Source organism: Pezoporus wallicus, unplaced genomic scaffold (genome assembly GCF_028554395.1).
Source record: "Pezoporus wallicus isolate ANWC-B61680 ecotype Strahan unplaced genomic scaffold, APGP_CSIRO_Pwel_v1 scaffold_7107, whole genome shotgun sequence".
NCBI lineage: Eukaryota > Metazoa > Chordata > Aves > Psittaciformes > Psittacidae > Pezoporus > Pezoporus wallicus.
Genome location: NW_026642114.1, coordinates 5,957,048 through 6,064,843, shown reverse-complemented (window position 1 = coordinate 6,064,843; position 107,796 = coordinate 5,957,048). Strand labels below are relative to the sequence as shown.

Below are 107,796 nucleotides of genomic sequence, written 5' to 3'. Positions count from 1 at the left end.
GTAAAAAAAGAAAGATATTTCCAACTGCCTTGGAACAAGGATGGGTTCCTGGTAATATGAGTGTTGCTACTGCAGAAAGTCATGTTTACATGAGAAATTGATTCTTCTCTGTGGTTGGTTTTTGGTTTTGTTTTTTGGATTTGTTTCTTGTGATTTCTTTATTGGCTTGACAGCAGCTGTGTTTTGAAGCATTTCCTCTGGCTGCCAGTGATCCTGTGGACAAGTAACTGAACAGAGAGCATGTTTTCACATTTATATTGGCCAAGGTAGTGAGACTCTAACATATACAAAACAAACCTAAATGGAGGAGCTCAGCATGGCTGCTTTCAAGTTGGTCTGCTCTTTTTAACAGTAAGCCTGACTTTTTGTTGTTTTTTTTCTTTTTAGCTGAGGAAAGATGAAAAAGCAGCTTAAATCACTTGTCATCCTACCTTGCTATAACCAAATCATCTCGTTTCAATGCAGTGGCTTTTTTCTGGGCCCTGCTATGTGCCATGTATTTCATATAAGCCTGATATTGTTAGCATCCTGCTCCATCTGTCTGTTGTGCCAGGTCTATGTTGCATTCAAAGACTGCCTTTCAGTAACTGTGCAAGCCTATTTTGGATAGCTTTAAATGGTATTGCAAGATTGTTACCCTGTAAAGTGTGTATATAAATATTTTTTTGTATGTGTAATATTTGTTTCCTACAGCATAACATGCCAATTTTTATTTCTTCTTGGGCTACCGGGTCTGACAGAACCACAATAAAATGTTGTTTGTTTTTCTGTTTTTGTTTTTTTTTAATTATTATTTTTATGCAGAACGCTTACAGTATAACTTGTAACAAATGGCTCGTCACTGGACAAATATATTTGTATTTTTCATACTGAGATTCCTGTGTTACTTTGCAGTTGAGGGGGTGGGGAGCAGGTACTGGAAGCCTGTTTTATCATTTATTTTGTAACACTTCAAAGAGCAGTGTCCTAGATTTCAAAGTATTTAACATGCTCAGTGTGAAAACTTACTATGTCTTTTTTTTGTTGTTGTTTTCCTATATGCTACAAAAGAAGCAAGTCATCCTGCTCTTGACTTGGTGCAAGAATTAATTCAGCTGGGCAGTGTTAGTGCAGGGAAAGTGTTAGTGTTGGATACTTTGCAGATTCCTGGAGGTGAATTGGGCTGTGCCCTTCTCACCTCCCAAGGTTTTGCATTACCATTGTGTAATCTTTCTGAGCTGCTTCATATTGTACCAACATTGATGCGAAAATACTGTCATTTTAGGAACTAGGAAGCTTCTGACTATAAGGGTTAATGCAGTTAAGGCTGTGCCCAGAGTCTGGGTGCAAGAACTTCAGTATCTGCCTTTCAACTCAGCAGTGAGAAGGTCAGCAGTCTGCTTTTCTGCTGCATCACTAATGATTAAAATATATGCTGTGAAAACCTTTCTACTGTATACCGCTATGGAGCCCACTTCTGTATAACTGGAATCTTCAAGTGAGTTTGAACTGCTGTAGCTTTTACCCTCCTCTGTAGAGCTGTGATTTTTTTTTTTGTTTGTTGTTTTTTTTTTTTTGATACATCAAAGCATATGGGTTAATTGAGCTGAGAATCTGCCAATGCTTGTAGCAATGACAGTGTTGCCTGCACCAAGACCTGTGTGTACTTTGGAACACCTTGTTGTTGAAGTCGGTGAAAATAAAAGCCAAAGTGAAAATGATACTGAATTTCTAATCAATTTCTTTTGTTACCTGTGCGCCTTCTTGGAAGTTAGCAGGAGTCTTTGCTGCTGCTTCCTCCTCTGAGCAGTCGGGGCTCAGTGTTGCCTTTGCCCACGTGCGCAGTTTTCTCATCCCCACACCAGCCATGTCACAAGGGTGTGTCATAAGGTGCCATTGCACACTCATCTGCCTTCTTTCTGGCAGATCCAATGGGTCTCATGAGGTAAGCCTCATGATGAACTGTGAAATCTTCTGGCTTTTGCATTGTTTGCATGGTTCTGTTTTTTTTTGCCCTCTCATCAGGTTTCTTCTTTCTGGCTTTGAGCAGGGCACTGGCAAGTGTGTTCAATGTTCTGCTCAAACACAGTGGAGCTGCGGTGTCTGTGCGCCCTACTTGAGAGGAAGGAAGGTACACTTGGAGCAAGCGGGGTCTGTGCTGCCCTTTCTTACCTCCCCACTTGTGAAACAGCCTTGCACAGCCATCTCCACCACCCCCCGTGGAGCTTGGGGAGGATTGTCCTCCTTATGTAACTTACGCCAAAAGCTTTGTGCATCACCCTGAGAATCCTCTCTCCTACCAAAGTAATTTCCTTTTCTTTGGTATCTCAATAATTCTTTCAAGGATTTGAAAGAAGAGCAGCTCAGAGCCAGTGGGATGGCTGTCCTGAAAGTGATGGAGTGGTCTCATCCCAGCTTCATCAGTGGTTTCTATATGGGGCCCATGTCTGTCTTTTACAGATTTCCTTGATTATGAGTCAAAAAAAAAAAAACAAAAAACAATCCCACAAAGATCTCGGAAGAATGAAAGTCCATGGCTTTCCTTAGGAGTTAGTTTCACATTTACCATTAGGGTAGGGAATGCTTGTCTGATTTATTTGGTTCTGATCACTGTTTCTTCTCCCTTTTGGCAGAAAGTTTAGATTCTGGTGAAAGCAGTTATCTCTGGATATCAATATCCAGAGGCCTGTTTGCACTCTGGCAGTCAGGGATTGCTTGAATGTGATGTTAAAAACTAGCATTTTGCCCTCAAAGAGGAAAGTCCTACTACAGTGGCTGCAAGAACTTGCTGTTTCAGCTGATAGACTCTGCCTCTAGATGAGCAAATTGGATGAGGTGAAATAGGACTTTAGTTCAGTTAACAAGGTAAGCTTGAAATATATTTGCCAATGGTTGTAGTTGCTGTCTGCTGGGATCCACTGTCAGAGAAGGGAACTTCTGTGTTCCTTAGGTTACAGCAAGGATTTCGGGAGTGAGGAATCCCAAGCTGGTGCTCTCCCTTTTGCCCTCCACCCATACGCATTGGAATTTTGTCTTTGGATATTGGGATGCTTTATATGCAGGCATGAGGTTTTCAGGGCAGGGATCCATTACAAGCTTCCAGCTGTGTTTTGCAAGCCTGGGTGGACCTCTGAAGACATGCATGCCCTTCTATGCTGCTAGTTCTAAGTGTGCTGAAGCTAGCAGTCCCCTGCAGTGAAACTTATCCAGACACAAGAAAACTTGGCAAACCTCTGAGTGGAGCTTGTAAAGGGTGTCTTGCTCATTACATTCTTCCTGCCCTGCATGGCTTAGCAGAAACTTTTTCCTGACAGCAAAGAGCCTGCCTGTGCTATGGAGGGAGGAGTGCAGGACCTGGCCTCCCACTCTGCCTCTTTGCAAGTAGTTCCTCAGTAGGAAAACTGTGTGGGCATCCCAGCCCTAGCACCCAGTGGGAGCTTGGGCTACTTGGCCTTCTGATTTACTGAACTGTAAAATGTGCAGCTTATATCAACTCTGTGACAGTCAGTGAGCAGCTACTCCAGGCCCCGCAGGGTTCTCCTGCGTGGTCTGCTCCAAGGGACAGCAGGGCACAGCCACTACTGAGATACGGAGCGTGGCCACCTGAGCATGGGCTGTGCTTGTGCTGAGCCTTCAACAGCCCCATTTGGCAAATAATCTCCCCTGGCTGCCAGGCTCAAGCTAGTGGTTTCTGGGTCCTGAGATATTTTGGCTCTCTGTGACCCATGACAGCAGCAAATTGTCTTCCTGAGCCTATAGCAAAGGGCAGAGGTTGGAATTCTGGAGCCTTACTGTTGATGTTTGAATACACTGGTCATGAACATTAAATGGACTGGGACGAAAAGACTCTTTGTGCTCTGTTGGAAAGGACTGGCTGCAGCTTTCTCCCAGCTTGCTTCCCTGAAACCAAGAAGCCAAGATTTAACACAGGTGTATGACAATTCTCTTTGCTACAGCTTTGGTCTCCTGATCCTGGCCCACGGGCTGACCCCTTTTCTTTATGCCCAGCTTCTCTCAACTGTATCTACCATCCCTTCAGCACAAGGCCTTAACATCAGCGCTGTGGAACCAGCTGGTTTATTTTGTGTGTATGTGCATTTCTATTATTAGGTGCTTTTCAGTGAGGAGTTGGAGCCTCTCTGCAATCCCCCTCCATCTGCCTGTGGATGTTGCAGGGCTGCCCATTGCAGTCATTCCCTGCTGCTAGGTAAGTGTGGCTGCATTCTTCCTTAGCTCAAACTGGTCAAAGTCTTTTCCTGGGGAGATGGGGGGATCAGTTGGTTTTATTAAAATTGCTTCCTTGTAAACATTCCTACAGTGTCATAAGTTTTGTTCTTAGGAAACATCAGCTCTGCCTTCAGGAAGTGAGCCAGACACCTGGGACCAGTGGAGAGTAAAGGAAAAGCTATGTGAGATTGGGGGGCAGAATATGCAGGATTTGAGGTGGGACATGGGGGCTGCTGCTGCAGCCCCAGCACATGGGCAAGCACCAAGGGGTATGCCTGGGGATGGTGTACCATAACTGTGTGCCTACAGCATGGAAGCCAGGGGGAAGGGTCCCGATCACAGCAGCGAACATTGCAAATACCCAGTGTGTTTCCGCTTTGGTGGCTGCAGTCACAGCAGTACCACACCTTGCCCTGTTCCCACAGCAACATCAGACACAGGCCCATGGGCAACTGGATTTCAACTTGGTATCTCTAAGATTCAGTGTTTGGCAAGGGTCTCCATGCATCATTCAGTTGATTTCCTCACTGCTGCTGCAGTGCACTCTCCTTGCATGCAGTGATAATGTGAGCATGGCAGCCAGCGGCTTTTTTGGCTGAGCCACTTCCTCAGACGATGGGGAAACATGCTCCAACAGGAGGTAAGTGCCTCCTGGCATGCTCAGCAATTACTCAGGCAGATTGGCTGATATCAACCATTACAGCATGCAAGGGAGATGCTTACATTGTCTCTCCCAACTGCCTAGGGTAGGAGATTAGGTTCCCTGCATCACATCAGTGGCAAGAAAGTCCCTGGGGAGCCATTCAGAGCATATTAGCTTCCCACTCTGAATCGTGCCCTGGAAGATGTGGTCTCATTGTTGCCTGTGTCAAGGCTAAGGGAAGACTAACCTTGTTTGTTGACATTAAGTGGGATGGCTCTGTCCGTGCAATCAGCTTTGCCAAGTTCCTAAGGCTTGTGGCTCACTGCGAAAGGCACTCTCATGGCACAGCCATGTACAATCCAGCAGCGAGTAACTGGCTGAAGGGCGCTGCGTGAGGCAAAGAAACTGGTGCAGGATCTGAAGAGAAATAGGGAAAAACTGAAACATCTCTTCCCCAGGCAGGTATTAAAAAAAATAAACCAAAATTGAGACAACGGGAGATCTGGCTGCACTGGAGCCAATGCGCTTCCGAGTACATCATCTCCAACCCGCGCTGGTTCCTCTGTGAAGGGGATTTGCAACGCTGCCTTCATCGTACAGGCAAGAGCACAGCAGCTTGGAGGGCCGCGGCGATGCGCAGTTCGCGAGCGGCGGAGCGGGGCCGAGCCGGACGGGCGGCTGCCTCGCTGCCCGGGGAGCCACTGCCCTCTAGTGGGACCCGCTCCGAGCACCTCTCCTGCTCTGCCGCCCTCAGCCTGGAACAGGGGTACAGGGACTCGCTGCAGCTGGAGGTGGCTGTGGCTGGCGGCTCATGCCGCCAACCCTCCTCCTCCTGCCGCCGCTGTGGTCCCTTGATGGGTGCAACCCTAATCACTGAGAGCGTGCTCCCTCTCAGCCCTTCAAATGGCTCCTGGGCATCGGTTTTATAAAACTGCCTTTTTCAATACCTTTTCCCTCACGTCCCGCATGCAAGAGCTGCAGCAGCAGCTCTTGTTTGCTTATTTTGCATGGGTAGAGTAAGTAAGTGATCTAGTGGTGTTTCAGAGCAAACTTTACTGTAGTTGCTTCTCAGGGAAAGCTGCTGCTCTCTTGCCCTTTGCTGTGCATCCAGGGAATCCCCAGGGTTGTGCCCATGCCAACGAACACCAGCACAAATGAGAAATTCAGAGGAGGAAGATGAAAAACCACCACCTGCCAAGCCAGCAGACTGCTGCTCTCACCCCAGGCTGCAAAAACCCTGAAGCTGTGCCCTCGGCTGGTGAACCAGAGATGTCTCCAGAGCCAGGAGACTGGTTGGAGGTGCACTGGAGGCAAGCAGCCCTGCAGTTACCTGGTGCTGCAACACCTTGCAGCTACAGCCATCATGCAGCAGCACCCCAGGCTCCCAGCACCATGCATGCTTGCCCAAGGGCATGAAAGGTGCTCCACCTTCCCTCCACACACGCACACAGAGTCTTGGCAGCAGAAGTTCTCCTGCCAAAGCGATACACATCTCTTCTTCCAGCTGAGAAAATACCACCAGGTATGTTGCAGGGAGCACACGAGGCAGCCAGGAACTCCCACAGCAGCACCTGGCTGGAGTGCTGATGGGGGGCTCCAGGCTCCCACACTGCCGCTGCAGCAGCCAGCTCAGCCAGTCTGGGTGGGGAGCCTAGCACCCTGCCAGCGTCAACCCGCCTGCGGCACCAAGCTCCCCACTGTGCACCTGCATGGCTCCATAGGGTGCTGCACACAGAGGGATGTGCTCCCCAGGGCTGCTTGCTTGGAGGCTGTGGGCTGGCTCCAACTCAGTTTGGTGGTATGTGTTTTGAAAGCTCATCCTGCTGTTTTAGTGGCTCTGCCCCATGGAAGGCCAAATGTGACAGTAGCCCCAGCAGTGGGCAAGCACCCGCTGCACTTCAGGGCTGTGCCATGGAGACAGTTTGCAGCTCCCAAGGAGATGGCTGGGAGCTGGAGAGGATGGTACCCGCCTTGGGTGGGGGGTGAGGAGGGCTATGCGGTGCTGGCAGCTATGGGCAGTGCTTCTGTGGGATTTGGGCTCCATGGCCGTGCTCTGCCCACCCCTGCCCTGGCCTCCAGGCCCCTGCCTAGCTTTCCTTGCCTGGGTCACCCTGGTCTGCAAGGAGCTGAGAGGGGAAGGTGCCCACACTGCTCATTTGCACAGGATGAAGTGATCTGGGTGCTTGGTTCTCAGAGGTGGACAAGCACTTCTCAGGCATTTCTCTTCAGTTATTTAGAATTCAGCCCAAACATTTCCAAGCACTCTCCAACTTGGCCATCCCCAGTCTCTACCTGCAGTTCCCTTTCCCCCATCAGCAAATGCAACAAGAAGCTGGAAAGAAGCAGGTCTGAAGTGGAGTATGTTGGGGTGGCCCCTTGGTCCTTTGGAAGGGATTTTCAGCTTTGTCCTACAGCAGTAAACTCTGGTAAGATGTTTTCTAGGAGAGGCTCTGATTTCCTCCAGTTTTTCCTAAGTTTCCTAAAGAGCACCACAGGGAATCTGCTGACTTTTTCCAGTTTTCTTCCTGAGGTTGTTTATGGGTTTTGGATGGTTCTTTTTTAGTTTAGTTTTGTTTTCCCAAATCCTTCTGTGAGCTTCTGATTAATACAGCTTCTGATTCATTGGAAATCGCCTCTGGAGACAATGCTGAAGATCTTTACACATGTGATCCATCTTCTTCTTGGTTACATAGCCCTCAGTGCTGGAATTGGGTAAGAAATGTTACAACAGATCCTAGTGCTCTGTGGCAGGGATGTTAGGAAACAAAATACTGCACAGTACTGCGTGAAAAGCTCTTTGATTAATTAAAGGCGTGGGTGGCTGAACAGTTGCATCAAATCATCCACACACCATGGCGAAATGGGAGATAAACGTATTGATTTCTTACTCCAAGGACACTGTCAAGCAGCCCTTGTTGAACCTGGATGCAGTTGCCAACCTGAAGCTGAACATGAGCATTTTCATGGAGATGTCTTTCACAGAAACAGGAGGTAAGGGGTCACCTTCAGCATAATGTGCCTAGAAGGTGCTGCAATGCCTATCTATATGAAGCCTGGCCCTAGAGCAGTGTCCAGCACCCTTCCTCCATGGCAGGATTTGGCCCTCTGAAGGCTGATGCAGAGCTCCTCCATGCTGAGCTGAGCAAATAGCCAGCCCTGAGCACTGGCATGGGTGAGTTGGGCCCTCCCTTACGGTGTTTAGCTGTGGCCTGAGCCTCAGACCCACAACACCCACTGAAAGGCCTGAGCAAGGCTTCCATTTGCCAGGAGAGCAGCCTGCCACTGAGGGTGAGGGCTGGAAGACACAGACCTCACTGTTTGTTCTCCCTGTAGAAAAGTTTTCTTCCAGCTTGAAGCACTATGGATAGCAAGACAGTTACTTCTGTTAAAGTTTATATTCTAGCCTTTACTGCTGCTTAATTAGTGACTTGAACAGAAGGATGTCAGTGTTTAGGAGCTATCAGCAGGTGTGATCGTGCTGTGCGTTGAAGGGTAAGGGCTTACGGTATAAACACATGCATCAAAACCACACACAAACTCAATTTGCATGTATCTAACAGCAGTGACTCAGCCTGCCCCAAAGAAGCGATGGCTGAACATGTTCCACCTGGACCTGAAACTTATCGTTTCACCAAGCATAGAATATTAGCAAGTAACCATAAAGGTAAGCATATTACAGTCAGGCCATGGGCAGCATCTCCCTCAGATTGTTTCAGCCTTTTCTTGGAGGTGAGGAAATTGGACAAGATGGAAAGCCCTGCCAGGGATGCTAGCAGCTCGATGAAGGGCAGGAGAGGAGGTGAAGGCAAAGGCACTCTGTATCCCATGCAGGCTGTGACCCGCTGCTGCCTGGAGAAGTCTCAGGAGCAGAGAGCACTGACTGAAATTTCATTACTTTTACTTATTTCCTGTTGTTTTTTTCAGTGGTGCCCCAATGGCAAGGAAGCAGCACAGAGTTACTGCAGCATTTCACAAGATATGAAACCCAGCAAGAGTCTGGCTTGGGAAGGTATGGACCACAAAATGCAGCACTTGACTCTTTTACACATCTTCAAGACAAATGAGTAGAGCCTTCCTTCTGCTCCATTTGAACTGAGGTGAAGCAGGACCCAAACAGCACGTTGGTTAACCCTTGCATGCCTGGTTAGGCCAGGGCATCTGGAATACCTTTGAGAAGGCTCTCAGCTAGTTGAGGCAGCCAAATCAAACCCAGTGAGGCTGCAGAAAAGGGTGCCCAAGACAGACATCTATACTAATACAGATAAATTTCCTAAGCCTGATTTTCTTCCCACTTGTGCTGCTTTAGCTGGTTGTGAGTATCCCCGTTGCATGTGGAAGAAGAGCAATGCTGACTGGGGTGGCCAGGCGTGGTAAGGAGGAGGAAGCCCTGGGTGATGCTTCCACAGCTGGCCTGGGTTTCCAGGCAGCAATATGCCCTTTTCCACCTCCTAAATTAGAACAGGATGATCCCCCTGGTGCATTTATATCTGTTTATATCAAGTGTGTCTGCAAGACTTCAGACTTCCATGGCCTGGCAGCATGGCGACTAATGACTTGTAGAGCTGCCAAGGGAGGGGAAAGCAAAGAGTTCTGTTGGGGTTTTCTTGAAAACTTCAAGGTGTTTAGGACGAATCAGCAGCAGCTGTGTCATCCCTTGGGAAGACTTGGAAGTGCTGGAAGTGAGATGGAGTTTGAAAGCAGCAGGGGAGAACCCAAGTCATGCCTGGGGTATGCACCATTTGGGTTTCACTTACAGGCCAGTAGTATACAGTGTTTACAGCTAGGGCAAATTGGCACTGAGGGATTGTCCTGGGTTCAGCAGTAGCAGTCATTTTTCTCCTTCTTGGTAGCTGGTGTGGTGCAGTGTTTTGACTTTTGGCCTGGGAACAGAGCTGATAACAAGGATGTTTTGGTTTGGCCAAGGACTTTGTGAGCCTCATGCTCTGCCAGGGAGGAGGGGAAGCCAGGAGGAAGCAGAGACAGGACACCTGACCCAGGCTAGCCAAAGAGGTATTCCATACCACAGCACGTCATGCCCAGGATGTAACTGGGAGTTACCCAGAAGGGCTGGGAGTCTGCAGGGTTGGAGGAGGGATGGGTTGGTGCTTGGTTGGGCTGGGGGGGGCGAGTTATCGGTCAGCTGGTGGTGAGATGTTGTATTCTCTTCCCTTGTTGTTTCCTTTATCATTGTTATTATTGGTGGTAGCAGTAGTGATCTGTGTTATACCTTAGTTACTAAACTGTTCTTACCTCAACCCGTGGGAGTTGCATTCTTTTCGATTCTCCTCTCTGTCCCTCCGGGAGTAGGGGGAGGGAAAGAAGGGGGGGAGTGAGTGAACAAGCTGCATGACTGGGTTTAAACCACGACAGGGATGGAGACTCTTCTTCATGGCCTGGAGCTTGGGCTACCCAGCGGTATCTTCTGACCTGGAAATTTCTTTTGCTGCTAGGCCCATCATGAGAGCAGGAGAGATGTTTGTTATCTTTTGTCTGGTGGCGCCAGTGGTTGAGCAAGAAGAGCAGGAGGCCAGCTGCTGGCATCTTATTCCTGCCATCCGGAGCTCCTACCTAATCCTGCTGGGTGGAGGACTCACAGGCTTGGTAACATTCCTGGAATGGTGCATCTCACCTTTTGTTTCAGGGTAATTAGTCTGAAAGGAGAGAAAGGATGTGGTATCTTCCACCTCAAGGGGAACTGTTAAAGATTCGTTATGCTCCCAGAGCAAACACAGTTTGTAGGTTTGGCCCCAAGCAGTGATGCTAGCAGCTCCAGCCAGCACCATCAGTCCCAGCCATGAGTGAGATGGGGAAAACCCTCCTGGGCTGCTTTGCTTGAGTCACCTGGGGAAGCACAGGGCATGGCTGGGCTGGGCAGAAAGTCTGTGTATGCTTTGTCCTATCCCTAAGTTGCTGTCAGGGCCACGTTTTGATGTGGGGACAGTAATTTTGAAAGTGTTTGATCAGAGAGCCTCAGGGTGTCAACTGCATGTGGCTCAGGGCTTTCCCTGGGGACCTTCGGTGACAAAACCCTTCCCTGCAGCTGTACAAAATAAGTCCAGGCTACAAGGCCAGGACTTTCAGCAATCACCCCACTGCTGATGAGGAGCTCACAGCCTGCCCTATCTTCTCCCTGTGCCATGGACTGACTGTCCATATTAAAGGCTTCGTTTTTCCTTTGACCCATTGGGCAGAGCAAGGAAGGATGGACCCATGCTAGAGCTTTTTCCAGTGTCCTTGGTGGGGGACATAAAAACTGCTGTGTGAGGTGTCTGAGGGCTTTCCCCAGTGAAAAACAGTTCCTCTGCTCAGAGGAGCCGGGCTGTGGCCCTACTGCTGTAGGCAAGTAACTGTCACATAGAAGACAGACATGAAACTACTCAGCTCCTTCTGCCTCACCCAGGGCCAGAAGGGTTTTTTTGAAAACAAAAATAAAGGGGAATATTCAGCCTCCACCCATCCACCCAATTTGGACAGCAAATCAAATAAAACCATCTCGAGCTGGCACCACAGGAGCAGTGGATGCCAGCTCCCAGCTTCTCACATGAGGTGTCGAAACAAAAAGAGATGAACAAACAACCCCCTGATGCCTGGGGGCAGCAAACTGGTTTTAAGATGCTAGTGGGTTGTTTGTTTCCTGTGTGGTGGTGGGAGCAGCCTCCCACATCCCCTCTGGCACTGGGCAGCTGCCCTTCACAGCACTTGGCCACCCCTGGGCCATGGGCGCAAGTTGATGGGGCTCCACAAGAATGCCTTTATGTAGAAATGCTTGTCACCACAGCTGGGTTTTGTGGGCATCCTGACATGGGGCGATGTGGTCAGTGACTAACAATGTGGTGGAGGGGACGTCAGGCATAGGCATCATCTTGGCTGTACCCAGCCACTACAGAGAGCCCTGTAGGGCCTGGTGCCAAGGTGCCTCACAGCACTTGGCCCATATGTACCTGGTTACTGCAACTAATATGAGGTTTTTGAAATACATGGCTTTTGTTTCAGTGGTTTTCTACCCAAAATTCCCCTACAAGAGCTATGTACAATACAAGGTGTCTCTAAGTTTCCCATGAGCAGACCTTGTCACAGGTCTGACAGATCTTTGCAAAATTTGCCAAGGGGCCCACATTCTCCCCTCTTTAAGGGGGATTGTAAGAGAGTTTCTTCTCCACCTTTGCTACAGTCCACTTAAAGCACCGAGAGCAGTTGGGAGGTGCCTTGTGGGGCATTCACACTTCTTTCCAGCTTCTGCCTCATTGCAGTCGAATCAACTGGGTTCATTTATTGCACTGGAGCTGCCCAAAGCATATTGGTAGCAAGCAGTGGCTTCATTTCTCACTGACAAGCAAGGACCAGCTTTTACCCTGGTTCTTTCAGCTAGCATTGGGTGCAAAAGCACTGCAAGGAGGAGCTGGTGATGCTGAGCTATGCCAGGAGGTCACCCATGCTCCTGGCACTGCCGGAAGGAGCCAAGTCAGTCCAATACAATGTGTTTCCCCTGAGCCTGGGAGCAAAGCCATCCTAAGGCTGCTGAGAAAAGCCATGTGTGATAAAAGGGGTGTTTTTCCCCATGTGCTGGAGCCATTGGTTTGCATGCAAGGCATTGTGGGAGCTGCCTCTTGGCTCACCCCATCACAGCAGCAGGCTGATGGTGCTGCTACCAACTCTGCTGTTAATCTCATTACAAATAAAGGAGGGGTAGGAGCTAAACTAAACTCATATTAATTCCCCCTGCTCAACCTCAGGAAACACCTACTAGAACTGCCATTCTTATTATCCAAACCACCCCTGGAAATGATCATTAGCCGACTTGCTCCTTTGCCAAGCATGTCCACTCGCCAGCCTGCCTCCGTTTGCCCACAGGGCCCTCGCGTTCCCGGCTCCTGCCATGGCACGCACTGTGGTTGCCTGCACCAGCGCTCTCTCTCCATGGCCTAGCATGCTGCCCGCTGATGCACATCCGGACCCAGGCTGAGCCCTGCTCCCCTGAAGCTCACCAGTGCTTTCACCCAGAAACAAGGTGAGGGTGGCTAGGCAGCTCTCCGAGTTGCTTGTTTTGATTTCTTAAGTTCCTGTATCGTGTTGGACTGATATTTGGCAGGGTTGGCTGGTGGCCAGGGGGTTGGGACATGTTGGCATTTGTGATTTTTTTCTAATTCCTTTTTTCTTTTGCATAACAAAGTCTTGATAAATGAGAAGGAAACAAACTCAGTGCCAGCTTTCACCATGTGTTCAAAACAAGATAAATGTAATGCTGGGCTGGCCACAGCATCCACCAGTCCTGTGGAGACAGAAGTTTGCTGGTGCAGTGTGTGTGTTCTGGGAACAGAAAGTGACCCACACACACTACACTGTGCTCCAGGAGGATATGGGGGGGGGCTGTTGTTCTTAGCGACACCCATTCTACCTGTTCATGTGGGCCCCGCAGACACAAAATGAAGACAGGGCTGTACCTGGGGTGAACAAAGGTGCAGGATCTGGCCTTATGCACAGCTGCACTCTGTTGGGTTTTGGGTGCCAGGGCTGTCATGGGCACCAAGGCATCATATACATGGAGCCTGAGTGCCTGTTGTTGAAATGGAGTGGTGGGAGGAGAAGTACATATACATATACATATACATATATATGTGTGTGTGTGTATAAATATATGCCCATTCACAACTGGGGAAGAGCACAGCATCATGGGACCTGGCCAGGGTCATACCCAAATGCACAGACAAGCAGCAACATTCTCCTCAGGAAAAAGTGGATCTTCTCGTGGGATGTGGGCATAGGAGTAGCTGTGGAAACAAAAGACATGCATGCCTTGTTCCTTTTTTAATATAGTTCTTCCCCAAAGCAGGACTAGCCCATTTTTATCTCACTGCCAGCTGTTTTGTTCTTTTTTCCCCCAGGCTGGGCAAGGGTGTGGACAGGAGGAAACAGCCTTATTTTTAATGACAGTTTTTCATGGGAAGATGTTGAGCTGCCTCTCAGTGCTCAGGTTGGCTCTGCCCAGGTTTAATCAGGAGGGATGAGCAGTACTCACTGAAGCCTGTCTCCTTTCACTCACAGCTTTTTCCTGGCTGAGTTGCTGCAGCTCTCATACAGCCCTCCATTGTAATGCAAAGATAACAAATCTGTCCAGGCTCTGCTCCCACCCATGACCACAGTGTCTCCAAGGTGGGGAGACCCTTGCAGAGGGACTGGCTAACCTTAGCGCAGCAGTCAGCAGGGATGGTGCCACCCAAATTGTCCATCGCTGGGGCTGACACCAAGCAGCAGGGTAGGGAGACAGCAGAGGGATGCAGCTGCAGGATGGGATAGAGTGGCAGTGGAAGAGGGCCTTCAGCCAGGCTGGTGGCTTGTGGGGCTTGTCGCTGGCTTTCCAAGGGTGCTGCTCTCAAAGCTGCTGTATTTCAGCCTGTCAGTCTAGATCCTGGAGAATAAAGGGGTCAAAAGATTCAAGTACACCATATTTTATAAGCTTATCATGCAGCCGCTTGGAATCAATGGGGATTACTCATCATCCAGTGGAGTTGATGGAGACTGACTTATCCACATGGCTCTAAGCCTCCACAGCAATTTTGGTGAGTTCAGTTGCTTACAGTTAAGCTTACAGTTAACACCTCAAAAGGTATCGCAGGCTGTGAACATTCCCAGGTTTTATTAGACTCTGTAGCCACTGGACATATCTTAAAGAGCCTTAGATATTTCAGACTTGACTATGGATTCAGGAATTTGTAAATACCCACAAGTCTCATTTTAAATTGAGGTTTCAGGGGTGAGCTTTTGGCTGGAGAGAAACTTTCAGCAGCCACTTGCATTAAGGCATGTTTGTGGCACAGATTTGGCTTCTCCAGCCCTCAGCAACCCCTATCAGCAGCCTTGTGCAAGGGGTGACCAAACTTGGCTTGGGCCCATGTGAATGTCAAAACAAAACCAAAGCTCCTCTCTAGTAAAGATCCCCTGGCATTGAGTAACGCTGTGCAGGGCTTTGCTTCCAGAGCAGCAGCCACACACAAGCACATGTGTGCACACACACAGAGCCACTTCAGTTGTTGCTTTAATTACTTTTTAATCCTATTCTGTTTCCTTTATGAGTTGTTTTCTTTTGTTGTTTTTTTTCTTTTCTTCACTGACTGTCATAGATCAACCCTGCTAATCCCACCTTGCACGTATGATTAGTGTTAGGAGGGGCACAGCAAAGTTAACAAGGAACTGAGACACAATTCAAGCATCTCCAGGTCATATTGCCAGTGACACAACTGGGGAATACGTAGCAAAATGGCCACCACCTAATTAGGTTGTGGCTCCCTTCAGTAGCCAAGCATCGACTAGAGGAGCTTGGAGCTGGCCCAGGAGCCATGCAACTTGCTCGGAAATGCACATCAGCTTTATTCTAGTGGTGTGACTTCAGACACTGCCTCTGTGGGGAGCTGCTTCATGGTGGGACTTTGGGAAACAGCAATTACCAGACTAGCAGGGCAAAAATGGGAATAACCAACATGAATCAATGTAGCAGGAAGCAAAAATGTTACTGCACCAGGTTGTCCCTGGGGTGTATTTGACCAAGGAGGAGTGTATATATTCAGTATTATTGTTAGCTTTCTTTCTTTTTTTCAGGGATGTGGGTACCCCGCGGGCAGTCAGGATATGACCCTGACAACTCTGGCACATATCAGGTCCCTACATCAAATATTAAAGTTAAAACACATTTCTCAGAGATCAGGCCACCTTGGCGGCAACCCATCCCATTCAGATACAAAAGAGACCTAAAAGCCTAGATTATGTTTTGGTCCATGTCCCAGAGAGCTCTGTAACTTGCTCTTGCAAGCCTACAGTGTGCCAATAAACTTGGCATCCACCTCTGCTGTTGCAGCAGAAACACAAACCCACTTCTGAGCTAGGCTTTGCCAGAGCAGAGAGCTGTAAGAACCAACAAAGAGGAAAACTGCCTTTGACTCTCTGCATTCCTGTTTCCTGGCTTCAGCCTGGCACGGACCACAGTCAGGTCTCAGTGGCAGAGCAGTGCAGTGAGTGACATGGCCCAGGCAGCCCAGAATCTTTCGCCTTCTTGGGCACACAGTTGGCAACTGAGTCGTGAAATGTTGCATCCTTCTGAGGCTCCTTTCCTTCTTGACCACCAGTTTAAGCACCTTGCCTGGTGCAAGACACCGTTCTCCACCAAAGCTGTTGTTTCACCAGAAGCCAGCTGGCACCCCATTTTGCTCCCCAGCCTCCTGCACATCCCAGCAGCACACAGGGGCTGTAACATCCTCCTCCTGCTCTCCAAATTACCCAAAGCTTGCCAATGGTACCTAAGTTAACAGGTAACTGGATACAGAGCAAAGGGGATGGACAGGCAGCCAAATGTACACACACAAATTTGATCCTGTCCAGGCTACCCCCCGTGCCTGTTCCAAAATGCAGGGTCTTGCTTTAGAGCCTGGGGCAGGAAACCCTAAAAGGAGAGACACCACCATGAGATAAAACACACACCCCCTGCTCTTCCCTTCTAATATTTGGCTAAAGAAAGTCAAAGACAGGCACAGACATCATGTTTAGTTTATTTCCTCTGGATTTAGACACAGCCCTGGCTAACCACCACAGCAGCAAACCAATTACAAAAGGCATTCCCTCCTGACAGAGGACCAGCTGGTGGGATCCCTGCAGCCTCCAGGAGGGCAGGGGATGCACCCCGCTGCTTGGAAGGACAGCTCTGCAGGATGCACTTGGGCAGACATGGTTGTAAGGGGATGGCAGCACAAACTCATGCTGAACTTGCAGCATGTAGGAATCAAACCTTGGATGCAATAGCATGGTGCAGACAGAGGCACAATGTAATGTGTCTCCGTTCTCCAACTGCCCTCCCATTCTTCCCCCCAGACTTCCTCTGGCTGTTTTGAAAAGGGGAGTTCCTTTCATGCATCCCAGGCTATTAGCAAGAGAAGGGAGAGAACACAAGCAACAGGCCCTATTCCACCAGAGTCCACTGCAAGTCAAACCCCTTCATGCCTGTGCACAGCTTATGCCTCTGCCCCGCAGATGCTTTCTGGAAGCTTTGCTCAGAATTAATACCAAACACCAGCATTGCATGGCTACAGAGAGATATGCATTTTGCTAGGACTTAGGTTTTCCTTTGTTTTTTTTTTTTTTCCCTAAAAAGCGTATTTCAAATGGTGAAGGGATCCAAGATGGAAAGGACAACCATAACTAACCTGTGCCCCAGCACTGCCCAGGTCTTCAGCCAGCACTTAGCAGGGGCAGGAAGACTGGTCAGTTAGCACACCTGAGACATTTCTCTAGCAGAAGCTGAAGAGAAGCAGCTATTTCTGATTGAGGAAGGAAAAAGAAACCCCCTCCCCCCCAAAAAGAGGTTCTCCAAAGGGATACAGTGGGGTTGAATAAATCCTGAGAAGTGCTAGAGAAGAACATGGGATGCTGGAGGCAACCAGCCCCAGCAGGAGATGCTGGTACAGGCATGAGAGGTCTCAGCAAGAGCTGCGCTAAACACAGAAGAGGCATTCCTGAAACTCCACAATCATATTAACCTGTTAATTTATACAGCATCTCTGTACAAAAATAGAAGGGTTCTAATAAGATTAACAATATTAAATAAATATTTAATATAAAAAGTCTTTGGCCTAGTTCATAGCTCATCCTTTGGGTTGATGTTCATTTCACTGGGTCCTAGATGCTCCTGGTCCAACATCGCGATCACTTCATCTGCCTGAATTCGCTCCTGCAAGAGGGGAAGAAACCATAGCAGCAGCATTTTAGTGTCTGCTCTCAGCTTATTCAGCACTGCTCAGCCTGCTGGAAGGACCCACAGCAAGAAGTTCATCCAAGGACCAGCTGTGTAGTTGTGAGGGCAGGGAACAGCCTAGGCATTTGCTGGACAAAATTAATCAAATCGCTTTGCACCTCAATATCCAATCACCCTTCTTCCTCCAGGGGCCACAGTGGCTCGGGGAAGAATTTGGAGGTTGCCTGCTGCAAGGCACTACAGTCCAGATCTTCCAAGGCATCTGGATGCCCAGTCCAATGGACTACAGGCTGCCAAACTATCTTTGAGGACCTGGCAGCAGCCATCAGCCCTGCCTCTGAGCTGTGAAGGGCTGTGGAGGACTTCCCCGTTCATCAAGTTATTGCCACTAGGTGTCAGAAACGTCCAGCCCAGCCCTACACAGCCATCCTGAACTCCACTCGGCACCTCAGGCCAGCCCTGCACCCCACAGGATCAGGGTGATAGGTGCCCAAGAGCATGGCCAGCAGGGAAAACCATTTGGTTCCTGTACCACCAGCTCATGTCCCCATAGTGCAGCGAATGGGAATGCTACTGTGGGGGGTGCAATGTGCTGGAACTGGAGGTTGAAGGTAGCCCTGGTTCCTTTGGGATGCTGAATACCCCCCAGCTCCCCTTAAATCATGATGGAGGTACTCACCAACTCTCTGTAAAGTGGGTCCAAAGTGAACCAGAGAGCCACAGCACACCGCTGGCCTTTGGTAACTGCCTTCACCCCATGGGGGTTCTCACCGCCTGATGAGAAGCTGATCATTCGCCCACACTTGGGCTTGATGGAGGCCTGTGAGAAAACAAGGAATACCAGTGTAGCAAGGAGCAGCACAGCTGCACACACTGGCTATGTCTGGGCTTGCAGTGGTCCAGGGTCTGAGATCTTACTGGGCATCTCTGCATCACCCCAGAACCCAGTGAGTTGCTGCTGGGGTAAACAGGGAGGTGTGAGGCTTAGTCCTACTGCACAGACATCGTGCAGAAAGGAGATGGTAGCATGGAGTCCTTGCAAAGCCTACAGGTGACCACCTACAGCAAACAGGTCCATGGCATAACTCCAGAAAGGTTCAGGCTAACCCTGCCAAGGGCTTTGAAACACCTCTTTTTTTTCCTCTGCTGAATCCACAAGAGGTGACCTGCAGGACCTCAGGAGCAGAAGTGCAACCAAATCAACCCTCAGGCATATGGAGATGCAATCTACCCTCCGGCATCTACTGAATTGCAGAGCCACAGCATGGTGCCCAGACCCTCTATCTAACAATGGAGGGGGGTGTCTCCTATGAAAGAGACCAGAGTCAGTCACTGTGTATGTATGAGGGCATCACCTCACGTTTGGCCATGAGATGTGGCTGGGGCTCAGCAGTCCTCCAGGCAGGGATAACTATCAGCCATCCCTCTGCCTGTGCAGGGGTGGTGCAACCCCCTCATCTCAGGTTTCCTGCTCAAGCAGCCTCTGGGAAGGGAAGAGAAGATCTGGTATCTCTGCTAGCAGGATTTTGTATAGACTCTTTGCAAGGTAGGAGCCATAGGCTACCCAGGGAAGCCCAGAGCTCCTGAGCATGGGCTTCTGAGGAGAAGCATTTGTTCCACAGCACTGACTTACCGTCACAGTTTTGGCATCCATCTCAGTGAAAATGAACTCGCCTCCTTCAAAATCTGCATTCATGTACAGGAGGGCACTGGGGAAGGAAGCGGGGGAACCCTGTGAGGGGAGCAGTGGGGAGGGCTCAAGGCTGACCCCCACCTCTGGGGCAGATCCCATACTGCTCCATCAAGACATGGGTAGCAGTCCCACTGAGGAGCTGGTTGGGGCTACCTGGGCTACCCCCAGTTTGGAGCCAGAGCTAAGAAACAGCAGATCTCACCTTGGCTAGGGAACAATTCCCACAATATCCCCTAGGTCCCACGAGCTCCCACCCTCCCATTTTGCACCAAATATACCTGGCAGAGACACAGTTCTGTGGGCCACAGGTGGGATCTCCCAACCCTAAAATATCACAGCTGTTAACAGTTAAACTCAGCTTGAACTTTACCCATGATGCTTGCTGCCACCAGAAACTACCTGTTGGATCTTACTTCTGCCATGGTTGGGATGTACCAGTTTTAGGTCCGTGAAGCAAGATGCCCTACCATGGGGAGGGGCCCTGGGAGCCCTTGAGAGCAGCTTCCCCTTCCTTCCTACCTGTAATCCCGGAAGGTGTAAGCAGGAGGCTCTTTCCAGCACTCGTTGGCCTCAGGGTCCAAGAGACAGTTGTCAGCATGGATGGGGTGGCTCAGGTCGTTCCTCCTCTCCTGCTGGCCTAGGCAGGACCATGTGGAGGAAGGAGGGAGGAGAAGGGGTGGATGAGATGGAAATGTCATGCTCTGTGGGATCTATCATGGGGTGGGAGCCTGCCCCTACCCCACTCTGGGTGGTGTTCACAGGTGAGAAGAGGAGAGAAAAGGCTGGAGAGAAAAGGCAACATCTGAGGACTCAGATATGCACAACTCTGCTTGTTCCTTACTGTGGGGAAGTGAGATGGAGAGCTGGGCATGGGATGGAAAGGAAAACAGATGATGAGAAGAGGCAAGAGAAGAGGGAAGACAAAAGAGGAAGAGTTGGAGACATGAAAAACAAGAGACATCCCAGAAATTACCTCCTTTGGGACAGCAGTGCCCACCCTTTGCTGCTACAGGGACAGTGACTTTACCCAGCCCTTGGCCACCAGTTTAAGCACCAGGCAAAACAAAGCTGCTCTCAGGGTTGTTGGGCCCTCACTTGTAAACCCCTGTGGGGAGCTGACCCCCTCCTGTCCCCCCAGCTCTGCTGTCCTGCTGGCCTCCCAGACCCTCACCAGAGAGAGCAGTGCGGCACACCAGGTGGGTGTAGGAGAAGTAGAGCGTGGAGTTCAGCATGAAGTAGGACTCGACAATCCTGCGAGCCTTCTCGCTGATGTCGTAGAAGAGCCGGGCACTTTTCAATGGGACACGGCCCTCGTAGCCATACTGAGCAAGGAGAAAGGGTGAGAGAGGGTCAACGTCATGCACCAGCTGGGAGGGAGGGCATGGGAGAGGAGTAGGAGGACGGAGCTGTACCTTGAGGGCTTTGAGGACTGTGGCTCCTTCAAATCTCTCATTTGGGGTGTGGGGAGAGGTTTTGCCCCTGTAACCATCTCCAGCCAACATGATCCCCTGAAAGACACGACCACAGGTGAGGCATGAACTGGTTCCCCGGAAGAGGAGGAGCTGCAATGGAAGCAACTGGCACTCTCTTCCCCGAATATCCCAAGGCTGCATTCATCAGGACAGGTGAGTTAGGTGGGAAGGCACTGCAGTTATCCATAAACATGGTCTGTTCTGAGATACTGGAAAATAGACAACCATCTCCCTGCTGGGGATATTCAGGCACCCTCAGTCCCTTCCCAGGTTCAGCTAATGATGAATGAGAAGGCTCAACTAGGCTTTGTGGATGGACATCCTTTGGGGTTGTATATAACATGGGTCAGAGAGCTATTTCTGCACAGGGTCTGTCTTGCAGCATATTTCTAAGAATGGCCCAAAGAAGTGGCTTCCATGCACTTACATGGATGTGTTATGGGGACAAGCATCTGACTGCTCTCCACAGGCATCCTGGCACCAGTTCTAACACTAAAGAGTAAGGTATGAACTTGGGTCTTTTCCAGTGGCTGATCACACATTTAGCCCTCACAGGTCAGATGCTGGGGAGAGCATCAGGCGCTCAGCCCACGTGACAGTCATGTCCCCCCCAGGGACAACACCTACTCACACTGGCCACCCTGTGAAGTTCTCGGCACTGCTCCTCTGAGATGACATTATCCAGTAGAACTCGCTGAGTACCATTCAGCTGCTGCGAGTTGTAGACAAACTTTACATGGCTGTAGAGAAGTGGACCCCCTGATGGAAACAGAGATATAAAACAACCCTGGTGAACATGCCCTGGCCTCATTGACATCTTGTACTGTGGCTGAGGGCCAGCTGAAGTCACCTGGATGTGCTGCCAGGGAAAGAAATTCACAGCAGAGAGCAGAGTTTGGCCTCACATCACCAACAAAAAGAAATAGAAGCAATGGAAACACCTGCTGATGAAATCAATCTGCTGCAAGAGCATCAGCATTTTCCACCTTCTCGTTACCTTCCTTGCAAATGCAAGGACCACGGCCTAAAAATGCCAAAACCTGATGGGACACAATGAGAGACACGAACATCAGCTAACTTGGCTCACCTGCCAGCAGCCAACATCAACGAAAGCTGTTTCCATTGCATTTGTGCTGTGTGGATCTTGCCAGCTTGGCATGCAAAACCACTTTCTGCAATTGTCATCAGTGGGTTTTTTGTCTTTTGCACACATAGGAAAGCTAGTGTGGTGCTGAGCTTGCAGCAAGTATCGCTTGCTCTCCACCAAAACAGGGGCTGGGAATGGGTGAACTGGAAGATCCTGAGGACAATCTTTCTCTGCAAAGGAGCTGCCATGGCAAGAGAGAGATTAGCTTTTTATATGAAGTTTGGATCCATCCCATTAAAATTTGCCTGATCACAAAAACATGGTGAGGACACTAAATCACCATCTTCTGAAGCCTCTGCCCCTGATCTCCTTAAAGAAAGAGAATGAAAGAGATGGCAACAATAAAAACCTAAACCAGATGTTTGTCCAGGAGGAAGGTGAAATGCATCTAAATTGTGGGGAAAATTTTCTCTTGTCACAGAACCACAATAAAATAGAGGAAACAGAATCACAGATCTCCTCTCACCATGTGGCACAAGGAAACTTCTGTTATGCTGCTTTTATAATTGCTACTTTCTTTGTCTGTTGGGGCACACTCTGTTTTTGGAAGGTCTCCTTGGCCTATGGAGGACATATAACCCTGAGGGCAGAGCCCTGCCACTAGCCCATGACTTTATTTTTGAAGAGTTAGGTCTCCTCATGTTCACTTTGCTGTTCTTGTTGCTCAATAATAGCATTTATTATAAATGCAGCTGGATCAGAAACAAGACTCTGAAATCTAGACTCCTGGCACACTCCAACCCAGGCTGAGTTTTCCAGCTCGGATGTTGCTCTTCCTCAGCCGTAGGCACATGAGGGATGAACCTGGAAGCCATCACTCACCACTTCCCCAGCTCCTTTGTTCCTCCCAGGGAACTAGCAGGGGTTGCCCTGTGCCATGAACACTGAACCCTTGTCCCATACCGGCAGTGTGCTCCTGGCTGCCTTCCACATCTCCACCGCCTCTAAGCACCAGCAGAGAGTCCTATTTCCTGTGTGTAGCTCTGTGGAAAACACCACAAAGAAACCGGGAAATTCTTTGCTCTTTTGGGAGTAAAGGAATTGGTAGAAAGGAGGAAGGGGAGGAAAGAGAGAAGCACAGAAGAGGAGGAGTACAACATTAAAATGGACTTTTCTTTTTCTCTTTTGGCCTTTTCTTTTTTCCAAGTGAAAAGAGAGAAAGAAAAAAAGACAAGAGAGAAAGGAAGCAGCTGCATGAACAAAAATACCATTCTCGTTTTAAATAGTTTCAGTTTTCTTTGCAAACTTGAAAACATTCTGCAGCTAAACCAGAATAAAAGCATAGAGAGAAGAAACAACAGAGAAAGACACACTCTGAAATTATTTCATTATGGAAGGCAAACAGGCCAAAACCAAATGTAACTCAACCAGCTCCTGTGATATTTGCCTATTTTATGTATGGCTAAAGAAGGGATAACGATACTTTGAACATGACACTCAGCAGCTGGAGATAACTTGGGCCATGGAAAGCTGTTAAATTCCCCAGAAAAAGCACAACCATCCATTGCATTATAGGGAGATTTAATTGCCTGCTTCTGTGGAGCTAACCCACTAGAGACACAGGACACCTCCTGGCTGGAGACCCATTGTTTTGCAGTGAGGAGCATTCTTTGGTATTTGGCTACAATATGATTTTTCAAAATTGTTATGGGAGAAATCTTGTTATGGTATTTTCTGTGGTTCCTGAAAATGTGCTGAAATTCGTTGAAACGTCTGCTGACAACCCTTAAAACCGAGTGATTTGATGTAAGCCAAGACATCACAAGCCAGTCTGCAAACAGAAATGGTTGCTAATATGCTTTGATCCAGCACATTCAGCAAAGCATCATGACCAGACTTCCCAAAACTTAATGCCTCCAGCATCAGTCCTTCTTCAGCCTGGATAAGAGGGAGCATTTTAATCTTAGAAACACCTAAAGGAAAAAATACTGTTTGCTGATGCCACCTTCCCCACAGTGAGGAGGACACAGCCTCCCAGCTCCACATCTGAGGGCTCTGTAACCAGTAGCTCAGCAGGTGGGAAAAGCAAGTCCAAAAGCAGAGCAATGATGGTGGGATCCACAGACCCAGAAATGCTGTGGCATCATTGAGGAATTCTTTGTGTCTTAAATAAAATTTCAACTCCCTCAGGCAGAATTTGCCCTCATTGCCCAGCAGCCAACCTTTGCAGTCTGCAGTCTCCACCAACAGGAAAATAACTTCTGATTTTGTTGAAACATATTCATCAGACTTACCCTCCTTCAACTCTCGATCTGATTTTGGCATGGGTTTCTTTGCCAGGAATAGCCTAGGCCTTTCCTCTGGTTCACTGCTAATACTTGATGGGACACTGAGGAACAAGAGAAATGAAGAACATCATGACTTGGGCCAGAGGTCTCCAGTTTCTGGGAACTGCAGTTTGGCACCCTTTGGAAACCAATACGTTAAAAAATTGGACAAATCGGTACATTGTGCAAATGTCACAACCATACCTGTAGAAGTTTTCACCCTGTCCATGAAAAACAGTGTTTTTCTGGTAATGGGAACAACAGTTTCCACCAGTAAAGCACAGACACTAACAAACATGAACAGCACCACTTGACTCATTGACCAAGTTCCCTCTAGAATGGTTTGGAGGCACTCAGCTAAAATAAGGTGCTTGTGGAAAGTTTGTAATTATCAGCCATGGTGGTGTGCTGGGCTGGATGGGCAGCACGCATTAAGTGGCAGGCTTGTACCCTACTGTGGGTCATCCCAACTGCAGGGGCTGGTGAAGCAACAGGCTTAGCTGGGGTAAGTGGTGGCTCACCTGTGCTCATCCTGGCGGGCGCCATACCTGTTCCAGTAGTTCTGCAGGAAAAAAGAGAGGTCATGCTTCTTAAATTAATGCTCCAGATGAAGCCAGGCAGCTACCTGCTCTGCCTCACTCCCAGTCTCCCTGACATCAGCCAGCCTCTCTGGTATAGATCTAACACAACTTTGAGCAATTGCCTGGGGTCACCAGATTGAAAATGCAACCCCAACCCAACCTGGAATCATATGAACAAATGCAGAGGGAATCCAGCTTGCCCAGCCTTCTCTATCCCACCCAACCACCGTGACAGTGACTGAGAGCCAGACTAGGCTGTGTCTGCATTTCCTTCATCCTGGGAATGGTTGCCTTCCTTGCTTTGCTATCAACATTTTCCCATAGGGAACAAACCAAGCCAAGACCCAGCTTGAATCACCTACACGGGACTTGCTTTTTAAGAAAAGGGAGGGGGGAAGTGGTCCTATAGCTGTGAACTCCTGGAGGTCCTCGCTATAGCAGACCCAGGAATTACCGGCTCTGTGTAGGTGTATCCAAGGCCGGCCGCAGCCACTTGCAAAAGATGAGACTCCAGCTTATGGCGCCTCAGTAGCATTTTTGCTTCCTGAAAAGAAAAGGAAAAGAGGAGTATTTGCCCACGTCCTTTCACAAGACACAGACAATACACCTATACTTCAAGAGGGGTTTGTTTTTCACGCAACACTGCAGATTCCTATGGGGTGAGGGATGATTGGGTCATGCTTTCAAGCAACCAAAGACACAGAGCTGAGCCACTCATTACATTGCACAAGTGGAGGTGTTCAGCAGCTCATCTGGGAAGCTTGCACCCCCAAAATACATGGCAAAGCAGGGACTCTGGTTGGGCTGTGCCTTGGTTCTTCACATGCGATGCAGAGCTCATGAAGCAGCCAGCAGAGCCTGGTGGTGGTTGAACTGCAGCATCACAGCCTGGGGTGGGCTCAGGGTACTCACACAGGGACCACAAAGCACAAACAGCTGAAAAGCGCCCATCAGAGGGCTTCTTTTTTGAATTAAATTATTCTAAACAAAACACTCGGGTTTCTCCTAGAAAATTACTTTGGAAAGCAAAAAACAGATCATTTTTTTTTTTTAACAGAAAACTTCAGAGCACTGAAAACAATGACATGTTTTTGTCAAGTTTAGGTTTTTCCTAGACTCACTTTGTGAGAAGAAACAGTAACTGTTCTAGTTTTCTTCTTCATCATTTTCCTTTTTTAGTGTTTTACCAAATTCACCTTGATTTTCCTGGAAATCAAGGAATTCGCAAGGGAATGAAAAATCCAATTCCTCCCTACCCTCTGCTTATGGCATAAGGGGAACGAGCCCCCTCACAACTGTGATGGGATGGGAGGAACTTCTCCTTTTCTTTATTGTGAGAGAGGCAGCCCCAGGGCCACAGATAAAGGTTGCCCTGACAGAAGAAGACTGTCCCACTGGGTGACTGAACACATACTGTTTGGTTATTTGACCCCAGCCTAACCCTGCAATAGCAAAGCTACTTCCCACAAAGCAGGCTGAGAGCTGAACTCCAACCTCAGTGACTTAAGAGTAACATTGACATCCCAGCCTTCCCTTGGGAAAATATTTCTCATCCCTCTCTTAACAAAGGTTACCCTTTGCTCAGTGCTTCATTGCATTCCTCCTCTGCATCTCCCCTGGAGCACTGAACCAGAGGAGGGTTTATGTTTCTGAGGCACTCGGTCATCGCCCTCCCTGCCCTTGCTTGGGCTTTGCTGAGCTGAAGTCCCCATTTAAAGAAGATCCTACCCTCCAGTTTCTCCCCTACACTAGTGGCTCTGAACTCACATCCTGACAATTAGCTTTGCCAGCTAGTTCAGCATCTCCACATCTTTTTCAACGTGGTCCCACTTTGGGAAAGCTGCCAAGCTGCTTTTATTTCCAACTGAAGCTTTTGTTAAAGCTTCCCACCTAGGCTCCTAGGTGACACTCACTCTTACCTTTCTGGGTTTCACAGTGTTTGGATCCATTGTACCTTCCAAGAGACCCTCGTAATAACTTGCATTCTCCAAGACATCTTCATCATCCGGGTGGAAGAGGAGGTAGGACTTGGCACACTCCAGGGCTTTTATGTAGTCACCAACTGAGAGACAACACAATCATTATCGGGGGGCAGAGGAGGAAACAGCCCTGCCAGTAGTGCTGGGGGCTCACAAGGAGCATGGCAGGGCAGAGCTGAAGAGGGCAGCTGCAGAGAGGGAAGGCATAGCTTGAGCTCTCCATCAGCTGAAGGGTGAGCCCCATGCTTTACAAGGCTCTTTTGATGCAAATTTGTCTTAACTGCTCCATTTCACCAGCAGGGAAACTGAGGTACAGACACACAACTTCTCTGTGGTCAAGCAGAGGTCAGACGGGATCCAAATTGGATACAAATGGACAGGCAGAATGTGGATGCTGTCCAGCAGCAAACTGCTTCTCTTCTGTGCAGCATCTTTCAGGGCTCTGGGGCAGTTTACCCACCACATTAAACCTCTAACTGGGCAGAGGAATAAAAAAGCCTGTACACCACGCACAAAATGCTTCTGACTCCTCCAGCTTTCTTCCCATTGCATGGATGAATGAAGAAGCTTTATGTTTAAGTAGCAGTTCTGCCCCTCACTCATTCTGCCCTTTTCGGGAAAGAACTCCTAGCAGAAGCCTGAGATAGCAGAATTCTGCTGAATTTTTTTTTTTTCTATGTAACAGGACACAATAGAACACCATACAGGACCACACAGCTGGCAGTATATTATAGCACTGCCAGCTCCTGATATTTGCAATGTAGCTAACTCCTGCAGCTTTACTGTGAATCTTAAAATATTTGGTAATCAGTAAAAATTGGCATCTTGGAATAAGCTTGTCCTAACTTGTGTATCTATCTATAAATATAATAACTTAGAAAATGCATCCGTTGGTTTCAGATAATGTGAAACATATAAACCCCCAGAACTTTAATGTCAAAGGCAAATGAAACAACCCTAAAAAAGCATTCATTATTTAAAGAATAAGAATGTTTAAATTAAAGGTTGGACTTTTAAAACCTGTCTGATGACTTTAAACACTTTTACAGAAATGCTTAATTGCATTTCAGTCAACCTGATATTTGAAGAGCAAATTTCCAATGTCCTTTCCTTACTGACTCTTTCAGACCATGCCACTGCATCACAGTAATTTGAACATCATGTAGTAATACCCTGATTTCCCCATAAAACAATTCAAACTTGCATAAAAGGTAACAAAACTCTGAAAGCACTATGAGGAACAGAAAGACAGCCTTTACCTCTGTAATAGGCAAACTGCAAGTAGTCATAATGGAGGGGAAGGAAATTTTCAATGGGTGAGATTCGGCCAGAACGTGTGGCGAGTTCTCTGACACAGTCATGTTTGCAGGCCAGGACTTGCATGTAGTGATCTGCCAAGAAAAGGGGGAGAAAACAGACTGAAGTGAGAAGGATGGTGAAGGTGCTGAGACGAGGACAGAGAGAGGTTAAATATCCCTGGCTGAAGGACGTGCAACTTGGGCTGCTCTGGTCCAGCAGGTGACTGCACACCTAAAGAGCTCAGGCTCTTTTCCAAAGCCAACGGAGAGTTGCAGTCACACTTTTGCCCCCTTTGAGAAATGTCTTTCTCCTTCTGTCAACTGTAGAGGGAGCTTGAGCATCTCTTTTGTGTTCCAGGAGCTGCTGCTTCATCCCAGGAAAGACGGATGGGTGCAAGGACGTGCAGGTGCCAGGTAGCTCTTCAACCCCAAAAGCCAAACCAAAGGTGAGGACACCCACAGAGCAAGCAGAGACAGGAGGACAGGATGGACACACGTGCTGCCACATGAAAGCCATCCTCACTCTCCCTTACTTCAGCTCATCTTTAATCGTCTCCTTTCTGCAGCAAGAAAGTTCCTAAGCGCACAGGGAGGCTTAAATGAGAGGGGTTGGTTCAGCTTTTCAAGCATGGCAAAGCAAGGCACTTGCAACTCAAGTCTGAAAGGTCTAAGGTGTAAATATCCCCTTTTGCTGTTTCTCAAAGATGAGAGATCTCCCAGGGAAAAACAAACACGTGGTAAACATCTGCCATTACCAAAATTTCTTAATTGGTGGAAGTCCACAATATAGGCATTGTATCAGCTGTACAATTTCAAAGCCAATGCTGACATCTGATTCCAGTTTGGAGTCTTTGCTGCAATATACTTACAAATGGACTTTACTTGTTCTGTCTTCGTACACCACTAAAAACCTTAAGAAACAAACATGGGCTTAAAAAAAAAAAGAAGTGTGCTCAGCTACTAAAGCATTCCTCAAAGCAGCCAAGAAAACAGCCTGAGGAATTTGCAATGAAACCAAGTGGCAATTCAGAACAGTCCCCATTTGCTCTGGGCGGGTAGTCTGGGTAAGTTACCTGATTTACCATACACATCCAGGGTATTACATTAGGAAAAGCAAGCAGGAAAAGGACATAAATAAAGTTGTTGTAATTTAAACCTATTTAAGCATCCTAGACCTGAAATAATCTATCACTGAGAAGCACTGCTTTTTCTTGGTACTGTCAAGGTGCCCTTGAAACTGCCTATATAGACAGGAATCAATTCACTGAAATGCAGCAGTCCCTATGGTGGAGAGGTGAACCCCACACAGCAGCACTGCAAATCAGCTTGGAATTGAAAAGACAAATTAGTTTTGAAGAAACTTACACTCTCTTTTCTTGTTGTATTAGTGTTCCTACTCCCTTCTGAAACATCTGGGTCTGACTGCCCTGGACCCAGGAGTTAACTCTGGATTATGTTGTCCTGTAAAGAACCACTTAGTTGCATTATGTATCTTATGTACCTCTGTGTGCCCTCACTTCCCTGCTTCTTTGGGTGCCTTAATGGCCGTGGGATTTGGAGTTGTTATTCCCAGGCATATTTGGCCAAACCAAGACACAGCACTTGCAGAGACCAACCGGCTTGTTCTCTATCCCAAGTAATGTGTTGGGTTGATGACCACCACACCATGCCCGTATCTGTGCTCCGGCACAGAAATATCTTCTCTGCGCACTGGAGCAGCAGACTTGTACAGCACAGAAGCAATTTAACAGAGACCTGTTTGATGAACAGCAGCTTTCAGTGAGAAGGAAGGTGGGTTTTCTTTGCCAATAAAGGCTGATCTCTTGGAAGGCTTGATATGGCACTTGGTGTCCTGGTTATGGCTTTAAAAGCAGGCATGACCAGCTGCCAGATACACTGGTACCAGGTCAACCCTTACAACACTTCTGAGATTTTCTGCATGGGTAAGTAAACCCAACAAAGGCAGCTTCCCATCCGGTATGTTGGTGATTTCTCATCTTGATTGTTTCAATTAGATTTCCTGCCTTGACACAAGCAAAAATTAGGCAAAGCTGAAAAACAGTTTGCAAACAAATGAATTATTTTACACACAAGAAGGAAAACTGCAGAGCTTGATGTAACTCCAAGGCCATGAGCAGATAGAGAAATAAGATTCCTGTCATCAAATTTTAATTTATTGCTCTTCTTTCCTTACGACTAATTAAATGTAATCTCATTTCTGCTGTGAATGAACTGTTTTAATCCCCTCTGGCTCAGAGCCACACATGCAAATCTGAAGATTACACAGCAATGTTCAATTCTCTCCAGAGAATTCAGTCATGATCATAATTAGGTGGGCCTCCGCTAATGACAAATCCATGCGTTTGGATAGAGAGGAAATCTATGTTGGGAGTCTTTTTGGCAACTTTCCTGGTCATCTGGAGTATGACCAAGAAGATTCTGCTGCTCTCTTCATATGCATTGAAAAACAGCGAAAATAAAAACAGAGGCCAGCAATATCTAGATTTCAGTGAGGTATGTGAGACTGTGTACAGGGGAAATGGAGGCAGTTTATGTTAAAGCACCTATACTTCCAGCTCTTACGGACAGCTGCAAGTGCTCCACACATCTGGAAATGCAATTTTTCTGGCCCAGCTCTTATTCAGGACCAAAATGAGATGTTCTAGTTCCCTGTCCTCTGGATTTGCATTTTCTGGCTTTCCAAGTGCCTCCTTCAGCATTACTTACCAGCAGCAGTAATGGAAGGGAAGACACTTCACCAAATCTAGCCAAAGGCCCAAACTCAAACATATTCCAGGGCCAAGGCTGAGAACACTAAAGATGCAAAAAGATCTCACCTGCAATAGCTTCGTAGAGGCCAGCCTTATATTCCAGGTACTCATGCTCCTCAAATCTCTGTGGTCCCTCACACATAATCTGGCAATCTTCGTCCTCGGAGTAGTACCCTTTCAATGCACTCTCCAAGAAGTCAATGGCCAGCTCATACTCCTCCTTGTCATAGTGCTTTACCCCAGCACTGTAGTCTTCCTGCAAAGTAGGTAGGCAGAAGACAAGACCATGAGTGAGCTATGCTGCTTGGACCACAGCATCCTGCCCTTGCCAACTGCAGGTGCTTCTCAAAACAAGCAGGCAGAGACAGAATAATCTCCAAGTACTAGACACAAGCGGTTGCACCAAACCATGTTTAAGCCATCAATGGACTTTTGGACCCGTGGGACCTTGTTAACCTGCCTAAATGCTCTTCTGAACTCCTACATACTTAGGGAAACCTCAGTGCCACCTCTAGATTATGCATTATTTGAAAAAACATTTCTTAGTTTTTATCCTCCTACCCAGCAATCACACTGGATGCCAAAGGAAAAGACTGATCTTGACCCAGGCACATCTCTTAGAATAGCCCCTACAGAGCACCTCCATTAATTACACAAAAAGAGCCACTCCTGCTTCCTTCTGTTGTGAGAAATCACAAAGCTGGGGGCAGCCCTGGCATTTGTGCTGGGCTTTCACTTTGGGGAGGTGGAAATAGATGCCACTCTCCTGCCTGACACCCTGCACCCTCACCAGCAAAGCCACAAGCACATATCCTGCCCAGGTGGGAGAACCCAGCTCAAAAGATCCACAGCCATGGATGACCACGGAGTTCCCTGAAGGGAGGAACAGAACAGTGTGCCTTGAAAAAGAAGGAGCTGGCTTGACTTAAAGAGAGCTCGGAAAGGGAGAGTTTGTTTTCCTGTACTGTAATATGGACCTTGGTAAGAATCTCCCCATTCAAAGATGGTGCTCTCTTAATCTCCTACATCTCCTCTCTCCATGCTGCCTGACACTTAACCCAGGCACCTCTTTAGCTCAGACTCACCATGTGCTGCTTGGCCTCCCGGTCAATCAAGCTGACCTTCCCTGCTGTGCTCTTGTAGTTTTCAATGTCCTGCTGTACCTCCATGTGCTCAGGGTTTGCCATGAAGAAGGTGTGAGCTGCATTTGCTGCCTCCTCGAGCTTGTTCAGCTGTAACAAGATAAGAAAGATCAAGTGAATCTGTGATGTAGGATAGTGAACACAGCAGTTTATGCCACACCTTCTGACACCTTTATCTCTGACACCCTTTTGACACCACTGGTCTGGGCAGTAATGGGATAGTCAATGAAAACCTGTATACAGAAGCTGCATCAAGTTACTTTGGATTTAGAGGTTCAGAACTGAGACAGAATCAGTTTCACCCTGGATAGAGCTTCACAAACAGACAAAAATGCTAGGGCTAAACACACCCACAGCAGCTGCTGGACAGGAGCAGGACAGATGTTCAGGTGAAACATCTGCATGACTTATCAGGAGAGAGAGGGGCCGCTTCCATGGTTAATGCACTTGTTCCTGAAAGGAAGCTACCATCACTGACTATCAGCAAGATGCAGTCAGGCCACTGGGATCGGTCTGCAGTCTGAGCAGGCTCACCCAAGCTTGTTAGCCAGAATCAGGCTAATGCCAGCCTTGGCAAGGCTATGTCCAAGTACTCCTTGATAGCAAAATTCAGCCTCAACCCTGTGCCACTACTTCTAGGCTCCTGAGGCACGAGAGCCAGTGAGCTTAGGCATACTTACGCTATGCTGCTGTCATAGTACAGCAGCTCACATGCAGAAATCTGCACGTGTACCCATAAGACAACCCAAATGGCAAAATGATGAGAACTGAAAAACCAGCCAGGCATATAGTAACTAGTTTAATCTCTGACCTATGTTTATCCTTAGAGATGTGATTGAACTGTCAGTCATCTGAGCAGCCACCTCCTCAGCAGGTGGCTTGTTACCTCAGCAGAAGTGTTTGCAACCATTTTAAAAATTAAAATACACATCCAATTACACATTAATGCCCATTGAACCAAGTGGGATTGGCATCTGGGTGAAATCACAGGGCCTTCTCCTTGAGGGATGCCCTGACATATATATCCTATAGCAATGTTGCATGAGCGGCTTATGAAAGTGATGAAGTGCTAAGGGAAAAAATGCAAAGGATTTGCTCAGGGCACTTGGCTGCAGTAACAGCATAGCAAAACCTCCTTTTTTATGCTGAACATTGCTCTGAGCAGGAACGGCTGGAGTGGGGCAAGAGTAACAGGTTTGATTTGGCTGGACAAAGGAGAGTCCCCCTGAAAGCCCCAGGCCAACACCAAATCACTCGGCAAATCTGCTCCTATTTGGAAAGCGGAGCTGTCTGCCAGCACTAATAAAATACCCAAGTTGTCTAAGTGGCAGAATGATGCCTCCTTTCCTACTGCACATAAAGCTTGGCAAGACTTCGGGAAAAACAGGTGAAGACATGCATTATTTTTGCAAGGTAACCTTCTCTTAGGGCAGCATGGAGGATGTGTGTGTGTTTTGGCTGTGAAGGAAGGAGCCGATGCCTTTTGAATCTCCACTCTCAAACAAAATTTCCAAGGCACATATTAAAAAATTATTGTAATGGGTTTCCTTTGACTTTTCCTCAAAACAAGGTGGAATTAGAAATGCAGCAAGCTGCTGAAAACAACTTTTTTCCATTAAAAAAAAAAATAAAAATTGATGTCAGTGATTGGGAGCCCAACTTAAAGTTGAGGGAAGCTTGAAAGATGCAGAGCACATCGGGACATGTATTTAGCCTCCTGGGACTCAGTGTATCCCCCAGAGAAGTGCCCAGTGCTTTCATCTGGGCTGTTTAGATTAGGACAAGTGCAAACACAGTCTGCAGAACAAACAAGGGGGCTACCATGAGTCAAAATGGTGGTGACTGGAGACATCACGGCTGTTCGAAATCCCTGGCTGAGCTTGACAGGATGCCTGTGTGATTCTGATTAGGGAGACACTGAATGGGACTAGACACACAACTATTACCAGGGGAGTTGTGAAACTGGCACTTTTATATCAGATGAGCCATTCTGGACGTGCTTTCACATTGCTTGCTGGGGCATGGAGACATTTTGAAAGCAGGTGCCTGGATACACGAAGACCTGCTGGAGGAAAAGCCCAGCCATTGCTGCAGGGCCAGATCCACTCCAGCAGAGCCAAAATCGCTTGTGCGGTTCCCTAAAAGGCAAGGTCAAAGCTGGCCAAAGAAGCACACATGAATACCCCCAAAAGGAAGATGAAAGCTCTGGTCAGAGAGCATCTCAGCCCACTCCCCAGATCTGCCCTTTGAAACCAAAGAACCTCTGTGCTGCAATGCCCACAGAAATGCAAAAAATTTGCCTTGTGTAAACTTCAGAAGTTTTTCAGGATTAGCTCTGCGCTGGCAACACATGCAGGGAAGCCAGCTTTTACTGCAAAAACAACATCGGTTCCAGTCCTTCTCTTGGAGTTTTCCTAGGAACACCACTCTTCAGAATAACCTCCTGGCTTCCCAGGCAAGCAAAATGACTGTAAGTAATTTTTTTTTCAGCTCAACACAAAAAAACCTCAAACCTCTTCAATGTGGATTTTTTTTTTTTAAGAGACGTTCCCATTCAGAAACATGCATCCCGTCTTGAAAAAGCTCGTCTCATAGTAATCCCATCCCAAAAAAGGTCATCACAGCTGGATAGCATCTGATATAGGATAAAGGATGGACCAGAGCATCTCATGATGGGAATTTTCAGGTCATGCTGAGTGTAGGTGGGACTGGCACTGCAGCTGGTAATTAGAAAGGTTGAGAGGGGGCAACAAGTTTGCTGGAGACACATGAGCTGCTGACCTAATCCAGAGGACTTCTATTAAGCCACTATTTGAGCTGCTCAGGAGAAGTGCATTCTTCCATGCCACATCACAGATGTCTATTCACAGGCAGTATCCTGTCTGTGCAGACTTAAAAGGGACCAAATACATCTCAGCAAGCGACTGGTCCCTGAAGACACAGCTGCAATTGCCTCTTGTGGGATGTTCTATTTTCCTTTGGTTCTAGCTCCTTTTCAGAAAGCTGACAAAAACTCTCACAGATCCTAGGATGGGCTTAGTTCTTCTTGGATAACATCCACTTCTGTGAGATAGGAAGAGTCTGATTTCTAGATACAATAGAAAATGTCTTTCCCACCCTTCAAAAAAGGCTCATGCTGTGTATAGTCCTCCTGACTCTTCATAGCAAAGATGACCTTTGAGGGTTGCTAAGTGGACTCAAAGCAGAACATTTCACCTCAACACTTTTCAATGTGTCATGTCCCATATTTGTCTCAAAAACATGCAAGTAACAGAAAGAAGCCAACAGCTGCCAAATTTAGGGGAGATTTTCAGTGGATGTGTGTATACAAAAGCGAATTCCTAACTGGTAAGACACATTCAGAGTCAAGCACTGACATTAATTATGAAACACTCTGGGGAAACTTTAGCCAAAACACTTTGAATTCACAAGGAGCAGGATATTTTGGTTTTTAAAGGTCTGGGCTGGGACTCAGGACACCTGGACTCAGTTCCTGGCCCTGTCACAATCTTACTGTGCAGTCATCGGAAAAAAACATTTTGTTTTCTTTGTGCCTGATTTTCCATTGTTTTAAATGAATAACAATAAAAATAATAGCATTTTTTCCTACAGGGCAATCATTTTGTTTATTTAGATGGCAAGCAACTCAGGGACCATAAGCATATGCAAGCATGTAACACAAGGGGATTTTGATGGTTGTGCGACCACTGCTGAATGAAAATCTGCAAGGAGAAAACGACAACTGTAGAATCACAACCTTAGTATGTGCTCTAAGGTCTGCTTGTTCACCCCACTGAAATGATATTGCTGGGCTATAGCTGCAGCTTTGCACTAAACCCCATGTAATTTGCCCAGAGATGACACACAAAATCAACACCAGCACTGAGAGAACCCCAGGAACTCTGTCTCCATTTTGATCTTACCATGACAATGGCTAGAGACAAGAAGGGGAAAGCACCCTAATTCTGGGTTTTCATGCTGAATTTTTTTTCTTTGTTCAAATGTTAGGATTATTTCATTTCACAGAAAAAGAGGACAATTATTTTAAGCAGCAAAACCTCAAATTAAGGAATTTCAGCAAACTGCAAATGCTCGGTTTCATTCACATCTGGGACAGTGCTGGCCTGGACTTCAATGTGGCTGCAACTTCCAATTTCCAGTAGTGGCTTGGATTAGGAAGGCTGTTTTAACTGGAACATTAGACAGAACCATAGGCTGGGGAAAGGACCTTGAATGAACATTTTGAACATCACCATACAATTGACTCCAAGTCTCACTGATAACCATTGAGAAAATGGAGCTTTCACGGGCTGTATGATGGAACATGAGTTAACAGTTCCTTAATAGCTTATTGTCATTCTGGTAACTGTGGATCTATCTGTCAGCCAGTAAACTCCATGCTGAGCAATCTGATTTGTACCTGTAATGCCACTGTCACAAACCTGCCATGCTTAGGAAATAAACTGTCTCACTGGAACATGTCTAACCTTCTGTTTGATTTTATCATAACCTCAGCAGCTGCATCCCTCAAAGAGAGACATAGAACATATATCTCATCACTAATGCTCACATGAAAACAGCTCAGACTGGCTCATCATCACGTGCAGGCATGTGCTCCGAATTCACACTTGCCCTCACTATGTGCAGATGAATGAATTGCGACTAAAGCCCACCTCATACCAGGTGCTCAGAAAGGTTGCATAAACCCTACGCCACACACCACCGCCGTGGTTTTAGTTATAATGACCCTAAACTTGCAGCCCTTGAAGTTTGTTCTCTGATGCTTAGCAGTGGGGATAATGAAGTGGAATGGGCAGTGTACCAGGTCTATGAAATGAACATTAGACAGCTTTACAGTCTGCTTGTGCAACCACCACCACTTCACTTGCACACTGACATAGTGCCATTTATGGGCAGAAGAAGCTGTAGCCAAAATATCTACAGTTACTGAGGTGCTCCCAGTTTACCTTGAAGTTTTCTTGGCAAGAACAAGGATAAAAGACGTTTTTCTGGGAGGAAAAGAGAAGAAAGGCTTACACACTGAAAAATGCATCAGATACCTCAAAACCCCAGCATTTCTTGCCACATCAAGACTGGACCTACCTGCACAGTTAATTGCTGAGTGCCTGAGCTTGGCATGGAGACTGAGAAAAAATTTCAGACTATTTGGCTGACCTAGAAACCAAAGTCTCAAACAACTGTTCAATGGTTTGCTGAACAGATACTGTTTTTTTAAACTTTTCCATAGGTCCACTGCTGCTGTGCTGTATCAGAGGTTTAGTGCACTGTGCTCTGCAGAGGAGGAACACTCTGGACTTGATAAACATAGATAACAAGGAAAACAAAAGGCTCAGTGTCACGAAGGATTAATCTCATTGAGTCTATGGAGAGTTTACTGCCTGGGCAAGCAGAAGCAAGTACCAATGAGATGGCTACAAATAGCATATGACTTCCTCTCAACTATTTTACTATTGCAATTAGAGAAAGAATAAAGTTTCCAGAGAAGTTTTCCCTCTGCTGATGGGATTGCACATTTACCAAAATGTGCTCGAGCAGTCTGACACCCACAACAGCAGCCGCTGACCCTGCAAAACACTAAAATCAGAGAGAAAGGCAAGCATATGTCCAGAAAGAGCCTTACTCAAGTGTAGGGAATAGGTACCAAGTGACAAAGATGTGAAGCTGCCTTCGAGTTCATTAGCACACCATCCCCTGCTCTCCAAAGAGTTTACTAGTTTTTTGTCTTCCAATTCAAGATAAATATGGTTGGACCCTGTCCTTGCTGCTACTGTGACAGGGAGCAATAGCGGTGCTTTCCTGGAGGCTCCTCATGGATCTTTTCAGAGGTCTTCTCCATTTCCAAAATGCAGGCAACCTCCTTTCAGTGTGCTTTGTACACTTCCTCTCAGACCAGCCCAGTGTGCCCTGCTGCTCACCAGTCACTCTGGAGGACCCAGATCCAAACCAGAACAAATTTGAAGAATTAGTACAGGGAAAACTTCTCATCACAAAGGAAAATTAGGAAGGGTTTGGGTTTTTCCATTATTCCAACAAGCGATTCTTCTCTACACAAACACATGCAGAATGGTAGGTATTTGGTCAAAAGAGCTGACTAAACATTGAATTAGTCTCTCGAAAATGGCAGATAATTAGGAATTTAAAACCAAACTAAACAAACCACTTGAGTATTCTTCATGAAACGAATTTTTTCAATTAACCAAGGACAGAAATCAGATTTCCTAACAAATCCCTCACTTGAGCCATGCTGACAGTATTTTATATAAGTATACATGTGTACGTGCCCAGCAGACTGATGACATCACCCCACCCCACCCCGCCTGAAAAGGACATTTTGCACTGAGAAAGCAAATTAGACTGAGACACTTCCTTCCTTCTTTCCCTCTCCAATGTGCTTCTCTTAAACTGTTTCCAAACAGGTAAGAACGAAGATTTTCACACGTTTCTGGCTGTGCATTGTGTGCTTCAGTACATACATAATCTAACAAATACTGCACACGGAGGAGCGCGTTACTCACAAGTGACTTGCAAAACCACTTCCCAGCAGGAAAGACCCTTCCCACATAAATCCACATAGCAGGCAGTGGGAAGTGTGTTTGTGTTTACTGAACCTTCGATCTGACTGATTGTGAAAACACTGAGACAGATTTTGTCCTGTATAAGCACTCAGTTCCAGCATACTCTGATGACAGCTAATTTGCCTATGAAACAGTATTTGCAGACAAGTAAAAATTCCTAGAACATGCAGCATGGGCTCTCCTGGCAAAAACCAAACCCCTTACAACTGAGATTTTAAAGCTTGGGCAAGAAATCTCTTGTAGATGGGATTCTTCCTTCTGTGCCAGTAGGTGACAGGCAAGATCACAGATAGGAGCTGGCAGTACATAGATTTCAGTACACTACTCTGTACAGAAAAAGGTCACTTCTATCAGCTGATACCTGACCATTTGTCCCCTTCCCTCCAGCTGCAAACATAAAACCACGCTGCCAAGACACAATGGCCATGCCACAGTCAGTGGTGCGAAACCCCCTGGCTCTGAGCAGCTCCTCCAAAAGCTGTGTCTGGCTAAAAATGGGCTCTTTCTCTATTTTTAAGGATGTCAGCATGATCTGAAAGCTAAGCAAGAGCTTATAATTTTCACTGGAAGAGGTGGAAAGTATTCAATGCTCAGGAGTCTGTGCAGATAGTTACCCATGAGGCTCCTACACCCCAGAGTTCTCCTTGGTCAGGTAATTAGAGATAAGCCAGTGGCCTTTGGAGATGAGTAGCATGGGAGAAGCAACACACTTTCAATCTAATGGCAACAAGCAGTGGTAGGTACTAAAAGATGTGGGGTATAAAATCAGCCAGGATTTCCAGAGCAGAGGTTTCCTTGTCCGTGTCCTTCCTCCTGTTGTTATAGCATCCTCGCGGCAGTCCCTGTCATTGCACACCCAGGATAAGCCCATGCATTTTAAACTAATGAAATGGAGCAGCTGGGTACAAGCGCTACGTGACTATCCCCTTCTCACAGACCACCAGCCAGAGTCCCATGGGCTGCAGGCTGTTCAACAAATAAAGAGCTTTCATCTGATATATTGACTGATAACAGACAGAGAGACCTGACCAGGCCCCTGCAGAGAGTCTTGGAAGTACCTGGGAAGAAAGAGGTGAATCTTACTAAAACTGCTGGCAAAGAGCGAGGGAGACCTTTGCCCATGAAGGGAGGAAAGTCGAGGCTGGAATGCTTCAATCTCATTTAAGTTAAAACCCATTGAATGCTTTTAGGGAAAAAACAGAACAAACCAAAGTTGTCGGGCAATTAAAAGGGCTGTGGGGTGCATCAAGTAAGCCTGAATCACAGGAAGAAGCAGACAGGGCATGCTCTCCAGCAGCAGAGGTGCCACAGGTACATAACAATATTCTACATTTCCACAAACTCTTCCAGCCTTAGGAAACCAAAGGCATTTGATTTGGGCCAAGAACAAACTTATCTCTAATGAAATAACTGAAGCAAAGTGATGACACAGACATGGAATGGAGAACACCTGGGAAAGGATCACTTTTTTATAGTGTCTAAGATCCCAACACAAGTATAATCCACAACACAGAAACAAACTTAACAGTGTTTATTCTAAGGAGGTTGAAGGCCAAAGTACGCTGCAGCACATCTTTATCAAAAGACTTGCTATCAGTAAAGCATTTCATTAAACAAAGTGACACATAACCTCCTCTTCCAATGAGGGGATGAGAGTTATACTTTTGTGACTAAGTTGATTAACAAATACACAAGCGATGGTGAATAATCTGAGAGCTGTGTATGAAAGGTTGATGCCATGCATGTACCAACAAGAATAAGGCAACACAGCTTATTCTGACAAACTTCTGGATATCAATACTTCTCCTGGAAAAGGACCGATGGCATTTGTGCAGTATGTTTGCAAGGATGCAGAAAGCATATCAGAGACTGGATCCAAAATTAGCAGAACTGTCACATATTCTTTGTTTCCCAGATTCTGCATTTTCCCTGCATCTTCCCTCTCTGAGACCCATAAAACAGTATCTTTGCAGTTCAGTTAATTTTTTCTAGCATCCTGCCTCCCTGGACATTGCAACTGGTAGTGCTGCACTGGTTGATAACATCAGGCACTGAGTCAGACTCCTGAGCTGTCTCCACACTGGTATCTCTATAGAAATAATTACTAAATCACTTAAGAAAAGCCCAACAGAAAAAATCAGAGGCAAGCAGAAAAATTCTAAACAGCAGAAATTTTCCACCCTTTTCAAAGGTTAGCAATGGCTCAGCACCTTTTAAAAGAGTCAGACATGATGAGTTGTTGAATGCCCTTCATGAGCCAAAGTTTCCTGTGAAAATGCATATGCTTGTCTGCTGTTATTCAGTATCATCCATACAGTTATATGTGCCCTAGAAAACACCTTTCAGAGAGGATGCACAGATTACTCGTGACCATTCTGGAGCATGACTGCTGATAAAATGATACTCCTTTTAGGCAGCGCTCCTCTGATGTAAATAGAATTTTGTCAAACAGCTTAGCTAAGCCCTGTTCCAAGCCTCTCACTACTTTTCCCCCGAGCAATAGAAAGCTCATCTGCTGAAGAAGGTACTGACTGACTGATAGTGATTTCGGTGAGTTTATTTGACTAACAACAGAACATCTGTTTGAAAAGCAGAGTGCAGACCCCTGAGGGTGGGCTGCAAACAGGACTGCTATCTGAGAAAGAGGTTATCTCTCTGTTCCCTGAGCCACAATGGGACAACAAAGGGAGAAACAAACAAGCCATAAATCCCAAGGAGAAAAGAGACTCCTAGCTATTCCCTTAACTCAAAACCCTTGACAGTCTTCAAGGAAATGGCTTTAATTACCATGTTTTTTTTCCAGACACAGTATTTCTGGAATACCTTTTCTAGGGCTCAAGTCATAAGCTAATGGATCACAATTTGCAACTGCTGAATGTTTGGAAACCATCATGGTAGTCATGGTAGGGCACTGCAGACCTGACTGGATAAAGCATCAGATCACTATTCCAATTCAACATTTTAGCATTTAGTGAAGACTGAAGATCTACAGATCAGGGGTGGGCTCTGCTCACCATGAGAGGAACTAACAGACACCAAGCGAAAGCAAACTGAGCTTATGCCTTAGGTGACCTTGGGTAAAACTGCCCTCTTTGAAAAGAGGCTTTTGTGCTGATCTAGTAGATTCACCGCTACTGGGCCAGCACAAAGATGCCACATTGGAAGCAAAGCTTGTAGAGAAAGAGAGAAACTACAAGGAGGGAAGTGAAAATTATTCTGCACTATCATCTCAGCTGGTCTGGAATGCAAAGGAAAAGTCTTGCAAGGGGTACTACCTTTTCCCCAGCAGTGGCCAGGGGTGGACACTCATGGGCAGAGAGTAAGGGCATGGCAGGTATACAGTGACCCTCACACCCAGGGTATTTCAGGGAAAGCAGCAGCTTACAAGCTTCCTGAATCAGGATTTGACTCCAGACCACTGTGCTTAAAAGCCACTGATGGACCTATCCTCTAAGGTGCTGTGTAATCCTTTCTGGTACACATTTATACAAGCTGCAATAAATAAGGGATTTAGGAGATTTTAAGACATCAGTATATTATTTTCCCCAGAGAAGATGCGTGGCTGAGAAAGACCTACCACTAGGCTGTGTTAGAGTTTTCAGCAGAGGTGGGGTTGCTGCAAAATACACCTGCGAACACATTTACATGCCTGGAAGGCAAGAGCCATTGCAGCACCACTGCAAACTTCCTCAGGCTCCTCCAGCATTTGTTCATTACACTAAAACTCAAACCCATATGAGTAAAACAGGGATGTAAGCTGCTGCTCAGGCTCTTGGTGCAGCTCCAGCATCTCCTGTGGAGTTACACCAGGATGAATTTGGCTCACGCTTCAGTGAGCATGGCCACATACCACTTGGACAATTGCCTCCATACATGACACACACCACAAGTCTCAGCTGGATTTGCTGCTTCTGAAATGAAAACACTTTGCTCGCTTTCCCCAGCCTTAGCTTGGTAATCTTTACTAAACACTTATCAACTAGACGGCCTTCGTTTCCTGAGAGCCTGGACCTAATTACACCAGGAAACACTCTGCTTTTTCTTCAGACACTGAGAAATGCTGGTTTCTGAGCCCTCCTCCTACAAAATCAAACTTCTGTCTGATTAGTAGCGGATAGGGCTTGGAGGAGGAATGCAGCTAAATCTCAAAAGGCAAACTGCAGTGGTTATTCACAGAGATGCCCTGGCTTCACTCTACATTGTTAATAATAACAATAAAATGTCACATCTCCCCTCCATCCTTTATTGATCTTAGCTGAGCCTTGCAAGGCCCCTGCAAAGAGGTATCACTTTCCCCAGCTTGCAGGTAAAGGGTCCAGTGTTTCATGGCAAATCAGAACCAGATCTCTGGGTTGCCGGCTTCTAACACCATTCCTCGAAGGAGTGAAACAAGCTCCTGCAGCTCCATTTCTTTATCAGGACATTTGATACAGTGGTGGGATGAAGCAGCCTTTGCCAAATGTGCTGCACAAAGAACAGCACTTTCAAAACCCTCCTTTGTGTCACAGGACCAGCTGGGATGTCGAGCTACAATTGCATGCTTGTAATAGAGCTCAGAATATCGCCATCAAATCAAACTGTTGGTTAATTAGTGTATGAAAAAAGCCCTACAAATGCACAGTAATGGAGTTTTAATGCCAGTAGCGCCAAATCGCAAGATCTGCTGTTGCATCAGTTTTATCCTGTGAGCTGCTCAGCCCGTCCCAGTGGGCAGCCAAGCAGCAGTTGTGGTGCCACATCTGATGGAAGCAACCTACAGCAAACCTGCTTGGGCAAGAAAGGCAATGAAGACTTGTGCTAGGGGGTTGTGCTTCCTCTGACTGTGGTTTCCAGACAGTCTCATTATTCCTATTATCCTTGCTCATGACAAAGCCTACAGAAAGTAAGAGCAGAATTGTGGCCCTTCTAGTGCTGCAGTTTTCCCTTTGCATGAATTGGTGAAATGGCATGGATGGGATATGTGAGCTTCCAGTGTGGCCAGTGCATGATCACCAAGGGGTGATCCAGGAGGAAGTGGGCACATAGAATCATAGAACAGAGTAAATGATAGAATAGTTAGGGTTGGAAAGGACCTTAAGATCATCTAGTTCCAATCCCCCTGCCATGGGCAGGGATACCTCACACTAAACCATGTCACCAAGGCTCTGTCCAACCTGGCCTTGAACACCGCCAGGGATGGAGCATTCACAACTTCCCTGGGCAACCCATTCCAGTGCCTCACCACCCTTACAGGAAAGAATTTCTTCCTTATATCCAATCTAAACTTCCCCTGTTTAAGTTTGAGCCTGTTACCCCTTGTCCTGTCACTACAGTCCCTAATGAAGAGTCCCTCCCCAGCATCCCTATAGGCCCCCTTCAGATACTGGAAGGCTGCTATGAGGTCTCTACTCAGCCTTCTCTTCTCCAGGCTGAACAGCCCCAACTTTCTCAGCCTGTCTTCATACGGGAGGTGCTCCAGTCCCCTGATCATCCTCGTGGCCCTTCTCTGGACTTGTTCCAACAGTTCCATGTCCTTTTTATGTGGAGGACACCAGAACTGCACACAATACTCCAGGTGAGGTCTCATGAGAGCAGAGTAGAGGGGCAGGATCACCTCCTTCGACCTGCTGGTCACGCTCCTTTTGATGCAGCCCAGGATACGGTTGGCTTTCTGGGCTGCAAGTGCACGCTGCAGCCAGCTCATGTTCATTTTCTCATTGACCAACACCCCCAAGTCCTTCTCTACAGGGCTTCTCTGAATCTCTTCATGATGTACATGTCTTTCCAAGAGAGAGATTAAGAGATGTGCACTCTGCAAAGGGCTGGTCAGCAGCACATCCCACATTTTTCACTCTGAGTTGAGTGAAAAAATGTTATCTTTTTCCCTCCTACAGCCAGAAGCTGGAAATAAGACACAATCCTAGTACCCTAGACAAAAGCAGTCCACAGACTGAAATCCTGGGAAATGGGATAAACCAGAAGGGAAGCCAATGCATTAGAGCAAATACTTCCCATTTATCTCTCCAGCATTGACCAAGCACCAAACTGGAAGCACCAAACACCCCGAATGAGGCAGAGCTGAGTTTTTTTCTACCACCATCCTCCCTGGCCTACCGTCACAAATACATTGCCAGTGATGCAATGTGGGGGAAAATGCTTAGTCCTTGGGCAGGGAGGCTTCTAAGCCCCGACACAGTGTCCCACACAGACTGCTGCTCAGGCCAGGAACACCTGCAACAGCTGCTTGCAGAGCAGGTCTTTAGAAAAGAGACTTGTGTTTACCACTGAAACAAGCACAGAGACAAAATACACCAATATCTACCTCTGAATAGATAAATGCTTGGTCTGCATGAATTCTCGTACTGAAGGCAGTTATGGATAGAGTCAGGCTGGATGCCAGGTACACAATGAACAAAAATATAGTGTTTAGCTCCAACTTTTGACACCCTCATGGCCCCACTTGCTGGAAACCCTGTAGAGACACACTCCTCCACAGCCTTCTTCACATCAGGGGCTTAAGAGTCTCCATGGTGGTGGATGTTCTTCACTGTTCTCTTATCCAAGTGCTGGCTCCTCCGTTTCTCAGCTGTCAGTGGCACCAGGAAACAACATCTTGAAGGATGCATGTGTCACTTGTAGTCACAACACAGGTGTTTATTCCATTAGTGTTTGCTTTAGTTTGCCTGCCTGGGGTGGATGGGGAAAGCAGCTGTTTGCTGCAACTCCAGTGAAGGATGCCTCTGGAGAGGCAGCCCTGCCTGCAACTGTGGGATGAATAGCACAGAGCCTGCGGGGAGTCGGACACAAATATCACGCAGTGGCACACACAGGCGGTAGTGTCTCCCACAGGGATGCTGGCAGGGATCCCCCCCAAGCACAGGCTGTTATTACTCACATTCTGCATCCTGGCTGCCAGCTGCAGCCCCACAGCTGATGTCACCATGGCAGGCTGAGAAACACTACCTGCTGTCTGGGGCAAAACTGTTTTCTAATATGCAAAAATGAGAAGCTGTCTGCCCTGCTGAGGACACGTCTGAAGTCATGCTCTTGCCAGAAGCCAGTGTTTTCTGAGCACTTCCAAAGGGAGTCTGGTTTTCTAATTCTTGGCTCTGTTCTGAGTTACTGGGAATTCTTCTACCAGTCACTACATATCTCCATGACTCAGTTTCCCTGTTAAACAGGAGCACAAATGTTTTGGCCCTGGCTACAGGGAAGCTGAATGACAGCATTTAAATACCTCAGATGATGTCTCAGGGCTTAAGACATGGCAAGATTTTTCTGTTGATCTTCAAATTATGTCTCCTGTGAGAGCTCACTCAATCCTTTTAAGTGGCTCTTTGTCCCTGTTCCCATCCACACCCTGGCTCCTCTTTGAAAGGCTGTTTATAGAGACCGAGATATAGAAAGAAGTCAAACAGGGTCAGGCTCACTACTGCTTTGCTGCCCTGAGCTGCGGCCAGGGAGGGGTGGTTTCCCGCTCCCCCGGCGATCCACCGGGGAACAGCAGCCGGACTGTCTGAGGAGCCTCCGATGTGGGTGGGTGTCTCCTGCCCCTTCCCAATGAGACGGTTTATCTCCACTGGAAACAGCTGAGACGGAAAAGGTGGATGATGCCAAGATTAAGTAAAAGGAAAATAGCGTCCCTAATCAATCATGCTTGGACAGTGAGGGTTTTATGTGCACAAAGACTTCACTTAAATTCTTTTTTGCATTTATCCACAAGAAAAAAAAGAAGCGGTGGCTGAAAAAATTGCCAGATGTTGATTCACCCTTGCTCTCTCTCTGCAAATGTTTCCATTTTGTTGAAAACCCAATTTGCAAACTCAGGAACCCTCAATTTTTTTTATTTTTTTTTTTAATTAAAACCTGGAAGCATCTCCAATGGCAGCACATGACGTGGATGAAGGCAGAGGAACTCTGCCATCCAGCAGACTTCATGCTACTAATTTCTCTGTGGCCTGGAGCAGCAGAAGCAAACCGGTCACTCTCTTCCCTCTCTGGTACCCTAGATTCATAGAATCAATTAGGTTGGAAAAGACCTTTAAGATCACCAAGTCCAACCATTACCCAAGCACTGCCAGGTCCACCACTAAACCATGTCACTGAGGGCTTCATCTACACAGTTTTTCAGCACTTCCAAGGATGGTGATTCACCACTTTCTTGGGCAGCCTGTTCCAATATCAGTTTAAACCACCCCTGGTACAGCTTGAAGCTGTTATCTCTTGTTATATCATTCATGTTACATCTAACTCCTTTCAGATTGTTGTAGAGGTAGTTGTATGAGGTAGTTGTATAAGGTATTTGTATAAGGTAGTTATATAAGGTCCACCCTGAGCCCTCTCATCTCCAGACTAAACAATCCGAGTTTCCTCAGCCATTCCTCTTAAGGCTTATTCTCCAGACCCTCAAGTGTGGGTTTTCCCTGGCATGGAGAAAAGAATGAGTAAAGAAACAGGTACCTAAATGCAGATTTTTAAGAGAAAATATGTGTAACTACAATAAACTTTATTGGTAAGGATCCTAATCATCATCTCATTCACAGAGGTCCTTTAACTTGCTAGCACTGCAAGGGGAAGAGACTGAAATTACAAGCCACAGAAGGCAGTGAGATAGCCAGAATGTAATGACGTCCTATGGACTCACACCAAACACCTGAGTGGAAATCACAAGCCCTGAGAAATCCCATCAAAACCCACAAGAAGGATTTGCATTTTGCATCCCAGTCCAAAGACAGCATCTTCAGTACAGCAGCCCCTTAGAAACAGCTCAGGAGTCACTCCAGTGCTAACTTTAGAAGACATCACTTAGGAAGTCGTCTATAACTTCAGATCTCATCTCTCATGTGACCCAAAGCACACTTGCTCAGCCTGAGTAATCCACAAAACCTAGAGTCTAACCAGTAGGCATGGCTTCCCAAAAAAACCCCTAAACCTGAGTTCTGTCTGCAGCAGGCAATGGTGCACCACAGACCATGCAGCAAACGATGGGTTTCTCAGGTCCCACACACAACCATGTACCACTAACAACATCTCAGAGCATACCATGCTGCAGAGTGCAGGAGCTGCACCACTGTCCAACATTGCTGCTCTGAACACACACTTATAGCCAGCTATCGATGGATTAAGTATGAGGGGGAGGCCAAGTCACAAGTCTATTGTCTTATTTACTTATAGCCTCCTGGCACATGCACCTAACCATAACATCACATTTAATTTTAGTTTTGTTAAATAAACCAACAAAACAAACAACCCCCCAAACAAACAAACAAACAAAAACCCAACCAAACAAAAAACTTTGGACTTACTTTCCATAGTCCTTCTGTTCTATTTACTACACAACAGCTGTTCATTTCAAGAAGCTGTTGGAAAAACACCCATCTGCTCCCAGCCCAGACTACTGTTAAGAAGCAGAGCATACTTCTCAAACTAAAAAAAATAAATAAAGATGCTTAAAAAATATAAATAAAGATGCTTTAAAAATTACAAATATGAAGAACGTTGGACAAATGTGTTTTGGTAGTTGCTGAAGCTAATTCAAAACATAAACCACTGCCGGTGTAACTTCACTGGAAACACGTGGCTTTCTATCCAAAATAAATCTAGGCCATACAATAAAATCTGCACAACCTAAATGCTGACTTGGTTGGCAAAAGGAGGCAGGGGCAGGCTTGCATAGCTAATACCACTACTGCATTCAGCCCTCTGGGTTATTATGTATAGATGTTTCCTATGACAACAGCATGCCTCTCCTCCTGCTTTTTGGGAGCACTTCCCTGGTGCAGGATGCTCCTGAGCCTCTCCCCACACAGGGAAGCAAGGCTCAGCAAAGGGAAGCCATTCTGCAAGCCCATGAAGCAGGGAACAGGGCACAGGTCTCTTGGTTGCATTGCAAAGCCCAGCAGAGCATGGCACAGCAGGGCTCAGTCCAGAACCTGTTTTGGGGTCCCTGGGCTGTACCTGCAAGCCCTCAAGGACTGGCAGAGCAAACACAGCTCACACTGTTGTGCTGTGGCACAGGCACACACAGCAACCATCCCAGGAATGACACAAATACAAAGAAAAACTGGTTGCCAGTGACAGCAGCTGAAAACTCTCTCGCTGCCAGACCACAAACAAGCTGGAGACATTTCCCTCCCTCATCCTACTTGACATGAGACCTGAGCCAAGCTCCTTCTTCAGTAGGTCTCCAAAGGATTTACTATGAGACTGTCTGTACATTTGATTCCTGGTTGCACAGATTGTCCTTGCACTGACGAGGTAAAAAGCCTATGATTTATGGTGCACTGGTGGCAAAAGCACTATCTTGTGATAGGTCAAGAGGGTCAACACCAACCCCCAATTTTCCAGCAACCCTGGGCTAGATTTTCACCAGACCAAGAACAGCAGTAGCAGCTTTCAACTCTTTTGGGAAATATAAGAGTTACTTTGAGTGAAACACAAGGAAGGGCCAAGCTTTTCAATAGCTGCAGACCTTAGTTTGCCTGGGCATACAGGCAGAACAGGGTGGGCTTCTCACTGCAGCTCCTTCAGGCAGTTCTGGGTTAACACTTGAACTCAATGATCTTGAAAGTCTTTTCCAACCTAAATGATTCTATGGTCTGAGGGCTGCCTACCGTGCTTGGACACCTCAAACGAGGGTTGCCAGGCAATTGCCACATCTCATTTGCATGCAATATCACATGCTTTTCTCTTGTGCTGAACAGGTCAGCTGGGTTGCAAGCACTTCTGGTCCCACGCTATGCAGGGAAAGAGGGACTTACATGCCCGTTACTGCAAAGATGAATAGTCTTCTTCATCAGCCCTACCACAGAGAAACTATTACTTATGTACATGATGACAGTGGTCCAAAGAGGCAGCTCAGAGCAGGGCCCTCTAAGCCAGCTGGCTAATGCTTCTGCAGACTCCTCGTCCTATGCCTGAGTCAGCTGAAGGTTTTAAGATGCCCGCACCCCAAAGAGCTCATGAACGAGGTTAAAGGAAGGTGCCAGAGAGCAGTGAGGATAAGAGGGATACAATAAAGCTTAGCTTTTGGAAAGCAGATGGGCCCAAATCATGCAAAAGGTCTTTATGATCCCTCAAGCAGGAAATTAGTGATGACACACTGTCATGTTGCTGTGTCAACAGCTGACACATCACAGCAGGGTAATTTCAAGGATGCACAAGTTATTTTAAAAGCTTTCTTCAAAACTGCAGAGCTGGGGCACAGGAGCGTCAAAAGCCTTGCAGAGAAATGGCTCTGCAGAAGACCTGCTGTTAAGGGAGACCTCAGTCCCTTAGGACTCAGCCTGTGTAGAAGAGCTGCAGCCAGCCCTGCCATCCATGGAAGGCATCTGGGGCTCACCACAGACAGCTGCTGATACAAGACAAAAGCACCAGCCTCCTTTCCCTTTCCCCTTCCAAAATAACAGTACTCTGACCCAAAATGTGTTCAAAGGGTTCGTTGTTGTCTGACCAGCATATGTGATTTTTGAAGCTAGCCTGGAAGTCTTCAAGGTTGTGGCCAAAGTTCTGCATGTCTCGAACATGCTACAGTACTTGTGAGAGTCTCCTTTATCCTTAAGAGGGGCTTTTTGTTTGCTTTCAACATTATGCACTAGAAACAAAATATTCCTCCCTTCTGGTGCTCTCCCCCTTTCCTATCGGAAGCAGCCACTGGCATTTTCACTGACAAAATCACCAGGCTGTTATTCTAAAGGTCTGCATATTTACTTTCTCTGCTTTTTTTCAGCAGTAGGGTGCAGGAGCCAAACCCTTGAGGACTGACCTACAGTGTCCTGCCATGCTGGACACCAGGAGGGATAGAATCATAGAATCATAGACTAGTTAGGGTTGGAAAGGACCTTAAGATCATCTAGTTCCAACCCCCCTGCCATGGGCAGGGACACCTCACACTAAACCATGGCACCCAAGGCCTCGTCCAACCTGGTCTTGAACACCACCAGGGACGGAGCATTCACAGCTTCCCTGGGCAGCCCGTTCCAGTGCCTCACTGGAATTTCTTCCTTACATCCAATCTAAACTTCCCCTGTTTAAGTTTTAACCCATTACCCCCTGTCCTATCACTACAGTCCCTAATGAAGAGTCCCTCCCCAGCATCCCTATAGGCCCCCTTCAGATACTGGAAGGCTGCTATGAGGTCTCTACTCAGCCTTCTCTTCTCCAGGCTGAACAGCCCCAACTTTCTCAGCCTGTCTTCATACGGGAGGTGCTCCAGTCCCCTGATCATCCTCGTGGCCCTTCTCTGGACTTGTTCCAACAGTTCCATGTCCTTTTTATGCTGACGACACCAGAACTGCACACAATACTGCAGGTGAGGTCTCACAAGAGCAGAGTAAAGGGGCAGGATCACCTCCTTCGACCTGCTGGTCACGCTCCTTTTGATGCAGCCCAGGATACAGTTGGCTTTCTGGGCTGCAAACGCACACTGCCGGCTCATGTTCATTTTCTCATCAACCAATACCCCCAAGTCCTTCTCTGCAGGGCTGCTCTGAATCTATTCTCTGTCCAACCTGTAGCTGTGCCTGGGATTGCTCTGATCCAGGTGTAGGAAACCCTGGATTTCACAGCACTGCCAACTGGAACTGCATTGCTGCTTCCAGCAGCAAGTTTGGCATAAGGCACATACTCATATATCAGCAGAAAGAATAAAATCCATGTTTCTTCTGAGCCTTATGAAAAGGCTACCCCTGTTAAGCACAAATCCTGCAAAACCCATTCAGTCTCTAAGGAACATCTGCATTTACAATCTGGTCTCATTTTCTGACCCATGATGTTAGATACAGCCTCCGTGTAGATGCATCTCCCCTGTGGTTTTGCTTTTCAGAAAGATCCTGCCTTTGGGAGAAGTTTGCTGGAGTTACCAAGTGAACATACACAACCCTCCCCTTGGATAGCAGTATGTTAGGAAATGGCCCGGGCTTACACATCAGTTTGCTTGTTAACCTATTCATTTACCCATCCCAGCAAAGCCTCCTACCTGCTCCAAGTTAACGCCTTCACACCCTGCAGCAAGCAGGCATACGTATCACCAGCAGATCTGCTCTGAACCAGCCACAGCACTGCTGGCCAAAGCAGGAGGCAGGATCCTGGGCCATGGCCATGACTCACTCTCCTGGCCCTGCCAACAAAGCAGTTTTGGAGTGGGGAAGTGACAAGGAGACTTAAATTAGGAAGCTGGTGAAACAAAATGAAAGAAAATCCTCTTCAGCTCTCCTTGCTTGGGTCCAGCAGGGAAAAAAGGGAATGGGTGTACAAAGCATGAGAGGTGTCAGAACCAATGCTGAGATGAGCTCTGGCCAAGCACCCTTTTCTTCTACCAGCTTTTCTTCTACCACCCTTTTCAGCTTTCCCTCACCCGATCCAGGGGAGCAATGACTGTGTCCACGCTGCCATTCAGCATACAGCATGCAAGTCAATGCACTGTATGGGCATGTCAATATGCTGTGTAGGGTGCTGCCAAGCAAAGTGGCCCAAAACCAGATTCTCCAGGTTTGCCTGTCCCTTCAAGGCCTTTCCCCAAGCCCTCTCACAGTTTGACAGATTTAAATCATAGAATCATAGAATAGTTAGGGTTAGAAAGGACCTTAAGACCATCTAGTTCCAACCCCCCTTCCATGGGTAGGGACACCTCATACTAAACCACGTCACCCAAGGCTCTGTCCAGCCTGGCCTTGAACACCACCAGGGATGGAGCATTCACAACTAGCTGTTTGTAACATACTGGCTCATAGCTAGCTGCTGCGCTAGCTGGACTAGTGCTCCTGCTGCAGCATAATCACAGATGCACAGAAGCAGACAGGTTGGTGTTCAGCTGACAGCTATCCTCCCTTCCAGCTCACACTTCTCCCTTCTTCACCACAGGGACACTCCTAAGAAAGACACATCTGCCTCTGATGATCACCATAGACAGGCTGGGTCACAGGGGTCCCTACACGCCTTCTGCCCTCTGTGGTCTGGCATTAATTCCACAGTTTAATAAGCAGTTATATCAAATCTGCAGATGGGGATAGAGGAACTTTCTAAGTTTGCCCACTTTTTCCTCACCTTGCAGACTCAACCCAAGTGATGTGTTTCCGTTTCCCAGCAGTCCCAAGAACAGATTTTTACATTAAAATATGTCTGGGAGAAATAACAGGAGAGGTTCTGTACTGGAAAGTCTGGCTGCTGATGAAAGATATGCTATTAATTGTTGTGATTTATTTTACATGCTAAGCTAGAAGTCACAGTGGCAAATGCTGGAGTTGTAACATCTGGGTTTATGTTGGGAGCATAAGAGATGCAGTACTTCTCTGACCAGGGCTGAGTTTACTCGACACACTGTTCTTGCTGGTGTTGAGCTGATGTGACCAAGTCCTGCTAGAAGAGCTCCTAACCCTTACAAGCATGTGTCCTGGCATCATTCATACTTACCGCAGCTATGCTGCTGTGGGCTGGCATCATATTTGGGGCTCTTTGCATGCAGCCATCCAGCCAATTCTTATCCACTGAGTGGTCCATCCATCAAATTGATGTCGTTCCAATTTAGAGACAAGGATGTCGTGTGGGACAGTGTCAAACGCTTTGCACAAGTCCAGATAGCTGACTTCAACTGCTCTACCCCTGGCCATCAGTTCTGTAGCCCCATCATAGAAGGCCACCCAATTGGTCAGGCAGGATTTCCCCTTAGTGAAGCCATGCTGGCTGTCACCAAGCACCTTGTTGATTTTCATGTGCTTTAGCATGCCTTCCAGGAGAATCTGCTCCAAGATTTTGCCAGGCACAGAGGTGAGACTGACTGGTCTGTAGTTCCCTGGGTCATCCATTTTCCCCTTCTTGAAAATGGGTGTTATATTTCCCTTTTTCCTGTCATCGGGAACTTGACCTGACTGCCATGACTTTTCAAACATGATGGACAGTAGCTTAGCAACTTCATTTGCCAGCTCTTTCAGGACATGAGGATGGATTTCATCAGGTCCCATGGACATGTGGACATTCACACATTTGCCACTGAAGACTGAGGCAAAGAAGTCATTAAGAACCTCAGCCTTCTCCAAATCCAGGGTAGCCAGCTCTCCTGATAGCTTCTGGAGAGGGCCTACGTTGTCTCTAGTCTGTCTCTTGTTTGCTACATACCTATAGAATCCCTTCCTGTTATTTTTCACATCCCTTGCCAGATTTATTTCTAACAGAGCTTCCCTCACCTGGTCCCTAGCTTTCTGGACAACATCCCTGTATTCTTCCCAGGCCTCCTGTCCTCACTTCCACCTTTTATAAGCTTATTTTTTCCCTCTAAGTTTCCTCAGCAGCTCCTTATCCATCCATGGAGGTCTCCAGGCCCTCCTGCTGCACTTCCTTCTAGTCGGGATGCAACACTCCAGAGCTTGTAGCAGGTGATCCTTGAATATCAACCAAGAGTCTTGGACCCCCTGCCCTCTAGGGCTATATCCCATGGAACCTTACTAAGCAGGTTCCTGAAGAAGCCAAAGTCTGCTCTCTTGAAGTCCAGGGCAGTGAGCTTGCTGCATGCTCTTCTCACCGCCCTGAGGATCTCGAACTCAACTGTCTCATGATTGCTACAACCAAGTCTGCCCTGGAGGATCACGTTCCCAACCAGCCGCTCCCTGTTGGTGAGCACGAGGTCAAGCATGGCACCTCTCCTTGTTGGCTCCTCTGTTACTTGCAAGAGGAAGTTGTCTTCCACATAATCCATCCCTCCTGGCGCCACCCCCTGTGAGTCCCTGCTCACCTCAGCAGAGTTGCTGGCTCCTGGGCAAGGCCTGGAGAGGGCTCAAGGCTCCCTTGGTGGCTCTCACTACTCAGAACTGGGGCTCCCAGATGTGGGGTTTCCCCTTTCTCTGGGGTTGAAGGCTCCTCTCTGGAGCTGCTCACCTCAATAAATGGCCATCAGTGGCAGAAATGACTAGATTAAATCAGCCGCTGGGGCCTGGACCTGCTCTGACATGATGGACTAAGCAGATCCCTGCTTTTGGGATTCACAGTCATCACAGGATACACATCCCAGAACAGTTACAACCAAGTCAAACCTGACCCTTCTTCCTATGCTTATGTCCCAGAGCCAGGATGCTTCTACAGAAAACCCATGATACCCAGCCCCCCACTTTGTACACACTTTGTGCAAAAGCCTTTGTCAAGTTTCAGCCTGTGGCTGAGATTTGATAGCCAAGTTAATAACTCGGGGAGGTGACAGTTCAGAGCAAGGAAGATGACAAAGTCAAGCTCACTTTTTCCCTACAACCAGACAAGTAGGACAAGCATCAGGAAAGGGAGGAGGAGGTTGTGCCACAGCCCTTGGGAAATCCCGTTGCATGACTGGCCAGGCAGGGTGGGTCAGCTCCCAGACAGGCAGGACAGATGTTGTCAAGGAAAGAAAAGGTCTGATTAGGGCTTTCTACCACTAATAATATCAAAACAGTGTATTGCTTTAATTGGTAGTCAAGCAGAAAATGAAACGGTGCAAAAAGGAGAAGCCGCAGGTGAAGTAAACTGGAATAATGTGGTGTCTGCAGGAATGACAGACTTCAAGTGCCCTTAACACTCAAGTTTTTTGCTTGCACGTCGGGAGGTCTGTGAGGTGCAAGCTATCAACTCCTACTCATCAGCCCATGGGAATACTCCCACACTCCTGCCTTTGCATTGCTGGTATCTTGACAAGTATCTCCTCCAAGCTACAGCAAGCCCTTGGGAAACACGAGTTGGATGATCCTCTCGCCCACTCTGATGTGCTGGAGGAAGGACATCCTCACTTTCTACCTCTGAGAGCCATTAAAGTGCACTTTCTTCAGTGCCTTGGCTTTCCTGCGCTGGGTCCATCACGTCCCACCTGCCCCATAGCTCAGAGCCTGGGCTCACTGGGGCAGGACGGGTTTTGTAACATGACTGTACACTGATCAACACTGACCTTTTCTGACTCCCTACTGCTATGGGAGCAACAAAAACAAATAAAGGCAGGAATATGAAAGAATTATTTGAAGCAACTTACTGGAACTCTCTAGAGTGTTTCTAAATTAGCTTTTATTTTTCCCTGCAGATCCTGTGTAAAAGCCAGAGCACGTGATGGGAGGGAAATGGCATGCATATGGGAGCACATACTAGCAGGTACCCTACAGTGGGGGATAAAGGTTCTGTAAATCCTTAGGATGTTCCCAGGCTGCAGTTTCTTGAAAGCATTACAGCTATCATCTAAACACTCAAGCATGCTCATACACAGCAGCAGGCATGTTGTGACAGCGTGCAAACTGTGTACAGTGTTTGTACAGACCTACATGCACTTATCTATGATGTATGTATCATAACAAGGGCAAACTGTATGTCTGGAGTCAAAGCTAGGTGGAAAGGCTGAATGTAAATTGTCTGCTAATTCATGGAAATAACAAAGTGGTCTGCAGCAGGGCTTAGCACACTCCAGAGTTCAGCTGCCCTTCAACCCCAAACTAGCACCAGTGGAGCTCAAGAAAGCAACTGGCAACTCCCAGGTTGTGAGGCTCAAACCTCAGCCTGCTCAGAGCTCTATTGAACCTGTCACCCAGCAACTGGCACAGGGCTTGGGATGATGACAGAAGGCTCCGTGCATGAGCACTGCAAATCTGCCAGCCCTTGCAAGAAGGGGGCTACAAAGGGTTAAAGATAGGGACACTACACCTGGCTGTGGGTGAGCAGGATGATGGAGTTGGCAAACCACTGAGCCTCCTTCTCTGGGATGCTAAGACCGGATGGCTTTTGCTGCTTTCAGTAGTCTGTGAAAAGAACAGATGCCTTTTCCATACACAAAACAAATTACTTCCTTGTTCTCAAGGAGACACTTCCCTCCCACACATCCATCTAATTGCTGTACTTTTACAGCTCCTCAAGGGGAGGAAAAGACCCCCACTGCACCTCAGCTGCTTGGCACTTTCCTTCCTATGAGCAAGAAGCCCCTTTGCTGCTGGCCTGGCAGAGGGGGGTCCCCTGGGAGGTGAAGGCCAGCAATCGCAGCCAGGATTTGGGTTGCGCTGACTGCTGGCAGCACTTCAACTGCCTGCGCCAGAGAGAAAAAAATAAATAAATAAAAACCAGGGGGCTGGGGAGTCAGTGTCGTTAAGTATCTGACAGCTGGAAAATGTGAGCAGCCATTGTTTGCAGCCCCCCCACAGCTCCTCCCACCAAACAAGGCTGCTGAAAGCAGCAGTAACAAAGCATAATAGCCAAGGCTGGAAATATTAACTCCTCTTTCTGCCCTGCTGCTCCCACTGAAGGGACTGGACTGCTCTGAGCTCACCCCACTTCAGCTCATGGACCCACAGCTTCCCTGCACCCCCAGTCCCCTGCCCTCATTCCTGCTTTGGGGCAGCAGCTCCGGGATTTGTGCCTGGGGAGGCCATGGCAGGAGTTTTCTCATCTTTCACCCACTCAGAGCAGCTGTGCTCCATCTTCACACACAGCACTCATGCTGCTGCTGTCACTATGGGGGTGAGCAAACTGCTTCGAGCGCAGCTTCTGTCCCCACTGAGCTGCTATAGGGAGAGAAAGAGCAAGCCAGCAACACCCCACATCACCGAAAAATCAAACACATTGCTACTGCCCCTTCTCCCAGCCCCACTGATGAAAGATGCTATAGAGCTTAGGAGCTGCTGGCTGTCAGCTGAAACAAAACTGGTCCTCTGCAGCCTGAGAAGTGACCCTAACACTGCTTCTTCAGTGTACATGAAAGTTTTAGCATAGGCTTTATGAGAAAAGAAAGAAATCCAGAGTTACCCCCAGTGTCAAACTGATCTAGTGCCAACCTGAGAAGAAGCATAGAGAATGCTGCATAGAGGAACCTAGTTCAGGGGTAAAGATCTAATGGTGAATTTTGGCTTTTTTCCTCTAAAGCTTCCAGAGAATTTTAATAAAGAAATCTTCAGAGTTGTCCTGGGTTTAGCAGTAGCAGTCAATTTTTCTCCTTCTTGGTAGCGGGTGCAGTGGGGTTCTGGAGAATGCACATCCCAAATTACAGTTCGATTGCAAGCCCTCTCTATCATGTGACCCAGAAGAAGAATGATTTTAAATGGGGCCCTGAGCAACAACAAGCCTTTGGGCAAATGAAATGCGAGATAGTTCATGCAGTAGCCCTTGGACCTGTCCGGACCGGGCCAGATGTAAAAAATGTACTGTACACTGCAGCTGGGGAGAACGGTCCTACCTGGAGCCTCGAGGTCGACCCCTCGGCTTTTGGAGTCGGGGATACAAAGGATCTGAGGCCAGCTATACCCCAACTCAGAAAGAGATACTGGCAGCGTATGAAGGGGTTCGAGCTGCTTCGGAAGTGATTGGCACTGAAGCACAGCTCCTCCTGGCACCCCGGTTGCCCGTGCTGGGCTGGATGTTCAAAGGCAGGGTCTCCTCTACCCATCATGCAACTGATGCTACATGGAGTAAATGGGCTGCATTAATTACACAACGAACCCGAATAGGAAATCTCAGTCGTCCAGGCATTCTAGAAGTCATCATGGACTGGCCAGAGGGCAAAGATTTTGGAATGTCACCAAAGGAGGAGGTGGTGCGTGCTGAAGAGGCCCCACCATATAATAAACTGTCAGAAAGTGAAAAGCAGTATGCCTTGTTTACTGATGGCTCTTGCCGTATTGTGGGAAAGCATCGGAGATGGAAGGCAGCTGTATGGAGTCCTGGACGACAAGTTGCAGAAACTGCTGAAGGAGAGGGTGAATCGAGTCAGTTTGCTGAGGTGAAAGCCATCCAGCTGGCCCTGGACATTGCTGAACGAGAAAAGTGGCCAGTACTTTATCTCTATACTGACTCATGGATGGTGGCAAATGCCCTGTGGGGGTGGTTGAAGCAATGGAAGCAGAGCAGCTGGCAACGCAGAGGTAAACCCATCTGGGCTGCTGCACTGTGGAAAGATATTGCTGCCCGGGTGCAGAACCTGGTGGTGAAGGTACGTCATGTAGATGCCCATGTGCCCAAGAGTCGGGCCACTGAGGAACACCAGAACAACCAACAAGTGGATAAAGCGGCTAAGATTGAAGTGGCTCAGATGGACTTAGATTGGCAACATAAAGGTGAATTATTTTTGGCCCGGTGGGCCCATGACACTTCAGGCCATCAGGGCAGAGATGCAACATATATATGGGCTCGTGATCGATGGGTAGACTTAACAATGGACATTATTGCCCAGGTTATTCATGAGTGTGAAACATGTGCTGCAATTAAACAAGCCAAACAGTTAAAGCCTCTTTGGTATGGAGGACGATGGTTGAAGTATAAATATGGGGAGGCCTGGCAGATTGACTATATCACACTGCCAGCAACCTGCCAAGGCAAGCGCCATGTGCTTACCATGGTGGAAGCAACCACCGGGTGGCTGGAAATATACGCTGTGCCCCATGCCACTGCCCAGAACACTGTCCTGGGCCTTGAGAAGCAGATTTTGTGGCGACACGGCACCCCAGAGAGAATTGAGTCAGACAATGGGACACATTTCCGGAATAACCTTATAGATATTTGGGCCAAAGAGGTACGCCATACCACAGCACATCATGCCCAGGGGCGGGGGGGGGTGGTGGTGTAACTGGGAGTTATCCGGAAGGACACAGGCTTCTGGATTGGACTCGTTTTCTTGGTGGGTGGTATTGTATTCTCTTCCCTTGTTATTTTCTCTTATCATTGTTCGTGGTGGTGGTAGCAGTGGTGATTTGTGTTGTACATTGGTTGCTGGACTGCTCTTGTCTCAACCCATGGGAGTTGCACTCTTTCGATCCTCCTCCCCATCCCTCCGGGAGCGGGGAAGGGGAGAGCCCCGGGGGGGCCTCAATTGCTTCCAGCCTGGCACCACTCACTGGGAGTGAGTGAACAAGCTGTCTGGCTAGGGTTTAAACCACGACAACAGTCTTATTCTGAAAGCACAAAGCTCAGTCACTGAAACTACATCTCACTTCATCTCCCAAAACAATGGGCAAGTAAACCAAAGAATCAGTTCCAGGAGGTACTTTCAAGCAACTCAAGTTGCATGGTCAGATGTTGTGGGACTCTTTTTCCTAGGTCCATGTATCAGGCTTCAAATTTGTATCTGACCAGAAGCAGGTGCCAGGCTCTACTGTCACATCAGTCAAAGGACTGGAGGGAATTGCCACTGGTCTTGTTCAACCTACCCCAGCCTTCCATAAGAAAAGAAGAATTGCCTTCACACTAACATGAGAATTCAGACTGATCTGTGTTCATACCTAGATGCTCCCTTTCACATCTTGATCTGGTCCTTCTACATCTCACACTGACAAACTTGCAACCTACCTACAGTTTTTTCAATCCTCACACACAAAGGCAAATAGCAGTTGGTAAGCAGATTTGACTATTTTGTAACAGCCAGCAGCTCAGAACAGACCCAAGCCACGTTGCCTGGGAAGGTATAACCACAGCTCCTTCCCTCTCACATCCCTGAGAACTCCTATGGAAACATAAAGAAGGACTTTGCATGGTGTGCAACTTCTACATTACCAAAAGACATATTCCCTGGCACATCCTAAAGGAGATTGCAAGTAAAGGGATGTTCAGCTTAGGCTTAGCCCGCTGGTAGGATACAGAAAGTACCATCCTGTTTCAAAAAGTGTCCTTAAAACACCTGACAGCACATCCACCCCGCAGGTTTCAAGCCAAACAGCGGCATGAGTGATGATGTGATGGCCACCAGACACCTGCTCCTGGCTGGTCACAGAGGAGGAATTATTTCTGGCCATGACAGATTTTCCTCTGTCCTGCAGATCTGCTACCTGCTAGGTTCTTGGAAAAGAACAGGGTGGGACTATGCCTCTCCCTTGTGCTCAGATGCAGGTGCAGACCCATTCTTGCATGCACCAAAGAACATGACTCCATTATAACCCTCTGATTTGAAAGCTCAGATGTTGCTTAACTGGAATTGCAAAAAAGGAGGTGAGGAAATAATTGAGAAGAAACTGAGACTTCTGGCTTAGTCTTTTTAAGCTCATTGTCTCTCTGAGACCTGGCAATGTCCTTTAACAGTTTGGTGATCATATTTCATGAACAGTGTCCTGAAGTGATAACACATGTGCAATGAGGTATCTCATTAGCTTACTCATGTGGGTCAAATCCTGTGAAACGCTAAATGACACCAGTACCCCTTGACCTTAAGAGCCCTTTGCTCAGCAACACATCATTAGGTGATACAACTGCAACAGGTCTACAGCAATAGCATGACAAGTACACGCCCCCACGTACATGCAATAGCAATAACTGAAATCCCAAAGACAATTTTCTCACCACATCCCCTGCAGAGTCCCACATGCTTCCGGAACAAACAGGAGGATTCTGATCAAGGCAATTCTCAGGGGTATAAGCCACATTTTCCCTGGTGTCTTCCTCACTGGATAGTTATTAACTCCAAAAAGAGCATCAGGACACCTCACAGCAGCTTGTTTCAAAGCCTTTGTGCCTCCTTTCAGGCCAGCTGCCTTCCTCTACCTTGCCTTCATGCAACTGGGAAGCACATATTTAATTACATTCATTTATGTTCAAACAGGCCTTCTGGAAAATAAGTGGATTAAAAGTTGGTCTGGAAAAAGAATTAAATCCTATTGCATTGCAGCACAGCCTGCGTACTTGGGCTCCGATGTAATGCAAGCAATGGGAAGTCTCCTCTGCAATAGGCATTGGGAATTTAATGTTACAGCACAGCCAGCCCTGCTACCTGTGATATGTTTAGCAGATGGCAGACCCAGAGCCTCACCCATCTACCTTTGATCTTAATGTTCTAGTCCTTCCTTCCAAGTCTAAGCAGTCATTTAACCACTGTAGAGGCTCAGTACATTTCTGCAGATTTATCTGAACGGCTCTCTGAACTCTCAAGGGTAGGAGCTGCACCTATTCATATCCAGGCAGCAAAAGCATACACACACTCATTCAAAACCTCATTCACTTCACTGTCATCCAAGACCCACACATGGATATTCTGCTTGAACATGGCCTTTCCATTGCAGCAGAAAGTCAATGCCATAAATGAGCTGGCTACTGAGTCTGAACATCAACACCTTCCTGTCTGTACATCCCACCAGTGAGCATAGCCAGGCCAGCACTGCTCAGCCTCCAGCTTTCCAGGAGAGGACCCCTCTGCAGGCAGTGAAGAGATCAAGACTATGTAAACCTTTCTTACCTCTAGACCTCAAAGTCCTACAAAAATATAGACAAAGAGTCAGAATTATGAAGCACCAGGCATGTCCACCCCATGGGTGCAAAGACAGCTGACTGTACATAGCACACACAGGCCTGGAAGCAGTGACACTGCTCAGTCCAGAGATCAGGACAACGCAGCTGTAACAAAATAAGCACATTTCCAGGATGCTGTGGTGAAACAAGTTAAGTTCTGCCTGGAGTTTTTCTCAGCTGAGGGCAGAGCAGGATGCAAATGCAGCCATACTCCTTCCAGACCTGTGCGGGTAGCTCTGCTCCATGCTAACTTGCTGGCCCAGATGCCGGCTATCACAGGACACCCACTTTCCACACTTCCAAAGCAACCAGGTGGATAGCTAGAAACAAATCTCCAGGACTTATTAAGCCCCACACTATCTCCTCCAATCTATACCATACCAAGCTGCTGGCTCTCAGAGTTGGCTTTGTGTGTGGAAGAAAAGAACTGACAGGAGAAAAAAAAAAGCTTCAAACAGCTTTTGCAGCCCTGTGAAAAAGTTCAGCACCATTTGTCAGACCATTAAGACCTGCACAAAACCACTTTGCTTCTGGCTTCCTCAAAGTTTTCACTCTCAGCAGTGCTTGCCTCCCTTCCCTAGCTCAGCAAGAACACAGAGAAGGCATGCTCTTCCCTTTAATTAAGCAATAACAATTAGGCAACACATTTTTAAGCAGTTCTCTTGCAGCCGATCTTGCTGATCTTTGGGGAAAGGCTGGCTTCAGCATTAAACCAGCAGCTGTGTTCAAAGTGCCAAATCACTTTGTGAGGAAGAGGGAGCTTTATATGTAAACAACCTTGTCACTAATTACCCGAAGCTTTCCACTGAATTGCCCTGGCTTTCAGCCTCAACTTCCTCAGGGGCAGGGAAAGCAAGCAAGCAAGCAAGGATGCTGCAAGAAGCAGGGTTTTATCTAACGGTTGAACCACAGTTGGGAGACATAACAGGAAGAGCATCACTGAATACTTAGTATTGTACAAACGCAGCCATCAAAAGCCTGTTAATGGAGCAATCCCTCTCAACACAGGCTTGGAGAATTTACTCCTCTGTCCCACAGGCTCTGGACTGAGGTTTATTACAGCAGATTGCATAGGAGAGATGCTGTTTTCTTCTAGTCCCTTGGAGCTGAATTCAGAGATTGCTGCCCTCTCCTCAGAAAGGACCCAGCAGATCAGGGGGAAGGGGAGGACTCCATTGCCCTGGCAGGTAATTGCACCCAGTTTTCCTCCTCACTCCAGAGGGAAACCATGTGATCCACGTGGTGCTGAAAACGTATTCCAAAATCCCTGAGAAAAACACTGAGAAACTCTCCCACAGACAGTGTTCAGCAGCTGCAAAGTAAGCGATGCCTGGCAGACAGTGTCCAAGGCACCACGGCTCCAGCTGTGATCCACTGGGAAGCAGCAACACTAGGAAGGGTTCCCAGGCAGCACTGCCACTCTGTGCTTCTTTTGCCTCCTCTGGGATGGAAATGACTGTTCTTCCCCCTCTTCAATGAGAGCGAAGGTTGACAAGAGCACCCAGTAAATCACATGCACATGCTCCACTTCTATTTTGACCGAATATTTACAAATTTCCGAAGTCCTGAACCTCTTCAAGCCATTCAGCTTCTGCTTTAATCTATAATATCTATAGTACTTCTGAGATTTTCCTACTGCTATCCTAAATTAATGAGAATAGGAAACTAGGCTTTATCTGTAACCCTAAAGGTCAACCACATCATTTTGCTTCAACATGCCAAACAGGCCAGAAGAAAACAAACATATGGAGTTTCCCAAAGGAAGATAAAAGAAGAGCCCCGTCCCAAAGGAAAGCAAAAGCCCTAACCTAAAAACGATGATTCAAAATAGTTATTCCTATCTGTCTAGATAGTGGTAACACATGCAATGCCTGGATGTTAGCAAGATACACCAAGCTATGTGGGTTTTCCCTGATATTTTGAAGAGGTGAGAAAACTTCTTTTGTTTTGCTATTTTAGGAAAATGCCACCATAAAAAATTTGTGTTCAAGATTAAATGTAGTTTTGCAGATCTGAGGGAAACCCCAGGACAGTCCCAAGTGGCTTCTCCCCTGTCCAGCCCACAACACCCATGTTATGCTGACAGCACAGCTGCCAGGGCAGGAATCCACCCCAGGAAATGCAGAGGGCTTTGCAGCCTGAAATCACCGGAAACACCAAACAGCAAGTTCCAGATTATAAATCGCCTCACCGGATGCGAGCATACCCTGGTTCCACCAGTGTGGACAATGGCATGTCCTGAGCTCCACAGGTTGCCCCATCTGGTACCACCAGCGTGGAGCACTGCCACAGAGCCTTAGCTCTGAGAGGATGGCATGTAGATTTCCAGCTATCCAGAGATGGATGGGATGTACCCTACCACATGTATTTCAAGGATCCAGTATCAGTGAGGTGAAGGCAAAGCCACATCTCCAGCTATGAGAATGGCTAATTCTGCCCTTGCTGCCCAAGCAGGCCACCACACTCCAAGGGAGATGTCAAAAGGTAAGTGAAAATACAATACAGTCACCGACAGCTCAGAATTGTGGGAGTGGAGGACAATGCATGTCAAAATGAGTAATGTTGTCTGAGGCGACTGCACACAGATTGAAAGTTGAGTTTTCCTGCTTTTGCCAAGGCAGAAGAAAATCCAGCATCCATTGGTAGTTTCCAAAGGAGTCTCTTTCTCTAACTATCCCCATTTCTGCCTACATGTGACCAATGGGAAGCAGTGTCTGTGTGTCACCATTCACAGCCCATAAACAGCATCCACTCCTGTGTCCCAGACCCTGTGCAGAGACTCAGATCATAATCCCCACAAGCATTGCTCAGGTTCTTGCTGCAAGATATGAAATCATGCTCCAGGTGAAAGCAGACTATGGATTTAAATTACATGTTTGCTAGCTCTGTTTTCTCTTCAGTAGAAAATAATCAAATATAAAGAAGCATCATGAAAGCTTCTCCAGGTGCTTCTCTTTCTAGCCAGTATTGTACTGTCAATGTAACATCCCTTGTTTCTAATTCATGTACTGCTTCATTGCCTTTAATTGCACTTTTCCTCAAATCTGAAAACTCACTTCTGCCTAAAGCACTAATTTCCATTACCTCAAGAGGTATGAAATTCCAAACCTTTCCTGCAGTTTCAGGTTTTCACACTTCAGTTACAGACACTTCATTAGCCTCCCCACATCTGGTCCAGGCTACAGGGTGTTTGTTCAGTGACACGCCAGAATCAGTCAACACGACTGTCTGATTACATACAGGCTCCAAAGTGTCTCATGTATAAAAGGAAGAAATTAAGCAGATGGCCTGTGGAGCACCAAGATTTGCAATTTTCTTCCTGGAAAACCTCTGGCAACCCCAGTTCCAAAAATAATACTAGGAATAGCCCTCCATGTGGGAAGGAAGCATCTTCTAAAAACCTTTGATCTCTGTGTTCCAGAGGAGGGAACTGACACATTAATCACAACATATTGCTGAATGGGGTTGCTGTCTCACACCACAGGACAAGACGAAAGTGGGTATTTAAATATTGGTGTCCAGCTTCTGACAGAAACTTATTGTGGATTTCTTTTTTTCCCCCATGATCTTTTTTCAGTTAACAAAATAGCAACATACCAGTTCAACTCTTCCATAATCTCTACTGTCATCTGTCCCCTGAATCACTGCTTGTCTCCTACTGAAATTTCTTTCCAACAGTTCTCACCCAGAATTTTATGCACATTTGTATCTGTGCTTTTTTAATATATATGCATTTTGAGACTTTTGAAATACAATGAATCTATCTATGGCTACAAGCCTCATTTTACAAATGAGGCACAGAGACACAGCGGAGCATGGGCATGCACTTGGTGAGAACTTCAGTGATTTACATGTAAGGGATAAATCCAGGTAGTCAACAGTCCAGAATGACCTTGGAGTGTCCCAAAACTCTGCAGGGTAAATGTCACAGACACACATGTCTTCCTCCACCCAGGTTTCATTGTAATCCAGAAAGTACAGGAAAAACACTTTCTGGATTGGACTTCTTTGCATGAACCCTCCTCTCCGTGACTCGTCACCACTCTCAGAGGTCATCTATGCAGGACACTTATTCCTGCCTAAATCTTTACCTAATCAGTGTGAAGGGCCCTTGTCATCTAATCCGGCTTTGTGAGAACGCTTCCTCATTTTGGAGACAACATCTCCAACTTATCACTGGCCCCTTTTCCCTATACTCCAGCAGCAGCAGAGCTAAGTCTCCGGACACAGAAGCACATTGCAGAGCTTACATCCTCTTACAGAATTGTCTTTGTCTATAGAGACCGCAAGCTAACAGTACTTGTTTGGATTCCTTTCCTGGATAAAACCTTGCTTGATGCATTTCATTTTCTCCACTTCCTCCACTTTCCTTTTGTAATATGAAGCAGTACTTTTTCCTCTATAAAAACTGAAATTGGGAGCATACAACCTTACTTTCAAGGTGTTTATCATTTTTGGCCCATGCAGTCTCAGCATCACCCTGCCAAACCCTACTTGCTGCTTGGAAGACTGACAAAATATGGTCAGTCATAAACAAACTAACTTTAACTCTACAACAGGAGAGAAGGGAAGGGGAGGAAGAAAAAGGGAGAGGAAAGAAGGAGAAGGGAGGGGAGAGTTAAAATTCTATACTTTTTAACTAGAACTCTAACTCTGGTAAAACCAAATGCAAACAATATGAAAAGGGAATATGTAAAGCTGTTTGAAATCAATACTACAAGGAGGTAGATGTATTAGAGCAAATGTTATCAGACATCTGTCACTTTTGCTCTTTTGAAGTGGCAAAGGATGACAACCCTGCTGCGAGTGACAGCACACTTGCGGACTGGTCTGCTATTATCTACCAGCAGTTTATAGCAACTATGAAGCCAGGATGAGAAGACAAGTTATCAGCTGTCTTTGGAGTTGGAGAGAACAGAGTGAGGGGGGAAGGGTGAAAAACACATTTCGTTTTCTAAAGAGAGCTCATCTAAGAGCTTCAGCCTGAAGGAGCACATACTCTGTGACGCTTTATTCACAGACATTACTGTAATAGAGATACATAGGTTGAGCTGTTTATTGATGTTCACCTCTGAAAAGGGATATAGGAAAGCAGAAAACCAGCTACCAAATTTGGATAGTTGAATTTGGCATAGCAATCTGAACTGGATTAAGTTTCCATCCATTTGAGTACTACTTGGAGGAGATTCTCAACCACTGTTCTTGTATCCTGTGCTTCCACTTTGTAAAACAAGTTAATTTACAAAGAATCTGAGTTACCTCAGAGGAGGAGAATGATGAGAGACTTCCTCTGTCTGGATCTGATAATTTGTTACCTAGTGGATGGGAATTTGCTTATATGGGTGACCACAGGCAATTCAGTAACACACTAAGCAACTCATTGTCTTGAACACCAGTTGAAGCTTCCTGGTGCTATATAGCTGGCTCAGACCCCATCCTATAACCTTATGCCATTAACCAGTTCCCAGCAAGGCAAGAGGCTCCCTGAATGCCATCTGCTTTCATAGCAATACTTTGCAGGTCTATTCCTGCTCTCTAGACCCCTCCTTATGAATTCAGCAGTGTTTTCCAACACAAATGTCAGACAGCAGCATCTAGCATCTCCCATATCTGCTGGCACAGCAGAGCACATGTGGCCATTGCACTGCACACCATTAAGCAAGGACTTAGCACCATGAACTCTCTTGCCCTGGGAACTGGAGAATCCCACTGCAACACTGAACAACAGGAAGTATTAAATCAGCATCTCCTCTGGAAAAATACTACAAGAAACCACCCATGGGACCCTTCTGCTCTTGCTCTTTTGGCCCTGAATCCAGCTTCCTCAGCAAATTACCCATCTCAGACAGGAAATGCTGCCTTTGTCCATCCTATCACCTCTGAAACATCTGCTCATTTACACAGGCTGTTAGCATTCTCAAGTAAGCTTCACCCCACTTGGTCTGTATGTGTGACAGGTCCCTCAGTAGGAAAGCCCTTTCCACAGGCACTCTTGTTCAGGAAAAAAAATACCTCTTTTAGCCCTGCATAGTTTCAACCCAGCCTTGAACTTACAAACAGAGGATACACCTGCATGACAAATAATCTGCAGAAATTTAAGTGCTGGAATAACTTGAAGAATGTGTACTGCTTTTGCAAACAGCGTATCTCACAACATGAGTCTTAGCAGTCCCACTGCAGGACATGAGCCTATGCTTTGGGAAAAGTGATCACAAGCTAAGCAAGAGTCCAGCAGAGTTGGGACGGAAGCAGGAGGGAAGAGAGAGACAAAATGGCTCTACAAGTTCAGGTCCAGGAAGGAGGGCTGAAAGTAGGGGAGTTTTTCAAGCTAAAATTGAAAAAAAATGAGAGGGATGCTCAAAACAGCCTTCAAATGTATAAAAGGCTGATACATAAGAAGAAAGGTGAAGAAGACCCAAAGTGTACCCACTGGTTTCATTTGTAGTGTACAAAAATGTTTATCTAGGTATCAGGAAAAAAATTCCCAACGTCAAAGACATTTTGCTTTGGGAATTCAGGATTCTCCTTCTCAGGAGAATTTAAAAGCCACCTCTGATAAATACCTACAATGTGCCTATGTCATAGCAGCTCCTTGGACTAGGTAAGTTTTTAAGTGCCTCCCAACATTCACACAAATCTGTGACTTTTCAGAATTAAATTCAGTTTTTGAAAGACCTTGAACACTTCTTGTTCAGAAAATTTCCCAGGACACAAAATTTCCCAGGATACACACAAGTTCCTAATGAATCATCACAATTACTAACTGCCCTTAATACTGAAAATGAGCATCTTATTCATGCTCTGAACTCACACAGTTCCAGGTCCCAGCAGACCCTGTTGCAGGTTTACCGTGTGTATTGAAGAGACTTCTCCTGGCATTCTGATTTTCCCACATTCCCCTATGACCCCTCCAACTCACCAGCCTCCCCATCCTGCCTCCTTCCCACACACAAATATATATGCACATTATTAATAAGGCACACAAGTCTATATGTCAGTCATCTGCATGAAAGAACAATTTAAATAGCATCACTTACATAGTGACACTGCCTCCTTTTTTTTATACTGGGTTGGGTTTTCTTTTCTTAGGAATTTTTAGACTTCTGAAGGTGTTGACTGAGTCACCAGTAAGTAAATACATTACAGTGAGGGGCAGCAAGAGGAAGGATGTGACTATTTCAGACCAAAGGCAAGTCTTTGTGCAGAGCATCATTACACTTTGACAGGACAGTGGATTCAAAACCTTTGTGAAAGTTCAAAAGCAACCAGACAAATTCATAGAGAGAAAATCCAGTGGAGGCTCTCACAAATATACAGACACCAACCTCAGATCTAGGCTGCCCCACAGCCACCAGATCTGGAGGCTGGGTGAACATTTGAGGCAAGTGTCACAACATTTTCCCTTCTCTTTCCCTGAGTGGCTGAGGCTGGCCACTCTTAGGGCCCTTTATTCTAACTGGATACAGCTGCTCTTCTGTCAGTTGCCTAAAAGCAAAATCAAACCTCCCCCTCCCACCATACCATTAATCATCTGGTTTTTGGTGCACACGATGTTACTAAGAATAACAACAGCAATAAAAAAAAGCCTGGGACAAATAGGTTTTCTCACTAGAAAATCCAAATGTGGTTTCTGCAAAGCATGTCCATAGTCTGTTATTGCAAAGAGCTTCAAAGGAGCAGAATTGCAGGGAAGGGTTTATGACACATCTGGCATAGGGGTTGAGTTTATCTCCGAGGGATCTTAATTGAAACAGAAAATTTCCAATTAAGATTGGAATCCCTAACAACCTTCCCAGCACCCAAACAGGAAATTTCAGGTGGTAAACTGCTTCTCTTCCAAAGCTGCCTTCTCCTGAAACCAGAATTTAAAAGACTCCTGTTTGGCCAGGCAATGTGCCACCTCTGATTTTGTGCTGCTCTTTGGCACCCTACCGAACCAAATGGTATAGACCTGATTAAAAAGGAAGATGAAAAAAAGATGCTTGACTTTGAAAACACAGGAGCAGAAAATTAATCTGACATGCAAGATCAGTGCATCAGGCACAGCAGCCACTTGTGCACCCTGCCTTATTAGCCTTCTCCTCTGGTGGTACCCCAAGCTTCAGCCTAATTTACTGCTCTCCCCCAGAGCACCCATGGAGCCTCTGATTGTTTCCTCATGCTGGGACATTTCAGCTGAAGCATCTATTGCATGAGAAGCATCAACAAGTCACTTGATGAAATGCAGATGAGCAGTTCACACCTTTTAGGGTAAAAACAACCAAAGGAAATTGGGATTCATCCCAAAACACACTAGACAACTCACATTACAGAGGGGATGATATACCTGCCTCATTTCCAACCCTTCACGTCCTCTTCTCTAGCAAGATAAAAGGCAAAGAAAACAAACCAACACCCCAAAAGTAATTTTTTTTATGTAAGGATCCAGTTTCCATGAGACAAGTCTGCTGTGAGATGGAAAATAAACCAGAGCCCTGCTCTTTCTCAAAGGCCAAAGGGAAGAGGCTGTGTACAACCAAGAATGAAAAAGCCCATGACTCTCTACATTTTCCAGGCTCCATTCCAGGCTAGTTGCTTATAAATGAAGTTGTGAAAAAAGTATAGCAACTCTCTTCCCGGAAATGATCTCTCTGAAACAAAAGTCAGAGTACAGGCATTTTCTAGCATCTTCCCCATCTGCCTTTCCAAATCATCACTACAGTAACTTCCCAGACCATCAAGGTTTGCTAGCTTCAGGTGCCAAACAGGCAACATCATAGCCCAAAACATCACAGACAGAAAGTGTCCTGACTCCCCAGAGCTGAAGCAGGAAGGCATTCAGCTCTCCAAAAGGCCAAAGCCAATATTTGCTTCTGGAACTTCACTGTTCGTGGCAGCTGTCAGTACTCGGAGCTTCTGGAAACTTACTTACTTGCTCTCCTATAAAACAAGACACCAAACTGCAGACTCCCGGTTTCAAACTGTTGCAACCAAATGGCTCTTAGTGAGAGCCAGCGGTCCATTCTGTGACTTTCCAAATAAAGCCATGTTGGCATTTCTGTGTTGCTTCTGTTGACACAGTGCAAGTACAGCAATCCCCGTATCCCAGTAAGAGGCTAAGAATTGGGAGCAATTCCCAGAATCCATACTTCTCAAGTCTTCAGGTGGTGAGCTTCTGGAGCCGTAGGATCAACCATGTTTCCTGCATGGAAAAGACATGAAGGATGAATCAAGTCCCTTCATTCTATTTTTAGCTGAAACCACAATGAGCAACTGGGAGGTCTGCAAGGGTGGAAAAACCTGGGAAGTCTGAGATGCAGCCTACATCATCTCTAGGCTGCAACTACTTGACTCAGCAAGCTGTGAGGGAGTAAGATTGGCATCTGTGGTAACTGAAAGCCTCCTCCCCTCTTTGCAAAAAAGTGCAGTTGTTGCGCTGCCAGATTCTTAGCAAGCAGTGTATTCAGAGCTCAAAGTGAGGTGAAATAAAAATACTTTCCTTACCTAGCAGATTACAGCAAGACTTTCTCAGTGGGGAGTGTGAAACGTCAGCTGTCTTGGGGAAGCAGCCCTAGCATCACAGCTTTTATAGTAAAATGATTTCACTGCTCTGTCTACTTCATATCATGCTTGAAACAGCCAGAGAGTGTACCCGATGGTACATCTGCATCCACTGAAAGACATGGCAAACCTCTGCCTTGGAATATTAAAGTAAGACCAAGAGTATTTCCCCCCCTTACACCTCACATGTGGATTTGGTTAGGTCCAGAAGCCCAGGGTGGAAGAAAGCGTCCATGCTGGTGAACCAGATAGCATCTGGCATGGGAAGGAGATCCAGAAGAAATGCAACATGAATTACAGGCAGCAATTCGCACCTTCTGCCTCACAACAAGTTTAGATCAAACATTCACAGCTTGCTAATGGAGACATCACTCTTGTCTGCCTGCCAACACATACGACTCAGCCCAAAACCGCAGTGTAGCCTTCTTCCTTCTGCAGTTATCTGCAGTGAAAATGTGTAGAGCAAACCTCCTACCTGAACATGAGTTTGAACAGCTATACATACATGACTGAAATGAATTTTAAAATGGAGAATGAGGGATGGACTTCAGGTCATCAGACACCCAGGCTGTTCGGAGCAGGGCACAGAGCAGCCTTGCTGGCCCACTTGCCATTGCTACCCTTCTGTCATACGCTGCTTTTCGGCTGGGTTTTTTTTTTACATTTTCTATGGAAGGCAATTTACTGGGGCCTTTCAGTCTTCGCAGCTGAATAATTCTAACAAGTCATGGTGTGATCAGTGGCAAAGCACATGATCAGACTCCTAGCCTCTTAGAATCACAGAATCATAGAATAGGGTTGGAAAGGATCTTAAGATCACCTAGTTCCAACCCCCTGCCATTTTATTGGAGTGGTTGGGTGTCTGATGCCTGGAAGATTCTGCCCACAGTCACAAACTGAGAGCAGCAAACTCTCATTCCTCCTTTAATCTTGCTGAACTTGTGCATTCTTGGTAATTTATCTACTACATCAGTGCAAGCACTGCAGGCTCTTTGAGATGAAAGTTCATCAACTCCAGAAGGCTGTATACCTGTTACTAGCTCTGAGCATCCCATCTGCTTGCACAGAGCAGAACCATTGACTCTGTGCAGATTACACATGAAAAAATCAGAAGCTGGAGCGGAAAAAAAAGAGCCATTACCAGTATGAAGAGGAAAGCCATTAGATGAGGTTTGTATGCTTATTTAGCTAAGGTAAGCTTCTTGTCTTGGACCCCCCACAGCACAGACAGAAGAAAGTTTTTCTTTCTCCAGACTGAGAAGTCGTCTCATCTTTTATTCATACTCCAACAACTTTGTATAGGATGTGAGCAAATAACATCAATCATTCCTGTCTGATTGCTACCTTGCTGCTTACGCTACAAATAATATGATTAATGAACCTCTAGGGTAGAAAACAGAGGCTCTACTAAACTTAAAACACCAGCTAAGCACTGTGAACTTTCTTAAAATCCCCTAAAAATGAAGAGCAGCTGCCTGGCACCAATCTCCCCAAGCAGCACTAACTTCAGCACTTGGAGCAGCTCTTGATGCTTCTGAAAATAGTCATGATCTTGTGCCAAAGAAAATAATCCCTTAATTTTATACGTGTCTGAATAAAAAATAGAAATAAAAATGAAAATGAGAGTGTCTGAGGAGACACATTTTATGCATCGCCTAGTGTCTAAAAAGGTGGTTTCCTTTTCCTCTCTTCAAGTGTTGGCAAGTAAAACTTCACTGAATGTAAATTGTGAGTTCAAGGAGTTCAAACAAAAAACCTTCACCCTTGATGTTCAGTTTTTTGGGGTTAGTCCACTCAAAAAAGAGCTTTAAAGATGAGATTTTAGGCTCTCTACATAGCAGTGGCATACACTATCAGTGCTTTCTGACGTGAAATCAGATGGGACAATAAGCTGGGAAAAAAATACATCTCTGCTCCTGGGTAATTCTTCTGGTCTACGTTACCAGTAGCAGGAGGAGTCAGGTTGGAAGCAACCTTGATAGCGCGCAGTGGTGAATGCGGGAAGAGGACTCTTGTGCCAAAGAAGGTATGTGCCATTCTGGGGAGGACTGAAATCCCCTTGCCAGGAAACCTGCATTCAGGAGAAGGAGCAATAGAGAAATCTTATGACTGCCCGTGCCACAGTGCCTTCCTAACCCAGTGATGAATCACTGAAGCAACACATGAGCCTCTGGAACAAATTCTAGAGAGAAAGCAGGGAACGCTCCCACCAGAGCATGACACAAAGCTCTGAAGTTATTTAAAGTATGGAAAATACCAAGAATTGCCCATGAAACAGCAGCTGTTTGGGACCAGCCTTTTATAAGCTACTCTAAAGAAAGCACTGAATATCTTACTTATGTTGAAAATTACACAGTTCATTTCCATATTTAGTGCAGAGTTGCACAGATGTAGCTGGAGGACCGGACGCATTCATACTCCATCTTTAGCACAAGTGCCACCCAGATCAACATGTGATTTTGGCCTTCTACCCTGTATTTAAACTACAATAAACTCTGCTCTGCATTCAAGGAAAAAAAAAAAATAGAAATAAATCCAGACCTTTGTGGAGAAGGTTTCAGTGAAAAGGCTGGCTGCTTTTCTGTGGTTACTGAGGTAATGAAACTTCAACAGGGGCTCACACAATGTCAGAGTGGAAGAAATTCTAAGCATCTACTAGAAAGGTTTTAAGTTACTCAAAAGCCTTACTGATAGGATTTCAGAGCCAGTTACTCTATTCAGACACTAACGTGCAAGCAAACACGTCTTTCAAAACCACATGCGGCCAGCTATTCATACTCCCAGTCTTGTTCTCTACCATTCATATGTAGGAGTGTGAAGCAGCAGGGCAAATAAAATAAATGACTTCATTCCTCCAGGGGTATGAGCAAATGTGAACAAAGAAGCAAACATTTACAAATTCAGGGTGCCATATTTTTGCCAGGTTTTTTTCCAGTGGGGATCTCTGATGAATTCAAGGAATACAGCTACTATCTTAAAGCTCTGCATCTATGAGTGCACACACGTGCATGTGCACAAGCAAGCTCTGAGCTCTCCCAAATCCACAAGATGCCCTGCACATCTCTGCAGAAGACATTACAGAGCAGTTTAATTTACTAACTCTTGTATAATTGCTTACAATTTCCAATCTCAAAGCAGATTTGGGGTACTGCACCACATGCCAGGTAAGCATATCCCTTTTGCTAAAACAAAGGCTAAAAGCTCCCAGAAATCCTCACTTTGTAGTAGAAAAGGTATTTACAAACAAAGATGCTCCCAACTGCTAACCTGGGAGACATCAAAAGAACAATCAACTCCATTGTGAATTTTCTTCTGCAACAACACACGTAGCTGTACTTCAGAAAAGAAATGTGTATGTGCTTGAAGACCAATGCCCTACAAAAGAAAGTTTATATTATGAATATGAAACCTTCTCGTAGGATCTAGCTGGAAAAAAAAAAATAATAATAATTTTGGACATGCTTCATTGATGGGAAAACCTGATGCACACTACCTGAGAGCAGCCCTAGTTAAACATCTCCAGCTACCTGGCCTGGAAGACCCATTCGTCCTGAGGGAGGACCAAATCCCCCGTGTCACAGCACTGACCGCCAAACAGCTGGTAGACAGGCTTTACAGTGCGCCAGAGTAGAAATGAAGTTACACAGGCTTCAAAACCAGGATGCAAACAAGATAGTTGACAAGTTAAAGACAGCTCTTTGCTTTATGCAGCGTCGAGACCCTGTGAGATACTACCATCAGCTCCCTCTTTCCACACAAATTCTTGCTCCAGTTTTCTGCACAAAGATGTTCAAATACAACTTCTTTTCAAGCTCCTCCTTTCAAAACAAACTGAACCCATCACTACTCATTCTCCTCAAAACTTCTACAGGTGAGTGTCCCACAACAGGACAGCATCCACATGACCTCCTCCTCTGGTTTGTCACACAAGCACATTTGATACTGTCACTTGTTTCCCTCAATTCCTCTGTCGTTTCTGTTCCCTGCACCAGTTTTCTCACTTATGTTTCTCTTTCAACTCTCCCATGGGAGGAAGACAAACTGAAACATGCTGCACAGCTGAAACTATAGTTCACTCCATGGATTTGAAATTAAGAATAATATCGACTTTCCGAAAGCCTTCACATGGATGTTGAAATAACTATTTTTCCAGCAGTGATTTCATTTTTCTTTTAAATCAGAGCAATCTGAAAACTAGATAAAGTCTTGCTGCAAATGGAGAGTCACTCTCAGCAGCTCTCCTCAAGCAGCACAGCTGCAGGCAGGATGAGCTGTCACTCCTGCTTAGCCCCATGGCTGGTTGGACTATGAAGATGGGTTTGACACTCCTTGCAATAGCTTGTGCTGATTTTAAGGGTTTTACTGATGAGGTTCAACAGGAAGAAATACAGAGGTGTTCAGAGCAGATTCTCAGGAGAATTTGTGGTGTGATGATGGGACAGGATTTATGACACGGTGTGGTGATGTGACAGAGGGATAGGATTGGGTTCAAGACACTGAGGACTCCCACTTCACCTTCCATCTTCAGCCAGATGAGTCCTTCTCTGTGAAATGAAATCTCTTGCCCCTGGACAAGGCAGCTGGGTTTCCAGATTCAGCCCAGGTCCCAGCCAGAAAGCGTATGTAACTCGGGAACCACTCAAAAAAAAACCCCCTTGGGTCACATTTTCTGCAGTGATCCTATCAGGCTTTGAAGGCCAAAACAAGGAGAACCATTATTCTTCATCTTGGTAATAATTTAGGGCTCTCACTCATCTGAGGTGCTCCATTTCCCACAGATCCCGCAGATGCCATCAGGTTTTGAGGGCCCTTTAAACAGCAGCAGTAGCAACTCAGGGAAAAAACATCTGGAATAAAATATACTGAAGGTCCCGAAGTCAGAAAGATCTCTGCAAAGGTAATAATACCTAACCACAAATGTTTGCTGCATGGAGTCCTGTGCTGCTGCACACAGCTCCATGTGAAGGAGCTCTAACCAAGGTTCATGTCTGAAGCTGACCTGTTCTGGATCTGCATGGCTGTCATGTATGTCTCCTCTTACATATGTAGGACACCTGTGACTGTTTATACCACTGTATGACTGGTTTCTGCTGAGAGTACAGTTAGCTTACGCTCTGCTAGTAAGCCAGGCAGCACTATTGACTCCGAGCAAACCACTGCCATAATTGGGCTTTTCTCTTGCAGTACAGGACATCTTTAATTAATTTGCCACTGTTTATGCACGCTATGCCAGTCAGAGCTCACTCACAGTGCATAGACATCATGCAGCGCATCTGACATTCTCCAAACGTGTGATGTCGGTTATGTCTTACAATGCCGAGTGCCTGGTGTATAATTACTGCACATCAAACTCATTCCACTGATGGGCAAATGAGGGCATGGAGTGCCAGACTGGACCAAAGCCAACCATTTGTGTCCTGCCTCGGGAACTGTTGCTGGTAGCCACAGCAGCACTTGTCGGGTGCCAGGCCCAGATAAAGCACAGTTGGGACCATCAGGCGGTTGCTACATATAAGCAGGAGGTCTGACAGATCGCACCTAAGTGCTGTACAGAATGAAAACACTCTGGATTCAAAATATGTGGTTCAACACACAGTGCAGTTGTGCTTTAGTAAGTCACCTAGCATCAGCCTGAGCCATTAGAACTGATGTAAATCCAGAGCCAGTGGGAGCTAAGGGTGCAACACCTTCAACTCCCCCATGCAGGTAAATGTGCTGCATGAAGCCTGCCCAAGCCAGGCTTCAGCAATAAACCAGATGCAGGCTACAGGCCAGACATGGACATTACCTGGGGAGGGAGGGGAGCTCTGTGGCAAACAGAGTTAGCTGCCTAGAGCTGAGTAACTGCCAAGTGGATGCACATAGATAAAACAGGGCACTGCTGTCTGCCACTGCAGCCAAGCAGAGAGGACTGCAGGATGCTCATACAGCTCAGAATCAGGCAAATCAGAGAGGCAAAGATTTATGGACAGTGCTGGAGATGACTGCCTGATGTAAAGGGGGTTGGAACTTCATGAAGTCCTTTGCATCCTTTCAACACACAGGACATGCTCACAGGTAGCTACCAGCAGCTTGCAGCACAGCCTGGGCTGTACAGAAGGGACACACAGCTGACAGCTTCCTAAAGCTGACTGCTTCCTAAAGCGGTGCACTGCTGTTTTATTTGATTTGCCTGCCTTATAAAAGGATCCAGTCTGAAATCAAGTTTTATTAGCAGCAATAACAGTGAGCCAAGGTATCTGGCTGGGAGGAAGAGACAAATCCAAATGGGCAGTCACAGCCAGCAAGTCTGTGGTTGACCCCAGAGCACCAACTCCAGAGAAGCAGCAGAGCTAGCAGCATCTGGACACCAGAATGCAAGGAAACAGAGTAATACTGTCAACCAAGGGATGAAGGGAACTACAAGCTGCCAAATGATGTTAGTATTTAAAGCAAAAGGAAAAGAAGTGACCAAACGCAAGAGCAATTCAACTTGTGCCACGCTGTCTGTTTGAGGAGGCTGTGCTGGCTGTTAGGCACCACAGTTTGCACAGACACCAGCAAAGCTGGTGCTGGGGGCAGCATTTTGGTCCACTTATCCCCCAGCTGAGCCCATTCGCAGACAACCCAGGTGGGGCATAATACTCTCTGCATCATGTCAATCAGCTTCACGGCTGCATGCAGCTGTGTGAAAAGGGTACCTTCTGCCTCCCCCAGGAATGGAAGTGCTGGAGAAGTCCTGCAAGGCTGTAGATCGGCTTCTCCAGCAGCCCACAACAGGGATTTGCAGTCACTTCAACACCCTCAAATGCTTATGCACAGTGTGATCTCTCTGCACCACAGTAATTCACAGCACAGGATGCACCACTCACTCAGGCTGCAGCAAACCTTGCCCTAACCTCCTGCTCTCAGCAAGAATGATCAGCAGGATCAAGGAACACCACCAAGCAATAAAAGCCTTTCCCAAAAGTGACAGGAGGCCCATCTTCCCTCACCCACATCCAGAGATCAGTGCATCTCACAACTCTTCACAACCTGCAAACACTCCCCACCCCGACCACTGCGGCCCACATGTCAGACAACTCTTGTCTGCTCTCAGCCCCTGTGACACAAACACCAGCATGGCAGGTAGGATGCTTTGCAACACATCTGAACGGGACACGGGTGAGGTGAACTCTCTCAAAATAATGGGGTCTAACTAATTCTAGCTTCCTTACAATAGAATGAGGTTTAACAGTCCTTAAAAAAGGGCAAACCCTTATCACCTACCTACATATCTCCAAGATTATCCCTAGAAAGACTCTCAAGAGCAAAATCTTTTGTTCAGTGAAGCACCTCAGGAATACCAGTACATAGGAAAAAAAAAAGAAAAAAAAATCCACTTATTACACAATTCTGTAAGTAAGAAAAGTTGGAATAAGGCACAATGCATTTTCCTCCCCATCACTCAAATATTTTACTCAATTACAGATCCTTTGGATGAGGCTGGCAAACCTGGATGGAGAAGTGTTTTCCAGCAGCAGCGCAGTGCAACATACCACAAGTCAATGCTCTTCCTTTCAGACTATTTCAATGAAACTGCAGTTTCTCATCTGCTTCCAAAGAGACAGAGTAACTCAGGACAGATGCCCCAGAATATATATATATAAGCCTTAGAACAGGCAGTACCTTGGCAAAAACCTCTTTTAAAACAGAGCTTTCTAAGCAAGGGAACCAACAGACTTTGCTTTAGTCACAGCAACACCTTCAGCAAATATTTTGAAGGATATTTTCCAAGTTCTTTCTCTCTGTACCACACTGATCTTTTCTGGGAAGGAATACGGCTGGCTCCATCTTCAAAAGAAGTTGCACCCACAGCCCTGGGCTATGAACCTCGGCATATCTCCCCATCACACCCTCAGGAGTCTAGCCCCATCCTCAAAGATCTGTGGGTTCAGGCAGTGCCCTACCTGCAATACCCTCACACAGGATTTGCCCACCTTTTGTTTTGCAGAAGGCTCTGCACTCATCGCAGGCAGAAGGCTTTCCAGATTCAAGTGCTCCTGCCTCTGACCTTGACAGGACATAGCATAGTCTCAGGCTCATCTTTCTTTAGCCACATGAAAGATCAAGGCCATCACTGCAGCAGGCTTGGAAAAAACAGGGTGAAAAGCAACATGCTGGTGCCTTAACAGCCATTTTGTGATTTTTAGGGGATTTCTTCTGTTTTGTTTCCATTCCACTGCAAAATCCATGTGTGCTGGGAGGGAGAAGAGTATGTGCAAGACCCAAGGAAGCTTTGCACTGAAGAGGTGCAGAGAACCTGCTAAAGGGTCTCCATGCAAAGGAAGGAGTGATGTCACTTGGCAAGGCAGCAAGCAAAGGTTTGGCTCTGCTAGGGCAGAAACCCACCAATATCATGCAGGTCAGCAAGCAGCCACGTTAGCTTCAATTGCCATTTACTGCAGCCACAGCTACTCTTGATGGTCGTGTCATGTCCAACCCCTACACACCCGTACTGCGTGGAATCCATACAATACTGCAGACAGCTCAGACATGCATGTGGCTGGAGACAACCGCACACAGAGATATTGCCCTGAACAAACCCAGTGACAGCAGAGAGCACCATGTGCTAATTCTGGGAGCCACCACCACCACCCCCAAAACGTGCTTCTGATCTGCTACCAAATTATAAGTCCATAACCCAAGGGCACAGCTTGCTATAGATTTTTTTAAGGCACAAACATGAGTCTGGCTTTGGACGTAAATCTCAGTTTTCAAGCAATGAATGCATCTTCCATAGGAGCCACTGTAATTCGGCACGTTCAGGGAAACCATTCACAAACCTGCTGTTAGTGCTTTAGTGTAAAACTCTTGGGACATAGGTACATTTTAGTGGTGCGGAGTTCATTTCTGACAACATCATTTCATTTTCTTCTCCTGCCAGGGTTCTCTGCCACCTCCCAGATGTTCCCCCAAAACTTAATAAAACCTTTAGTGCTACAGAGACAGAAATTTCTCCTGCTCGTGGCTATTCCATATTTAAAACCTCCTGGCTGCCCTGTACCCCTGGTGCCAATGACATTTTCCCAAGCAGCCCATCTGCAAATTCTACCTGATCTGAGAATCAGTATCAGGGCAGGGAGGAGATGGAGGTGGCAGCTGCCATCAGCCCACTTGTCCATGGCCAGCCTGTCACCTCTGTGCTGCGAGGGAACATGTTCCTCAGCACAACAGCGTGGTCAGCATGCTGTCCCACACCCTATTTCAGCACAGACTCAGCCTTTCATCCAATCCTGAAAGAACGTGGTTTTTCTCCCTCCTTTTTTTTGAGTGAATAAGAAGCTACAGGCGAGTATTTGGCCTTCACGACTGATGGGATGCAGCCAAACTCTGCCATACGTTCCAGCTAATACATGTGGGCTTGGTTTCGCATCCAAGAATGGAGAAAAAAAAAAGACATTTATAAGCCAGGATTCAGCAGGAGTATGTGGGAAGGAAGGGGTGGGAGGGGATGCTATTTTTGTTGCTGTAATTATTTGGTGACCAAATCCCTGACCCTTGATGTCAGCTCTGGAGGGTCTGTTTAACTGACCAGTTGTCATGGAAAGAAGGACTGGTTGGGAGGTACAGGGTGACAGGGAACAGCTCTTTGCTGCCTGAACCCACCCACAGGCAGACCCCCTGCCTCTGTTAGTCACCACCAGATCACAGCCAAGAACTAAAAATGTCAATACCTTATTGCCAATACATTGGCTGGAAACAAAAGCATCCAGGGAACTTCGCACCCTTCTTCCTGCCATCAGTTACTGTTAAAAAGCATAGGCCAAATCCTGAGCTCAGTTTCCCCAGTGTAAAGGATAAGAAAATCCATGGCCCCCAGCTGGGTCACTCTGGGTTCACACTGATTTATCCAAACTCAGCTTGGCCTCGGTCCAGACTACACACATGGAAATACGCCATGTGCAGAGTACAGGGGTCCCTACTCCTCGGGAACAAACCCAATCACAATGACTAATACATACCCCCTCAGAAGGAAAATACTAAGATAAATAACCCTTGATTCCCTTGCTCCAGATGTCAAGCACAGCCTCAAGCCCTGCTAGGAAGGTTCCTGCAAGGCTCAGGAGGTTGGCAGCAAACAGCTCAATTACTGACAGGATGGTTTCTCATTACTGCCCATGCCATCCATGATGAAATCGCCAGTTCTACAAGGAAATGGGAATAATTCTTGTTGAAATCTCAGGCACAGCTAGTGAGTACTGGCCATTAGTTTGTTTAGCAGAGCTAAATTGAACTGCTCATTCACATGCAGTTTATTACCAACTGCCATTAGTTATCACTGTAGCCAAGGACAACAAAAGGACTCAGCAGTTGCCAGAGCAGAGCTCACTAGGATGTATGGATGAAATTGAACAGGCAGTGCAAAAAGCCATTTAACAAATCCCAGTGCAACGCAGCACACAGACAGGGCAGTTCAGCTGCAAGGCTCTGCCAAGGAGCAGCCAGTGGAGGAAGCCAGTGTGAGACAAGTGAAGAGCAAGGTGCAAAAAAACGACAGGAAACAAAGGAGATAAAAGAACAGGGAAAGAGCAGGTTGCTGGGTTACAGCACATAATCAGGAATCTGTTCTCCAAAGCAAATGGTCTCTCCTGCACTACTGATGGCCAGTTTTGTTCAAGGTGGGATGTTAACCTAGCTCAGTAGCTGGGATGCCTTTAGATCAAGACCTCGAAACACCCAGTGCAACCATGTGAGTCACGCCACTGTCTTCACCATCATGCAAGGCATGGCACCAGGGATTGCCAAGAAATAAGGAGGAATCCAGGCTTACCTTTCATTCTCTAAAAGAGTGAGAAACTTTGCAGGCTGTGACTTGCCATGAGTACATTTTGGAGCCCTGGCATGATCGCATAGCTATGAGGTGAGAAAGAGGAACTTGGCAAGACAAAAAATGTAGTCATGGACATCAAATTCTGATTCCTAGCCTGTATGAAATGAGCTTAGTGAGTCTAAGACCAGTTAGTGCCATTTGTGTCCTGATCTGCAGTGCTGCTGAGCACAGCTGTGCTAATTTACTATCAATTGAAATGATGTAGAAATCTGCAGACACCATAGTTTTGTTTGTGGATTTTCTCTATTAAAAAACAAAAACAAAAAAAAAAAACAAACATACAAAAATAAAAATTAAAATCAAATTAAAAAGAAGAATACCCACACACCAGAAGTCACTACAACCATCTAGAGTAAGGTGTAAGTCAAGGTCAAAAAGTCAAAACCACATCTCTTATGAAGACAGCAAATGTCCACTGTAACTCTTGGTTTCAAATGCCAGCTCACGTTCAGGACAAAAATGTGTGCCTAGTCCACGTTTGCTACTGTCAATATTGAACCAGTGGGTTACCTCTTTTCCACTCTGATAATACTTTTAACCCAAAATTAAACATTTCTGAAACATCTCATTGAAGTGGGCAGCAAGAACAGGGGCAGAGACAGTTGGGTCAGTGTTCCAGACCCAACCATCAAGACTCAGAGTTTTCCATCCCATAAACTGAGTTTATTTTTGTCTACATGATTTTAACTTCCTGAGCACTAACATTTACCCTCTGGTGAGGACTAGGAATGCTCTCTCAGAAAATCTAAATAAAGAGACATTCCAAGATCTTAGTTCCGGGATCTATCTATCTGAGCAATACCAATTCTCAAGATTAAAGATAAACAAACACCATTAATAGTAATAACCTAATTAATAATCATTATCTGATGGTTCTACTACAGGTCTTTATCTGGGATGTGTCATATAAATCCGACAAAAGCAAGACCAGCTGAGCAGGCAGACCTCAGGACAGCTGGTGGCTGTGGCAAGAAATAGCCTCAGTAGGCTGCTCCCACAAAGACTCTTAAGTAGTGGGATTTCACACTTTATTCTCATTTTACTACCCATGAAACACTGTAAGTGAAATCACCACCTTCCCCTCAAAGGCTGTATCTCACCCCAGGACATCCTGTTATCTGCTTAAACCCATGCAGAAGAAAAACAGAACGAAATATTCATGGAAAATATCAGTGAAACAAACCAAATTCCCAGAGCAACTACATTGCTGAGAATTCAAAATTACTCCATGACCCCTAGGTGTCTAGGGACACATTCAGATGTCTGTCAAGGAGACAAAAGACTCTGGCCAGTGCAACAGCACAGAGATGGGCAGCAGTGAGTAGTTACTGAAGGTGGAAAGAATTCAGAAGGAGATGTCTTAACTGTCATCCCGGGGCTTGCTACAAGCACTCACAGACAGACACCCAAGCGCGGCTGGTGGTAAGGCTCACACAAGCACAGAACGATGTGCTTCCGTGCTTATGCGACCTGGCAAAAGACAGAACGATCAGCCTGGAGTAGTTAGAGGTTTTACACACACAAGTGTCCTCCCTTGAGCTTGGATTCTCATAAACAGGGAGTTTTCAAAGGCAGAACTGGAGTAGGGTGATAATCTGCATCACAAAAGTTTATGAGGTTTGGGTTCCCACATTGCTTTTTTTATTTTATTTTTTTAACTTACCTATTTATTTTCCTCCTATAGACTCTTATCAAGGCAGTATTGTGTCTGTGTTGCATTTCAGAAATCTTGGTGCCCTGTGTGGGCAGGACAGCACAGCGCAACCCAAGGACATGCTCCCAGCAGTGCCTCCATCACTGCCCCATCAGCTCCAGTGTGGAAGACCCAGCAGAGAAGACAACACTAAAAAGTCAAAGTCTTGCCCAAACAAGACCCCTAGAAAGATTAAGCTGCTTGCATAAAGTTTGTGTGACCAGCAAAAGATTATTTTTCATTTATTTAAAGGACAAATCAACGGTCTTTCCTACAACACAAAAATCCTAAACATTTTTGTTTTATGCTTTCAGTACATGAAATCATGATGATAACAGAACTGAAGCACACCTCTGACACTGCAAGGGAGAACTTAAGACAACAACAGAATAAGCCTTTTGGTCCACCTACAATCTAACATTACTGAGAGGAGCAATACCTTACGTGCTGGAGACTTGTTTTATTTATTGTTTTAACCCAAGAATAGACTAAAATACTTTTCCTCATCCAGATCCAAAGTTGGTGGTTACAGACCACATACGTACAATTCCTGCTATGCTTCACCAGTGTGCAATGGGACACACAGGCAAGTGGGAAAATGAGACCATTGCAAGTCAGCATCTACAAAATGGGAACAAGTGGTCAATAACAGTGCACCAATGTAGAGAGAAAGTGAAAATGGGCTATAACAATCAACTCACCAAACAGGCTGGGGATGCTGTGGCTGGGAACAAGATAAGACTAGGGAGAAAAACCTCGAGACAAGGGTTAATAGGGTACAAAAGAGGCAAGACCTGGTTTTGCAATTGATGCCATGATTAGCTTTTCCAGATTACTTGTTATTTTTGGACCAAATGACTTTCAGGAGTCTAAATGGGGACTGGAAGTGATGCTCTGTCAATGGGATTGGTGGCAAACTGTCCACAGCAAGCTCCAACACAGCTACTGAGTCAGCAGCTCGCAGCCAGCAAACATGGTACACATTATTTGCTTCTTCTCCACACTCTCTGAGAGCTAGAAAATCCTCAAAAAAGGGGGGTTGAAACATCATGGCCTGCAGGCCAGTATTTAACAGAAAGGAGATGACTAAGGCACTTACGTGAGGCAGGCATGATTAATAAAATATTTAGAGGGCAAAGAGATCCCCCCCACACCCACCTGCCAAGCCTAGAGGGTGCTTCAATCACAAAAACCAACCAGGCAGCACACAGGAGAGAACCATCAGCATAAGGCAAACTGCCTTTCTGCCCATGGGACATGACATCAGAAACTCACTGAAGGACCTTTTCTCTGGGGGCTGGAGAGCCCACTACATGCGCTACAAGAGTTAAATCACATGTTCTCATCACCTTATCTGTTTCCGTATCTTCTCAAAATCCATCTCATTCTAACTGCCTCAGCTAGCTGTACCAAATACATTCCTGAATTGCCTGAAAACATTAGCTATCCTAGGAAAAGGAGTTGTCTTCCTACTTACAGGACATATGTGGAAGCTGCAAAGACTTGCAAACACATTTGGACTTGGGCTGCTTTTTCAATACAATTTGTCTAGTCCCTGTAGTTAACCCCAGAGGTCTGATCCAGGGCCCAAAGTCCATAGAAACCTCCAGCCAAATCTATAAGCTGTCCCAGACCTGCAGTGCCCCACAATCTTTCCTCACATCATGATAGAGTCACTAAAACCACTCAGATCACACCTCTAAAACAGAATGGTGGTCTTCATAAGACCACAGTTTCTATTTAAGAAATATATAGAGAAAGAAATTAGGAAATGATTCAAGAAACTGATAGGATGACATGGTTTTAAAGAGCTGATGGAACATATTCTTACAGAGGGATGTCATTGGTATTTCACCTATTCACATCATCACCTCCCTGCCCCATTGTGCTCCATGCAGGAGTATTTCAAGCATCTGCTTAGAAGCAGGAGCAACACAGATGCTGCTATGGTCCACTAGACAGCAAAGAAAGTCCCAAACCTCCTATTGTAACACCAGTTTTCCACCAGTTCACTGCAGAGACTAATTCATATTGCCACAGCTGGGTCACACTGTGCTGGTGCCTGCTCTGCAGTGAGAGACCAGCAGCAGCAGCAGACCCCAGCCTGCTCCCAGGGCTCATGGCGTGGCTCTGCTGCCTAAAAAGCAGCAGAGACACACACAGTGCTGGCCAATATTTGGCCTGTGCATCTATCCAGCAGGACTAAAAGCCTTTGCTTTTCATATCCCACCAGAGTGTTGCAAGGATTGGCTCATGTATATTCAGCACCAACTTTCAAAGCACTGCACAAGAGCCAAACCTTTCGATTTTTTTAATCTGCTCCTTGTTCTGTCACTCCCTCCTGGAGGGATGTGTTTCTCTCCTCCTGAGAAACAAACAAGAACGAGGTCAGCGTGAGTGGGAGGTGGGAAGCACATTCCAGGCTGCTCCTCCTCTCTCAAACCACAAATGCCACCAAACCCTGCCCTCTGTCCAGCCCTGCCGACACTTTGCACAACTGCGCAGCATCCCAGCCTCCTCACGCATCCAGACAGGATACTCAGCAGGGTGTTAAACCTCATCTCATTTCCTTTTTAGTTTCAAGGAGCAAAACGGGGGTGAGGTAGGCAGGGGGTCAAACAGCCACCCCTGGAGCCATGCAGCCAGCCCATGCACCCACAGCAAGGTAGGGGGGCTCCGCACAAGCCCTGCTTTGCAGCTCCCCTTCTCTGTCAAAGCACAGAGCAGATGCTGCAGACAAAGGTCTCCCTGGAGGCTGCATATGCCAGTGCCTCCCAGCCCTAGCGGAACATGCCAAAGCTTTGGCATTCAGCCTTGGCACAATGGTTCACATTTGAGTGTATGTAACTGCTAGACATTAGACCTTGTGTTTTGCACAAGTGCAGGCAAATCCGACATGGGGCATTTTCTTCTACGCACAGACTTGTTGAGCCAGATCAAGAGAGCAATGCTGGGAACACAGTTCGTGTACAGGCAGCAGCAAGGAGAGGATGTGGACAAACCACAACAGGTTACTCTGTGGGACAAAGCAAATCAAAGTGCAGCTTACAAAACCCAAAAAGCATCACAAAGAATTAAAGAAAAAGGTATTAAAACCATAAACAGTCTACTCAAAGAGTATCTTCCCTTGGCTACAGTGCCCAAAACCCGCGCATCCATGCGGAGAGCAAGAACATCCGCTACTTCATCACAGAGCAGCAAAATCAAAGTGTTAGAAGGAATATAAAATCCCCAGATGTTGCAAAAAGCAAATTAAGATGAGTCACATATAAGAAAAAAGACTGCTTTCAGCATGTTGCTTTGATAAGTTTACAAGGCATTTTTAAGTGAGGAAAATAAACTCCTCAGACCCAGTAGAAGCAGAAATGGAAAAACAGACAATACCCCAAAATCATCTGCATTTTTATATATTGATTTTACTGAAATGGGAAACAAAAACCCATACCATAATTTAAAGGGTTGGTTTTTTTTTTTAACAATCTTGGCATAAGCAAACCTTTGTGACTCAGGGAAGGCTTTAAATTCAGGAGAAGAAATCACTTTATTTTTTAGCATGACACATTTCGTGTCACTTCCCGCAGATGGTACACCTGTGTACGCAGATGTGGCATTACATAGAGCATCTTTCAGGGAAAGGACAGCCGGAAAATTCCGCCAGCTTCACTGGGATCATACATGAGCTAAATTATAGTCCCATTTCACTCCAGGAGCTCTTTCAGGAATTATGCGGCACATGGGCATCAGAGTTCAAGCCAATACAGCTCTAGTCCCTGGTTTGTAAAAATGACATTAAGGCAGCAGCAGAAAATGGAATTACAGGAAAAAGCAACATCACTACAATTTTCCAAAAGGTTTTAAAATGTAGTAGCTGATGATTTGCCTCCTTGATCTGTTGTTGTGTAGTCACTGCACCACAGGCACTGGCAGTGCCTAGGGCAGATGCTTCCTTCTCCAACTACAAATGGATTTCAGCAGAAACGCCCTCCCCTTGCTCTGCTGTGCAGCTCTTCACCTATTAAGCTGCCTATAACAACTAAAAGGTTATGAATGTGCTCAAATACAGCACAAGCCCAGAGGGAAATGTTCCAGAAAGATTTTAAAAACCCATCTTGGCATGAAGTAGAAGTCCCACAGTAGCTGTCCTTACTAGTCATGAACAGGAAGTCTAACTACAGGTACCTGGCTTGACAGAGCACAAATCTTGAACTAAAAGAAAAATACCATTAACTATCCTGGTTTGGGGTAAATTTTGTTGTTGTTTTTGGGGGCAGGGTGTTAATTCTTTTTGGCAAGGAAGTTGAAAGAATAACACCATTTTCCTCAGGGAAGGTAACAGCTACAAGGAAGATTGGGATAAGAGGTTGAAATTCAAGATGTCAGTGGCTGCTAAATACTGATTATACTGTGTTATGCAAATCATTTCATATTGCACAACAGGATAAGGACCACCAGAACTCAGCAGCAGAGATTCTATAGCTCTCAGCTTCGCACACACTCCCAGCTCCTGCAACAGAGCATAAGTTGAGTTTATTTGAAAAGGAACCCCTGGCAGAAGGCATCAGGATGTTACTGTGGGACTTCTGGAGGCCTTCAGAAAACTGAGAGCAGATCATTTTCCAAATTATATTATGTTATGCTAAAAGACAAACAAAACCATCCCTCCCCAAAACAAAAAAAAAAAACAACCAGGAAAATTCTTCACTGTCAGGGTGGTAAGACACTGGCACAGGTTGCCCAGAGAAGCTGTGGCTGCCCCATCCCTGGCAGTGCTCAAGGCCAGGTTGAATGGGGCTTTGAGCAACCTGGTCTAGTGGAATGCGTTCCTGCCCATGGCAGGGGGTTGGAACTGGATAAGCTTTAACATCCTTTCCAACCCAAACCATTCTATGATTATGAAAAGCACAGGTAAGCCATGGCAGCACAGTGTCCGAGTTGTCATCTGGGATGCTCTCTTTTGGGAACAGGCCATGACCACTGAACGGAAGAGCGGACCAGAGCTGGGCAGCTTGAGAGAGATGGAAGGGGAGCACCACACCTGGGATGGAAGAGCGGGTAACTTCTGGGAGGAGGAGGTCAGGAGGGACGGTGAGGGAGACAGCCCTGCCGCGGGGCCGGGAGGTGCCTACCTGGATGTACGCGCGCTGCAGGTAGCTGTAGGGCACCCTGCGCTGGAAGTCGGCGCGCACCTCGTCGGGGGCGCGGTGGCGGGAGGCGGCTCCCAGGCGCGGCTCCTCGCAGCGCCGCACGCAGCCGGCACGCCGCAGCACCGAGCTGAAGAAGGGCAGGTCTCCACCGGCACCGGGTCCCGGCGCCGCCAACCGCACCTGCCCGCGGCACAGCCGCCGGCACCGCAACCGCGTGTCCCGCAGCTCCCGCCGGCTGCGCAGAGCCCGCTCCAGGCACCGCGCTGCGCCCGCGAAGTCTCCGCCGTAGTACGCCTCCACGCCGGTGGCGTACAGCGCGTCGAAGGGCTCCAGCGGGCCGCCTTCCCCCGCGCACCCGCCGCCGGCCCGGCACGCCGCCGGCAGCAGCAGCAGCAGCAGGGCCCCCCAGGGCCGGCTCCCGGATGCCATGCCCGCCGCACCGGCGGGCCGTGCCATGGGGAGCGGGATCCGGTACAACGAGGGGTGCGGGCACCGGGTAGCGGAGCTTGGTGCGGTAGGGTCCGAAGGCGGGCTGCAACCGGGGGCGTGGCAGTAGAGGCCGGGGGTCCGTGCAGTGGAGTCCGCCGCTGTGGGGTCCGTGCGACGGGAGCTGGACCCCGCACAATGGATCACGGTGCGAAGATGTCCGGGGGTCCGCACAGTGGGAGCGGGGCGCCGTGCAGCGGTTCTCAGTGCAGCGAGGTCCGGGGACCGAGCGCGGGACTCCGGTGAGGGTCTGCCTATGAAGTGGCGGGGCCGCGGCACGGCTCCATGCACGCCCGGCCCTGTGCCGCCCTCCCGCGCTGCCGGCACCTCTTAAAGGGCCCCGCTCCGCAGTCCGGACCGCCCCACCGGCCCGGCCCTGCCCGGCCCCCCAGCAGCGAGCGGTGGCGCGGGGCGGGAGCCGCTCGGAGCATCCCCGCTGCCCGGCTCGCCCGCGGTGCAGGGCTTTTAAATGACGTCGTGGAATGTACATCTCCCCGGAGTGATTTAAATGGCAGTAGCAGCCTTCCCTCCCTCTTTTCCCTTCCGCGCCCCACACCTCCTCCTGCTTCCCCGTGTGCCCGCTGCTGGCGTCGTTGTTCGCAGGATGCTTTATTTGTCCCCCTCTGGGGACAGCCAGTTTCTCGAGGCTGTTGCTCGGAGCCATTTTTCGCTGAGTTCTCCACCCTCAGCCCCTCTTGTCCCGACAGCATCCTGCGTTTGGGAATCCTGCAAATAAATCATCTGGGACGGGCACAGTGAGTGGCTGGTGAAGCCTTTTCAGCTTCCAGCAGTGTATTTGTCTGGCTTCCTCCAAGGTTTCTTCTTCCAATGCTGCACAGCCTTGTCCTGCCAAAAATGTTACTCGTGGGTTTTGGTTTGGTTTTTTTTTTTTTTTTTTTGCATGTACTTTAAGACATTCTTGTGATGAGACACTTGGCAATGCAGCCCAGTGATACATGATAACACTATCTTAGTTGGCATTTCAAATAATCTCAGTGTTGAACACCTGTCTGCAAGGTTTTCTTTCATATCAATACAATTCATTTGGCTGAAATCAGCTGTTCCTGTGTGAGAGGGAATGGGCAAATCCTGAATCCCAGTAGCTCTTTTACTGTAAGCTGCTCTTCACTCGAGGACTTCAAATCCTGTGCGTACAGCACTGTGGTCAGTAGTCTCTCACAAGAGATCGTGGCCTTATTTCAGACATTTCATGAATATCTCTATAGATGCTAGCCATCTTTTCATAGACTAAAATAGCTGCAACTGGAAGATGCTTGAAACCCATTTGGGTCCAGATTTTGTTATTGTGTTGAGCCAGATGTTCCTCACCATCATGCCAGGCTTTCCCCTCTGCATCTCTAGTGGCTTTGATCGAATTGTGCCTTGTTTATACTGCCGTGTCCAGGACCAAAACAGGGCCCAACGCCCTCTCTTTGGGCAAGTGACCAGATTATGGAGTCTGGTTTACAATGATTTCACATAAGGGAAGGTTTTTTTCCACATGGCTAGAGCTTTACTAGAATTGTTGGTGAAGAGCTTTCCCATCTGGCAAAGATTTCATAACAATCTTCCCCATTGCTTTCTTATAAACTGGCACAAAATGTTTTAAAGGTTTGGGTGTCCCTCCATCCTTCTGCCCTGATAGACTGGTGTGCTGGGGCGAGTGCTCACAACAGGAGAACCAAACACCCCGCAGGGAGGTGTCCAGCAGGAGAGGTATGTGGTGTAATCACTTGCCTATGAAATATGAGTTCTCAGATCCAGATAAAGACTTCTGCAAGGGAAGAGTTATTAGCACTCTGGGGGAACAGAGGCAACGTTATGAGGGGCCTACTCCAGCCTTCTCAAAGGTCACAGAGATGCCACTGGTGACTGCACAAGTTTAAAATGGCAGTCAGCTCTGCCCCCCATCACAGAGATAAAGCATCTGGCTCCTTAGGAGCACTTTCTGAAGGATGCTCCTCAAATGATCTATTTGCAGAAGTGCTGTATGTAATTCTGTATTGCCTCTAAGTCAGCAACATCTCTGCGCATGCAGTGATAACGTTGACAGCCTGCACAGGAAGGAACTCAGAAAGTACTTTCTGGAGAGAGAAAGAAGTAAAACAAAATGTTTTATTTCAGTTTGCTGCATTGTCTGATCCAGATGCTTCTTCTTTAAGTCCTTTTTGAAACAGTGCAGGAAAGGTTCTTAGTTCTGACATCCTGCAGCCCAATTCTGCTGCATCTCCTCTATAGTCTTCTCTGTAGGCACCCACTAGGACCACAGTTCCACTACCCCCACTTTCTAGTCCTCCTGCTTAGGGTCATGCTTTCTTTGTTCACAAAGTTTGTGCTTTTTCTCACTTTGATGCTTCACTGCTACCTAATTGCAGCAAAGAGCTCAAAACCGGTCGGCATAAACAAGCACCCAATTCAGGCTATCTCGGGGGCATTCAATGCCCTTGCTTGAACAGCCACCCTTATTTTTATACTGAAGTTGGCTGGTCCCCTGACTGGGGGTCTCATTCTTGCAGAAGATCTGAACTATAGCAACCCAGCAATACAGTTGCTGGAACCAGCAGCATTGTAGGCATGGTGTGCTTGCCTTCTTGGAGCTGGAAAGGAGCTGGCTTTAGAAGCCTTGCACATATAAAGGCAGGATTTCACCCGGCAGAGCAATTGCTAGTTTAGGATGTTACAACTCTGAATCAGGCCCCAAGATGCCCGAGATATCCCTCATGCCTGTAATGAAAGGAATAATTCTAAAAATGTAACAACTCAGCCCGTGTTCAGATGTTGATCCTGGCCCCCGTGCAGTTGTTTTGAAAGACCTTTTCCTACGTAAATAGAGTCATCTGAACCTTTTTTTTTTCCTTGAGGAAAACTCCGATATATGGGTCAAACCACTGATGATTTGGCAACAAGATAAGAGCAAATTTTAGAATGCCTTTCAAAATGGCTTTTCAGCATGCACTTCACAAGCAGGCTTCAGTTTCAAGCCCTCTCTGTTTCATTTGTAGACTTGCCTCTGTACTTAATTCATGGACAAACTTTGTAATTCCCAAATCAAACACAGGTGACCTCTTCAGGCATGTACCTTAGTGAGAGAAAGTTTTGAATCAGATGGAAAAGTACAGCACACCTTAACTGAAGGGCTTTCGTCCTTGCCTCATGTATCAAAGTACAAGTGTATTGAATATATCAAAACCATTATGAAGTATTTAATCATAGAACACTTTGGCCTGGAAGGGACCTTCAAAGGTTATCTAGTCCAACCCCCAGTGATTAAGACCCGATCCAGACCTGAATTTTGTAGAATGCCTTCATCTGCCCAACTCCTCTTTTTATCCAAGAAGGTGTGGGAGACACTGTGAATGTCAGTAGATGTCAGGAAATTAATACCAAATAACAGGCATAAGCAATAATAATCATGAACCACATTTTCAGGATTGTCCTTACAGGAAAAATCCACCAACAGAGTCACATAAAACTAGTCTATGTTTGGGGGCAGGGGGAGGAGAAGGATGAGTGACCAAGGAGGAATTTTCTTTGCAAATTTTTGTTCTTGCTACAGCACATTGTAGCACATTGCAACAGAGCAGGATATGGATGGAGAGAATACAAAGTGCATGATGGGAATGCCACTGCACCAGCTACAGGATGTACGTGTTGGTTTCTTTGCTGCTGAATTACAAATCTGCATTCCCACAGCTGTTCCACTGTACATTTGAACCTGTCTCTGACACATTGCTCTGCTGAGTCACTGATGACTTGAGGTCAGCACAGGTAAGTTGAAGGTCTTCAATTTTTCTTCCTAAGCCTTTTCATTTTTACTTCATTCTAGGCTCAGGACCTGGGAGCAGCTGACTCTTACCATTTTCTTCCAAACAGACATCTGACCTGTGATCAAATGCTGTATGCTCTTCTTCATGAACTACAGCCACAAGAGCCCAGGATGTCCTCTGTCCTAGCAGACCTCCACCCTGACATTTCCCCAAAGCATGTCCATCTCATATCTTGCTGATGACAGCTCCTTTTTTTTTTATGACTTCCTCTTGACATCCACAGAGACATTACCTCTGCAGATGGACAAAATGACTGCCAGCAAAGCTTTGCTTACAATGTTGCTGTTGTGTATCCTTCCTCAACACACTGTCAAGGTCATCTCATAACCTTTGCAGCATCCAGTAAAGTTGCCTTGGCCAAGGCTTGTGCGTATCTCTCTCTGCTACACTCCATTATTAACACCAGCTTTGACAACTCATTCTTTCCTTTGTCCTGGTCTGGCCTGACTCTATGCTTCAGTTCATGGGACTTACTCTATCTGCCTGTTTTGGACACGGTTTTGTGATCTAGAATTTGTCATCACTTCTCTACTGCAGCACAAACCAAAACTAGCTCCCCAAATCCATCTCTGCAGTGATCCCTCCATTGCACTTCTCAAGGCTTTGGACATGTGCTTTAGTTTGCAAGCGCTCAGTGATACACAGAAACCCCTGTGCTAGATCTGTTAATAAGAACCTTAATACAAGAGCACAGACAAGTACAACACAAGGCTTGCTGTTGGCACTCAGCAGAGAAATACAATCACATAAATCACATAAGCAGAAGATCCTTGTGTCTTCCCATGCGTAGGCAACAGTATAACCTTACTGAATTCCAAGTGCCTGTACACTTTGCTTACTCAGAAACTTGGACTCTACTGCAGCTATAAATTAAAAATCAATAAAATTAAAGTTCAAAAAGTACAAAACACACAACCACAGGCGCACTGGTGTTTTGGAGGGGTTGGCCACATGCCTGTGCTTTTCTGCTTTGATTTAAAATACCTCCATGGGCTATGTTATTTAGGATGACAAAAATTGATAACACTTGGGAATTACTGTATTGTGCTCTGTATAGCACTTTTCCTACACTGACAGCACAAAAAGTTTTACATATCTACAGAGGCTTGCTGTTATGAAGAGGAATGTACCTAAAAATGATATAAACAATCATAGACTCAAATGACACAGTTATTTTCAACACATAGTCCAGAGTTAATGAGACGTGTGAATGGTTTCATTGTGTAACAGTCTGAACTTCAGATGTGGCAGTTTCAGAGGGTGAACAAGGTCCAATTCATGACTGCTGTAATTGGACCAAAGTTGGTGACTAAAATGATAGGTCAAGTATAGAGTATATGCACTCATAGCCAGAGTCTGGCTATAGATCTAGGAAGTCTAGGTTCACCATTCACATAATCAATGGATGGGAGTAGACAGGCTGTTGAAGTGGCCTGCTTGAGTCAAGTTTGAAGGACATGAAATTTATCTAGGAGGGGTAAAGCAACAGGTGATGTTTCTATCCAACGTAACTATGGTACCCTGTGATGGTGTGTGAAGGGAAAAGAAAGACAGGGAATAGTGGAGACATGCTATACATAGCAAACTTCCTCTTCTGTCCAAAGGGAGGTGATTGATGCAGATGAGAGTGTCTGAATGGAGTGACCCCGGCTTCCACATAGCTGGCATGGATGTTTGAGGACTCACCACCTCTCCAGAGAAGAGTTTCTCATGAAAACCATAACTGTGAAAACCTCTGGAGTAAACATCTGGTGGATTTGATCCCAGGTTTCCATGTGCTGGCAGCTCTGCTGCCTGCAACAGGGCTGTTCATGCTGAAAGTGTAAGGACTGAGTTGATGTTGAGTGACATGGGAGAAGCACAGCTTGTGAAAGCAAGATGTGGGCATCAAGTGGGACAACAGCAAAATTACTCAAGGGCCCCTCAAGACCTACCTGAACCAGTTTATACCTTCTAGTGGAAATGTCAAATAAATGCCCATTAAAATCAATACAACTGCCCCTAAATCCAGTTTGGCTATATTTTCCTCTGCATGACGTCATGCTTGTTTTTCCTATGCATTAACTCATAATCCAAGCATTTACTGGTTTTGTCATTCCTTTTATCAGTTCTTGTCTGGTCTCAAAACATTGTCCAGCACTTAGAAGACATTATAAAATAAGATTACATGGAAGCCATGGGGCTGCTGAGCCAGCTCAGGTAGATGCTACAATCCACCACAAAACATAACTTGCAAACAGCAAGGTTTCCTCCACAGACTTTTCTCCCCATGTTGTCCAGCAGTAAAAGAATGGGTTTCCAAGAGTAAATATTTCCTTTCCCTGCAGAGCTCTTGGTGTGAGCCAGATCCTAACTTACTGTGGGAAGAAAGAAGGAAATGTCAGGCAGGGGAAAGAGGCCCACTAGAAGGGCAACCCTATGGGAGAGAACGGAGAGCTGTCACAGGGGGAAACCCAGAGTCCTGCATGTGAAATCAGAGGAGGAGAGAGAGCTGCAGGGGAAGCCCAAGAGGCAGAAAAAGTCTGCTGAGGAAATTGAAAACAAATTTGGCAGTGATAGGACATGCACTGTGGAGAGGAGCTCCCTTGAAGAGGCATAGTGATAACCAGGAGCGCTTTCTTTCCCAAGCAGGACCACAGCAAACATCAGCTGCTCTTGCCTCTGGTAGTACAGCAGAGGCAGCGTGGGGCTCTTGTGTTGCCAGTCTGTCCCAGTTTTAATTTTTATGATTGAGTGAAAAAGTGGGGGGCTGAGAGGCTATTAAAGACATTGAGCTCACTTCTTTCACAAGCATCGCGTTCCTTGTGGCTCCCCTTTCACAGCCCATCTTTCTTGTACATGAATGCTGTTCTGACTAATCTGATCAAGAGATGTAAATCAACACCTACACCCCAATCGGCTGCAACACAAGGAAACTGGAAGAAATGGTGTGCAGTTAAGCACATCAGTGTAGCTCCCTGATCTCCTCAAAGACCTGCCCTGGTTAAAAGTCAAAAATCCTCATGAGGGTGAAGTGATGTTGGGGTAGTGTGCATGCAGAAACAGAAGCCTAGAGGTGTTTAAAGCTATATTCCAAAGTGCATTTGGCTGAATAATTTTTACTGCAAGGTGATAGGTTTATATGGCACTAGTTTTCATGCTGCAGAATCCTAAAATGCTCTACTAATGCTATACATATAAAACTCACTTCACTACAGCTGCTGGCAGACAGGTTGCCAGCACACTGCTTCCCACTCAGATGTGGGAAGGGAATAACCAACCCAGCATATCTCAGCAAAATCCTGTCTTAAGGGAAATTACTCCTGGGAAAGGAAGCAGAACTTGAATTCTTAACATTTTATGTAATATACAGACCTCTGGGTGTCCTGATGTAATTCTGGAGGTGGAGCACTGAAGCCAACTATGTGGCCCTGGAGCAAATGAGATGATGCACCAAGACCTCAGAGTTGCACTGGAGCATGCAACATGTCAAGCATGGATTCACTTGGGAATGGGTCCATAGCAGCTACTCTGCATTGCTTGGTACCAGCTTGGTAATAGTAGCAGTGTGGGTACCTCCTGGCTCCCAAACCTTGAGAAACTTTCTGATACTTGATCAGCCCTAACCGAGAAGCCTGACCAAAAGGAATCTGGAGAATGAGGGTCTGTGGCCATCCAAGGCATGCAGGAGATAGCATCATCACTCCTCACCCCATCCTTTGTACCTGTATCTGTAACCGGGGAAAGCTGGACGCTGCACAAGTGCTACGCAGAGCTCCTCCTGCTGGAGAAAGTTCTTTGAGGGCCAGAAGGGGTGAGCGGGGAAAGAAGACTGGAAGAGGTGGCTGAGTAACAACATTATTTGCAGAGCTGCTGCAGGCCAGAGGAAAACATTCAGTTTGGGAACAATTCTGCCAACCCAAGCAATGACATGTTCCCTTAATCTCCTTCTTTTTTTTTTTTTTTTTCCTTCTTTTCGTCCATGGCTAATTTTTAGGTTTCTATAAAGCTGAAGTAAAGCTGGACGAATTCCTCTGTAGCAGCATATTTACTCTGATTTCACAGTGGTCTAAACGGGTGAGAGAAAATGACAACAGTCACAGAAAAAATGCGTGTCAAAACCATGGGATGTGGTGGAACAGTAGTGTAAGAATACAGAGGGACTCCAAGACAAGAGGGACTTGCTCAAGATGAGCACTGAAACCTGTGAGATCAGTATCTGCTGCGAGCTCCCCTGTGTCACCCTCTCTTTCACTTCTATGGGATGCCAAGCACTAGGGATGCCACTGCATCTGGTGGTGGCACTACAGAGGGTGACTGTAACATCAGCTGGGGAGCATATGGTAAGAGCAGCAAATCCAGATGGTGATAATGAAGTGGAGAGGAGCAAATATCCTGTCTCATTGAAGTGTTACCTATCATTAGAGAAACTGCAGAAGAGAAACACTGCTGAAGAATGGGAAGGGAAATTGCCTGTATGTTCGCTGTGGTGTAATGCTCTGTGAAAGCTGATGTTGCTGTGGTTAGCATTTGTCTCTCCAAGGAGAGCAAGAGAAGGCTTCAGAGGGAGCAGATTCCCAACAGCCAGGCAGGGGAGCAAGCAGCATGAAATCACTCTGGACTAAAGAACCAGCTCCCCCGACTCTCCTCTCTGAGACCTGGCATGGGGACACCTTTTGCTTGGTCAGACACCACAGGCGAGCACCCCAGCAGAGAGGGTGTCACTGGCAGTGACTCATGAAAGCTGTTCACTACAGCTTCAGCAGTTTCTCCTGGGCCTTTTTTGGCTGAGGATGGACTTGGAATGAGGGGGAGCAGGTCTCAGCCTTACTGTAATCACTAAAAATAGACCCTAATGTGCATTGCTCCCTCTCTCCTAGATTGCATTACCTCTGGGACTTGTCCAAAAAAGGATTTAAGAGGGTAGCCAATGGGAGATCTCTGAACACAGTAGCAAGGACTCTGGTTTTCCTTAATTTTCTGGTTTCTGTAATACAGCTTTTAGTGAAAATAAGTAAGCCACAGACAGTGCTGCTTTTGTATCTACTCCTTGCACTAAAGGTCTCAGCTGTTAGAAATTAGAGTGCGGTTACTTCTTTGACCCCTATAATTTCTGTGGAGAACAGTGATCTGGTCTCACAAGCATCCCCCTGGCCAAGCCTTCAGGACTAGGAGTGAGATTTGCTCAGTATGCTAGGCCAATGGTGCTGTTTGAAGTATATGCTCAGAGAAAGAGAGCTAAAAACTTCAGCAACCTTTGCTGCATTAATCCATCATACTCTGACAAGCGGGTGGCTCAAATAAACTGGATCCTTTATGAAAGGAGGAGGCAAGATTCTCATGAGAAGTAGGATTTTAAATGGCAAAAGAGATATGTGAAAGCTTTAATCTTTGTGCCAGGGTGTGTTTCTGTTTAAGGAAATTCTGACCTTATCTGTCAGGAAGGGTTGCTGTGAACCTGGCTCTGCAACTGGCCAGACTGTATATTTATTTCTTTAGAACAGCCTACATTGTTTCAAGTCAGGAGGGTCACTTTGAGCAGCTGCTGCTGAAGAGGCTGGCAGGCACCCCAAAGCAAAGGTCAGCAGAGCATTTCCAAGCAGGGTGTAGGGCATTTCCAAGGGATTAGCTGCTGGTTACATGGAGATGCAGTCTTAGAAAGCATCCCAGAAGGTCCTTGGAGACAGCTGGATGCTACACAAACAACCCTGGAGAGTGTTGCCCCACTTGCTCCAGGCAGGCTTTTGAAGCTCAAGACTCAAATTGAGGCCAAACACGACAGCCCACTTCTGAGGGAAACAGGGCTCTTACTTCCATGCTAGCACCACTTCCCATCAGATGCGAGTGCTTACTGTGACATAGGTAGACTCCAAAATCCTCCTTTGTCACCACGGAAGAAGCAGGCAAAGCAACAAGAGGCCACTCTGAAAGCTCAGGGATGCTCTCAGCCCTTGTATAGAGGTGGCAGAAGATCTATTAAGAGGGAAGAAGGCAGCAAAACCTCCAAAATTTTCTGAATGCCAGTGTAGAAAATGCCACCAAATGCTTGAGCCCCACAGCACAGTAGGTAAAGAGGCAAATCATTTCATTAGATGGGATCCTTTGGTGTTTCACACAACCAAGCAAGGCTCTAAAAGTGACAGAGCCCAAACAGAAATCAGGGATAATGGACTATGTGATCAAACCTATGCCCCTTTGGAAGTGTGAATGAGTAGTCACTCTGCTGTTTTGCAGACAGCAACAGAACTTGGGACAACTTATGCTGATACACTACAGGATTTTCAAACACATCTTGTGCTAATTTTCCAGACTTCTGGGAAAAGCAGAGCGTATGTGAGATTTTGTACCTAGTTAATTTTATGGAGTCCATTGAGTAAGGGTGGATTTATTTTCTGAGCTAGACATCATTTCAAACATTGATTTGTGCCTCTCCATTTGGGACGCAGGGTACTGTTTTATTGCCTTGTATAAATTGCTTGTTGTTTTATTGAAGCATAAAAACACTTGGCAAGGCTACAGAGCCCTGTTATCTTTCAATTGGGTGGGCAATAATTCCTTAAACAAACACAAAACCTTATTAAACTCTCAAATACCTAGAAATCAAAACTTAAGAACAGGGACATCCAATGTACTGTGAGTAACGAAGAAATGAATGCGCTTTTTAACTACTGAACACAATTAAATCTGAGAACCATCTTGAAAGCTAAAGTAAAAGCAAGTCTGCTGTTAGCAGTGTTTCCTTGTTTTTCTTTCTGCTTCTGTCTCTGCTCAGAAGCATGCTACATTGCTAACGCCCGACTGGCACTGAGCAAATCCCAAAGAACTGCTGATATTCTGTTTCCAGGTAAGTTTACAGATCCAGCAGGGAGAGATGGCAAAGGAAAGGCTGGCAGAGTTTCTTGTGTTTGATCATCCCTTGGAGAGGGCTGTGTGCCAGTGCTGGACCCTGCTCTGGGGCTGTTGCTGGTGCCTCTTTGTATGCACACGGAATGGAAACCAAGTCAACAGCTAACCCCCTTCTGCAGCATGCTTTGTGAAAGCTGACCTCATCTCAGACAAACCTCAGCACATTCATCACCAGGAATTTGTGAGTCATCCCTGGGAAACTTCTCCCTCTTCACTAACTGTATGAGCAAAACAGCTCCCACTGCATTGGCCAGAGCTTGGCTGCCAGGTGGAGCTTCAGGCTGCCCTGAAAGCAGCTTGTGGATTAGGATCCTGCATATCAGTGGTGCAAGGAGGGGAAGTGCTCACAGATTTTTCTTCAACCCCTTCTCCCTAAAGAACAGCACGCTGGTAGAGATGCAAAGGTCAGTCCCTAAGCCAGGTGGATGGCTCACCGACAGTACAGCAGCTAGAAACAGAGCCTTAAGAAGAGAGCATGGCAAAATCCAGCTGCACTGACAGTGCTGAGGGCTGCCATTGACAGCAGGGTCAGTGTCACTAGGCCTGTGACTGGGTCACAGTCAACACCCCAGCTGCTTAAAAACTGCCACCACCTTTGGTTCCTGTCCTCAGCACAGCCTATCTCCCGTCAGAGGTTACATGGAAGCAAAGAAGCCTGTCCTGAGTGTCACACCCCAGAAATGAAGGGTCAATAGGATCTACCAAGAGCCCTGTGCCCTAGCTGAAATGAGAGGCTGCACTGATTTTTCAAGCTCAGGATGGTCAGGTTAAAAGGAACACCAAAGGTCTGTGACCCTCCTTCTCATTCATAAATTGTGGCAGGTCTCTGCAGAGCATTGACAATGGCTTGCAGAGGCCCCAGAGCCCACCTGCCCTAACAACTGAAGATGTAGATGAGACTGAAGAAGGACCTATGTTATATAGGTATGCTTTTAAAGCATACTTTAGCTCCAGAACAAACTGAGCATCACATCAACAGGAAGAGATGAACAAAAAAGTAGAGAACCCTAGGCAAAACAACACTGCCCATGTTACAGTAAGGGAAATACCAAATCACACAGCACATCAGCTGGTGATAGATTTTCCCTAACTGGTGCTGTATCCATTACACACAGACCTTGTGCTTCTGAAGAAGAAAACCTGTCCATTAAAGGAACCAAGGGAGGCCTTTGGTTTTCTAGAGGTGCTTCATCTAACATGTTTATTTTAAGAGAAACCCTTTAATATTTGAACCCAGCCCCATGGGCATTTGCAGAGAGGCCCTGCTAGTCAGATGTCTTCCCCAAATTTAGCATTTAGGAGAAAGGAAGCTAATTTCTGCTCCCAGATGGGAGGATGGTGTGGAAGGAGTTTGAGCAGCTGGAGGAAATGGCAGTAAAGGCATTAGGAATTCTCATATATCATCTGTGAGTGTTTGGATGCTTCATTTTATGCTTATGCCAACATGCTTACTTTCTGGGCCAAGCATCACTGATTTTGTTGGAGTTTCCCCAATAAGGCTTGGCAAGGAGAAAATGGGACCTTTTTCTTTAACTGTGTGTCCGCTTTTTCATCACAAAACCTCACAGCAATTCATTTTTCCCTACACTACACCCTCAGGTTTGCACGCACGCCATTTCTGAGTGAGCTTCTGAGCTAAAGAAAGCATTACTTGAAGATTGCATGTGCCCAGCCTAAAAGCTATGTCAAGGCTGAGTTGTTCTGCTCTGAACACAGAGCAGGGTTAATGCAGAAGTGGGCTGTGTTAGCCCCAGGTACGAGGAAATCTGCTACTGGTGTCAGGAGTACTTTGTCTCTCTGTAGTGGTTTGGCTACAGAGACTTCTGCTGCACTTAGCACAGCAAAACTGGAGACTGAGACATTTCAGTGACATTCAGCAATCTGACAGTGAGACAATAAATCCTTGCATTTGGGAACTGAGGTACTGCTTCTCCTCATATCAAAGGGGAAGTCCCTGGGCAGGCATTCAAGCATACAGACTGCCCTCATCTACCCCCCCTTCCTCCAGCCATCCTATTCGCCTTATACGTGTCTTAGCCGATTTGTTCTTCTCCTTTATCCAAACAACTAGCAGATAAAAGATCAGGGTGTGTCTCCCTTGAGCACATTTTGAGCCAGATTTTTACCCTGTATCAGTGCTACCTGCTTATTTCAAAGGGATCTCTGCTGATTTCCAGCACAGACTGTGAAGCACAGAGCTGAGGTCAGGTCCCTGGAGCAGCCACTTCTCCCTGAAGGGCTGAGAGTTAGTTAATATATAACCAGTGCTACCCAGTACCAAATGATCTCTCACAGTGACAGGTGCATGTGAGAAAATTCAGACAGAACTCTCTGGCCACATGTGGTATTTCAGTGACTGTCAGGTTAAATATAGTAATCCTGCTACCACAGAACAAGAACCAGACAGCTATGCTGGTATATAAGCTGGTCTAAGTGTTAGATTCATGGTCTTATCATAAGACTAGGAAGCCACATTACCTATTATATATACAGGAAGTTTTAGAATGCATAAATATTATGGCAGCACTCGGGGCTTGTGCAAAGTGCTGTACAAATGCAGAATAAAAAACCCCAGTCTCCTCTCAGGATCTTGCAACATAAAAACAGAAAGCAGCCAGGTACAAAGTAGATCAAAAAATATTGCCTTATTATGCCTAAAAAACCCATCATCATTCATTCATTTATTCACCTCATTAATTGACACCTATTTCCTTGTGTCTGCAGCCACATTTAGTTTCACAGGACAACTATTAGCTGGTGAAAGTGGGTACTTTGGTTGAGAACATTGTGTAGGGACTGGTCTCAGGGTGCTGTTTAAAAGCACAGACTAGGGGCCCATCTTTTTAGTAGTACTTTTAGGATGAGACCTGATTTAGTACAGCCATCAGATGTCAAGTCTTAAATAAGTGATTTTCCATAGGGTTTTGCCACAAAAGGAAATGAAGATCTTGCAGACTAAGGACAAAGTAAAGCTACTGCAAAAAGCAATTAGTGGCTGTTACCTGAAAGCTGCTGCTCACAGCAGCTGTGCCACACCTGCTGTGATTTGGCATGAGCTGGGAAGAGGAAGATCGTAGTTCTATGGAAAAGTCTGCTACATGCAGCTGAGACAGATCTGGCAGACAGAGAGCGCAGACTCAGGGCCAGGTCTCTGCATGAGCCTCTTACCTCTCTAGAACCATGCTCCCAGGATTCTGGTAATGTTTCAGCTGCAGTTTGAAGGATAGAGGTGCTAGGTATGTGCTAAATGCTGTTTCTAATTGAAGCTAATAGGTATGGTATTACCTGCATTTGCACCAAAAAAAAAAGCATAGGGGTTTGTGTGACTTCCACACTAACCTATAGATCAACCTAGGGTCTTTGGGAGCTTAATATAAACTGCCTGTGGAGAGCGTGGGTTAATGGTTTGCCATCCAGAGTCACGGGTTCATAATAAAAAACAAACCAAGGGAAATCTCCTCCTTCCCATCACACCACCCAGTCCCAAGGTATGAGAAAGGTGCCAGCCTCCAGCTGCCCTCCCTCCCCTTGGTCCCAAGCTGGCATCTTGGATTAGGGGGAGAGAAATGAACCCACAGTGAGTTATAGAAGTTAAATTGTTTTGCATTCATCTAGTGTACCAAAAATCTGAAGGGACATCAAAGATGAGCCTGACCAGGTTTCTGAAAGAGCCATAGAACCTCAAGAGATCCACAGGATTAATGCAAGCCCAAGGGAGGTCAAAGAGTGAGGGATACTGAAGGCAAACCACAAATAAGTGGCTTTATCCTGTCATGCAAGGAAGTTCTCTGTTCCTAAATTAGCTAAGCAAAATGCAGGACAATTTTTCTCCATCACACATTAATCCAAAAGCCTGGGAGTAATTTATGATAAAAATTAGCTTAATGCTGTGCAAAGGTGGTTTCTTTGTGGGTGACACATGGTCAGGATCCTCACGAGGAGAGGAGAAACAGAATGGAGACCCCACTTTGCAGACAGTCATCTAGAGTGGATTTTGAGGGTGAATATAATAATAGAAGAATAATGGGGTTTATACATCTCCAGACAAGCAAACAAATATTTTTGGGAGGCATAAGTAAAAAGTATTGACTGTTTATATGCACTGAATTAAGAACAAAATGAAAATATTATGGGAATGTGGCAGTTGTACTGCCAAACACTCTGAAATTAGGGGTATCAAAGCTAAGGCTGCTTTATTTTGCTTCCTGCTGTACCCATGAGATTAATGTACTACAGGAGGCCTCCATGGCATACTGTTCATTACTCTCCCTGCCACCTTTCCCCACAGCATCATGGTTTGCTCAGACCATAGAGCAGACATTCATATCCTATGAAATAATTCCGTGTTCTGTATTCTCCTCATTCTTCTGCATGCAGCTCCAGGTCTTACTCAGTGCAAATGTATAAAAACTGCTCTGAGGACACAGCTTCATGTTAAGTTCTTCTCGGATTGTTTTATGCTGTCGCTAAATGCAGTTCTGCCTTTCATTAATTTCTTTGCACAAGAAACAAATACTATTACCTCCATGTTAGCAGTATGAAGTTAATCTACACAAATCGAAGGTGAAATGAAACATCAAATTTTGGTGCGGCTTCTGAGACATCAATGTGGTGATTTTTCAGGGTATAGCATATTTAGTGTATGTAGGACACAACTTCTATTGACATCAGCCATTTCAGTGGGCATCCGCAAGCACCATCACCCTGAGCAAGTGCTACCAGAAGGTTTTCAGGCACCTGTAACTTGGCCAATTTGGGGAAAGCAGAAAAACTCGCACATGGAAACCTTTTTAGTTCAGAGTTTTTGACAGCTAAAGAGGAAGGTCTTCTGCTGGGAGGTGCTGCCCAGAAGTACAGGTGGGCACCCAGCCTGTGCTCTGTGCCTATTGTGCCTATAGAGGCAATACTGCTGAAGGCTAAGCTCTGGCATCCCTCCCAAGCCAGATGTCCCCACAGTGCTGCCCATTGCTGAGACAGAGCCCTTATGAGTGTGATTAAACCTCACTAAAAGCAAGATGAATACGAAGTGGCAGTGGAAGCCCTGTATAGCCTCTGTATCCTCCTCTGATGCTGAACAGAAGCTCAGATTATTTTTAGTATCAACAACTATTTACTGGTCCGGGAGGGACTCTGCAGGATTGAGGCACAAACTTTGCTGTCACAGCATCCAGTTCCTGCTCCAGTGAATAATGAAAGAGCAACTGCTGGAAAGAGGGGGAAAAAATGCAGTGTAGCAGAGGCTGGTGTGCAGCATGCTGAGCCGGGGCCACTGCTCCTGGCAGGGGCTGTGTTAGGGTGGCCGAATGCCCAGCTACTGTATGATGGCAAATGCACAAAAGATTGTGCTGGACCGAGGCCTTGGTGTGGATTTAGTGGGGATGTAGGACTGGACGTGTCATTTCCCCCTAACTGTAAAACAGCTTCTGGACAGTTTTGCTTATTTGAAATAGCAAGTGTTTGAGTGCTGGGAAATAGGTCAGATAGCATCATTATGCCTATAATGGTCATGGCGGTTTTTAATTAAACTCATAACTTTTTGATTGCTTAGTCCAGGCTTTTGTGCAACATCACCACACACTAATAGACAAGTGTGAGATGGAATGTAAAGAGCTCCAAGATCCCCATGGCTATCCTATAATTGTCCTTGCTGTGGTAAATTTTACAGCCAGGTAAACTGCCACTAAATCATTTGCACAGATGTTGGCTATTCTGACTGCAAGCAGGTACATCTGCCAATAATGTTTAATCTTCTCTAATGAAATCCAGAGGATGAGGGCTCCAGAGCAAGGGTAATAAGCTGCTTGGGCTGCCCTTGCTCTAGCTTGCCTAGAAATATGGAGAAAAGACAGCAAAAATTAAACTGGCAGGAAGATATGTGTATGAGTCCTGGATCCATTGGTGGCACTTGAGTCCAGAAAGACAGAGGCTCAGCACAGTTTTCTGAAGAGTATGTGTCTTTGTTACCCAGGGTCAACAACAGGTTGGGTGGGCCCATCTCATGATTTACTCAGTCATGGCTTAACTGCTGGGGCTGCCCTCAAGCAGCCAGGTTGGTTATTATTCCCTAAGCAAGAGGAGCCACTGTCTGGCACAAGATTGAAGCCACCAGGCTCCTTTTGCAGGGCAAGCACTTGACTCCTTCCCAATGGTCTTGCACAATGTTCCCACGGATGTCCCTGAGGACATCTCAGGACATGAGCAGAGAAGACTGGAGATAGCTCTTCTCCTTCCCCATCCTGGATGGACTACAAGTAATTTAACTCTACTGTCCAGGAATCATGAGGTCCACGGAACCTCTTTCTAAAAGAAGCCTGCTTGATGCGTGGTACATTTGGGGTTGTGGAAAAATTTACAAAGTGTGCTGTGCTTGACAGCTTTTTCCAGGAGGGCTTTGGGTCAATTTTCTTCCAAGAGTCTGCATTCAGTTATAGTTTGGAATATGTGATCTCATGGTGTTTGTATTTATTCCTCTCACAAAACCGTTTTTACAGCATCAGTATCTATAGGTTACTGTGAGGCACTAAGGGAAGTCATTGTAAGGTCACTCACAGCATACTGCCTCCTGTGTGGGGCACATCAGTTTGGCTGCAGGATAGCTACAGCTGAAGTTACTTTCTGTGGCTGTAAACTGAGGAAACAAAAGCAAGGGATATTAAAGTAATGAAATAACACAATGTAAAGGGAAAATATGTTACACGAAAAACACCCCCCTGGCTAGGGTCAGTTATAAGGATTTGATAATGGAAGGGGGCTTCTCCATCACCTGTTCCCATGTTAGGAAACTAAGCAACAGGCTAAAAGGGCTGTTTCTTTCAGGACCGCTTCAAAGAGCCTCTCACATCCCATAAATGAGTAACATTTCCATACTGAGATACTCTGTATCTAGCCCAAGATTCCCAAGCTCTCCTGGGAATATCCATCCCCTTCATGCAAGTGACACCCTTGTTACCTATCAGTGTAACAGAAGGCAGCAAAATTGGCCTCATGCCACACAAGAGGCTTGGCTTTTACGTGGGGGGTTCTTCTTCCCTTTTCTCAACCCATTTTAAGAGGGAAAAAAGTAACATCCTTGTTGGAGGAAGGGAAAGCATGGCATAAGAGACCAGAAGAAGAAAAGGTGCAGCAAAGGTCTGAATCTCAGCCTTCAACTCTAATGTTGCAGCCTTCCCTGTGTAATTGAGGGGAGACACAGTCTCCATAAGTCCAATCTATGAGCTGGCGCATGGAAACATCCATGACGTGGGACAGAAGCACCCTACAGGAGCTCCTAGAAATCAGAATCTCAAAGGTCCTCCTGAAATGAGCTCTGCTGCATACACAGCTGCATGAGCCCACAGAATGGGATTTGGACCTTGTGCCATAGCAGTGGGATAAACACAGGCCTTGTGGGGAGTTTGGCTCATTTGCCAGGTAAGCTCTTTGCTCAGAACACAAATAGCAGCATCTGTCTGACCCAAGCTGCATGTTCTTGTAACAAGCTGGGGTTAACACCCTGATTTCCAAACTGATCACTGCTCTAAGGTGACTCACAGTGCCCTAACTGCCCAGAGTTTTTAAGAAAAAGTTGTTTGGTTTTTTTTTGGTCATTTTTCCTGCATTCAGGATTTTTTCTTTTTTCTTCTTTATTTTTTTTTTTTTTGCGTGAAAGACACCTAGTGATAGTGGTAATACA

General features: G+C 46.5%; 1 protein-coding gene across 2 annotated transcripts; it reads right to left on the bottom strand.

The window, feature by feature from the left end:
• Positions 1-16,367: 16,367 nt before the first annotated feature.
• On the bottom strand, positions 16,368-89,515 carry P3H2 (prolyl 3-hydroxylase 2). 2 transcript variants are annotated; one of them, XM_057427306.1, is made up of 15 exons: positions 88,909-89,514; positions 31,879-32,025; positions 30,860-31,049; positions 27,984-28,115; positions 26,665-26,807; positions 25,200-25,289; positions 24,686-24,726; positions 24,132-24,226; positions 21,382-21,509; positions 20,691-20,786; positions 20,450-20,600; positions 19,798-19,915; positions 19,219-19,294; positions 18,265-18,405; positions 16,368-17,561 (listed from the first exon to the last, which is right to left on the bottom strand). In XM_057427306.1, exons 1-15 carry the CDS (start codon positions 89,380-89,382, stop codon positions 17,469-17,471), a joined length of 2,115 nt encoding a protein of 704 aa, XP_057283289.1. In that variant the 5' UTR covers positions 89,383-89,514; the 3' UTR covers positions 16,368-17,468. The 2 variants fall into 2 exon arrangements, 1 of the variants encoding a protein (XP_057283289.1); XR_008974664.1 differs by lacking the exons at positions 16,368-17,561; positions 18,265-18,405; positions 19,219-19,294 and adding an exon at positions 20,017-20,141 and having other exon boundaries at positions 88,909-89,515.
• Positions 89,516-107,796: the final 18,281 nt, after the last annotated feature.

Excerpts from the sequence above, each read along its gene's own strand:
- P3H2 (XM_057427306.1), bottom strand. The coding sequence starts at position 89,382 with ATGGCACGGCCCGCCGGTGCGGCGGGCATGGCATCCGGGAGCCGGCCC. Across the intron at positions 32,026-88,908 it reads TGCAGCGCGCGTACATCCAG|CTGAACAAGCTCGAGGAGGC; the intron begins GTAGGCACCTCC and ends ATCTTGTTACAG. Across the intron at positions 19,295-19,797 it reads TACACCTTCCGGGATTACAG|TGCCCTCCTGTACATGAATG; the intron begins GTAGGAAGGAAG and ends TTCCTTCCCCAG.